At 43.5% G+C, this 144,179-nt stretch overlaps 3 protein-coding genes across 5 annotated transcripts; 2 read left to right on the top strand and 1 right to left on the bottom strand.

Annotated features, from left to right (window-relative positions):
- Window positions 1-33,285: 33,285 nt before the first annotated feature.
- On the top strand, window positions 33,286-34,278 carry LOC308587754 (olfactory receptor class A-like protein 1; the record flags this gene model as incomplete). The annotated part of the gene is made up of 1 exon (XM_081195520.1): window positions 33,286-34,278. The coding sequence occupies one exon, from the start codon at window positions 33,286-33,288 to the stop codon at window positions 34,276-34,278; it is 993 nt and encodes a 330-aa protein (XP_081051646.1).
- A 20,088-nt stretch (window positions 34,279-54,366) lies between these two features.
- On the top strand, window positions 54,367-91,902 carry CAMK1G (calcium/calmodulin dependent protein kinase IG). Of its 3 annotated transcripts, none has more exons than XM_081194583.1 (13): window positions 54,367-54,676; window positions 64,020-64,137; window positions 74,027-74,155; window positions 75,780-75,854; window positions 78,590-78,728; window positions 79,109-79,232; window positions 80,488-80,563; window positions 82,169-82,281; window positions 84,018-84,096; window positions 85,691-85,778; window positions 86,555-86,979; window positions 89,560-89,692; window positions 91,117-91,902. In XM_081194583.1, exons 2-12 carry the CDS (start codon window positions 64,046-64,048, stop codon window positions 89,648-89,650), a joined length of 1,431 nt encoding a protein of 476 aa, XP_081050709.1. In that variant the 5' UTR covers window positions 54,367-54,676; window positions 64,020-64,045; the 3' UTR covers window positions 89,651-89,692; window positions 91,117-91,902. The 3 variants fall into 3 exon arrangements, with proteins under 3 accessions (XP_081050709.1, XP_081050707.1, XP_081050708.1); XM_081194581.1 differs by lacking the exon at window positions 54,367-54,676 and adding an exon at window positions 57,875-58,179; XM_081194582.1 differs by lacking the exon at window positions 54,367-54,676 and adding an exon at window positions 69,392-69,543 and having other exon boundaries at window positions 64,031-64,137.
- A 292-nt stretch (window positions 91,903-92,194) lies between these two features.
- On the bottom strand, window positions 92,195-138,860 carry LAMB3 (laminin subunit beta 3). The gene is made up of 23 exons (XM_081194580.1): window positions 138,721-138,860; window positions 137,198-137,254; window positions 135,638-135,792; window positions 120,153-120,267; window positions 119,825-119,898; window positions 118,177-118,359; window positions 117,065-117,128; window positions 116,194-116,381; window positions 114,487-114,607; window positions 113,289-113,477; window positions 112,545-112,700; window positions 108,993-109,189; window positions 107,940-108,051; window positions 107,298-107,670; window positions 105,663-105,823; window positions 103,822-104,033; window positions 102,232-102,435; window positions 101,287-101,431; window positions 97,669-97,876; window positions 96,025-96,166; window positions 94,971-95,147; window positions 94,166-94,319; window positions 92,195-92,535 (listed from the first exon to the last, which is right to left on the bottom strand). The coding sequence occupies exons 1-23, from the start codon at window positions 138,767-138,769 to the stop codon at window positions 92,396-92,398; spliced, it is 3,576 nt and encodes a 1,191-aa protein (XP_081050706.1). The 5' UTR covers window positions 138,770-138,860; the 3' UTR covers window positions 92,195-92,395.
- Between the last annotated feature and the right edge of the window lie 5,319 nt (window positions 138,861-144,179).

The following is a 144,179-nucleotide window of genomic DNA, read 5'->3' as shown; positions in this document are numbered from 1 at the left end:
TCTTTGGCTTCCAATATATCCTTTGGTGGGATGTGCTATAGAATGCACTGAAACTTAAACTAGACATTTGCTCAGCAAAACGTAGTCTTAACTGCATATTGATTGGGCAAGAGCACTCCTGAGTGGATGGCAGTGACTCAACTCCTCCAGATCTGTCAATTATTTCTTGCAATTATTTTCTCCCCATCTGCTCTCCAATACAATCCCCCCCCAACTGAACTCACTTCTAGTTTCAGAGTCTGACAGAGGGGTAATCAGTGCAAAGAAATTGGGGGTGAGTTTTGCAAGAAAGAATTAGTGGGTTAAGCGCCCCACAGATATCTGCTACAATGACCACTCCCCACATTAAATGGGGGGCGCCCTTTGCGTGGTCACACACAGCCCCCTGGACTCTATGCAGCACCATTAGCACAGGCTTGGCTTCACCTTCCCCAGGTGGGATACCTGGAGGTCTCCACCTACCTCAGCCAGTTGCCCAATCCCGCCTAGGGAGGCGTTGCCAAGGTGATCAGGCCAGGTAGGGGAAAGGACTACCTGCCCACACAATAGGGGGAGGATCTTACCTGGGAATCGTCAGTTGGCTCCAGAGCTTCTCCCACCCTCAGTTAAGACCTCTTTTGCAGGTTAACCTTTCCTTCACAGGTACGTGGGCGCTGCTGAAGGGCCGGAAAGGAATTCTCCTGCATTGGCAGGTTTGCCTTTCCCATGGCAAAATGTCAGAACTTTGGCGGTATCAGGCCTTGGGCAGAATCCTTTAGTCTCTCTTCCCTAAATAGGGGGCATGCAGCAATGACCCACACACCCCTCCTCTTTGCGGCGGCGATTCCAGGGTTCCCTGTTAAAGGGGTTGTTTGAGGGGAGGCTTTGGCTGTACGCCTAGAGGTTGTCATTGCTCTCCCCTGTGACGACGGCATAACGGGGGCGGGCTCTCTCTGCTTGAACATATGTTCTCCAGAGCCAGCCCACCCACCCCCCACTGAATAATCCTGATGTTCCCCAGATCCCCGGCGGGGGACTGGGAGGGATAAACATCCAATGCCTGAGCCAAGATCTAACCATATCTGAAACATAATAAAGTTGTGGCCAATTTTAATCCCATAGCATGTTATCTTGAGTCGTTATTCCACACAGGGACCACCCAGGGTCTGGGGGACTCCACCCGTCCACACAAATGCCTTCCAGGTTTCACCTTCATATTATAAGAGAGAGAAAACAAACTGATTTGGTGACCTGTGTTTCATCATCATCATATTTAGTTGACCTCTGTGTGTAGGAATAATTTGGACTAAAGTCTGTACATTTTGACTCAAGATTCTTGAGGAACCACCAGAGTTCATGGTACTTCACTGTTTGGATATTATATTGCTGCTTCCCAGCATGTGTTAGTGCAGCAAATTCCAGCTCTAAATTAATTAACTCATTAGACTGTACTGTGCTTTATTATGATGTTTGGTGAGTCCTCTTGGCAGCCATTGGGGGAATCTCACAGTCTTGATCCAGAGGTGCTAATTTATAGGACAATATTTCATCTTGGCTCCATTGATCATGAAACAAAAGGGCCACTGTGATCTCATCAGTCTAAGTAAAAGTGGCATAAGAGGATTTTATCAAATGAAAGCAGGGACTGATGGATGGTGATCTTTACTAAGTCAGGAAAAGTATTGATTCTGGCCAATATATTATCTTTCACATTAATATCTCACAAGCAAGAGCAAGTGGAGACACGGCAATACTATTAGTGTTTTCTGTGTGATGAAGAATAGCAAGTGGCAAGATTTCAATGAGGGCTGATGCACAGGGACCCCAACTGCCTTCTCGTGGAAATGCTAGTTTCCCCTTGTCTAGAGCCCAGCAAAATTCCAGCCATATCCCTAATCTTATCAGAAAAGTAGCGATATTACAGCTTCTACAAAAAGAAATGACATGGCACAGGGATAGGTTTGGTATCACAGACATTGAATCCAAACAACAAAGGGGGCAATATCCTTTTAAAGACCTATGGGCCAGATGTCCAACAACTGCAGCACATCCACCCACCTATCTCATCCCCAACCCATAGATAGTAATCCATATATAATTATAAGGACTTAAAGCTAATTTCCATTGCAAGGAAACCCCAGTGTTTGCCAAAAACTATTGGCATTTACTCCAGTGGAACTAGATCACCTTATGTTTAACCAAGTCACTTTATAAGATAACAGGATATCTGTGCTTACTTTCAGCTTTCTTCTGGATAAAATGCTGTATTTCAGGAAAATGCTTTTGAACACTGCATCAAATCTATTTACAAAATGGAATATATAACACACAAAAACATTCCATGCTGCCATCTGCTGGATCTTTGTATGCAGCAGATATAGGACAACAATTGCTGTTGTTTTCATTGTTGCAGTTTGGGGACCTGCCGTCCAATTTTAAGAAACCCTGAACTAAAATAACATGTTGGGCTTAACAGCATGAAAGCACTACAAGCGCTTTATTTTTTTTATTATCTCCTGCAGTGCCTGGAAGGAACAGTCCCTACTATGTAATAAGGAGAGCTCAAGCATGGCTTAGGAATGGGATATTAGGAGAGATTGGGGATATGGACTATTTGTCAGGTGTTCTGATACAATTAAGCAAGAGCAGATGTTATTGATAGCATAGAGAGAGAGAGAGCAGTTGGATGCATTGTAGAGTGATTATGGAATGGTAGGTAGTTTGGGACTTAAGAGAGAGCCAATATAGAATGGAAAAGTGAAAAGCTTTTTACGAAAACTTTCACAAGGTGCCAACAGAAGTGTGGGGAGCATGGAGAAAGGTGAACGTGTTAAACCATCCAGAGCAAGAGTGATGATTCCTGCTCTGTACTCTGCATTGGCTTCATGAGGTATTATCAATAATACAATTCACTGGGGGAGCTGAGGCTAGGACATCAATGCCCATCAACTGCAAAATACTCTGACACAATTGGCAAAAAAAAGGTTCAGTTACCTGGATGGATAGTGGACTGACTTGAATTCTGCTAAGATGTTGAGCATAGATTGGGAGACCCACATGCAACCCCTGTCAAGTTATTAATCGTACTAGGACTTCTTGCTATGCAGCTCTCTATCTCTCAGCTTGTCTATCTCAGGGGGTGCTGTGAAGCTAAAACACCACTCTGAGCTCTATGAAGGAAGCAAAAGATACACATGTAAAAACAACAACTGATTACCTTTTAAAAGAAAACATCATCAGCATGAAAGGCAACTAAACTCCCAGGCTTCATTACAGGTGGCCAATTTAAAAGAAGCAACTTGGCAGGCAGTTGTGATAATACAGGTAGGTGCAATAAGCTTGACAGTTAAAGGAACTTTAAACTGCCTGCAGCTCAGCAGGACTTGCAGAAAGCTCTAGCAAGGAGTCGGTTAATAAAAGCCAATCTTTGAGCATCTCTAATCATGCAAACCTGTGGATGGCTTTTGTGACTCCTCGCTTTTCCATGCTTCATTGATAAGGAGATTGAGCCAAAAGCATTTCTGGTTTCAAGGTGGAGAAGTGAGTCAAGGTGTTTTTTCTGATGTGCATCTTCTATGTGGCAGCTAAGGAGTGCTGGAGCTAAATGGCCACAACTTTGATTCCCTCCTCCCCCCCCCCATTGACTGCTATAATGTCGGTTAAAATGGGAGCAATAACAGGGGAGGAGAGAGTTGTGATTGCTACCTAGCTCCTTGCTCCGCTTGGCGGTTTGTCCTGGCTTTCCATGACACAACTTCCCACCTGGTGCTGTTGCTCCCATTTGAATGCCCTGACTACAGGGGAATCCCAGGTCTCACAAGATTTGAACTGCCAAGATCTCACAAATGCTGCAGAACCTTGAGAGATCTCAGTTGACTAGCTAATCATCATAAGCAATGAGTAGGAAAGGCTCCAAAGCCAGCCACCTCCCATTGCTTTGCAAATATCTCCTCTTGTGCTGCCAATAATACAAATAGGGGAGAGGAGCATTCTTGGGAGGAAGCAGAGCCCTCCAAGAAGGACAAGTTAGCTGCATGGGTATACATGGAAGACATGCAAGCAATCACAAAGAAGACTTTGATGGGGGAGGGAGAACATTCATTCACTGAGAACCTTATCACTCTGCTAAACGTCTTTACTGGATTCCCCCTGATTCTAAGCATTTCCAATAGAACACCAACTTAACCTTTTAAAGGGATTTTTATTGATAGTGTTACACAGCTGTTCCTGGTTCCTGGGGGTTAAGGGAAGAGGGAGGGGGCAAAATTAAATTACTTAACTTTGTAGTCTTACTTATTGGGAGCAATTACTTCCATTCAATTCTCAAACCCGAGCCCTCCAGAGAATCAAGCATTTTAGCTGGGGGAATGACCAAGGGGCCGAGTCCGGAGGAACCAGTTTGCAACTTATTTAGAGGTTTCTAATTAACCCACTAAGTGTATAATGCAATCAAAGCTTCTCAGCTAGACTTAATTATTAAAAGCTATTAAAGAAAAGAAAGTGTGTGTGTGCATGTGTGTGTGTGTGCTGACGGATGTGCCTTGAAAACCTATGTGTGTCCATATCCCCAAAGCACAGTCTGTCACCGAAAGAAATGTGAACAGTGCAGTGCCTTCTAGGTAAAGCTCACATGAAGAATGGGCTGCACAGTGCAAGGTATTTGCGAGGATGCATATGAATCTCTTAATGCCCAGCAACAGAGCCAGGCTTTCCACATCCATTTTTAAAGACTCATGCACTCATAGCTTATAGATGCATCAACCTAGATGACAGCTACCACACTGAGACTGGCTTGAGTGTAAAGAATACTGTTCACTATATTCCGCCCCTGTTGACCTTTTGCCTGTCTGCAACATTTACTTGGGCCCTCTTAAGGGATATGCGCAACGTTATGAGACACTCATGTAAAGATAAGCAGCCACAGGTAGACATTCATCATGGCATTCCTAGATACTGCATAGGGATGAGTACGTTTTAATCCATTTCCCACTTTTGTAGGACTGTCAACTTACTAAAGAATATTAGTTGCATAATAATTTGTCATTTAATTATTTCATAATTGAGGGATACATTGAATATTAGTGCAACATTTGGATGTGACTTTTTGAGCCAGTGCAGGAAATGACCTTATTGATTAAAATGTGTCCTCACTGACTAAAAATGGCTTCCATGGAGTGATCAAGTAAAATTTTAATTGATTAATCTAGCAATGAAACAAAGGAGCAGGCTGGCACACAGAAAGGAAGCACTTACAATGAAACAACATTTGTCCTTGGAAGTAACAGCAGCCTTCCCAGCTTGCTTTTTTCCCTAGCCAGCTGCAAAAACTCAAATTTCTTGCCCCTTGGCTGCCAGACTCAAAATTCACTCCCCGCCCCCCACTCTTATTCCACACATCCACACAGGCAGAATACTTGTCTCAACATCCATCCTAGGACGTAGGTGTAAGCTGCATTTCTACATAACCTTGATTGCTCATCAATGATTAGTCATTGCGAAGAGCCAAGCCACTAAGGAGGAAGAATGAATATGACAAGTGTCTATTCAAATCTGGAAACTGACAAGTAATTACTGGAGCGCAGCGTGGAAAAAGTACTACCAACCAGATCTGTCTCTGTAGCATTTTCAGACTTCCTGGAGTCTTTAGTGGACATCATAATATGGCACTTTATTGGTAGTTTATGAAATATAAGTGGGACCTGCAACAGAGTGCTGCAGTATAGAGTACTCCTGTTCAGGGTTTTGGCCAGCTAGCCACGTGCACTTCCAGGATGTTCCATTATATCCCCCACCTCCTGGTTTCTATTCCCCTTCCAACAGTCAGTCAGCACTCCACGGCTACAGAGCACACTCAGTTTGCATTGGGCTGTTTCGGGCTGCCCACTCCCCACATTATTTTCCCCTAAACATGATATGCGCTTCTACAAATATTGGGGAGTTCTCTATGCCTGATGACACCTCCCTCTTGTATGTGGAAGGGGCCATGCTGCCGCATAAGCATAGGTACTCAGAGAATGTGTTTGCTAGTATTAATCTTAACCAACAGGATAACATATCTTTTTCCATAATCGATTTTCCATAATCTTCCATATCTATTATCATGGCAGGGGGGAAATGAATGTGCTATCCAAGTAAGGTTGAACCCTGGCATTTTTTATTTGACCACAATACAACACAAACCGCTACAGGATCACAGCTCAAGCTCTCATGAGTCAGATCAACTTCAGTGCAGCAGCTCACAGGATCAAGCCACAGGAGACCACAGCAGAGCGCAAAGGGAGAAAGAGATCCAGCTACAAGCATCTGATCTTACTGTGTGAGCCAGAAGCCTTTCAGATCTGAGGTCAGTGCCCTGCATTTTCAAGGGAGGCAAAGTCTGTTTGCATAACCACTTTGGCACTCAGCGAGTCACCATAAATTTATCCGAGAGCCATGTCTGCAATGGCATATCAAAAGCCACATCTTGTAGGCATGTTCTAGCAAATGCACAAGGGGCTGTCACTGACTGATGGGGTTGAAAGCCAAACTAGGCAAAGCTGTTTCTGCCACCACTACATGCCGAAAAACATTTGTGTGGGTTGACTCCTCTCAGCCCAGCTAATGGATTTTTGTTTCTTCTATATTATTCCTGAAGAGCCTCTCCTTGGTTGCACAGTGTCCTTCCCCAGGCCTTCCGCCGAGGCTGCGTGCCAGAAGGAGACATTGTTTGTGCTTCTCGTGTCTGCATATATTTAATGAGAACAAAATGCTGCAAATATTTATTAGTTGATCCGTGCACGGCGGCCAGCAGGGCGTCCTCATTTTCATGCAAATGAAGGTTTCCTATTCAGCATCTCAGAGTTATAGCTGTTCCATCTCACCAAACCTGCATGGGCCATACTAATAAAATGCCAGGGCTGGGGAGAGATTCATAGCTTGGCTCCTACCGGGAGCTAATCATGAGAGCACAAAAATATAATCGGAGAGGGGCAGGCAGAAAACCGAGGCTTGTTAGAAAGGCAGCTCTGTGCCTTTCGACAGCTGAGTTCCTGTTGTACGTCTCATGCTCTCTGGAATGCATTGTTAGCAAAAACCGAGAAAGAATTGTCACAGGCCAAAGGCGGGTCAGGTGGCGGGGGAGAGAGAAAATATTGCATTATAAATTCATCCAGTTTTAAAAAGTTTTATTTCAGCAGTGTTCAGAACTTACAAGGGGGAAATCCTCGAAAGGCCAAGCATCGTAGATCGAACGTTGGCATCTTAGCCTGCAAGCTTCTGTTATGATTCATTCATTGGTTTAATTAATTTGCTAAGCACATATGGAAGGCAAAGCAGCCAGTTTTTGCTTCAGGCAAATTAACCAGACAAGTCGTTTGCCACGAGCAAGGAGCCGCCGCAGTGGGGGGAAAGGGCCACTGTGAATGCCGCAGTTGTGAGTATTGGCCTTGAAATGCCCATATGTCCCAGGATTTGCAGTGCCAATTGTCTCTGGGCACTGCATAGTTCAAAAACATCTATTTCTGCATTTTTGCTTTTGATGTTTTTCACAGTGTGGGGGAGGTTTCAATTGTTTTGCCTAGCAACATTCCAATTAACATTTAAAAAAATTAAAAAATGTACCTGAACATTTCTCACCAGGAATATTAGGAACCTAGGAAGCTGCCTTTTATCAGATCATATTCTTTTAATCCATATCACTGTCTGCTTTTTCTGACAGTGGCGCTCCAGGGTCATAGGCAATGGTACGTTTCCTCATCATCTGCTACTTGAAGCTCCTTGAAGAGGGGGGTGGGGATGAGATGCTACATATTGAACCTGTGACTTTTCTGCCTGCAAACCTCAGCTTTGGCACTGTGGTGTTTTGTTTGTATAAGATCTAAATGTTCAGCCTTGAGCAAATTTCTCCTTAAATATTTTATACCCTTTTGCCACAATGGACAATGAGACAAATCATGTCATTTTTGCTGGAAGAAGAAGTTGTAGGGTAGATTGGATACCTGCCTGTCGCAAGATCAGTCCTCAGGAGAGACACACTGACACTTACAGGACTGAACAAAGAACATTACATTGCAGTTCATCTGGAACAAAAGGCAGCAAATATAACTTTCTGATAAATAAATAAATAAAAACCTAAGTCACTGGTGCTCTCCACTGCATAGAAAGAAATTCAATCTTCATAGCTATAAGAAGCTACCGTGCACCCCTTAAAAGGACCAACTCAGTATGTGTAGTAATAAGGTTTGATTTTCTAGCTTTCACTTCCTTACCATGGTACCCCAAATGAAAAAGGAATGGAGAGTGGAAAGAAAGCAGTTAGGAAATGAACAAATATTGAATCTTGAAAGGTTACATTCACAAATGAACTGCAGCTGATAAACTCTGTTCCATTTTCAGAATGCAAAATGTAGGCAAACATGTGGTGAGAATACAAGGGAAGTCAAGCTAGTAGGCAGCATCTGCGGATGAAATTCATCAAGGGCCGTCACTGGTGACATGTCTAAATCACATTTGTATGACATACCAGGAGCTCCTGCTGCTCCTGCCTTCTATTAGAAGAAGCAGTTAAGAGCCAAACTACTTGCCCAGATAATATGTGAGGACGCAAACCTTCTACTGGTCTCATTTGAGAGCTTGCTTCAGCCAAACATACAGAAACAGCAGATGTTTGAATTATGTATTGATAAATTGCAAGCAGTGGGAAGAATCTGTTCAGACCCCTGTGAGTTTCCTGGAAAATATCATATTTGGAAACATCGAGATACTCACAAGTGTGTCTGTGTAAAATGTCTGTAATCTAGCTGAACAGAAAACACTGAACTGAGCTGAGGTCACAGCATCTGGATTTCAATCTCATGTAGGCTTTTCTTTAAAAATTTTAAAAATCCTATTTTTCATTTTCCCTCTCAAAAATTAGTGTTAATTTACATTACCACTGGCTGATGCAAGGCTCATGGCTCCATCTTCCTGGGCATCCTTGGTCATACAATGGAACCTCTGTTTTCGAGCATCTCAGAAGCCGAACAATTCGGAACCCAAATGCCAAAAACCCGAAAGTTTTCGAATGTGCCTCGGAAGTCCAATGGCTTCTGAGGCGCGTTTCTCCATTTTTTTCAATGGATTTTGCTGACCGCCCATTGATCCTCGGAAGTCAAATGTTTCAGAAGTTGAACGATCTTCTGGAACAGATTACATTCGAAAACCAAAGTTCCACTGTATCCCTTTAGGACTTGCTCAGGGGCTTGTGGTTCCAGTTCTTGACAACAACTTCGGTGAAATGGGCCTGAAAATTTATGTCACCTCTCACTTCCCTTTTGCAGTGGCGTAGCGTGGGGGGTGCAGGGGGGGCTAGCCGCACCGGGCGCAACATCTGGGGGTTAGGGTTAGGGGGCGCAAATCCACGGGTTAGGGGGCACAAATCCACGGGTTAGGGGGCACAAATTACTTGCCTTGCCCCGGGTGCTGACAACCCACGCTACGCCACTGCCCTTTTGCATGAGAAGTGATTTCCTCTCTTCTCTTTTTCTGAGCTTCTCAGAAATTGTGCTTTCTCCATTCCCCTGGAAAGTCTGGAAGTTGAGTTGGTGGGGACATGATTCTGGCTACAAGAACTTCAAACACTTCACAACAATGCACTGCAAGGACAAATACCATCATCTAGGAAAACAAATAGGAATAAATGTATTTGATAAAAGGTCACCTGTCACAGTACTGATCTCACTGGCCCTTCTTGCACAGTCTGGCATAGTGGTCATACAGTTTATTTAAGTCAAATGAGAGCACATCGATATGAAACTCAACAGGAGCTGTCCCATTTGGCAAAGTATTATAATGCTGCAATAAAAACCACAAAGCAAACTGGCACTCCATTTCCTTTAGCTCTCTCTAGAGGACTGGCAGATCAGATTCCGTCCCATTAGAACACTTTGATTAGTGAGATGCCATTTCAGGTGTCATTGCCGCAACAGTAACAAGAGCATATTAAAAGTCATCTTTCATGTCCATAAGATTTTTTTATGGCTTGATATACACTTCTAGTAAAGTCATTTAATCATATATATAGGTAGGAGGTAATATGCTTCTGTATAAGTGATACATCTACTCCACATTTGTAACTTAAGCATGAATAATGCCTTGTCCAATCCTAGCCCTAGGAAGAATAGGAAAGTAATATGTAATTAATAATAGAGGATTTTTATTTAGTACTCCATTGGGAGCTAGAATTTCCAGCACTTACCTGGACAATATGTAGCACAAGTATGTAAACTGAGGGTTCCCAGTCAAAGACGGATCTAGGGGAGATTATGGGGTGCCACAGCAGGTACTATGACATCCATAGAGGCAGGGGGCATCAGATTTTGGTGTTGCACAGGGCACCTCTGAAATTTGAGATGCCAAGGTTCACAACTGCCTAGATTCAACACTGTCACTAGAGGCAGAAGTGGCCTTACCAGTGAGGAGCACCTATTGCCAGCTTTAGTTGGCATGCCAGCTACAGCCATTCCTAGATAGGAATGTCACAGTGATCTAATCTGAGGTGCTGGTAGCTTCAAAATTAGATTGCCTCCTGGCAAATAGAAGGGGAAGAAATGGAGGCAGTGAAAGATTTTACTTCCTTGGGCTCCATGATCACTGCAGATGGTGACAGCAGTCATGAAATTAAAAAACACCTGCTTCTTGGGAGAAAAGCGATGACAAACCTAGACAGCATCTTAAAAAGCAGAGACATCACCTTGCCAACAAAGGTCCGTATAGTTAAAGCTATGGTTTTCCTAGTAGTGATGTATGGAAGTAAGAGCTGGACCATCAAGAAGGCTGATCGCTGAAGAATTGATGCTTTTGAATGATAGTGCTGGGGGAGACTCTTGAGAGTCCCATGGACTGCAATAAGATCAAACCTAGCCATTCTGAAGGGAATTAGCCCTGAGTGCTCACGGGAAGGACAGATCCTGAAGCTGAGGCTCTGATACTTTGGCCACCCCATGAGAAGAGAAGACTCTCTGGAAAAAACCCTGATGTTGGGAAAGATTGGGGGCACAAGGAGAAGAGGACGACAGAGGATGAGATGGTTGGACAGTGTTCTCAAAGCTACTAACATGAGTTTGACCAAACTGCGGGAGGCAGTGGAAGACAGGAGTACCTGGCGTGCTCTGATCCATGGGGTTACGAAGAGTCAGACACAACTAAACAACTAAACAACAACAACAATGTACTTCATAGCACTAGGGGCTGATCAGTTCAAAAGCTTCAGCTAGTGTAGAATGTCACAGCTGGTCTGTTATGTGAGATCATCTACTGCAGTGGTAGCCAATGTGGTGATCTACAGATGTTGTTGAACTCACAATTCCATCAACTGCAACCTGCATGGCCAATGGTCACAAATTCTGGGAGTTGTAGACCAGCACCATCTGGAGAGCATCAGCCAGGCTACTTCTGGTCTACACAAGTCTTGAAAGAGTACCACTGCCAGCCTATATGTTGTAAACCAAGTGCAAGGTGTTTATACTGACCTGTAGTATGCAACTGGGGACCTAGATACCTGATGAAGTTTCTTCTTCCATATAGATCTGCCCAGGCATTAAGATCTATGGTGGAGCCTATTATTATTATTATTATTATTATTATTATTATTATTCATAAATAAATAAAAATAAACATGTGTACCCCACCACCGAGTGCAGTCACTCTTATCTGTATTGCAGTCAATTAAAATTCTGTATGTGGCAACATGACAGACATCGGCACCTAGATGTGGCTGGCAACAAGTCTTAACAATTTTTGATTCCACCTTAAGGCTTACTTAATTGCCCAGACTCGGGCATAGCCAACATGCTGGTGGTGTCTTAGCTTGTATAGTACCCCAGCATGCTTTGAAACATAGTGTATATTTGAATGTAATATACCCTGCTCTGGGGCTGCTTTGGCAATGAAGTGTGATTAAAAATGTTTCAAATGACATGAAAGGCACTGGACAGACTCAATGAGCTGAAAGGGTAGAACCCAAGAATTGCCATGTCAAACCTGACTCACTTGACAGTGGCTAACCATCATGGTACCATTGTAGATATGCTGCATTTGTTTGTTGTAGAGGAAGAAAACACGTTATCAAATGGTACATATGCCCTCTTCACCAGGCATGGGCCATCTGTGCTTTATGGATGCATGCAGCCTTAGGACTATTTAAAAAAAAAAACAACTCTGCAAGTTATCATTTCATGCCCCTGGCTAGAATGAAATAGCTACATGTTGCTGTTTAGTCGTTTAGTCGTGTCCGACTCTTCATGACCCCATGGACCAGAGCACGCCAGGCACTTCTGTCTTCCACTGCCTCCCGCAGTTTGGTCAAACTCATGCTGGTAGCTTCGAAGACACTATCCAGCCATCTCGTCCTCTGTCGTCCCCTTCTCCTTGTGCCCTCCATCTTTCCCAGCATCAGGGTCTTTTCCAGGGAGTCTTCTCTTCTCATGAGGTGGCCAAAGTATTGGAGTCTCAGCTTCACGATTTGTCCTTCCAGTGAGCACGCAGGGCTGATTTCCTTAAGAATGGATGTTTTTGATCTTCTTGCAGTCCATGGGACTCTCAAGAGTCTCCTCCAGCACCATAATTCAAAAGCATCAATTCTTCGGCAATCAGCCTTCTTTATGGCCCAGCTCTCACTTCCATACATCACTACTGGAATAGCTACATAGCAGAGGGAAATTTAGCCAGTACAGTTTTCATGGAATGGGGATGGAGTGCCAAGGAAACTGCCCCTGTTGAAGTTCTTCTCAACAGTCAGATGTTAAAAGCACAGAGTTTTTGTCAGGAAGAATGTGGGCAAATCACATTAAATATTATATCAGTGACTTTCCCATATCCGCCATTGTTTCATTTCTCCACGCATATTAATCAAGAAAGAAAAAAAGATCACAGGAAGATGTGATAATCATTTTTCTTTTCTTTTCTTTTCTTTTCTTTTCTCAGGGGGACCTTGCATCTTGGCAAAAGGCTCAACAGCTTGAAGTCAGGAGGAGGAAGTGTGACGTGTTTGAATTCTAACACCTGAAAGTGAGTTTAGACCTTTAGTGCCTAAATAATGAATGAGTTGTGTTCTGGGTGGAATTTGGTGGCATTAGATGACTTGAATGATAAATCGGGTGGTGAGGAGGCAGGTGGTCTGCTGGCTAGCATCACAAAGCTGATATGCGGCTTTTATGAGAAAAGGGTTGGCTCTCAGAAGGATAAATCAGTATAAATCTTGGCTGCTTAGAAGTTATAGCACTTGGCATTGCCATGTGGAGACCCTGCAATAACTCAGGCCCTCCTAATGAAAAGTCTGGTGCTGGGAGATGGATTTACAGACTGCTGTGAACCGCCCTAACTCTTGTTTTTATTTTCCTAATAGTAAATTAAATTAAAGATGCTATAATTCACCATGGTTGTGGAATATACTGATTGTCAGTCCCAAGGGAAGTGCTAATAAACATAGGAAATTTGAAAATTGGCTCGGAAGGAAACGCAGCACTCCTCTGCCATTTTTGAATCTGAGCTCCCACTAAACTTCTTCAGCTAGGGTAGAATTACACATTATGGGAAACACTGGGTGCTGCCAGTAGTGATCTCTCCCCAGGGAGCATGTAATGCACCTTATCTTGTGTTGTGATATCATTACAGTGAGTGTTTCCCTATCTCTGTCTTGTGTCACTGGCTGCTGCTGGCAGGAGCAAGAAATGTTCAGCATAATGACAAAAGGGTATTGTGAGTTAAGTTGTGCTTGTTGTTGTTTAGTCGTTTAGTCGTGTCCGACTCTTCATGACCCCATGGACCAGAGCACGCCAGGCACTCCTGTCTTCCACTGCCTCCCGCAGTTTGGTCAAACTCATGTTTGTAGCTTCGAGAACACTGTCCAACCATCTCGTCCTCTGTCGTCCACTTATTCGTGTGCCCTCCATCTTTCCCAGCATCAGGGTCTTTTCCAGGGAGTCTTCTCTTCTCATGAGGTGGACAAAGTATTGGAGCCTCAGCTTCATGATCTGTCCTTCCAGTGAGCACTCAGGGCTAATTTCCTTAAGAATGGATAGTTTTGATCTTCTTGCAGTTCATGGGACTCTCAAGAGTCTCCTTCAGCACCATAATTCAAAAGCATCAATAAGTTGTACTACACATGATCAAATGAGACGTACACGACTGCTGTTTTCTGAAGTGGGTTGTTTGTTTGTTTTTAAGCAGGGGTGTTCTTTTTGTTTCATTGTTTTGTTTTTCTCCTGTCATATAACTGCCCTTAGAATAAATGTGAAGGAAAATAAGTATGAATTGTCCTCCTACGTCTGTTAAATCGCTGTTTCCCAGAGCAATAAAAAATGTAAATACCCAAGCAGAATGCATTAAATTAATAGGTGTCGTTGTTAATTGATTGCTTATGTTTATGGATTTGCAATGAACCGGATTTAAATCACAAGGTTGTTTACAAAATACCATCTTAAACAGGGGGGAGCCCCCTGGGCAGTTCTCTTAAGTGTGATAAGGCTTTTAGGTGACTTTTTAACATTAAACAATTTGCACCTCTACAGTTAATCAAGAGATATTTGTGTATATTGATCCTGGAAAAACTGCTCATTATTATTATGGCACATCTGTGGAGGGATAACCCAAAACTGCTCATTATTATTATTATGGCACATCTGTGGAGGGATGATCCCTATACTGCAATTGCAGAAATGTCTGGGATGGTGTACAAGGTTTCTCAACTTCCTGAAGGGGTTATCCTAGTTTATGGGAACCAAACTACCCAGGATCAGGTATAACGTTGGAAAGTCCCCCCTCCCCCACTCTATAGTTGTCTCCAAAGACAATGCTTTATTGTTCCTATAGAAATGAATGGGTAGCAACTCTCTTAGATGTGAGAAGGTTGTGGATTGGATTTAGAGACACCACTTGGCTTAATGCTAAGTCTGTCTCATCTCCTGGTGACCCAAGGGATAAACTGGTTTGGGAACATTATTACAACTTTGTTCCAAACTAGTTTGTCCCATATCATTTGATGGAAGCCAATAAACAACTAATCCAGCTCCTATCTGCATAGTCCTACCCATTCAACTTATTCTCACATTGGGTTGCCAAATGGATGGCAAAACCCAGGGAAGGATTGCCCAGCTGCTGTAAGGCTATGGCCATCCAGTTAACATAACTCCAGAAGAAGACAACATGGTGGGGCTGCACCACTCACCTGAAGGCTGTCACTGAAGCATATCAGAATGGGGAAGAGGCAGGGGTGCAGTGATGGTGAGGTTGGTGAGGTGAAAATGCAGCAGCAGTAGCGTCAGATTGGCTCTGCTGGTTTATTTACACCATGCTGACCTCACAGCCTCTCCATCCCAGGATGCAGAACGGACTCAGCTAGATGGAGGTCAGGTCAATGGCACAGGCCCACAAAACCATCTGCTGCTGTTTGACTCAAGCAGGGTGCACGACTTGTGGCTATGTCTGAGTTTCATGTCAAGTAAAGCACACAAAGGAGAGCTCTGCTGGTGGGAATTATGGAGACTTTGCACAAAACAGGTTGGCTTCACAATACACATGGGGAATTTGTGCAAATTGTTAACATACCTCGGCCTAGAATCCTAACAGGTACCACTGCCTCAAAACTGAAGGCACAGACATCCAGCAAGGAATTTAGCTCTTCTACACTAACTTGGTTTCCAGGACAGAGCATCCCACACAGGCAAGCAAGGGAAGGCAGAAGACACGCTATAATATGTAACTGCTGCATCTGTCTCCCTCTTTGCCATATGTGAATACTATGTCTTGTTGAACTGTGTTGCTCTAACACACATACTCTCACACATAAAGGCACAATAGCAAAGAGTAGCATCCTCCACACAAGGGAAGCCATAAGGAGACATGCTCTCTGTTGCTAAAGGCCAAGCCCCCCACTCTAGCCATTTCCATGCCTGGCCAAACACTCAGAAGCACTTTTGCCTTGCAGGATGGCAGCACAGATGCATGAACAGACAGCCACTGTGTGCGCGCACACACACACACACTCACACAGACACACACAAAGTGTTTTATTAGAGCTGCCAAGGGAGAAGTATACTCACAGTCACAATTGTAGCAGCAATGTCTCTCTAGTCCCACCAAAATGGGAATATAGGATTACTCTGTGAAAATAATTAGCTGGGATTATAGCCAGAAAGCTGCATTAAACTAACCTCTAGTCTCATCCAGAAAGGCACTTTTATGGTCATATGGTTTTTTGAGGTGCAAATGTTAATGTATTATTATATCTAGTGGTTGATTAATGGATTAGTTAAATTGATTGAAGCTCAAAGTATGTCTGGAGATTAAAGCTCCAGAAATACAAGGTACATGATTTAAAGCAGTGGGTTCAAAAATGGTATCCGTGTTCAGTATGACAAAGGTTACAATAATTCTAAACACACTTACTTGGAAGGAAGACTCAATGGCACCAATCTCCTCCTGGTCCTCAGTTGAAGTATGAGCTCCTGTGGAGGCTGCAGAGTGCATATGACAGGTGAGATGATTTGCAGAATGAAAGAAGAGGCAATCAAAACAGCCCCCAGCCACCTCAAAAGTAAGGTAACCCCCCCAAACACTCCACCCATGAGAACTTTCCCAAAATGTTCAGTCTCCTTTTATAATGACCTCAGCTATCTATTATACTAAAGAATAGAATGCTTGCTTAAGAAAGACCATAACATTACAACAGTGCTGGAGGTTTATTTTATCTTATTTTTTAAAGTGTTGAAGTAGAATTTGAGACAAAATTTGGTGGTGCCATTAAAACGAGTGGTGCGCCAAAATCAGCCCTATGGGCAATAACAATAACGAACTTCCGGGTTGGCGCCATCGTCGAATGGCGGACTCCCTCCGAGCTCCGGAGGGAGTCTGCTCGGCAGGGGCTGGGTCCCACCGCGCCGGCGACGCGGGGACCCTTAAAAACCACGGGCACGGAGCCCGTGGACATGGGGACTCGGCTGGCACCGCTAGCGCCCTCCCGACTCGTGAAGGAGCCTTTTTAAAGGCTTCGGATCGGGTGCCGGGGAGTGGCGTGGTGCTTTGAGTCTACCGCTTCCCCTGCCGAGCGCAGCCGCATGCCATTCGACGGAGAGCGCTGGCTTCTTCCATTGGAAATTCGGACTATCAACAACAACCCGTGAGTAATTGGGAAACCAGGTACAAAAGGAGAAAAAAAGAATTTTTTTCGGATTTGGCACGAGCGGGGGTGATCTAAAAAGGAAGTCAGCCCCCCCCCCCTGATTGTAAACATTCTAAAACAAGGACTGGGTAACCAAGATCGAAAGAGAAGTTTATTGCTGATAAAAATCATTAATTCCACGATGGGAAATTACAAGAATTGTGCTGGAGGAGAAGAGTGGAGGGTGAGAGGGAAAATGCAACCCCCCCTGGGAACCGGGGCGATTCGTAGAGCCTGGCGAAGAGAGACGGAGACTTTGACAGCTGTCAAAGTAGCTGTCAAAGCTGGAGAATATAAAGAGGACTTTGTTACAAGGATTTTGCTGGCTAATTCTGTTACAATTTGACATAATATGGATATAAACTGTCGGAAAATAAGGAACAACAATTTGACTTTTGGATTAGAGGATACAAAGTTACTACAATCCCCCTAGAGGGGTTTCGGGACATTACAAGTGGTCGTATGTGGAAAATTACTCTGGGATTCGCACAGGACTTATCTTCTGGGAAAGCTGCAAAACTGAAATACTATTTTGTCTACAGAGGTGTTTACATTAAAAGGAGACAATAGAATTTTCTATTGAAGAAAGGAAGGGACTGGACGTAAGTTTTTGTTCCTGAACAACAAACCTCTGTAGAGATACCAGATCTCGGAATAAGAACGTTTTAGCAGCTGAACAAGACAAGAAACCTGAGAAAGTAAGGAATAAAAAGAACAAAGGACTAACTACGACACGGAAAGAACAATGGGAGGAGCAACAAAGACCAAGGAAATTAAAGACCTCTATTAGACTGGATTTTTGAAGTTAAACATCATTAAAATAAACAAATTAAAAGAAAACCGGCAAGGTGGAATGGGAAAAAATCTGGCCATGGACTTGAGACCTCCAGGCTGACAACATATAGACTGATGGACATGGGGAATTCAAACCGGGGAAGGGAGGGGGGAGTTTTGGAATCCAAAGGCTATGTAACCAACTTTTTGAATCTTCTTATATTTTTTATCTTCTATTTCTTTATATAACTTTTGTATATCATGGTATTTTGATTTGACATGTTTAAAAAAAGGGAATTCGGGGAAGGAAATTGGGGCAGATCTTGGGAAAAATCTTTTTTCTTTTTCTGTTAAAGATGAGGGGCGATGGTAAGATTGTATAATTTAAATTGGTTAATGGGTTAAACATATTAAGTTTAAACTGGGAGTGAGAGCTTGTGGAACCAAATGAAAGGGGAATATAGTCGGGAGGGGGAGGAAGGAGTCCTACAAAGAAGGTAACGAAAGTAAGGTTTTAAATATATTTCTATCTTTTCTATCTTTTCTTTTCTGTTATATTTCTATATTATTGGAAACTCTAATAAATATGATTTTAAAAAAAATATGGGCAATAACAATAACAATAATAAATTTCTTATAACCCGCCCATCTGATGGGGTTACCGCAGTCACTCTGATGGCTTCCAACAAAATACAGAGGGAGGAGAAACACATCAAACACTAAAAGTTGTGTATGTTGTTGTTGTTTTTACCATTCTCAGCAGTTAATGAGAAAAGACGGTGCATTTGAAAATTTCCAGAAACCCTTCCCTGTTACTTCTACTTCTTAAGGTTACGCAAGTAGTGACCGGAGAGAGACAGAGAAATACTTTTTTTTATCATGGTGCCCCACCTTAGGCAATGCTCACTTCATTGAAGCTTGCCTGGTGCCTTCTCAATGTTTTTTCAGACTTTTTCTATTTTTAGAGGCCTTTTAAAATACAGGCTGACAAGATCTTTTTAAAGATAGATAAATATTTATTGAACCCAACCAGACATGCTAACTGCCAGCAAGCAGCCTGAATCAAGCAACATGTAGTAAGAAACCATCCTCTATACAGTATGACCCTCTCTTAGCAATGAGAAATCACTAAAATTAAAACATCATTAACGTAAATGATGAAATGGGGCACCTTTAGGTATTCCTCTATTTTATTACATTTAATATTTAACACATTAAATATTTATATTCTACCGTAATGGAAGAAACCATTTCTAGCTTCTTCTTCTTTTTGGTTTCTACAAAATAAAACCCCTACATCAGTCTGAATTGTGCACTTGGGGTTCAGTTCACATCCTACTCAAGTCAATAGCAAATACCGCAGAATTTGGGGGGGGGGTGCAAGGAGCATTGACAGCTACAATAAGAGTATCTGCAATGCAGCAATGCAGCAATGCTTTAGTTATTAAGAGGAATGATTCTTAAAGGACACGGTGAAAATATGTGGAGAGAAGGAAACAATTCCCCCGAAAATTGGAAACCCCTCCCATGTTTGATTGTGTGCACTGATTGGACAAGAGCCATGAACATCGGATACCCATACTCAGCCAACCTCTGAGTATTGAACTCCATTCAGTTCAGTACAATGCCCCATTGGGTTGATCCACCTCTTTCAATTGCCAATGCTGAAGGTCAGTGGTGCAATCCTCCATTTTTAAAGAGTTGCTGCATGGTTTTGCTACCCAAAAGCTATAACTGTTATTGGCAACCACAGTAATAGCCATAGGACAAGTGGGAGACAAGAGAATATATCCTAATTTCCACTGATTATACCCCAAACACCAGACTGGAGGCAGTAGTGCAGTCAGGTAATTTTAGACTCTGGGCTTAATGGTTTTTTGGGCAGAGGACTCTCTAGATCAGGGATCGTCAACCTGGTCCCTACCGCCCACTAGTGGGCGTTTCAGGATTCTAGGTGGGCGGTAGGGGGTTCTACGGCACAAGCTGAATCTTCCTTCCATCGAGCAATGGTGGGCGGCAAGGAAATTTTACCATAAAGAAAGATGCATTAGTGGGAGGTAAGTACAAAAAGGTTGACCACCACTGCTCTAGATGGTAATGTCTGCTACATACTGTAGCTTACTACAGAATGTGGTACCATATTTTTCACTCTATAACACGCACCCGACCATAACACACACGTAGTTTTTAGAGGAAGAAAATCCGTAGGCATGCCACCGATTAACATTCCCTCCATAACACGCACAGACATTTCCCCTTACTTTTTAGGAGGAAAAAAGTGAGTGTTATGGTGCAAAAAATACGGTAATTGTTATGTACTGAAGTTCTCAGCCTGGGCCAGCAGGGGGATACTGTAGATAGTTTTCACTCAGGTCCACATATGCAAATAAGGAATTGAAAGTGACGTTCAGTGATTGGATAGTTACAGAAAGTTGTTACTGTTGCCTTGTAGTTGAGCTCTATATAAGCAGGTTGGCTGAACCCTTCAGCTCAGTTCTGTTCTGGCCTGTGAATAAACAAGAGCTGTCTGAAGAATCGCTGTGTCGTCTGATATGTTCACCCACAACTTAACAGTAATCCAGCCTTATTGCATTCAGAAAGAGGGGGGCTGCTCATTCTTTAGAGGCTGACCCTTTAACCAGGGTCTTTAGAAGTTAAATCTTCAAGTGGAGCATTGGTTGCATCTTGCCCCTAATGCACCCTAAGGCATTATGCAATGCACAGACTGCCATCTCACAGGTTGGGAAGCCTCATTTTTAACTGATACGATATAGCATATTGCAGTACAATTATGTTTTTCCAAGTATATCCTCTTTAGCCCAAAGAGCACACACTCTCTTGGATCTGAAACCACGGTGGGTCAATTCATTATAGAGTTAAAACAAACAAACACAAAAGAGCAATAGATTAGTGGTACAGCACATGCACCACATGCAAAAGCTTCCATGTTTAATACCCAGCACCCGCAGGGTATTGAGTTGGGAAAAGATTCCTGTCTGAAACCCTGGAGAGTCATCGCCAGTCAATGTCAACCATACTGACCTAGGTGGATCAGTCAAATGACTCAAAACAAGGCCGCTTCCATTTGTAAATGCACCAGTTAAAGCAGAGTCTATAGGAATGGATACTTGAGGAGGATGAGGAAGCTTAGGCCCTGAAGTTGGCACTGGTATTCGAGACTTAACAGTACGGCTTTGTCTTCATATGTGAAATGATAATTTAGTAAAGCAGGCAATTGCAGGAGCAGTGCTATTGTTACTACCTTTAAATCAAAGTTTAGCACCAGTGTCATTGGCTGTAACAGCATTGTTTTAAAACAGTCTTTTAAACAGATTTCCTCTCATTATTATGCATCATTATTGTAGAGGCAGTGTTATTTTTTGGCAGTTGCCCACTGGGGAAAATTGGAGTAAATGCTCTCCACCAGCACCACTCACAAAAATCCAATAGTGAGGTCCCTTTTTTAAAAACCTCCCAACTGTTATACACTGCCCTGAAACTGAATTTTCATTTCTGATGCTGGCAGTCACATGAAATCACAGGCTGTACTTGTGAATCTTTGGCGTGCTGCCAAGCCTACACTATTATCACTATGGCGTCAGTTCTTGCACTCTTTCGTGAACAGTGTAGCTGCACCACATTCTTCTCTGTAAATAACAGCAACATCTCATCTGATGCACCTTCTGGAATTGTGCTGCTTGCAAGTGAGAAACAACTTTAGGTTCCAACGGGGACTGCAATTTCCTTTGAGGCCAAGGGAGGGAGCAACTTACTAAGAAATCTCAGCTGCTCGAAGGTCACTGGAACCTGGTAATGCCAAGAAACTATCACGCCACTGAGTGGATGTGACAGATAAATAGGGCCCGAGATTCGGTTCATGCTTTTGGGACATCTGTTTTAAGGCTTAATTAATTATCTGTCAGGTTGTAAAGGAATTGATTAAATCCTAAATTGCATTTTAAATCCTTCATTAGTATTCTCTGTTGGTGTTTGGTCCTGTAATTATTTTTCTATTCCCTTTTTGTTTTAATAGTGCCTAAAACTTTGTTCAGCTAATAAAATGCCCAATTAATCAAGCACTGATTTGGGAGATATTTTCAAGTGTGTGCCTGACTTATGTTATAGTATTCCCTTCGGAGAGATCCTCATGGTTCACAGGTAATTTTTACATGGGAGCACATTTGCTTTGCTTACACCACTCCGACTTCTGAAGAAGGCTTGACCCTTTCTACTCAGGAATGCAGGGCAATCTATTTTCCAATGATCACCATTACTGCCAGTACCTCCTTTCTGTGAGATGTTCGGGAAAAGACAAAATGAGGATATGCAGGTTGTGTTTACACTATGGGTCAGGAGAAGGGCTGTATTTCATTAGCAGAGCATCGGGGTTCCATACAGAAGGTCCCAGGCTCAATCCTGGGCTTTTCCAGGTAGGACAAAGAAAGACCCCCATCTGAAAATGCTAGGCAGCGTCTGCCAGTCAGTAATACTGAGCTAGATGGACAAATGGGTATAACGCAGTGTAAGCATATTCCTATGTTAAACGTCTTTAAATTGTTTATTTATACATAGAATCATAGAATCATAGAGTTGGAAGAGACCACAAGGGCCATCGAGTCCAACCCCCTGCCAAGCAGGAAACACCATCAGAGCACTCCTGACATATGGTTGTCAAGCCTCTGCTTAAAGACCTCCAAAGTAGGAGACTCCACCACACTCCTTGGCAGCAAATTCCACTGTCGAACAGCTCTTACTGTCAGGAAGTTCTTCCTAATGTTTAGGTGGAATCTTCTTTCTTGTAGTTTAGATCCATTGCTCCGTGTCCGCTTCTCTGGAGCAGCAGAAAACAACCTTTCTCCCTCCTCTATGTGACTGCCCATGGGATCTCACCCAACACTTCCCTAAGTTTTATAAAGTCGGCTTTCTTAAAGTCAAGAAATTGAGTCCTAGTATGCTTGGCTGCTCCTTTCCGCTGTATAGTAAACTTCAGAAGAGCATGATCACTCGCGCCTAATGATCCTTCCACTTCTACCCCACTAACCAGGTCATCAGCATTGGTTAGGACCAGATCTAAAATGGCTGTTGTTGCTTCTCCCACTTTCTGGACAATGAAGTTGTCTGCAAGGCCAGTGAGGAATCTGTTTGACCTTATGCTCTTGGCTGAGTTTGACATCCAACAAATATCCGGGTAATTGAAGTCCCCCATTACTACTATCTCCCTTCCTTTTGCATGCTTGGCCATCTGTTCCAGGAAGGCATCATCTATGTCCTCTGTTTGGCTTGGGGATCTATAGTAAACTCCCACAATGAGCTACTGTTAGGAGCAGCCCTATTCCCAGCACCATCGTTAAGGGGTTTGTACTGGCTGCCAATTAACTACTGGGTTTCACTGTTGATATATGAAGCCCCAAACTGCAGAGGACCTGCTTATCTGAGAGATCATCTTTTCTCATTTTGAATTTTAATGATGTTAATTGATTTTTTTTTATCCGACCTTGGGAGGGTATGCACTTCAAAAAGTGGGTTCCAGTACAACTGTGATTTGCCCTGGTGGTTCACAATCACTAATGCAAAACAAGCGCCCCCACTTTGCCAGTAAGGAGATAATAATAACAACAACAACAACAACGTTTATACCCCGCCCATCTGGCTAGGTTTCCCCAGCCACTCTGGGTGGCTTCCAGAAAAATATGGGGGGGGGCATGTCAGACATTAAAAACTTCTCTGATTAAAAACTTTGCCTTCAGATGTTTTCTAAAAGTGTAATTCTTTATCTTCCTGAGATCTCATGGGAGGGTGTTCCACAGGGAGGGCACCACTGCTGAGAAGGCCCTCTGCCTGCTTAAAAAGAAAAATAGATCTCCAAACTACAACTAGTCTTTGCTCTTCACACATCTTAGATATTTGCCAAGAAAACATCATCATCTGCCCCCAGCTGCTCAGTTCAGAGGCCTCCTCACCCGAGTAAGGAAGGCTCCCTATCCAAAGTCCCGCCCCCACAAGCTAGGATTTAATTTGATAGTTTTATTGATTGTCCATCACTTGTCCATCACCTCAGATGTCTCTGGGCCCAGAGTACTATTTACAACCACTAGAAGCTAACAAACAGATAAATGACTCTCTTCTGTTAGTTGGGTTTTAGGGTTAGGTGACAAAATTCACATCACATTTGCCATTTCAGATCCCATCTTGTTTTTCTACTTTTGTTTCACGTCTAATATCTGTTAAACCTGGCAAAAGTGAAGTCTGCACCAAAGGGTTGTATCTTCTGTGGCTTGTTGAGCCCCTCTCATACCTGCGAGCCTTACATGCTGACAAAAGCCGCTACGGTATGTGTGTTCCGTCCATCATAATGACTTTGTTCAAATTGTTTTGCAAAATATCTTCCCTTGAGCCAATCTGCTGCCAAAGTATATCTGGAACAATTGCACAAGACTGTGCAAGGTCTCCAATGTAATCCTTTGTTCATTTTCTCATCAACCCCAGCAGTGAGTTGTGTGGCAACAGTTCAGCAAAACAACTCCACTGTTTTCCCCTTGAATATCCTGTGATGTGAAAGGCATAAAAAAGAGGTATAGGCTCCAGTAGCTGCAGCAGTTAAGCTCCTCTGCTGTTGCCATATAACGGCAAAAGGATCTTATTGCATTATATGTCACTCTTAGCATGAATTAATGAACTCATATGAATGAGACCAGACTTACGCACACTCATGTTTGCTTTATCATCCTCTGGAGTTGTTGATTCTTAACACGAACACAATGTCTTATGAGCAGGATTATCTATATCCGTTGAAAAACCATGGTGTTTGTTTTTCTTAGGAGCGTGCAGTCCTTCCCCACCCCCACCCCCATCCTTACAGCAACTGTATGAGGTAGGGGCTCAGAGGCTAACTCCTCAACCTGGTCCCCAAATAAAATTGAAAGCATGCCTTTCTTTACCTCAGAATTTATTTCTGCATCATGTGTCTTATCCCTAAAATCATTGCAACAGAAATTGCAAGAATAGGTGCTGGGTCACTGAGAACTAATAGCAATGACAGGCAAAAGGAAAGAATATACATATCATACCATTGCACTTGGTATATAATATTTATACACACACAAAAAATGTTCTGCGTGATTTTCTATAATACTATTATATATAAAATATGGGTGTGTGTTAGGGTACTGTAAGTTGAGTCATTGCTATGTGCTCAACAACTGGCCTTTCACCAGGTTAGTGCACATATTCTGTCAATGAAGAGGGGATTGTGAACATTCTCTGGTCAATATACACAATCTCCAACAGACCTTGGGGAATGTGCATATCTCCAATGCATTTTGCACATGCCATTAATTTCTGTGGAACTTACTTCCGCTCTAGCCATTTTCATACCTTCAGGAAATGTGTGCGTCAACAGTTCTACATATAGAGCCTATAGGCACAGGATTGTATGTACATATGTTGTGTTAAGAGTTAACCCTTCTGATGAATGTGTAGCAGCAGTGGCGTAGAGGCAAATTTTGAAGTGCCGAGACTCTGATCTTGCCTTAAAGCTCCATGGCCTCACTTTTTAAAAATCTAACAAACACAACTGCAGGCCAGATTTCCCATTGTGTGACCCTTTTAACTCCCCAAGCCGGGCAAATCAAATGTTGTTTCTTTACAGGCACATAATTAACCCCTTGAGTATGTAGGCAGCTAAAGCTAAATAATTATGGTATTTAATTTTCCAGTAGCTGATGAAAATCTCTTTTAGGCTCCTAATTGGCTGCCACCTCCTATTAGAGCTTACTTTGAGCATTTGAAATAATTGACTTGGGAAATGCGTGACTTGAGCAAGAGGATAAAGCAACAGCTGATAGAATGGGATGCAATATTGTCTGGGCTTATGAATAAAATGAAGTGCATGGTGGGAAATGTTTGTATTCCATATTTTATCTGAGTGATCCAAGATAAAAACATAAGATGATCTTGCTGGATCAGGCCAAGGGCCCATCAATTTCAGCATCCTGTTCTCACAGTGTTCAACTTGCGGACTTGACTCTGCTACCACTCAGTGGATTTGTAACTGGCTGACTGACCGAACCCAAAGGGTTCCTCTTCATCCTGGAGAAGAGTGACTAGTGGGGTGCCACAGGGTTCTGTCTTGGGCCCGGTCTTATTCAACATCTTTATCAACGACTTGGATGATGGACTCAAGGGCATCCTGATCAAATTTACAGATGACACCAAACTGGGAGGGGTGGCTAACACCCCAGAGGACAGGATCACACTTCGAAACGACCTTGACAGATTAGAGAACTGGGCAAAAACAAACAAGATCAACTTTAACAGGGAGGGATGTAAAGTATTGCACTTGGGCAAAAAAAATGAGAGGCACAAATACAAGATGGGTGACACCTGGCTTGAGAGCAGTACATGTGAAAAGGAGCTAGGAGTCTTGGTTGACCACAAACTTGACATGAGCCAACAGTGCCTTATGAGGAACGGCTAAGGGAGCTGGGCATGTTTAGCCTGGAGAAGAGGAGGTTAAGGGGTGATATGATAGCCATGTTCAAATATATAAAAGGATGTCACATAGAGGAGGGAGAAAGGTTGTTTTCTGCTGCTCCAGAGAAGCGGACACGGAGCAATGGATCCAAACTACAAGAAAGAAGATTCCACCTAAACATTAGGAAGAACTTCCTGACAGGAAGAGCTGTTCGACAGTGGAATTTGCTGCCAAGGAGTGTGGTGGAGTCTCCTTCTTTGGGGGTCTTTAAGCAGAGGCTTGACAACCATATGTCAGGAGTGCTCTGATGGTGTTTCCTGCTTGGCAGGGGGTTGGACTCGATGGCCCTTGTGGTCTATTCCAACTCTATGATTCTATGATTCTATGATTCTAACTAGATGCCAGTAGAAAACCCACAAGGAGGGCCTGAGCACAAGATCACTTTCTCCTCAGGTGGTTTCCAGCACTGGCATTCAGAAGCATTACTGCCTCTGACCGTGGAGGCAGAGCAGAACTATCATACTCATCATGTCTCCAGATATCTCATCAAGCCAGATAAAATCAAATCAGCTTTGAATTTTGACACAGATCATGCTCCGTTTCCAATGCAGGGATTGTGCAAAAAGTAAATCAGTGATTCAGTAGATTTGTAGTGGATTGGCAAGGCTTTCTGACCCCCAGCTGTAGTAATTCTGATGTAATTTGTACTTGTTTATCTAGATCCCTCCACTGTTCTGGTCCCAGGGTGATGGTGATTAATTCATTCCATCAGTATTGTAACTAAGCCTCACAAAAGTTACTAGCTTACATCACCATCACCACTGGACGCAGGGGAGCAGTGGGGGGGGGCAACAGCAAATAATGTTCCTCTAGCAGTTCTCCAATTTCTAGGTTTGGTGCATAGAGGATGGAGCCCTCCATATCTCCTACAACTGCTCGCTCACTCACCTGCATGTCACTTATAGTTACCAGGCTAGTGCTTAAATGCAAGGATGGGTTCCACCTCATCAGACACTATTTAGTACCTGGCTTTGGTTGGTGGCTCTTAGGCACTCTTGTAAACAATAATGTAATCCTGAAAGCCTGACGTTGACCTGAGGATATAAAGAAAGCAGACATAAACTGAGAAGATGAGCGGTTGGTATAACAAGGTCTTGAATTTGATCATTAACATAGTTAAAGCAAGGGGTCCCCGTTTCTTGACAGGTACTTCTTTTCATTATGCCTTCAGTTGCCCTTCTGCGTCTGGTGAGATGCACAGACATTGCTGTATCCCAGATATTATTTTCTCATATGCTCAGGGGTATTTCAGTCTGGTTCTTTCAATGCTGAGATATCGCTAATCATGCTGCGGTCAGTAAGAAACCTACTGTTGTGCAGGGGTGAGCCCAAATCTATGTCCAAAGATAGGAGGGCTAAGGCAAGATTTGGAGAAAGAGGTTGGCTTGTAATGGTAGATACAATAGAGAATGCTCTATTCCAAATGTTTTTAACATGGGGACATTCCCATCAAACATGAATAAAGTTGCAAACTTAGTATGTAAAAGTGGGGGGATTTCTTGTTTAGATTGGAAAAACAAGAAACTGAGAAAACTGGAATTGATAGATTCACCCATTCCTACTTATATTAAAAACCTATACATGCCTGATCAAAAGTAAGTACCTTTGAGGTCAATTGATTTACTTCCATGTAAGGGGACAGAGGATTGGAGACTTTGATACCCAATTAAGCTGTAAATAAATGCATCAAGTAGCTGAATTAGCAGCATGTGTTTATTAGGAGCCAATTACATGATCCCTTGGCAGTTTTTAATTAATGATTGTCAGCCCATGGAAACTAATTGGCTAAGGTTAAAATGAACATGAAAATCTCTTGGTAAAGTTAACTGCCTAAAGTTACTTTTAGTCGTTCATTGTTCTAGCAAAAGAAACCACTGTATAGCGAAATTAGGTAAAGGAGCTGCAGATTTAAAAAAAAAAAAAAAACCAGCAACTCACAAAACCAGCTACTTGCAAATTAAACAGTACTATTTGCTATGTGATCATACAGAGAAGAAGACGAGGACTTTATTACCATGGGGCTTCATGTCAGTAGAACATTCAGCTCAGTTTTTCTGCTTACCAGAACCAAGTAATTAAGGTTCCACGGGCCTCATATCCAGGGGCAGGAGGTTCTGCTGTGCTTTTTCTGCTGTAGAACAAAGAACAAGACAATAACTGGGAAATTGCACCTTGCATATCCGTTTAGAATGAAACCGCTGTAAAAGTCTTCTCTCTACTTGTTTGTTGTTGTTTTTTAAGTTGCATTTCCCCCTCAAATGCTACAGGCAGGTCATTTCAAAGGACACTGGTGTTGGACTGGAAGGTGGGTTGTGGAAAAGTAGGTGACAGTATAGTAACTAGAGTTGGAAGATTGCAACCTTTGTTTCCTGGCAGAAGCTGAACTAAGCTGGCTCCTTTTAATTGTTCATTTCAATCTTATCCCACCTTTATTTCAGGAGCTCAAGGTAGCATACAGGCATCCCCTGCCCTCTACTCACATGAGACCAAGTATACATGTAGCACCAGGAAATAAATAAATAAATAGAATCATGCTAGGAAATGTCAGGATAGAGCTGGAGAGTCCTCGTGGCTAGTGAGGAGACCCTCCCCAGAGCCTGAAGAGGATGTCAGTGAGGGCGAAGGAAGTCTCAAAGAAACCTGAGGTGCAGCAGAGCTTTGTTTAAGCTGCTTTGCCTCCCTGCCTAGCAGCTGACATGTGGGGCAGTGCAGCAGCAGCGGCCGCTTTTCTGCTCATCCGCCAACCTTCTGCCAGCCCCAGAGCTCTAGTTGCAGAGACAGTTGTACAGAAAGAGAGCTGGAGATGGGGCCAGAATGGACATTAAGGAGCTTTTTAGAGGGTGCTCCCCACTTTATGCCATTTCACTTAGGCACGCAGGGGCCTGGAATGTAACCCTCACATAAGTAGGGGGACACCTGTTTTTCTTCCCTGTGGTAAAGTGAAAAGCTCTGTTAGATGCCAAGTGATTGCACTACTGTGCATACGACTACTGCTTAAGTGTCCACCGTATCTTTTCAAGGGGAGCGGACGTGGAAGAAAATGGAGCCAACCAGTGACTTCCTTGCCCTGGACCTATCAGGTCCAGTGGTTAACAGCTGCCCACTTTTTCCGATTCCTTTTAGCTTCTTGCACCCAGAGTTCAGGGGCTGGCCTCTGGTCCTTTTGAACAGCAAACCTGCTTCACATTTCAGCAAGCAGCAGGAAAGGCAATGAAGAACTATGGGGTGGGAGGGATAGATAGGGAGCAGGCAGGACTTGCAGCCTTCAATCTTGCAACCCTGTAAGGAGCCTGGTGAAGTGGCTGTGCACCTGCTGTGCCTGCCCAGCTCCTCATTAATTAGTGTGGGCTGGTATCTGCTGTGCTACTGCTGCGGCTTCTGAGAGGCTGACAACAGTAGCATGGGAAAGTGAGGATTTGCATTGGAAAAACTCAGACTTGGTTTCCTCTCGAGACATCTTGCATAAGAAGCTGAATGTCAAAAGCTTGGCTATTTCTGGTTTATACCATTGTCTTCCATTATTTCAGAGGGGAAGAGGTGTTTGTTGGCTTGTTTTTGCAGATCCCATTGTGGGTTGCTTCTTTCAAGTGTACTTGTGAGACACATGATTTTTCCTTCTGCCCTTCCAAGCAATAGCGTTTTCCCTCCCAGCTGCATCACAATGGCAAATTTACCTACTTCAGTTTCCAGCGTGGGAGCTTAGAAATAACAACAGGAAGACAACTTATCCCCAGCTGTTGCTACAGGTATTGTTTGGTGCTGATCCATTATTGAATTTCATGTTAGAGACTAGCAAATTGGTGGGGATTGATGTAAATGATCTTTGAACTTCAAGGCTGAAAGATGCTTTGTGGCTACAGTCCTATACACGTGCACCTCAGAGTATTAGACACATAAAGGATTGCATTGTAAAAGCAATCCATTTCTGTTAAAACAGTTTTCCAAGCCGGATTTAAGCTATTTTGCTGCTGCTTACTTTAGTGAGCAAAAATGCAAGCAGTTTTCACTTACTGGTTTATGGGTCATACATCTTTCCATTAATTAGCTAGTTCCATAATGAGATTATCTGCAGGCAGCTTCAGTATCTTAAACTCCATAAATACTATTTTAAGTCTTTTCTGGACACTGATGTAGTCAGATATTAGTCTGAGTAATATAGTTTGTCTTTCCATTTAGCAATACCAATTTACATCTTCCAGCTATTGCTATGTTCACTAGTATGTGAGTGGATGTATACACACGCATACACACAATATATTGCACAGGAACAGGACTTTCTTAGTCAACATTTTAGGATTGTGCTGCTAGTCTGGGTCCAGCCCATAGAACTGGCACGGGATTCTCTTCCACTACAAAAATCTTGTTTATTTAAAAAATGTACGCATTCTATGTTTCCTGTTTCTATAGTTCTATAGAAGTTAGAGCATTTTCCCCAAGTGCATAAATAATCAATGTATGACTTAGTATTGCAAGGTGGATCCAACAGAAAGTCCTCAGTAACCTCTCTAGGTTGTTTCCAAAGTAGCACCAAGCAAATCCTTGCATGAGCAGAACAATTTTTACTTGAGCCATGATATTTCCCCCCTCTCATTCCCTTGCATGCCCCTTAAATGTTCTGGGGTTTCCCCTCATCGAAAGCAGATTCAGGGAGGGTGCAGGACATGCACAGGCAAGAGAAGTGGGGGAAAGTCCCATTGCACAAGTTGAAGTTCTTCTGCTTCTGCAACTATTTAGTTGGATACCATCCTAAATTTGGAAATTAACCAATGCATACAATTGCTCCCTTTTAGGTGCCCTGTTGCCTTTCACAATGGATGCTGATAGCCATAGAAGCATAAGCAAACCTGTGACAACAACATTTGTTTTGTGAACACCCTTGATTTAGGGCAGTCTAGGGACTTGTATACAATTTTCGCGTCCCTTTGAAAATATGAAACAAAAGCATGGCTTTGTTTTCCCTGAAGTTATGGCAAGATTCTCCCCCCCCCCCTTTCTATTTGTTCCAGCTCCTTTCCCCGCCACCCCCTTTTCTTTTTTCATTTCTATAGACATCTCCATCCACTTTGATCCAAACTGTATTCCAGACATAATCATTAAAGTTTTCAGTTCTTATAAGATCTAATTACCCACCTACTTTCACACATTTTTAGCATTGGCTGCAACCGTATCACCAAACTGTCTTTGAAAGGCTGCCAAGTAGATGTCAAACAGAAATGGTTATCAGCCAGCATGAAATGAAAGCCGTCTCCTCTGCAGATACCCTTGTCAGAATTTGGCAGTGTAACTGAGAAGAACACATCTAGGGACATGAGTGGAAAGCTTATGTCATTTATGCAAGGAAAAAGACTACAAAGTAATTCCATCACACTGAGTCTATAACATCCTACAGAGGCAGAAACATTTTAATCTAGCATATTAAGGCCATAACAAACTCAAACGGGTGGAAAGGGGGCTGATACAGGCTTGAAAGAAATCACCAGTTTTTAACAGTACAGAAAGGTTGGAACAAATGCCTCCAAAGACATGATTGCGATATATATCACTTGAAATTAAGGCCTGAATGCTTGTTTGTTATTTTATTTATGGCATTGTTAATCACACTCTTACTCTCGGGAGTTTAGGGAGATAGAAATGCTTCTCCTGTTTTATCCTGACAATGATTCAGGAAGTTAGAAAAGTTAATGACTGGCCCAAGCTCACTCAGTGAGCTTCTATTATTATTATTATTATTAAATCATTATTGATAATAAAAATAATAAAAATCATTATTAATAACAATCTGTTTCTTGTATCCCATACATCTGACTGAGTTGCCCCAACCACTCTGGAATGTTTCCAACAAAATACAAAGGAACCCAACAAAACATGAAACATTAAAGCTTCCCAAAACAGGGCTGCCTTCAGATGTCTACGAAAAGTCATATGATTGTTTATCTCTTTGACATCTGACAGGAGGACATTCCATAGGGTGGGCACAGCTTGGATACAGTGGTACCAAGGGTTACAGACGCTTCAAGTTACAGATGCTTCAGGTTACAGACTCCGCTAACCCAGAAATAGTACCTCAGGTTAAGAACTTTGCTTCAGGATGAGAACAGAAATCGTGCGGCGGCAGCGGGAGGCCCCATTAGCTAAAGTGGTGCTTCAGGTTAAGAACAGTTTCAGGTTAAGAACGGACCTCCGTAACGAATTAAGTTCTTAACCCGAGGTACCACTGTACTGCTAAATCAAGTGACAGGGAAGGGAGGAATCTTCTCAGAAAGGTGCACAAGAATTCAACGTAAAATTAAAAAATTAAAATGCAAAGATCAGAAGAAGATAAATCTTGTGTCCAAAATGAAACACATGAGGATGTCTGCCTAATATACAAATCTAGGTGCTAAAGGCCCCATTCATTGTGGTTGCCAAACGGATGTCATAAGGGACACTTAGCAGTGCCTGAGTGGAGGTTCTTGCTGGTTCTAGGCCAGCATTCTGATTACTACACCCTGCTGCCTCTGAAAGGCCTCTCACTTTTTCAAGCAGGAATGTCTGCTTGCAGAATAACTTTTCCCCTATCTTAGAATTCAGCATCTTAAGCAACTTTTCTGTTTTCCAGCATGCAATAATTTTGCATGCAGAAGGGCTTGAATGAATGCACTCCTAAATAAGTACCTGAGTGGTTTGTGTGGGTTTTTTTTCAATCAACAAGAAAGGAACTTAATTCATATAGGGTTTTGTTGACTGGAGGGGGGGCGGAACCAATTCTCTGCTACTTTTCAACACTTTTGTCTTGTGGAATACACAGAGCGAGCAACCTTCCTGCCAGCAGGGTTACGCAGCCGCGATGCAAGTCTGGTTCGTTGTAAACATGCTTGGTTTCATTTCTCTCGACATGATAGGGATTCCAGGAAATCTAGCCATCCTCTATGCCTTCCTCAAAGCCACCTGCCGGCAAAACTTCACACCCAGTGAAATCATCCTGGGCAAACTTGCACTGGCCAACCTCCTGGTGATCCTGACCAGAGGTGTCCCACTCACCTTGCAAGCATTTGGCATCCACACCATGCATGATAATTTGACCTGTGGCATCACCCTCTACATCTATTGTGTGAGCAGAGCCATGAGCATCTTCTTAACTTCCATGCTGGGCTGCTTCCAGTGCCTCTTCATTGCTCCATGTCCTCTCAGATGCTTGCGGCTAAGGCACAGCATCCTTGCAAAACTCCCTTCCACCATGATTTCCCTTTGGTGCTTCAACCTCCTGGTCTGCTGTACCCGTTTGCTTTACTCCCTGCCTCGCACCAGTACCAACTGCACCGAGGAAGAGATCACGGTAGTGTATGACTTCTGCTGTGTGGTGTTCCCTAACCAACTCTTGTACTTTGGAAATGGAGCGGTATTTGTCACTCGAGACATTTTCTTCCTGGGGTTGATGAGCCTCTCGAGTGGATACCTCCTCTTTGTTTTTTGGCAGCATGGGAAACTGATGAGCCGCCTGCCCATGCTACAGTTGAAGCATTCAGAGATCCGAGCAGCAAAATCAGTCATGGGCCTGCTGGCCATGTACCTTCTCAGCTTTGGACTGGACAGTGTCTTCTGGATGGTCAACCTTTGTGTATCCCCAGTCTCACTGAGGTTCGCAGATGCCCGCATGTTTTTTGACTCCTGCTACTCAGCTATAAGTCCCATGTTGATTATCCTAACCAACAGAAAAATTCAGGCAGGCCTGAAGTGTGCTATTGGGAACATTCCTGGAAAGAGAGAGCTACCAAATGCAGACATGTCTAAGAACTGTCGGGGTCAAACAAATGGGCGCATTAAAAAGTCTCGGTCTTAAATGCATATGTGTGGGGAGCTCATAAGATCCTCCCCACACATAGAGGGAGCAGCAGGACCATGAGGGCTAGCCACTGCTATGGTGGCAACCATGCTCCCCCAACACCTGCTTCTGACACATGTTGAAAGGTGTTCTAGGCACATACCAATGTATGTGTCTAGAGTTCTTCCTGAATGGGCCAGAGTCCCGTGGTGCTCTCTGTGTGTGCATCTGATATACATCCAATACACAGCTATTGTGGGAGTCTAGGGGCTAACTAGCCCATTAGGTCTCACAACCCCCTCCAAGCAACTTTTCTAGGATAAGGCCTATGTGACCCTCCTTACAGATATAATCCAGTGTTATCGCCTCCATAAGGATCAAGCAATGGGAGAAAGAAGGAAGGAAGGAATTTTCCTGGGCCTTCCTGCAAAATCAGATCCATGCATCCTCTCAAGTTGCCTTTCTGTTTGGGGCAAGCATTTTGTGTTTGAGATAACATGATACTTCATCCACGCAGTCCTAATTGTAATAATAATATGGAATATGGTTTCCCAAATGTCATGAGCTAATCCATCATGTTATCAGTTGCAAATTATACAACTCCCCATCAACATACACAACTGGCTGCTTGAGAGTGTTTTGCTTGCACAAAACTTAGACTCTGCCTGCCCTTTACTGAGCATTTGTTCTGATTTGTTTATGGGGTGTTGAGAGAAAGTAACAACAATGACAACAACAACAAGTTAGCATTAAATGGTAACAGAATACAAATGAACAGTCTGCAACAATTCAGATAGGCTTTGATGTTATTATTATTTCTACTTTTTAAGCTGAGGACAAGTTACCCAAAAGAAATCAGAATTAATAACAAAATGCACTGTCATTTAAATAATAAAATCACAAACTGGGCAGTTGGAATCACACTGTCTTGCAGGGTAGGGCACTGAAACTAATATTTCCCTGGAAGAGGGTGTGCAAGGGGAGATGATTAACAGAAGTTTGATACCAGTTGTCAGAGAGAGATCTTAGGAGTTTTAGGACTGTTCTGTACTACTGCCTGTTTCTCTACCAAGCCCTCTTCACAGGGAATTCTGGGAACCATATCTCCGTGAGGGGAGTAGGGGTCTCCTAACAACTCTCAGCAGCCATAATAACCTCAAGCTCCCAGAATGCTTCAGAGAAAGCCAAGGTTGTTTAAAGTGAAACCACAGTCCTTTAAATGCATGGTGCCATTGTGGCTGACATTTGACCCTGAAATTCCTACTGTTTAGGGATGAAGCCCCAAACGACAGCATAGGATCATGCCATGTTTGGGGGCAGAAATGGAGCTGGATAGCTCCTGGGTCAGTTCTAGAATTCTATTACACAATAATCATTGTGGGGGGGTTTTTTCTTTTCCCAAAGTTTGTCAACATTATCTAACAAAACCAATCCAGGGGAGTGCTTTATAGCAAAAAAAAGGGGGGGTAAAGATTTTTGTGATGCCTTAAATTTTAATTTTATTTATTGTGTTAACAGCTTTTATCTACTAGAACCTATTTTGCCATGCATCTGATGAAGCACTCTCTAACACACACACACAGCCTTTGTAGAGCCACAGTACTATTTATTGTATATTCCAATAAATTGCATTTTGGTTGAAAATAATATATATATAAATCTCTCTTGTTTTTTGCTTGGGAGGCAGACATAGGAGGCTAAAGTGAAGCCTATCTGATCTGTGGCTGGGATCTAATGAGCTCTGTTGGCATGTCTAGGCCTGCCAGGTGTTGTTGGAGTTCCATTATCCCTAACCAATGACCATCCTGGCCAGCACTGATGGGCCTTGGAATCCAACACCTGGAGGCTCTCATGTTCCCCAATCCTGACCCATGCCTTGTCCATCCTCACCCCCAACACTGAAGTCCATGTAACTGCAATTCTTCACATTCATCTTCTGCTACATTTACAAGCAACTTCCCTTGCCCCTTTCTGTTCAGTACAACAGCTGTGTCTTATTGCTTTATATATATATAACAGCAGCAGAAGGACTTTCACATCAAGCTGCTTTTTTGCCTTCTCTGCCTACTTTAAGCACTTCACAGTAGCTTTGCAGCGCTGTGAGTCAGTAATCTACACATCGCTTCCAGGCAGTTGTTATGATCATCTCAGGTGGTGAACTTGGCCAAGAGATAAGCTAGAATAAGAAGATGAATAGCATCATTCTAAATTTTGCCCTGGATTTCCAATATACTTGGTAGCAGTAAATAGTCTTAGCTAAGCACTGGAGCATCTGAGCTTGTTTGGCCATTCCTACCAGACAATAGTTACCCTTCTATTTCATCTTGTCTGCTGTGAAGGAACGCAGCCTTGCTGTCTATACAAGTATGCACTGAGTGCCTTCGAGTCAATGTTGTCTCTAGGTTGTCTGGGAAAGTATGCAAGACAAAAACCTGGGCATACAAGACAAGAAAGTTGTAATGTGTTCTTAGGTAAAGGTAAAGGGACCCCTGACCATTAGGTCCAGTCGCGAATGACTCTGGGATTGTGGTGCTCATCTCGTTTTACTGGCCGAGGGAGCCAGCGTACAGCTTCCGTGTCATGTGGCCAGCATAACTAAGCCACTTCTGGCGAAACAGAGCAGCGCACGGAAGCACCATTTACCTTCCTGCTGGAAGGTACTTGCACTTCATGCTTTTGAACTGCTAGGTTGGCAGGAGTAGGGACCGAGCAATGGGAGCTCACCCCGTCGAGGTGATTCAAACTGCCAACCTTCTGATCAACAAGCCCTAGGTTCTGTGGTTTAACCCACAGCGCCACCCTCTATTTATCTTAATCAATAGGATTGACTCTCACTAGTTGTGAGAAGTAGTGTGAGACCTCCAGAAATTCCAAATGCCTTCCTCTCTGTGAGGGGTTTAACCTAATCAAGACATCCAAGGCGCATCCTAATCCAATTTATTCAAGAGTCCTGCTGGAAGATGTTCCATACCTGAGGAAAGAGGCCCTGCCAAACACTGGTGGTAATAATAATAATAATAATAATAATAATAATAATAATAATTGTACCCCACCCATCTAACGGTTGCCCCAGTGTCAGGGACTGGACAGAAGATGACGAGGGGAAGGGGGAGGAATGGTGGAGATCAACCCCCCCCTCCCCCTGACGCTGCAGAAGGAGAGGAATGCAGTATTGAATTACAGCAGGGCTTTGAGGAGTGTGAAGGAAGTCATAGCTCAGAGACAGGTGAACAGAAGAGTTGACAAGTGTTAGAAAAAGGGGCGGGGAGGAAAATGTGGAATTGGAACCAGTTGACATGTTGTCACTGGAAAGTATTTCTGATCCCCCTTCCCCCAGAACTCGGTGTTCATTAAGGGTGCAGGAACAATGTAATCAATGGCAACTGATCATGGGTGGCCACCATAAAGGAAAGTGCTGTTGCTAGGAAGGAAGAGGGGGTGGAGCCCCAGTTTGGAGCAACGCCATTGTTAAGGCTTGTTGCGTTCTTTTGTCTCTCGCTGTTAGGATTGAATAAAACTCATTAAAAAGGAATCTACCTTGTTTTCTCTGCTCTTGCTGCAACTGGGGGAGGAATAGCCTTCCTGAAGCCTGGACAGAGCCTTGACACCCAGCCACTCTGGGCGGCTTCCAGCATATACAAAAATATAACAAAACATTAAACATTAAAAACTTCCCTAAACAGGTCTGCTTTCAGATGCCTTCTAAAGGTTGTATAGGTACTTGTCTCCTTGACATCTGATGGGAGTGTGTTAGTAAACACATTATAGGGACTTGAACATCCACTGCTCCCCATCAAGATTAGGACCACACACACCTTTGCACCAATTACCTAAGGTGAGTAAATTTATATCCTACTTGAACTACAGATATGTCTTCCTCTCTGGGAAGTGCCTCCCTCAGGTGATCTAACCTGTGTGGGCAGGCTCACCCAAGGGCAGGATTCCAAGTTCAATCCACAGTTCAGTCCATAGTTTTGCAAAACAGCCAATTGGATGTTGCTCCTTTAAGTCCTAAGAAAACCACTGCTTCCTGTGGGCATTCTGAGGTCCAATGCACTGGCAAATATTAAGATGGCCTCATAAACTTCCTTCCTCTATCAAAAACAAAGCCATGCTTTTCCCCATCCCCTGCTAATATTATTATATGAGTCCCTTCGGCAGTCTTCAGTAAGTGGCTGAAAGTGGGCAAGGATAGAGAAGGTCCTCCTTTCCCTTCCACTCTGTGAACAAACACAAACTCTGGATTACACCCCCACCACGTCCTTAAGATTGCCTAGTGCCACCTTAACTGAAGAAATTCAGACAACAGAGATTGGCAGCTGGGTAGAAGTGAATTGTGTTTGAATTCTGCTCTGCTCTTCAGATTCTCCCAGGGTTGGGGAAATCTGAATTTACAGGGAAAGAGATGGGTTCTGGATGAGGGAAAGGTCATGTGAACAATGCCCAGAAATGCTGGACTCAAGCAGCCTCAAACTCATAGTAAACCCTCACGAGTTATCCACTTCTAAACCTTAGTGTTTGATTCTAGTCTGTTCATTCCTGGTCTGCATCAGCCTGGATTGTTCCACTCCTAGATAGTTTGGTTCCCCTTCCCACCTCCTTCCCAATGTCCCCTAATTCTTCTCCGTCTTTGTTATTCAGTTAGTTATGGCTCCAGGACAGCTGCCAAGCATACTTATCTCCCTTCATTGCAAAAGTCATTTCATACCATATGGGACTCAAGGAAACCTATGAGGACTCAGCCTTCCCTTGGTCTCCCATCATTGCCTTTTATCTGGCTGTTTGTTGAGAAGATATACCTTATCAAAGAGCTGGCATTCCTCCCAGGAATTCTTAAGGAACCACTGCAGGAGGAATCCGATCTTATGCCAGAAATTTAGGTTTGCATTATTAAAGTAGATTAAAAACCCTCTGGTGCAACAAATCCACTTTAACAAAAACACAGACTTTTTTTCTTTTCTTTTTTACAATGAAGAAAGTGATGGTGAGTGAGAAAAGTGTGGGATAATGACTAATTGACAGGAAGACAAATGACCTCCACACAAACAAATGCTCAATGATGAGCAGACATTACCACTATGTAATCTTTGGGAAACGATGAATGACAATAAACAGGTTATCTGGAGAAGCCTAAAGTAACCATTGGTGTCCAAGTGCTAGGGACAACTTCCTGATTTACTGCAGCTCCTCAGATAATATTTTCCCCCTTCGTCCCACCTAGGGAAAGGTAATTTCTGCCATGTGCTGGATTTATACTGGACCATCCACGAATAATTTAGCATTATTCGTTGTTCTGCAATGTTTCCCCAATGTTATCACATCTTTGCTGCCAGGAGGGCCACTTGTGCATTGTAATGCAACAAATGCATGACAACCCACCATCCCTAGAACATTTCTGATATAAAAAGTTGCAGAACTTCTCTGAATTTCAAAATGCAGTTCTCCAGCCAACTAATCTGCACAAAAATGCATATACTAGAGTAAATTGCACATTAAAAAATGGAATAATAGGCAAACTCACATAAGGGGGGAAAATGTGCATATTAGGATCAATTCACAGCAACTCTTCAGGGTTTCAGGAAAGGGTCTCTACCAGTCCTATCTGGAGATACCAAGGACCTTTTACATGTGTTCTGCCATGTACCTATGGTTCTTCCTTTTCCTGTGCTCTTAAATTCACAGAGTATTTTTTGAGCTGGAATCTAACAAACTGTTCCACTATGCCTGTTGAGAATTGCACCTCCAGTGATTGCAAACCAAGTTTAGCATTCTCTTCTAAGTAAATTTTGCCAGTGGGAAAAAGCCTCTAATATCAGAAAACAAATTAAAAATTAAAAAATACACCTGTACAAGATGATTAAATGCAGTTAAAAAATCAAAATCATACTGCCAGCATCCTAAAATTCTTATAAGCACTGCTTCTAAATATCTAGTTTGGTTTTGTAAAATACAGGCTTTTTTTTTTTTGTCCCCATCACTTTATTGCTTATAGTCCACTGCCCTCTGCTGGTAAATTGTGTTATTTTTTAAAGTTAGGCACACACAGGTGTATATCGAAAATCCAAGGGAAGCCAACATAAGCTGATATAATTCATTCTGTTCCTATTTGTGCGCATAAGATGATAACAATGTGATTCACCTGTTTGAAACCTCACCGGGTGAGGGCAAGTCCACAGACTCCCTAGAGAGGCCAAAGCACAAAGCAAACTAATCCTTTGCTGCATGTCCCCCTTTTTCAACCTGAGGGCCACATTATTTCATGGGCAGGACCAGAGGCAAAACTTGGCAGAGTGACATGCCAGGGCAGAGGTTTCTGCGTACATACACACCTCTGACCATTGCCCTTCCAGGCAAGCGAGAAACATTAACACACTTTAAAAAGACACAAGCTCTTGTCAAGAGTGCAAAGCAAACTGGAAGAGGAATGTGGTCCAAGGAGAGTTTTGAGGGCCAGATAAGCTTGGAGTGGCCCATTCAGCAAACCAGGCCTCAGTGTTGCCCACCCATGCTATAGCCTCAAAGAAGTGGCTACATCAACACATCCTGTAGTTCTGTGGTAAGGTGCATGTACTATTGGTGGCCTTCTCTCTCTCTCTCTCTCTCTCTCTCTCTCTCTCTCTGTGTGTGTGTGTGTGTGCTGTGTATTTTGACTATGGCAGACCAACACGGCTACCTATCTGTAACACACAAACTTGTTTTTTTGTGGTTTTGATTTATACAATTTAATGGCTATATATATTTTTTAAATCCAGTAATATTTTATGGCTTGGATCATAAATGTCCCTTCCTTAAATGGAAAAGGCTCATTCCATTCCCAGTTTCTTCCATTTTGATCCAGTCAGTAGAAAACAGGGAAGTGGTTTTTGTTTTTCTTGCTCCTTCTGCAGCTCACCGTGCCAGTTCTCACACTGTTTTGATGGGTCCTCAACCCTTTGAGGCTGTAAAGTGCTGCAGGGGACAATTTCACAGGAACTCCGGACCCAAGCCTTAGGAAAAGGTTTGCAACTGTCTTCACAACATTTTGTGTTTGCTTCTCATATCCAAAATTGTGGTGCCCAGGCTATGCCTTCCTACCTGCAGTTTTAGATGCTGCAGTAAGGTTTATTTTGTAGGCAGGATACAAGTTGCTTTTCAGACAGTAGTGGCACTGGCTTCCCTGTGGTGCTATCATTGGTAAACTAAGTGATACATGTGGCACATGAGTAGGAAAACTAAAGCCCGGGGGGCGGATCCAGCCCAATTGCCTTCTAAATCCAGCCCGTGGACGGCCCGGGAATCAGTGTGAAATATACTTGAAGCTGAGTGTGAATTTCATGCTCTTTATTCAGCTCATAGTAGCGAGGAATGGAAGTTCCCCCAAAACTGTCTGTTTTATATACATTATTTACACAATGGGCCCCACATGATTGGCTAATTCTGGGATTCTCCTGTAGGCCAATCAGGTTGCAGATTCACTTCCACCTGGAGCTGGATTGGGTGGCTCCTGCAGACTAATCAGACTGCTTCATTCAGGATCCTATTCAACTCAGTACATAACACAGTGTGTTTTTACATGAGTAGAATGTGTCCTTTTATTTAAAATGCATCTCTGGGTTATTTGTGGGGCATAGGAATTCATTCGACGGTTTTTTCCAAAATATAGTCCGGCCCCCCCACAAGGTCTGAGGGACAGTGGACCGGCCCCTGCTAAAAAGGTTTGCTGACCCCTGTAGCACCATCAATGGGCATCATTTGCAGGAACTTAAGGTCCCTGCCCAGAGGAGTCTGCAACTGGAAACAACATCACCAGACTACTGGACCCAACATTTCAACTGTAGTGCAACATTTGGCCACATTATATGTTAAGGGTGGGAATTATTGTTGAGGGAGCGTAGTCTTCTTGAGAAAGCACCCTAATCTACCCCCTCAGCTATGATGACAACAATATTATATATTATAATTATATTATATTATAAATGCACGTATCGCAGAACACAAGAATGCCGTCAAAAAAGAAGAAAAAACTTCCTCTCTTTACCAACACATGAAAGAAACAGGACACGAAATTAATTTTGCAGATTCCAAATTGCTCTTTAACATGGAACATCACCACAAGAGAATAATCATGGAAGCCATCGAGATAGAGAAACACCCTCACAACATGAACAAGCATGACGACACGTCCCGCCTGCCAGACATCTGGAAATTAGCCCTCCCCACAAAAACCGACACCAGAACCAGAGGCACACAGAACGCCATCTCCAATCAACCACACCAGACCCAAACCCAGACCCTCTCCACAGATAAATTACAGACACCATCCAGTAGCCAAACCACAGTGGCACCTCCGGATGCTGCACCCCCCTGCAATCCCTACACAGATCTGGCTGGCACAGGGCACAAAACCACAGCTCGCCCCTATACACGAAGCCAAGCCAGAGCACAACTAAGTGCAGTACAGCCATCTTCTCAGAAAAACTCTTCACAAGCTCAAGAGGTCAAGACACGAAAGCTTTAGCAACTAATCCACACCTAATGACCCTCCTAAGTGGTACTCAGAATATCACTCAAGAAATCACTCAAGATATCCCTCAAGTAATTAATGAACAAAAGAAGAAAAGGCACACTAACCTGGGAACTTCCTCTCTGCCCAGAACGTTGGAGGCTATACACCACACCCCCTCAACAGTATTTATAGGAACTCAAACACTGAGATCCTGCTCTGTTCTAGTAACAAGAAGCCGAAAGCACCAGCCTGAAGATGACGAGTGAGACCTCGTCGAAACGTCGCCTAGACACCCCAACTCTTACACGGGAAGACACCCGAAGACACCAAAACCTGCATATATATATATATATATATTAGTTTATAACATATTAATTAACATTCATACAACAAAACTTCACATCTTATACAATGTTTTTTGGACTTCCGTCAACACCTCTGATGATTTTCCATTCTTATCACTTATTATGCATTTCTTAATTTCATATTACCTTTAATTATCCTTAACTAATAATTCTCCTCATTATCTTTTTTCAATATTTCAAATAATTCACCTTACAAAACTTCTTGCAAACCTACTAGCATAATCTGTCCATCACAATTACTTTTCAAATAGTCCGTAAATTTACTCCAGTCTTCTGATGACACCTGAGGCCCTTCTTTGTGTGCCTCGTCCACAAGAGGTGGAGCAACACAAGAACGGGCCTTTCTTTGTGGCTTCCGCTTGTGGAATACTCTCCCCACGGAGGCTCCTCTGACACCAGATGAAAACATTCCTCTTTTTCCATGCATTTGGCTAATTATACAATCTATTACCATTCAAACTGTGCGTGTTTGCAAGAGGTGTAGTTGATTTTGTTTGTTACTATGGTATGTCTTTTTGTGTTTTTATATTGTAAACCCTGTGATCCTTGGAAAAATTAGTGATGATGATGTCATTCTAGTACATGGGGCTGGGGAGTGCATTTCCTTCAAGGCAGAGAGGAGCAATGAAAGTACATGTTTGTCATGTGGGAAAGGATAGACTACTTAAAGTCATCTGTTGTTTTCTTCTGTAAGAACCACTCTGGGCCAGGTTAAGATCAACAAGTGGAACCCCATTACTCTTTCCACAGCCTGGTAGTTATTAGCTTGTGGCAATACATAGATGGATGAGGCTTTTCACTAGTAGTTCTGGTGTGTTACAGCACACTTCCTGCTGAAATGTAAAACTATATTGTCCATGTTGGTATTCTGATGGCTTTTGAAGATGCACCTGGTCACACAAACATTGCCTTGATCTCTCAACCTGAGCCTCCTGTTTTCTTTGATGTTGTTTCAATGGGACCATTTTATTGCATATTTTAATTATGCCTATATCTTAATAGGATTTATCATGTACATTAATTACAGAGGTTTATATTTTAATCTCTGTGTAATGAGTTTTTCATACTATGAAAACTGCTTAGAGGTCTATCTTGGCATTAAGCGGTATATTAATTAATTAACTATAATAAATAACTATAAAAGGCCTGCGTGAGCACAGCTGTGGAACGTGCCCATTCTGCAAGTTATTTTCATGGAAAGTAGCCCCTTCTAAAAGGCTGAAAATAGTGTGGCCATGTCTGGAGGGTGGGAGTTGTGTGTTCGGAATTGGATGTAAATATTGGCCAGGCTGGATGTGTTCAGGACCATTGACATCCTGCTATTGCCTTTGGTGCTACATAATCCATGACCACCACCAGGGACAACCCATCCCATTTCATCACCTAAGATGAAATGGGAGGGTGCCACCCCCAATCAAAGCCTTGCTTACCAGGGTCACGTGTTGGCAGCTTGTGGTGAGATCTCACAAGTTACCCAAGATCTCCTGAGATCTCGCCGGAAGTCACAGTCCCCATAGCTGCAATACCACAGAGGCAGCAGGGGCAGTCAGGATGCTCACGGGAGCACTGCTTCACAAGATGCTGCTGTCTGAGGTGGCTGTTTCAGTCTGCTTCATGGGCAGGTGGGCCCTGACCATAGCAGGAAGAGAGGGTAGCCAGGAGCAAAGATACTGGTGTTAGCATTTCACTCCTCCGTTGCTGGATGTGTGATTGTTACATCACATGTCAGTGTTTACTTTCCAGGCTTGGAAAGTGTGAGAACGGAAGCCAGTCTTATCTCTTTCGCTGTACTGTACTTTTGTACTGTTTTCTTTCTCTCTCTCTCTCAGAGGAGAAGTGAGAGGACATCATGGTTGCTTTGTCCTGTATATATTGCTTAATAAATATTTAGAATGCACACACCAAAGCTCCACTTCATTTCTGCTATACTCTGCTGAGTGAGTGTGCACATAATATTTAGATATGTGTCGCTGGTGTGCACTGGGACTGATTTGTGAAAGTCCTGATGTCCTGGGCTGTGCTTCATCAGGAAGATGCCCGGAGAGGTCTGTCTCATTCTGGGGGCTGCATGTGCCTGCCCCCCCCCCGGCATGTTCCGACAGCTAGCAGATGAGGACAGCCAGGAGAGAAGCCACTATGATCCACAATGCACAGACTCCACAGTGGCATGAGGATCACAACTCCACCAGAGATGAGGAAACAGATCCCTTAGGCTATCTCCAAGTAGCCAGGAGGCAATATTGACTTCACTTAGAGAAGGGGTAGGGAAGCTTATGATAAATGTGACTCTCCAAGACTCTCTTGTCTGGGCTTTGGGGCTCTTCCCACACCACACATTTCCTCCAGAGTCCCCAGATCACACCATAGCTGTCAACTTACAGATTTGAAAATAAGGGACCAGCAGCCTCGAAAATAAGGGATCAGCAGCAAAAATAAGGAATTTTGCGAGCACAGGTATGTTCAACTTCTGAGCCCCTCCAAGCCAAAGGCAGAAAGCCCAGCCAGCAGCCAAACGAAGCCTCAAGCGGTGGCTCCCACAGCGCAGCAACCCGGCAAAGGGGATGCAGCAAGGAAAACCACCATCACCTCTCCGCTGGGAAGTGCTGAGCAAAGGCGAGTCCCCAGGCAATGCGGCCGATTTGATCGGCACAAGGCATGCAAGTTTCACCCTCCAGTTGTTCTTAGACTCCTTATTGGGTGAGCAATGCAGCCAAGCAACACAGTTGGAGCCTCCCTCCTCCCTGGCCAGCAGGGAGGGAGGGAGAGGAGCTGCTTCCTTTGAAACCCAGGAAATTTAAGGGACATCATCAATAAGGAACAGCAGCGGGACACGGCGCTGGGATAAGGGACTTTCCCGCCAAATAAGGGACGGTTGATAGCTATGGATCACACCCCTAACTGACCCTCCATCCTTGAGTGTTTTTGTCAAGAATTTTGATAATGCCTCCCGCTTTTCTGAATGGAGGGTAGAGAGGGGTGCAACTGCACATACCTATGCCACACTTTTGAAGAAGTAGCTCTACCTGTGTGAGGAGCTAATAATCTTAAGATTCTAACCTTTATAAAAGACTGTTTGCGCACACACGCGCACACGCGCACACACACACACTTTCCTAGCTTTCTGAATCTTTACAGCAATGCTTGACTACAGATGGCCAACTCTTTATATGCCTACAGTTGCCACACAGGGAGTTTTCAAGTCATTACCATGCGGTAAGTGGTCATTTGATCCCTCCCAGAGTGAAATCAATGTTCAGCTTCAAAAGAACTCACTTTCTTCTGATGTGATTTATCCATCCTTTGTGTTCCGCCCCCACATCCCCATCCGTGCAGCAACCTCACAGCGCAACCAGAAACTCATGTCTCCCTGGTAGTCCAATCAACAACATCTATCAGAAAACTAATGTTTTCTGCAGGATACCGCCCACCACCCTACATTCAAGTGAGAAAGCAAAGCATAATATATACATTAAGTGTGGGAGAGGTTACAGAGAGGGGGCAGGAGTGAGAGAGATTGGTGGGTTGTCTTCAGAAACCCAGCAAAATGACTAATCAGTATTTGCTCCCCATTTCAGAATGGCAATTGAAAGAAAATTATCAGGCTCTCTTTAGCATCTGAAGCCACCCACCTCCTTTTGTTATTGTTGTGAGGGCAGTCGTTCCTCTTCTTGCTAGCTTCACACAGTAGGGCTGCTTTTCAGATTGCTGCCCAGTTCACCTCTAAATGCTGCATGAGATTGCTTTGTGAGAAAGACAAAGCAGAATCTTGCCATCCAATAACTGGGAAGACAATGTCTCCTGCGATGCTTGGGGTCTTGCCCTCATGTGTGCTTAATGTATGCTTAGGGCTGAAATGGGATCAAGAGAAATAATGTGCAACTGAATATGCTTGACTGGATTTGAAATGCCGCTGTTGTTTTCCACATGCCAAACGCCTACGGAGTCAATAGTGGGAAGTACGTAAAATAGAAAGATGGAGTTTTGATCTGCCATGCACGTGCTTGACTTCTGGAATGCCCGTCCATCAGATGTCAAGGAAATAAGCAACTATCTCACTTTTAGAAGACATCTGAAGTCAACCCTGTTTAGGGAAGTTTTCAATGTTTGATGTTTTAAATATTCTGTTGGGAGCAGCCCAGAGTGGCTGGGGCAACCCAGTCAGATGGGTGGAAGAAGAAGAAGAAGAAGAAGAAGAAGAAGAAGAAGAAGAAGAAGAAGAAGAAGAAGAAGAAGAAGAAGAAGAAGTTGAAGTTCGTTTAAACAACTTTGTTTCCATATTTGCCATGTTACATTGATAGGGGGGGGGGGAACCCTGACAAGGAAAAGCAGATGCAGTTGTCACATTAGCAGGAGGACCAGGAATTTAGGACATAAATTTACTACTTTGGATTTATTGTTCAATATTATTACTGTACTCATACTGCAGATGGGAGGGGGGCGGCAGCTGTAGCTGAAAGAATGGTGACTAGCCTGAGCCTATCTGCAAGTTCTTCCTCACACATACACACATGGCAAGAACTATTTGTTGTTTTTGCACTGTTCATTACACTTGCATTTAGAAGCCCCCTTTTTTTAAAAAAAAAAAATGCATCTACCAACCAGTCCTGTTACTTTATAGCTGTAAGATTTAAGTCTCCAAAAATAGGAGGGCTGCAAAACATGGTCAAAGCAGTTGTTGTTCTTGTTGTTCTTGTTGTTGTGTTGAAGATAGCCTTGCAGATTCCCTTATGTCGGGAGAATGGGTCTTTGTATAACTAAAGAGTTGGCCAAGTACAAGTGAATTGTTGCCATAGAAACCAATGGTCAAAGATGTCATTTGGAAGAAGCGTAACATGCATTATGTTGTTACATTACGAAGAAAATCTCCTATTTTTGTGGAATCGGAATCCACTCATTTTTCAAGCCACAACTCCTTATAGCCAACAGTGCCCTGTAACTGTGGAGTTTTAAGCCACTTGAAACACTGTGATGCTCAAGGCTACAACATTATTGTGTCCATATTAAAGGAGGAAACCAAGGCCTATACCACTGACGTCACAAAACTTTGTCCAAAAGATCTCTGGCACCCCCATACACTACAGCTCTGGCAAAGAGTGGGTAGCCCTGCCCACCTGTCAAAGGGACCCGAAGGTCAGGAGAGATAAAGATCCCCATACCTGGTCTGAGATCATTAAATCCAAAATTATCTAACTAAACAACTGCTCAATGGTGGTGGAGCAGTATTGAGCTATTGCCAACAATACCTCTTTTTGCTAACAGCTCGTGGCCCATTTATATTTTCGTTATAACAAATTCATATTGGTTTTCAGGAAACTTCAAATCCCTGTGAGCTTTCTTTATGAGACAATTATCATAGTCATCATAAATACGAAGTTATGAGGAGGTTTTCAGCTAATTATCAGCCTAATTAAAAACAATTCAGTATTCTCGGGATTGGAAAACTAGTCAACTGTGGGGCTTTTAAAAAATTACACCATCACACTTTGCAAAAGTCTTTTTCAATATGGTTGATGAATGAGAGTAATAAAAAATAAAACCCAGAAAATCACATTTCTAGTGCTCCCTGTGTTGACAGGAAGCCAGTGTTTAAATGTGGGTGTAGTAATTGGATTAATAAACCCTTCAGCTCTATTAGCAATTATTAGCATGTGAAATGGGTACAGTCAGGAGATTTTATTAGGTGGGGGGGGGAGAATAAAGAGACTGCATAGATGTAAGGCAGAAGTAAAGCTGAACCAGAAGTTCGCAAACTCTAAAGATGAGGGTAGCTCGGTGGCAGTGCACAGAATTTGCATGCAGGAAATTCTAGGTTCAACCCCCACCCCACCCCAGTATATCTGGGTTTCTGGGTGTGATCAGACAGCCAGTGATGCAAAGGGTCTTTTGCAGAAAACCAATACTATTCAAAATAGTTGAGGTCACATGATAAAAGTTCATAAAATTATGCATGGCATGAAGAAAGTAGAGAGCAAAAAGTTTGTCTCCCTAAACACTAAAACATCCAGTGAAGCTCAATGTTGGAAGATTCAGGACAGCTAGAAGAAGAGACTTCTTCACTCAGGACATAGTTAAGCTATGGAACTCACTGCCACAGGAAGCAGTGATGGCCACCAACCTTGATTGTTTTTTTTAAAAGGATTGGACAAATTCATGGAGGATAAGGCCAGGGCCTTATTTGGCACCCGGGCAAAACCACAAAATGGCACCCCTGCTAGGGGAGAAAGAGCGAGTGAAGATCTAAATCGGAAACAAGGGGAGACTAAAGACCTGGGATCTATGGCCTCTGTGGATCCTGCCACCCGATGTCACCTCACCTTTCCTCATGGATGGACTGGCCCTGGATAAAGCTATCCACAGCTACTAGCCATGAAGAAGAAGAAGAAGAAGAAGAAGAAGAAGAAGAAGAAGAAGAAGAAGAAGAGGAGGAGGAGGAGGAGGAGGAGGAGGAGGAGGAGGAGGAGGAGGAGGAGTTTGGATTTGATATCCCGCTTTATCACTACCCTAAGGAGTCTCAAAGTGGCTAACATTCTCCTTTCCCTTCCTCCCCCACAACAAACACTCTGTGAGGTGCGTGAGGCTGAGAGACTTCAAAGAAGTGTGACTGGCCCAAGGTCACCCAGCAGCTGCATGTGGAGGAGCGGAGACGCGAACCCGGTTCCCCAGATTGCGAGGCTACCGCTCTTAACCACTACGCCACACTGGCCATGCTCTGTCCTCACAGTTGGAAGCAGTAATGCTTCTGAATAGCAGTTGCTGGAAACCACAAAAGGGGAGCATGCACAAAACTTGGCCCTCCAGCTGTTTTGGGACAACAATTTTGGGACTACAATTCCTATCATCCCTGACCACTGGTCCTGTTAGCTAGAGATGATGGGAGTTGTAGTCCTAAAACAGATGGAGGGCCATCACTGCCTTAGACAATACTGGGCTAGATGGACCACAACAAAATAAATGTTCTGACCTGTTTCCTGTAAGACAGCTTCCAACATTCCTAAGTAACCAGAACTACAAAATTCAACACATTTAGAAGATGAAAATTAAACCCATCCACAGGAGGTTGAGCTCTAGTCTAATTAATCTAGAAACAGGGTTTGGAGGATGAAATATCCTTCACCCAGCTTTGCATCTTGCGTTACGCACATACAAAGCAGTAAATTGTCCATGCCAACAGCAGTGCCAGATTTAGGGGGATTTAGGCCCTCTAGAAAGCTGAGGCAAGCAAGGGCCCACAGCCCAGCCCAGGTGTGACTCACTAGCTCTGGGAGGAGGGGTGTGATTCCTCAGGTGGAGTAGGCTTGGAGCAGGTGAGGGTCACCTGCCTCATCAAGCCCAGATGCTGCAATCAGCATGCAAAGTACACAAAGGAAGCTTGGTCTGCTCAACTACCCATGTTGATGGACCTTAGCTAGGATGCTCCTGGACTTCTGCAGAACTTTGCTTTGGGTTTGACTATGGACTGTATCCTGGCTGCTGGACTTCAGACGTGGCTTACTTGGATTGACCCTGGACTGTGTTTCCTGACCTTTGGACTTGTGTGGATTGACCCCTGGACTTTGAACTTGACCTACTGACTTGCTGCCAGGTAGGCCAGGGGTTTGGGACGCAGCCTTACCACCCCAGATATTCAAATGCCCTATAAAGCCTATGCCAATAAATTGAGAGTTAAGCCTTCCCCTTGTGATATTTCCCTGATTGAGAGCACCCTCCAGAAGCTACAATCAGCAAAACCTGGGAAAGATTAATACATTATTGTTTCCCCCTAATGCTGTATACTTGGGAGGCAACCTAGACTGAAGCAGGAAAAGTTAAATACAAATATAACAGAAATCGGGAGCAACTGGTGGGGTGAAATGGTGGTGCTTAACTGACCTCCTGGCACCAGCTAACAACTTTATTCCAAGAGGCCTTTGTGATCTGACTACTTTTAAGGAATGGGCTTTAAATAGTGCTGTGCTGTGTTTACTGTTTTTGCTATCTGTATTTTAATATGTTTTGAGGGTTTTGCATTATTTTAATTTCATTATAGTTTTGTTATTTAAAAACTATTATCTTTTTTCTTTTTTCTTTTTATTTTTGCTTTCTGAGTTTTACCCATGTTTGCTTTAATTTTTGTAAGGTAACCATTAAGGGCGCGGGGATGGTGAATTATAATTTAGCAATGATGATGAAGATGATAATGATGATGATGATGAAATTGAAACTGGAATCTGACAGTTGCACTCAAAAATGCATGGATGGTGAAGCTGGGTAGACCATTTTGTCAAATACTTTCCAGGTAGAAATTCTCTAACTGTTCAGGATGCGCTTGAAGGAGCAATTATTATTGGTGCAGCAATAAGACTACTAGCTCATTTGCAAAGCTAAGTAGGATCCAGTATAGATTGAAAGTGGATGGGAGACTGTGTGTTGAGATTTCCTGCATTGCTGGGGCTTGGACTAGATGACCTTGGGGGCCCCTTCCAGCTCTTATGATTCTATGATTCTATTGTTCTAACCTTAGGTAGAATCCCTATCAGGGAAGTGGTGTGCAGGCATAGACTCCTTGAAGTCTACTCTGTATCTTCCTCTAGAGGGCAACATTTCTCCATACATTGAGAAAGCTAAGTGGTAGGCGGACACATCATATAATTTAAATTCCAAAAACTATCTATCTTCATTATAGCTCTGAGACATAGGTATAATGTATTAAGCAGCAAAATGAAATTTATGTGGGCAATTCCACTTGTGTTTAAGTGGAATCCAGTCAGCTGTGTCTTTTTTAAAAAGTCACATTTATGGCAAAACCCCATAGGCATCATGAAGATGAAGTGAGATGCACAAGCAAGTTCTTTTCATGAAGCTCTTTAGCATACTGGCTTGTGCCGAGAAAGAAAGAAAACAGATGCTCTCTGTTCGTGTTATCACTGTCTTGCAGTAATGCAGGATTTTAAATACTAGGATATAGGTCTGACACATGTGGAGCAATTACAAAAGGAGGTATCCAACCAAGTTCTGATCAGAGTAAAGGTAAAGGTAAAGGGACCCCTGACCATTAGGTCCAGTCGTGACCGACTCTGGGGTTGCGGCGCTCATCTCGCATTATTGGCCAAGGGAGCTGGCGTACAGCTTCCGGGTCATGTGGCCAGCATGACTGAGCGGCTTCTGGCGAACCAGAGCAGCGCACAGAAATGCAGTTTACCTTCCCGCCGGAGCAGTACCTATTTATCTACTTGCACTTTGACATGCTTTCGAACTGCTAGGTTGGCAGGAGCAGGGACCGAGCAACGGGAGCTCACCCCGTCGCGGGGATTCGAACTGCTGACCTTCGGATCGTCAAGCCCTAGGCTCAGTAGTTTAACCCACAGAATTATGGAAATCTATGGACCTAACTTAAGCCTGTTTATTAATTTTAGTGGGTTGACTCTTGAGTACAATTTAGCTGAAAAATGACCACGTGGTGCCTTTGAGCATGTTCCAAGTGCAATTCCTTCACCACTAGCTAACACCTACTGGCACCCTTTTGCATCTGCAGTTAGCATGCCAGACTTCAAAGGGCTAGAACAGGGGTTGGCAACCTAAGGCCCACGGGACACAAGCGGCCCATGGGGGTTGTTTAACCAGCCGATGGGAAAAAAAACCCCACCCGCTTGGTGACCCGTGCCACAGAAGCTCCTGCAGCTAATGGGAAGCTGCACATGCCTCCTCCGCACCAGAAATAGTGTTTGCACATGTACGCACACACACTCCGGCCCACCATGGCGTCTGCGGGACCGTGAACCCGCCCAAGCCACAAAAACTTTGCCGACCCCTGGGCTAGAAATTCAGTATTGTGCTTGTGCAGTGGTTGTTATTATTTATTCAATTTCTATACCACCCTTCATCTGAGGATCACAGGGCAATTCACAAGGTATATACCGTATTTTTCGTCCTATAGGGCGCACCAGCCCATAGGACGCACCTCGTTTTTTTGGGGGGAAATGAATAAAAAAAAATTATTCCCCCCCCACCCTGGCTGCCGCCCCAAGCCTTGCGCTCACCTGCCCGAAGCACGGGGCACCCTCCGGAGGGCTCCCTGTGCTTCAGGTGACAGGCTGCCGCCCCAAGCCTCGCGCACCCGGTGGTACCTCCTGCCGGGCGCGCAAGGCTTGCGGACACTCGCGGGGGCTGCAGCCTGCTGCCCGCAAGCCTTGTGAGCCCGCGGGAACTCCCACTGGGCTTGCAAGGCTTGCGGATAGCTTCCTGAAGCCTGGAGAGCGAGAGGGGTCGGTGCGCACCGATGCCTCTCGCTCTCCAGGCTTCAGCGAAAGCCTGCATTCGCCCCATAGGACACACACATTTCCCCTTCATTTTTGGAGAGGAAAAAGTGCGTCCTATGGGGCGAAAAATACAGTATGCATAATGTAGTAATGAAAACAATACACCCACCCCTGTTAAAAGGCCATAGATGGTTTGATTAGCCAAAGGCCTGGGGGGGAGAGGAATGTTTTTGCCTGGTGTCTATAAATATATGATGATGGCACCAGGCAAGCTTCCCTAGTGAGAGCATTCCACAAACAGGGAGCCACTGCAGAAATGGCCCATTCTCGTGTTGCTATTCTGCAGAGCTCTCATGGAGGAGGCACGCACTGAAGACCATCATGTCAGTTCATATGGAGAGAGGTGGTCCTTGAGGTGTGGTCCTGAGCCATTGAAGGTTTTATATGTCAAAACCAGAATTTTGAATTGGGCCGGGAAACTAAATGGCAGCTTGTGCAGCCAGGCCAAGATATTTGCTGCTACAGTTATCTGGCCACTGTTTCCAAGCTTATATCTTGCAACTGTTTGTAGCACCTTTTAGTTTGAATTGCATAGATTTGTTGTGTGTGTAAAACTGGGGTGGACTTCACGGAGGTGTCCACATTCCTTTTCTGATATGAAAATCTTTCTTATGGCTCAGCTCTATAATCTTGGTGTCTTTGTGCTGGGACCTGATTTCCCACCTCTTAATCTGATCCATCTGACCTTGGAACACAAACAACCCTTCCACCTTGGCACTTCAAGCAGCCTCTGACCATGTGCAGAGCAGCTCTGCAAAAAGCAGACTCCAGAGGTGCTCTAGCAAATTTAGCAGAGCAGTATTGGCTCTTCCCCACCTGCTAAGCATCTGGTGCTACTTCAGCTGCCTGACAGCAACCAGTTCCTCACAATCAGGTGGTAAAAATAAGAGGACTCTTAAAAGGTAATGAGCTTCTTTTGACAATGTGCCATTCTAGGGACCAGCTAAACCAATTGCTACTGGCATGCAGAAATATAAATTAATGACTGTTGCTATGTAGCTTGGAGTGTGCTGATGACAGGTATTCTGGAAATGTAAAAGACCACTTTCATTGCTGTTTTAGAGGCACTCACAGAGAAAGTGCATTCTGGTGCTCATTCACTCCCCTTTAAGAGCTGCCTAGCTACTATCTCATGAAAGGAGCCTCCTGCATCCCTCCCCTTTAATCTCACTTTATTGTTAGCACAGTGCCTGCCTTTAATCCCTGCAGACCTGTAAGAGCAGAGCAGCCGAGTCAGAGAAGAGAAGTTGCTTCCTTTTTGGTCTTGAGGGGTAAGCTGATTCTATTTACTTGACAACCATTTCTGTCTTGCACCTGTTTTGTCCAAAGTACTGGGGGGGCATTTTGGCCAGGCTATTTCCAAGCTAGATTTGCCTCTGTGTGTCTTCATCCATGAACATACAGCTTTGCAGATTTTGTTGCTTGGTGTCATACTTTACCTGATACTTTTATTCTGGGAGAACTTAAGCATGGGGTGCAGGGGATATACTTTGCAAACATTTGTGTTTATATGAAAATTAATAGTGAGAGAGATTTTGAATGCCATTTCATTACCGTCAGCCTAATGTATTCCTTTGGCATCAGTGGTGTTACTGCATAGCTCGTCGTCGTCTTCTAACATGCAATTAGCAAGGCTATATTAAGTTTCCCCTTCTTGTCCTGTTCTCTTAACAATGATTATGACTGCTAGAAGAGCTTGATTTGAACGACGCAGGAAATGAGCTGAATTATATTGTCAAATAGTTCTGATTACATGCATCATCTCTCTCTCTCTTTGGTTATACGGGCTGAGGTTAAGAGGCATGGTTTTGCCTTCCTTTGAATCTTAACTTTGTCTCTCAAGCAATGTTCCTGCAGTTTTTCTAATATATTATTAGGCAGCAGACCCAAATGGATCTGCCAGTACTGTAATATATAAAAACCAAGCACATTTTTTTCATATGAAGGTCGTAACACTTGTTCTTAGATTGTAATGGATGGCACATCATTCTGTGGATCAAAGAGAAGAAAACAAGTCTAGCTTATATTTATATGGGGGGTTGGGGGGGAGGTAATACTCCCCTTAGACTTAAATAATGCAACTTCTTTCTGTCTGCAAAGCAAATAGATCTATTGGTTAAGCTACAGAAGAGAGCAATTCAGCAACTCTGCATGTTCTTATTGTTGGGTGGCAAAAATATATGAAAATGTGTGTTGCATTTTACCTGCTTAAGGCTCTCCAGGGAGCAGTTGTCTTGTTTTATAGAGCAAACTTTATACATTGTAAATCAAGGGTAGACACTCCTGTGCTTTACAAGCATTTGATTTTACAAGATGTATGACATACATAGTATGTGTCTATTCTTCCTCTGACTTACAGGTCTCATCAGCAATGTATTGAAAGTCATTCTTCTTCCCTTCTCTCGTGTTTTTCTTTCCATTCATCTTTCTTTTTGTGACAGAAGAGGATAATTTATGTTGTGGTTTTGAGCATCTGATTCCCCCTTTCCAGTAGTATATATCAGTAGTCTTTAAGATTTAGGCTGGTTTTAGAGCAATTTAGTGGAAGCATGGAGTAGGTAGAGGGTACTCGTACTTGTAGCTGTGCAAAGTTGCCTTGACATCACAAGTAAACAAAAGCTGTGAGCCCATCATTTACTATTTCCATAATCACAGAAGTTTGAAGAATGGGTTTCAATTTGAACTAGCTTCCAGCCCTTCTCTTTAAAAAAAAGTATGGGACTGCCTGGTGTCTTGTAATAATAATAATAATAATTATTATTATTATTATTATTATCATTATTTATTATGGAGGGAGCTCCACTGAGTGCCATGGGATTTGGCTCCTAGAAGAATTAGTTATATACACTTATACCATACACAAGAGTAAGCCCCAATGAACTCAATGAGGTTTACTTCTAAAAGCAAACATGCATGGCATCTGGTTGCAAAGCAAATCTCAGGAAAGAACTCCTAAATTACCGTAACACAACTAGAAATTCCAAACCTATGTAAATGCTAGAGAAATCTGCAACAGGGTAAGTTGAGAGTTACAGAGATTGCACCACTAGACTTTTAAGACATTGGTAAGCATGTATTTTCTCTTAAATTTCTGCATACTGGAAATGTTTCATTAGGTTATTTGAGAAGCCTACACACACTAACCTCAGGAGGTTGAGCAAAGAGAAATCAACACTTTAAAATCTGGTTCTTCTGTTTTTATGTTACCCAATAGATGGGTAGCCTAAGGAGGGCAAACACCAGGAAAAGAAGGGGAAGTGGTAGAATTTAGGTGCAAAGCGGGCATCTGTTCAGTTAACGACTTTATATTTTAGCTTTGGGATCCCCCCTACAACTGATGAAGATGTTCAAACTGTGTAAAGTGAACACATAAGAGGAATTGTGAGGATGGGCCCCCACTCTACATTTCTTCAGTTGAACGTCTGCATAGAGCATATGTGTGTACAGTTTGTGTGTAGGACATTATCTATTCAATTAGAGAACACCGCTTTACCAGAGTTCCTATTGTGCAGGTGAAGCTCTATGCAGGTTCAACTCTATACATGCAATCTGTAGATTGAATTGAAAGTGTGAAGACTGTTCTCCCACCTCACTGTATGTTCAGTGGACCGTTTGAACATCTGCATGAAGTCCCCATCCCCAGAGTTGAATATAGTGTGACAGAGGTATCATTCCACATCATGTCCTTCAATCTTTGGCTTTGTGCATGGTTTAACTAACCCAGTGTGGAAGCTAAAGCCCGGGCAAAAACTCCTGCTAGTGCAACAGGGCTCCCACATCTTTTCTCTTTATATGCACCCTCCAAATCTGCTCTGGAGGCTCCAAAGAAACCCCAGGACAGCATGCAGAAGGGATATTGTTCCATCTGGCAAGCGGAAATGCTTACACTAACCGAATACTCATAATAGTGCCATGTTGAATTCCACCCAAAGGCTCTATCATACTACCTTAAGCGCCTTTAAAAAAGGGGGATGGCCTCCAACTGCCAGAGAGACTTGATGGTGCCCAAGCACCATTAATGAATGTAGCACATACTTGCAAAATGGTTGACAACAGAAATTGTTGATGGAATGGAAAATGAGATTCTCCCATGTGATCTGCTATCACATTCTAGGGTTGCCCTATTTCAAAAAATAAAATCCGGATACAAAAGTTATTTTTGCCCAAAGTTATTCAGCTTCTTTTGCAAAATCTCAGAGGAGGAAAAACTGTTTCTGAACTATTGGGGGGTGCCAAAATCATACATCCAGATTTCCCCAGACATTTCAATGATTTTTCCACCCGGGTACTGTTTGCAATGGCCGAATACTGGCTATGTCCAGGAAATTCCAGACATATGGCAACCCTATCACATTCCATCACATGTTCATTACGCATTTGTAATATCCATAAGGAGAATGAGGCATCGTGTGGACCTTCCTAACTGTTCAAGGCACCATCAGCTTGGTTCACAGCTTCCCTGTTTGCTTGCTGATGACAGGGGCTTCTTGATTCCTCATGTCACTGCAGTTCATTTCAGTGGCTTATTCAAGCTATCTTTTGGAAGCTTAGCTTTCACATGGTGTCCATGTGAATTCACTGATCACAAGGTGAAGCATGCTGACTGGAACAGCTCAGCTGTATGTTTGATTTATGCTGTCTGCTGAACAGTCAGGCTCCTCAACTGAATGGCCTGAGAGGAGCAAACTTCATGGTTCCCTGTCCCATTTCTGGAGCAAGGACAAAATCATCACATTATCTGGAAAAGGTGTTATATACAAGAATGAAACTTCAGGTGCGGCAGATTCTATTTTCATGCTTCTATTCTTGTGCTTCAGAAGTCTTGTCTAAAGAAGAGAGAGGGGAAATTTAGACTTTGTCATTTTATGACCCATCAGCTGCCCACCTAAAAAAGGTTGGGTACTGATAAGAAATCTAATAGTTCAATCTCTTGAAAGCAACATTCTAATGATTAAAAAACTTGTTGTGACTTTGTTTGTTTTGAATATACTGCTTTGAGCACTGACATGATTGCTGAAAGTTTTCTGCTGTTGTTTTCCACAGAGTTGTTTAAACAATTTTCAGAAAGTCAGTTTTAAAAATTAGTTTCACCCAGTCTTCATTGTGGGTTACATGTCTCCTGATAAATATTAGCCAGTCTTTCCTGATGTTTCATGAGGATAGCAATAATAAAAAGACATGCATATCTGTTTGAGAAGAGTTTGCAGTCTTACATTGCAATTCTATGCACGTTTACTTGGAGGTATAGTTTGAGTTTAATGGGAGTTAAGTGAATATGAGGTGGTTCTGTACCTCAGTAGAAGAACATACACTTTGCTTCAGTAAAGTTATAAGTTCAATACAATTAAGAAACTTGTATGCAAGGAACAGACGGGACTAAAGCTTGTGTGCTAAGGGGGTTTTTTTGTTACTAGCAAGAAGTGTTATTTTTGTGGCTTGGGTTTGATATGAGAGAGGCTTCAGACATGATATTCCCCTCACCTGGAGTCTCAGGTGGTACAACCCAGTTCATCACTTCAGGTGGTTCATTCTGCTATCTTATTCTTATGCACCTGTCAATCAGGTCTATTTTGGCCAGCCCAGAAAGAATTGCCAGAACTTTCTGGAAAATAACACTGTTCATTGTGCAGGCACTGCATTTTAATTTGTTAATGTACAATGTTGACAGTGCCAGATTCAAGTTTTATATTTTTGCATTGAACCAACAAGTTATATTATTCTAAAGAAGTGCTGAACCAATTCAATCTTGCCCAAGAGCCAACAAATAAGAACAAAATACAGTATTGCATTCAGAGTGGCTCTTTGGCTCAGTACTGATTAAACTATTTGAGGAATGAACCATCGGATGACATTTACCCTCCACATTCATTTGATCCTGTCAAAGTTCTTTTGATTAGGTGAACACTAACTTTTGCAATACAGTTCTGTGATGTGGCCCTGTTTTCAGGGTGAGGAGGATTTTCTCTGAGTAGGATTGTGTCTTTAAAATCCAGGTTTCAAATATCTGAACTGCCTCAAATTTCAGTGACGGCAAACTTTCCAGTGACTGTGTGACTCAGCCATGCAGTATTACAATTTGTGGTGTTTCTTGTGCAGATTGTTAGGTAGGTCAAGGACAATGCCAAATAAAACTAGACAGCTGCAAGTATTGACAATAAAGATTTCCCTTTTGAATCTGTCCATCAGCATGCAGATAACAGCCACAGAAAGCCATCTTTTACCGAGACTTGCAAGTTAACAGCTCACAGGGGAACATGCACACTTGCAAGTGGATAAAGGCCAACTCACATTTTGGCCTTTAAGGAGTTTGTAGACTGAAGCTGTCATTCTTTAGCAGCTGAGTCAATTTCTCTTTCAGTACACCTGAATTAACCTTTGAAACCCAATGCTGGGGCACTGGAAAATCATGTCACCCCATTAATTAAAGGTGGCAAATACAGTTTCAGTAGGAATTGAAAATCTTAACTACCTGTCACAAGAAGTGAACTTTTGGCTTCTTTAGCTATAGCTATTTCTCCCTGTTCAGAACGTTCCTTTTAACAAAAGATTCAATTAGGACACCGGCAAATTCAGCCATGGGCTCTCCCTCCTTGATTCTGAAAAGTGAGAAATGGAGTGTGCTTTAGTCCTTGAGGCAATATTGTTCTTAGCATCAATTCCTAGTCTTTGGTTCACGAAAAAGAGAGAAAGAGAATTCTCAAGTGCCTGCGCTTAATAGTGCTCCCAGAAATCTGTTTTGAAGGACTAACTTCTTAAGCAAAGGTATAATATTTTCTTGGTACATTTACATTTTCTGTTCATCATATAAAGTGCTACTGGGTACTTGACTCAATGTGGTGGATAGATTGCTGAGAAGGCCTGGATTCAGTTATCTACTGAGCTTTGAAATTCCATGGATGACCATGGGCTTGTCATTCTCTTGGAGCCTCACAGGGTCGTTGTAAAGATTAAAAGAAAAAAGAATGGGACCACATATGCTGCTCTGAGCTCTTTTTGAGAAAGAGGGGAATTCTAATTAATCAATGCTTTATAGAACTAGGTTGTAAGAAGGAGCATCTGTTTGCATCTCAAAATGTGCAGAATTCACACATAAGTAGGTATATTGTAAACCCAGATGATACAGAAACCCCCCAGTTTTTATTGATCAGCAAACAATTATGTTTTGGGTTTTTTCAGATATTGGTGCAGTGATGTCAGTTTTTAGATATCAGTGCAGGGTACTCTAAAGCAGCCTTGGCCAACGCAGTCACCTCCAGATGTCTTAGACTACAAATCCCATCAGCCCCAGCCAGTATGTTCTGGTTGGGGCTGATGGGGATGGCAGTCCCAAGACATCTGGAGGGCGCACCAGGTTGGCAAAGACCGCCCAAGGACATAGTCCTTAAAATAGGTGCTGTCTAAGGAGGTTTCTAGTGGAGGCACAGCCACCTTCCTTGCTACTCACTCAGGTGGGTAAGGGCAAAAGAAGTCACAACTATTAAATGTGCAGGAGCCCTGCCTTATTTTCACCTGGCTACCCTACTGATCTTTCAAAATATTATTGTTTGCCATAAAAAAAAATATAGATGCACCCGCACTCATTATCCAAGGAATTGGTTAAGGAAAATACTGTTATCCAAATCTTGGCAAGGGTTCTCATGAAGAGTAAATGTCTTTCTAGGGTTTTATGTCCTGCCCCAGCTTCATGCCAAAGTAATATTGTCTTGTGAGTTCTACTTCAGGGATGGGGGAGCCTGTGGCCTTCAAGACGTCATTGGACACCAACTCTCATAGGCCCAGCTGGTGCAGCCAATGTTCAGGGAGTTGATGGGAGTTGATGTCCAACAACATCTAGATATGTGTTTCCCATTCATATTCTAATGATTTGATACATTCTGGACCTTTTTGATCAATTGGGCCATATAGTAATTTTTCGATAACTTAATAAACTAAGCATTTGGGAGCATTCATGGCCAGTATCTTTCTTTAATTCCTGCTTTGAATGGAAAGTGTTAACTCTGTCAAGTTAAGGTTTGTTTCCACTAATTCGTATCTTGGAATAATTGACAGGGGCATTCATTCTGGTGGCTGTAGAACTTGTCTGGTTTTCTGTGTGCTTGCTCTGAATTCCATTGGTAGGCTATTAAACTAAATGAGTGTAGTCAGAATGAGATCCTACATCTCTAAGAGCAACTATAAACTACCATCATTAGCATCTAAACTACTGTGTTAGCATCTAATATCCCAAAGCTTTCCATTTAAAATGAAGATGTGCAGGCAGCCACCCTAATAGAAATAGCAAGCATAATCATTACGGTGCATTGTGATGGGATTGAAAGGGAACAGTTTCCATGTGATTATTTCCAAAATTGATTCAGTATGGTAATTGTAACATGTCCTGCTCTCTGCGTATAAACAATGAACAGGTTTAATATCTTTTGCAATGAGAATCCAACCTTGTCTATCACAGTGAATAATAGGACTCAGCCATTAATAGAAATTATGCTTGTGTTTCACATGTACGTTTTTAGTGGCTCATTTCTTGAAGGATGTGCGTCTTCAGTAAGAATTGTAGGCTCTCAACTCGGCTAAGAATCAGCTCTCTCTTTAAAACTTTAGCTTTCAAAGTTGTGCTGAAACCCCTACTTGGGTTTATTTTAGTCAAAACTTACCAGAGCACAGCCTGAGTGTGTGATGCCTTCTTTCAGTCTGAAGACAACAGCAGAAGAGGGTACCTCAAGAGCAAAACACCATTGTTGAATTCAGTAACGGATGGGCCTACTGCACTACTAAACTTCAGAGACAATCATTTTGTTTATCTTGATTGTGATGGGCACAATGGTAGATTGGCAAGCCTTAACTTTCAAATGTTTTAACAATCAGTAGCAACAGCAAAATGCTTTCTCTAAAAAATAGGCTTTTTTTCTTTTTCTTTTTCCTTTTGCTAATGTAGCTGAGTCCATAGACTTGCAAAACACCCCAGCAAATAATGTATGTGGTAGAGGAAAACTGTCTCTTCCTAAATTTACATTTTGTACTTTGCTGTGGCCGGTGAGTCTTAATGCCACAGCTACCTACCAATTCCTGGTTTAAAATATTGGTGTGTGATAGCTACAAGTAGTTATTCACCATAACCAGGTGTTGCCATGATAATTCACCTCATGCATTAGCAAAATGTATTTTTCTTCCCTTTGTGTCTGGTTAAAATTAACAAAAGCAAGTCCCATCTTGCAGGAATCCTGGGTTGAGAAATGCTGAAGACTGCTGGTTTACAACATTTGTGAAGGTCAATTTTACCATAACCAGTCTAATGTTATAGTGGATATGGGAGACCAGCCATTAAAAAAGTGGAGTCTCCTGCTCAAGAAGAATGACTTAGTATTCCTACACATTAAGTTCAATGGCTGTGAAGCACGATACCTTAAAACAGAGGTGGGCATGCTTGAGGCTTGTGGAATCTACTGGATGTCTTTTGTTTACTAGATCCCCAAGATCCATCAGCTAGGTTTGAGCCATAGTGTTGCAGGTGGGACACAAAGAGGCTATTTAAACAGGCTCTGTGAATTGAAACTCAAGAGAGGTTGTTTCCTGCCCTACCCCATCCCCAATGCATTTCATTACTATTATATGTTGCTGTTTGCACCAGAGAGGAGCCAGAAATGTCTTCATCTGATGTGTATTACCTGTTTTGTTTCTCCATACTAAACTCTAATTCACTGAAGCTATCTGCACATGTGCCTGGCGTGCTCTGGTCCATGGGATCACGAAGAGTCGGACACGACTAAACAATAACATCTGCACATGTACTACAGCTGCCTGAAATGTATACATCTCAGCTTAAGCATGGCTTCCTTTTTTCTTTCTTTTTTATAAATTGGATAGAAGCTGGTTTGAAGGGAAATGAATCAAATAGGAGTTTTTCTCCAGCAGCTATGGGATACTTATGGGTTGTAGCTAATGTCACTTAAATTCAGTTGGCTTCAGACACCAGGGGTAGGATGAGCTAGATCTGGAGTAAGTGGTAATGTGTACACAGCCTAGGTGTTAGGCCCAGGAACTTGTATTCATTACCAGAACTGAACACTCAGCAGTTTCACACAAAGATCCCTCCTATTTGGCTTCCACCCCCACCCACATTTTTTTAATTTCAACAGAGAGAAAGAAAGGGTTATTGCTATTGTTAAACAGAAGTCAGAAACCTTTGCCGATCTGCCCAGACTCGCCAGGGGATCTACCAGTAGATTCGGATCTACTTTTTGCCCATCCCTGCCTTGGAGTACCACTGATGTGAGAAGCAGCCCAATCACCATTGCCCAAATTAGGCTAGACTTCATCACATGATAGCACAGAGTCCTTTGTGGGTTCACATAATTTCTAATAGTTTAGTCTTCCTCAGGCATGTGGTTTGAAGAAAGGCTACAGAGCAGAGAAGGGGACTGAATTACAGAAATGGGCCACAGGCTATACCAGAGCCTATTGGAAAATGAAATAGACCTGCCACACAAAGATGAGAATGTATTGGAGGGTTAGAATTAGTAACTGTGTTCCAGCTGCAAAAGCAGCGACTAGGTTTTGTTTTGTTTTAATCCCTGTAACAGTTTTTACTTCTCTGACACCATTTTGATTTCATGTCAGAACTCTCAGCTTCAACTCTGGAGAAAATGGGCTGCCAACAAGAGGAGGAGGGCAGTTCCTGGAAAAAACAAACCAGCAACATCAGAAAAACATTCATTTTCATGGAAGCACTTGGATCGTAAGTGTTCATTATTCTTTTTATTTATCTTTAAAAGCACTTATGCACAGTCCTCTCAAGGTGCAAGTCAGCACCCAACTAGAGGTAGACCACTGTTAGGTCATGGCCTGATCCAAGATGGGTTGCAACAGGAGCACTACCGCTATGCAAATACAGGGTAAAATATTAAGAAATTGGTCCCTAAATGCATGTTTGGGTTAAAAGTGAGTACTGGGTCGGATAAGGTTTACCTGAGGTAAACAACAACAGTAACAATGAAACCGGTTAAAAACAAATCAGTTGGCACAATATAATTAATAATAATGCTCACCCCACTGTGAAAGAATTTTCAGAAAAGATAACTTCACACAGTACAGCAGGGGTGGGAAATGCTTTTCAGCCCCCATTCTCTTATGGGTAATCTTCTGAGGACCACATCCAGAACCAGAGGCAAAACTTAGTAGAGCAATTATTGTAACTAATAAAATAGTACATTGTGGCGCTGTGGGTTACACCACAGAGCCTAGGACTTGCCGATCAGAAGGTCGGCAGTTCGAATCCCTGCGACGGAATGAGCTCCCGTTGCTCGGTCCCTGCTCCTGCCCACATAGCAGTTCGAAAGCACATCAAAGTGCAAGTAGATAATTAGGTACCGCTCCGGCGGGAAGGTAAACGGCGTTTCCATGCGCTGCTCTGGTTCACCAGAAGCAGCTTAGTCATGCTGGCCATGTGACCCGGAAGCTGTACGCCAGCTCCCTCGGCCAATAAAGCAAGATGAGTGCCGCAACCCCAGAGTCGGCCACGACTGGACCTAATGGTCAGGGGTCCCTTTACCCTTTACCTATAGTAGGCAAGTTTCTGCAAATTAACATGCCCCACTCTAGCCTCATTCCACACAAGCAAGAGTCTTTGTCAGAGCTCATAGACACATTTCAAAGAGGAAAAAACACTCAAGGAGAATGCCAAGCTGTTGGAGACAGAGGGGTTTGGAAGAGATCTTTCTTGTAGCAGAGTTAGTACAATTGCAATTGCTCCAAGCACATTAAAACTTGGTTAGATTTACATCTGCTCTCATCCACCTTCAAGCAAACGTTCCCCACAAATAACTTTAAAAAGGTAAAGAACCCCTAACAGTTAAGTCCAGTTGTGAACAACTCTGGGGTTGCAGTGCTTATCTCACTTTACTGGCCGAGGGAGCCAATGTTTGTCCGCATATAGTTTTTCCGGGTCATATGGCCAGCATGGTTAAGCCACTTCTGGCGAAACCAGAGCAGCACACGGAAACGCCGTTTACCTTCCCGCCGGAGCGGTACCTATTTATCTACTTGCACTTTGACGTGCTTTTGAACTGCTAGGTTGGCAGGAGCTGGGACTGAACAACAGGAGCTCACCACGTCGCGGGGATTCGAACCACCAACCTTCCAATTGGCAAGCCCAAGGCTCAGTGGTTTACAACAGTGTTTCCCAACCGGTGTTCCCCGGCACACGAGTGTGCCGTGAGACATCGGCTGGTGTGCCGCGAGATGCCTGGAGGGAGGCGGGCGAGTCGGGCGGCGAGAGGCGGGGCGGGGGCGGCGAGGAGAGGCCGCGCCTCCTGCTGCTGCCTGGCGCTCCTCCTCGCAGCCGGCAGCGCTGCCTGGGCGCCTCCGCGCGACTCTGTCTCGCTGGGTTTGGTCTCCCAGCAGAGACGGGTCACACGCGCCCCTCCCTCCCTCCCTCAGCCTGCGCGGAGGCGGATTGAGCGCAGCTGAGAGGAGCTGCCGAGGGAAAAAACGTTCACTTTTGTGCGTCCCTCCCGGCGTGACGCTGCGCGCTGACGTCACGGGGCGGGGCTTTAATGGTGGTGTGCCGCGAGATTTTTTTTTAGTACACAGGTGTGCCGTTGCCCAAAAACGTTTGGGAAACACTGGTTTACAGCACAGGGCATCCCACAAAAAACTTAGGCTAGGATAAATCAGACACCGAGCTTTGCAAATAAGTGAATGTTTTGCTCAACGAGTTTCCAGAAGTTGCAGCAAACAAGTCCCCATTGGTCAGCAGTAAAATGAAGGTGAAAAGGGTTCCAAATGACTTAAAAGAAAAGTGCATAGTTTACTTCCAAAAAGCATCATGCAATCTTAGAACACAGGCTGTTAAATCTCCTTTTGGAGAGATCAGTTCACCTGCAGGGAGCCATGGCTGCATGGCTTCTTGCTTGTTCCAGGAACCATGAAAGGGAAAAAGAAAGGGGGGGCAGAGGCTGCTGATAATCTGCTAAGCCACACCCACTCTAATTTAAGATCAGGGTTCAGATTAACCCTTTCATGCACACAAGTGCGAGTCAGTAACTATATTACAAAAGAAGGAAGGCTGGTGTGGGGTGTGACCTGGGAGGAGAGAGTATGGCTGAGGAAAGGGGGTGCCCTAAGGAGAGTTCCATGGAGAAACATAAGAGTGTATAATGGGTGTCATTATAGCCATTGGACTTCCCTCAATTTGAACACAACCCACCATTAGCGTGGAAAGGAAACCCCACTCTCACTCTCTGATAACAACAAACATGACCAAAGAGGCAGACAGTCAGCTACAAATTCCCTCTGAAAACCATGTGGATCAGACAGCAACTATACCAGTATAAATACAGCACAGCCCTAACTCCCAGCAGCCTCAGCCAGCATGGCCAATGGTCACAGATGAGAGGAGGAGGAGTCCGGAGGGCCACAGGTTCCCCCCTCCCCGTGTGATGTCTAGTTAAGTTATAAGATGCAGTAGAAATCTTTTGTACAGCTTGCAGTCATCATTTCTTACTGCCTGCTTCATTCCAGCTGAGTGTTTACGGAGTCATTTTACTTGCTTTCCCCCTTTCTCCCCCCCCCCCTTTTCCATTCTGTTTGACAAACACAATCAGTGAGTTTCATAAGGACCTGTGCCCCAATTGCAGCTGCCACAGCCTCTTGATTATGATTACATGGCTGAGTGGTCAAAAGATTTCTCCTTCACACATTGCATCCTCTTTAATTCTGCCATGGCATTTAAGTGACTCCAATATTGTGCCACAAGTGTCATTTTTCTCCTCCCTCAAGCCCGTGAGGGGTCTGCTTGTCTTCGCAATTATCCCTGCCTACCAAGATTCATTTTGTTCATAATGGATTTTTAAAAACACTTTACTCACTGCCACTGTGTCAATTTGCATTTTCCCAACAGGCTTCCTTTTTTTTTAGGTGTCTCAACAATGTCCCAGATTGCCTTTAGAAAGCCCCAGCCCTTATAAAAACCTTTGTATTTCAACTTTTACTTGCATCTCGACCAGGACAAATTACTGAACTGCTGATTTTCCCCGTGAGCAAAATTTGCATTTGGATGTATCCTAAAATGAACAAGAGGCACTTTAATCTTAAAAGCTATCAACTGCTTGAAAAGTATTTGTTGTTTTGAAATACTTATGTAGAAACAGGGTCTAGGCAGGGTTGGGTACCCTGTACGTAGACTGAGCCCTCTGTGGCACTTACGAAAGAAGATGCAAGTTTGCATAAAAGTTGCATATGCTTTATGTCACATGCGATGTTGTAGCTTCTTTTGCTGGTTGGGGGGGAGCAACCTCAAATATATCAGGGTCACAAGTGAAGTAGTAAGATGTAGGAATAACAGAGATGAAAGGAGGTTGGATGCAGGTGAGCTGTGCAGAAGTACGCTGGCAAGCATGCTTCAAGCAAGCTGCCGGCTAGCTCTGTAGAGGCTCCTTTTATTAGCAGAAGTCAACAATTGGAAACAGTAGTGAAACCACCCTGAACTTAACGTATTTCCATCTAAGCACATTTCCAGCATTAGCAAATACACGTGTCAGCAGGTGTTTCCCTAAAATGTTCCCCGATACTTGATTACGTCTGTGTCCCCAGTCATGCTCCAGCCAAGTGTTATGTCTAGTAAATAAATCTGTGAGAGGACAAACAGGCGAAAAACCCTGTTTTCTATCCAAGAAGGCAAAAGGTCAGGGAAAGCAGGTGCAACGCTCCTTGACATACTGTTGCATGTCAGGTGCGAGGTTTGCCTTCGCAAAGCGGAGCATTACCTCCACATCAAGATGTCCAACAGAGAGAATATGAAGAGCATACCTTCCAACACAATGTGGCCCAAATCTGGGACACCATCTTCCAGGTCCACACTCCTGTGTTAGTCACGTGACCTGTGCAAGATCACAGTCCCCAAAAGGCACTTTTGGGAGCAGCTCCATGCCCCAAAAAAGTTCAGCTAGAAATTGCAAAAGACTGTGGTGGCCACTTTGACCACTGTCCTTTCGCAAGGAAAAAAAAATTGATGTCCCTTTTTTCTGGGGCACTTGATGGGTATGCAACAGGTGAAGCTTGCCCCATATTTGTAGTTCCAAAAGGCTTATTCTGTTTAATATATTTCTGTCCCCTAGCTGTTAAAGGCATAAAAGTCCTGCTCGCTTCTAATACCAACCCGTAACCATGCAAAGAAGTCAAGTTTCATGTGTTGTCAATGAGTTATGTTACTGCAGGTCAGGTATAGGGAACTTGTGGCCCTCCACACGCTGCTGAAACTACAACTCCCATCATCCCAAGCCATTTGCCATGCCTGCTGAGGGCTGTAGTTCAGCAGCATCTGGAGGGCCAAATAGGTTGTTTTATATCTAAAAGCTGATTGTTATTTCTGGCTAATCAGAAATCGGCTTGTAACTCTCCTGTTACGGAAGTCAATTGCGGCTTGTACATTGCTGCAACAGGCAACTGAAGTGCAAGAGGCGAAGGAAATGCCAAAATAAACAGCCCCTGTGCAAAGTACCAAGCCTCCCTTCCACTTTATAACAAAGCTATAAACAGCCAGTGGCAGTGTAGGCCTATAATGGAAAATGATACAAGAATTGTGAGCAAAACTGAAATATAATTGATACGGTTAAATGAAAGCTTCATTTGCTAGAGAGAGAAAAGCAAAACCCTATTTCAAGGATTTGAAACTGATAAATTTACCTGACTTTGAATAGTGATGGAACTGGAGCTTTGGTTTTACAAGAATATACAGAGGTCTGTTCCTTTAAATGCTTTTAAAATATATTGGGTGTATAGCCTGCCTTTTTCACTTATGCTTTCATGAACACATGTTCTAAGCTGGTGATGCATCGATGGTTAGTCACCCCAGGGATGAGATCAGTTATCCAGAGCCAGTACCCTGCAGTGCAATACAGAAGGAAGGCGAGAGAAAGCTTTTGTTTCCTCTGCGCCAGCTTGTTGATTCAAGTAGTCTAAATGTGGGGCTGTAATTATCTTAAACTGTTTAGAAATGAAAGATAGAACAGATGCCGGAGCATCTGAGCTGTGGGCTGCTGATTTCCTACTGTCTTCAGTTACGAGGAAAGATGCTGCTAGAAATTCTGACTCCTTCCCCGATGCAGTGGGCGTTTCGGTGGGGAAGCGTTACTGAAAAGGGCAGGTAAGAGAATAAAATAAAGTGCAAGATGGAGACAAGAGCACCCAGAATCTCATCAAAACGCCACCATTCCGAGCTGTTCACACGCCACATGTGTGTAGGTGCGCTGTGAAACCGTGGAACTTGCTGGTTCTTCATTTGTGATCCTAAGTTAATAGGCTTCTGTTCTCTTTAAAAAAGCAGCACATTAATTTTCCAGACCTCATAAAAAAAGGAAAAGAAACCAGACATGGTGAGCTGAGCGCAGGCCATGCTGAGGATCAGCATGGATTAGACAATGTTCTCAGAATTAGCCATTAAATACATAGCATTAAAAAAAGTTGGTAGTGGGTGTGGTGGATCAGTCATCTGGCCTATGGGGCTGTTAGGGGGCCTTTGCCACAGATGCAGTCCTGATCTAGATCAGAGCCCCCATATCTACTATTTGCATTGGGAGAAAACTTCCCTTGGTGTGACTATGAACTTTCGTTCCAATGCAAATATGAGGCACAAGGTGGCCAATTGGGATCGCAGGGTTGTATCCAACGAAGTTTTACTCAGAGTAAACCCATTATGACCAATGGGTCCCAAGTTCATTGTGTTCTTTAATTTCAATGGTTCTACTTTGAGTATTGGGTGCAACCCCTAGAAGGTGGCAAAAGGTTAAAGGCCTCTACAGTCTTGATTTAGATTGCATGGGGTAGCATGCTTATGACTTGGTGCAATTGCTAATTGCGGGGATATCATATTGTCTGGCCTTGCCTTCAAATACCCAAAGGAAACAGGAATGAATATGGCTTATTCTGCACAATTCTTAACAGTAGTATTGGTAGCAGACATTATGCCACCCCCACCCCCAAAGTACTGTTTACGTTTGAGGAAGGTTCAGCTGTGCTGTGCAAATTATGGGTTGTTGAGGGCAAGTATCATCTAGGAACTGGCATGTGTTCCATCCTGATATCCATGAAGAACAGTTTAGCCAAAGAAGTGAATCAATAATGAGTATACATCCTATCTTCTTTCTCTATACCTTTTGTTGTTGTTGTTGTTGTTGTTGTTGTGATGCACAACATCCATATGCCAGTGCTAGTCACAGTTTCAGCCATCCACTGGTATTTCTGGGACAGCCGAATTGGCAACAGAAATACCTGCAAGGAATACCAAATGCAAGTTGCCCCATGCAGATATTTCCCACATAGACCCTCTGTCTCTATCAGCCCATCTGACTACAACCCACAAGCCCAGCAGATTAAGCACTGCTGAAAGAAACTACAGGGTTTCTCTGAAGATCATATCCATGGAGATGGCTTAAAGAGAGCTCTTGTTGAGGAGCAAAAGAGAGTGGATAAGAATCTGCTGTGCTTTGCGGTGTCCCTGCACACCACCATCACTAACCAGTGTGATCACTAAAAAGGAAGTAAGAATAGGCTGCACATTCTAAGACCTCCCAAGCCATTGGCTGAACTGCTGTGATGTCATGTAAGCCTAGAAAACAAAGAAATTAGCCTCTCTCCACCAGTGGTTGAGTTACTGTTGTGTCATGGGATGCTTACAAGATGAAGAAGACAACAAGGCATATATCATCTTTAACTGCTGCTCCTTCACTGGCTAAGACTCACAGATTCCACTGTTAGTGGAAGAACACTAAGAAGGAGACTGTCCCTATAACTACCTTTTTACATAACCTGGTTAATGATACTATTCTTATTGTTCTTATGTATCTCCTCCAGGGCCCTTTTGGCCAAAGAGCAGAATAAAAAAGTTTAGTACCTGAGGAGTTCAAGATGTCTCAGAAAAGGGCCTATATATAGGATCTGTTTGGTCGAAAAAGCAATGTTAAGTGTGTATGTATGAGAAAGTGTGTGTATTTGCTTGCAGGAAGAGACAGAGGGACTACAAAGAAGGTACTGCAAACATACCAAAAAGTGTTCAGGGTTGTTGTTTTTAAAGTCTCTAGCTTATTTATTTTTTTTAATAATATTTATTGAGATTTTACAAACATTAAAAAGTTTCAAAGTTTAGACTTAACAAATAAGAACAAAGAATAACCTTAAAAAAGGGGGAAAAAACTACAAAAGTACAAAAACAGAACACATGAAAAATACAAAATAGAAAACAGTTAACAAAAAGAAAAAAAGGAAAAAAGATCAATAATTTCATATCTTATACTTTACTAGTTTCCTGACCTCCTCACACCTCCCTTTTTGTATTCCAGTTCAGATATTTAATTCAGCAAATCCTTACCCTCTGTCATTTATCTTTACTCAGTATCTTAACCTATTATAACCATGTGTTTATAACCATTGTCAATCCATATTTACACATTCTTGATAATCTTTTTACCAATACCACTTATTTTCCATCTGACATCATTTTAACATTCCTTAATTTTACAGTACTTCTACAAGTAGTCTTTAAATTTCTTCCAGTCTTAAAGTCTCTAGCTTATTTAAACTTCAGTTTACTTTTGCATCGTTGCAGCATCAAGATGAGGTAAATAGGCAGGTGGGCGTACTGAATGGAAAATGAAGCTGAAGGATAAAGAATATGACATTTTTTATCCAGATGGCTTTGAATTATGTTTCTCTTTGAAAATGACACTAAGGTCTGTGAATGGGGGAAGAGAAACCACAAACATTGCAAAAAGTTAGCCAGCGGTGCAACATTAAAAATGCTTTGGAGAAAACGCTGACTTTGTCTCCCAGAGAACATTAGGGATCCCTTCCCAATAAATGCACCATGTGGATTGTGGAATGCATTTCCTCATGGCTGAAGGACAGCTCTGGGAGAATCTTTGTTCAGAAGTGTGAAGCTCCTGTGGAGATGTCAGTAGAGTAGCCATTACTAGCTGCAAGGGCTGCTCAGGTGGTGATAATTATCACGACTGACCTGTAAAATAGACAGCACTATCTCGGCTGCCCATGTATTTAGCTGCCTGCAAAAAAGCCTTTAATAAGATTGCAAGCTTTAAAAAAGTTAAAAATACACTTCCTGCCATAGACCTGAGAGCTGCAGTGGGTGTTCATTTATCAGGTCTTAATTAAGCCTAGCTAGTAGGCTGATCAAGAACTGGACAACTAAGGTCAGAGGCCAAAAAAGAAAGTTTCTGCTTTGGCTGAAATAACTGGTCATTTCCCACCCATTGTTTGACTGCAGGATTTTGATGAACCTGCTGGTGCATGATCCATATAGGTGAGCAGCCTGGCATACACGATATAAAATAACACAAGCAGAAATGCAAACTGCATCATCCTACAGCTACTCCAGCCATGACAAGGAGTTTTCAACCTGGGCTCTGTCCCGGGGCGCCAACTCTTGCATCTGACATGAGCTGATTTTATGCAAATCTGTGGCCTCTCCTGACATATTTATGATTGTTGATTTTCCTGCGTTTATTCATTAAGTGTAGATGTTGCCCTTCATCCAAAGAGCATAGGGTATTTTATTCTGAGCTTCTTTGCAGAGCTGGCCATGTCAGAAGACGTGGAAGAGAGACTAGATGGGTGTGATGCTTCTAGTGTTGCAGGGGGCAGGAGGCAAGAGAGAGAGGGCATCTCTTGAATTATGCCATCCCAGCCTCTGTGTAGTAAAGCTGCCCTTGAATTTGGGGAACCCTTGAATTTGGGGAACCCTTCTGCCAATGAGCATGCAGATTCTATCATTATTCCCTCAGCACAGCCTGACCACGAATGCAAGGATGTCCAGAGAAAAACAGTTCCTACCATTTCCCAAGCCTTTACCTACAACAATGGATGTGTGCTGTACTGAAATGCCTGACCAAAAGTGTGATGCGCTGGAATCAACCCATCCCATTCTAGTCCTATAGTCACTTTCTGAATCAATGGAGTAGAAAATAGCAAGGGAAATCAAAGGGCCAAGACACCAGCGGTTGGATGTGTATTAGATTTGCCTTGTAGTTCAGTCAGTAGAGCATAAGACTCTTAATCTCAGGGTGGTGGGTTTGAGCCCCACGCTGGGCAAAAGATTCCTTCATTGCAGGGAGTTGGACCAGATGACTCTCACCGCCCCTTCCAATTCTACAATTCTGTGATTCTAGATATGCCTCCAACCCCTCCTTCCCCCTCATTGAAAGCTGCCATGTTGATGCCATCTTCAAACATATCAATCCGAGTCTTCATTCTAGGTTTATACATTGCAATGATACATTATCAAGAAGTTTTTTGTTTAATCTTTGCAGCTGTTGTATTTCAGCCCTCATAAATACCATCACTCTACACTGCTGTTTTCTCTACATTTCCTATGCAATCACTCGATGGAGAACTTCAAATCCCACTGTGTATTTATGCAATTAATATACTTGAGTTTGCAGCCAACCCCCCAGGTCTAATTACTAATGCCATCTGCATATGAAAGGAGTGTTGATTTATTACCATTTTCCTTGCTGGCTATTGATGTGAAAGTGTTTTCTGCATGTGTTCTGTGATAGAAGTTAAACCATGCCTCTGAAATCGATTTGCCTACCTTTCAATCTTTGCTTTCCTCACAGAGGTGCTTTTTCAGAAGTTTTCCTGGTGAAGCACCGAACGACTGGCAAGCTTTATGCCTTGAAATGCATTAAAAAGTCACCTGTTATCCGGGACAGCAGCCTAGATAATGAAATAGCTGTGCTGAAGAAGTAAGTATAGTTGGGACACCAAAACAAAGCCAGGTGCTGTTTCCAGAGCCTCGCAAAAAGGCTACTAGATATGTATATATGAAGCACTAAAGGGCATCAACAAAAAACATGTCCCGTGAGGGACAGAAGAAGTCATAGCTGAAACAGCAAAGTTTCATATTTGATTTAATGCACTAAAGAAAGAAATGCTTTAGATATGTTTTCTGATTTGTTCTTGCCATGTTGCAATCCAGGAACCAACAGAATATAACAGCTAAAATTTAAATCAGCCTTTAGATGGCACATGTTAGCTTAGTGGCATGGCTTTTCAAAGCTTAGAAACACCATAGACTTGCTGTGATTCATAAATGGAATAATTTAACATCTCAGAGTGATTTTGCAATACAATTCAAACCACATACAAAACAATATCATTTATGAAAGCCCAGCCCTACAGGCAGGGTATAAGAAAGTAATTTTGCATGCATGCAGATATCAACTGGGGTAGAGGGTAGGATCCACTTTGAAGGCTTTTTGAAAGAGAAAAATTTACAACATCCAGCTATAAGGCAAGAAAGACAGCACCAGATATGTTCCAAAGAGCATGCGCCACCACACTAAAGACCTGGTTTTAGCATTATGCAGAATAGACTTCCTGATGGTCTTTTGCAAATGAGGGTGATGGACCATGATAGCTAAATAAAAACCTCTATGTTCAGAGGCAGTGTTCCTTGAATTATTATATAGCATAGTCAATCAATGGGAGATAGTTATTTCTTTCATGCCACTCATTCCAATTGTTCATCCAATAATTGCAACAAAAAGGTGGGTTATCTCAACCTTCATTCTGATCCCTCAAATAAATATTTACACTATTAAGAAGGTGTGGTAAAACTTAGAGAGGAAGGGAGGGAAATATAAGAGCTGTTTCTGGGGAATTCAACCTTTAGTTGCATCATTAATGAGATAAGTGCAAGGAGGCTTTTATTTGAATGATTATTTTTATTGGGTGGAATCTAGTGTTTGCAAGTGGAATTTCTCCATCCTCTCCTTCCTCAGCATTCCTCCTTTATTCTGGTGGTTCCTCCAACCTTCCAAAGTCGATTCTGAGGGCATGTGGAAGGGTTATGGGGCACAGGAGAGGGTAGTGAAGGCCAGTTATGCAATCATTTGATGCAACCCATTATTTTTTGTGATGGTGATTATTGTATTGTATACTTGAAAGGGCAATTCTGCCCTAAGAAGCAGTATATAAATTAGGTAATAAATAAGAATGGGGGTATGCTTCCCAAAGACTGAGTGTACATAGCAAAACAGGCTTCAGAAACAGTGTGGTTTCTAAACAGATAAACTCTTCTCCTTACAAACGTACTGCGGGGGGTTTTGGTTATAGCTGGGAAGAAAATTTCTCTTGCTCTTAGAATTTCAAACAATTTTTTTGTTGTTGTTCCTTGAACAGAAGAGACTCACAGTGCTTAGGGAAAAAAGGATGCTTCCCACTTTCCTGTGTAGATCAAAATAAGTACCTCGAAGTAATGGTGCTTCATTCTGAAAGTAATAAATGTTGCACAAGAGAGGAATTGCTTTTAGTTTGACATTTTCTGACACTTGCTATGTTGTGAAACATTTCTATCTTTGGTTGCAGAATAAAGCATGACAACATAGTGACTCTGGAGGACATTTATGAGAGTACGACCCACTATTATCTGGTCATGCAGCTGTAAGTAGAGAAATGTCAGTGAGTTGTTGTGCTGTAAGAGCTGCATCTTACCACATTTTGTTTAAGGCTTTCTCTGAAGTCTGACAGTCAATTTATGGAATATTAGTTGGGCAGCTGTAGAAATGGTTTTACGGTTTTTCTATTTTGAGTCTTGTATTTTCTCTTATTGCACACTGCTTCAGTAGCTTCTGGCTATGAAGTGACAACATGAATGAGGTCTATCATACACATCTTTGCCATGAAATCCATACAATATCTCAGAATTGCAGTACAATTGGTACAATTGTGAGCCTCATTTTCATAAACCCACCCATGAGTCCACTTCTTCCCCCTCCATTAATAACAGCTTGATAAGGAGATATTCAGAGCAGGAAAAGGAAAATTGTAGGTGGGATTGAGGGAGGGATCTGGAACAGAAGGGAGAAGAGCACTTTTTAAAAACTATTCAGCTTTAAAGAGATTGATCCCAGTGACATTAATATCCATGTGCAGGGCACTTTTCACATTTATTCCACTTGAAGTGTTTTGGTCAATGGGCTGTGGGGAGTGTCTTCTTCAATACAAGTGACCCATCCATAGTGGGCAGTTGAATTCTAAAGAAAATCTTCAGAGTCTACCTCACCCCCATTTTTTTAAAAAGGCAACTAAAGATTGTAGCCAACGAAGTCATCCGATTAAGAAAAGTACTTCCATTTGCACAATGGAATTTTTCCCTCCCACTCCTTCCCCTGCAGTTCCCCCAAATTTGTTCTGGAATAGATTTTGTGGGGCAGGGGGAGAGTAGAGGGAGAGGCAACTTTTGTTGTGCAAGCAGAAGTCTTTGTGCGAATGGAGTGATTTGCTTGGATGCAACCCTGAGGGATTAAAAGAGAGATATCTGATTTAATTTCATAATGTGACCATTAAAAAAAGAAAATAGGTTAGTGTGTCAGCAATCAGATTCCGAAAGTCTTGCTGGATTAAAGGTTGATTCTTCTAATGAAGGTACTTTGTGACAATTAAGTACTAGTAAATCAGATTGCTTCACAGAAGACTTGAAAAAGATTTGTGAGCAAAGTTGGTTGTTGTTGTTACTATTTTCTTATAATCTGCCTGTATGACTGGGTTACACCAGCCAGTCTGTGCAGCTTCCAACAAAACTGCAGAGGAAAGGGTTGGGGACGGGGGATTTCAAGCACTGAAAGGATTAAATGAAAACTGATCCTTGTTCTTCAAAGAAAATATGGCAGAAAAATGCATGGTCTAGGTTCAGTATGTTAGTACATCCAGTTTTGATTACTACTGACTGGGGTTTTATTTACAAACCCTATCAAGACCCAGGAAATGGGAGGCAGAACTTCCATTATCTAGCTGCATTTTCAAGTTTCTTCATCATAGGCTGATCAGTGAAAAATGCAACAAAAATGGGAACTCTGAGAAGGAAGCGGAAGCAATTGCATAGTAGAAATAGAATCATAGAATCATAGAATCATAGAATCCTAGAGTTGGAAGAGACCACAAGGGCCATCGAGTCCAACCCCCTGCCAAGCAGGAAACACCATCAGAGCACTCCTGACATATGGTTGTCAAGCCTCTGCTTAAAGACCTCCAAAGTAGGAGACTCCACCACACTCCTTGGCAGCAAATTCCACTGTCGAACAGCTCTTACTGTCAGGAAGTTCTTCCTAATGTTTAGGTGGAATCTTCTTTCTTGTAGTTTGGATCCATTGCTCCGTGTCCGCTTCTCTGGAGCAGCAGAAAACAACCTTTCTCCCTCCTCTATGTGACATCCTTTTATATATTTGAACATGGCTATCATATCACCCCTTAACCTCCTCTTCTCCAGGCTAAACATGCCCAGCTCCCTTAGCCGTTCCTCATAAGGCATCGTTTCCAGGCCTTTGACCATTTTGGTTGCCCTCCTCTGGACACGTTCCAGTTTGTCAGTGTCCTTCTTGAACTGTGGTGCCCAGAACTGGACACAGTACTCCAGGTGAGGTCTGACCAGAGCAGAATACAGTGGCACTATTACTTCCCTTGATCTAGATGCTATACTCCTATTGATGCAGCCCAGAATTGCATTGGCTTTTTTAGCTGCTGCGTCACACTGTTGGCTCATGTCAAGTTTGTGGTCAACCAAGACTCCTAGATCCTTTTCACATGTACTGCTCTCAAGCCAGGTGTCACCCATCTTGTATTTGTGCCTCTCATTTTTTTTGCCCAAGTGCAATACTTTACATTTCTCCCTGTTAAAGTTCATCTTGTTTGTTTTGGCCCAGTTCTCTAATCTGTCAAGGTCATTTTGAAGTGTGATCCTGTCCTCTGGGGTGTTAGCCACCCCTCCCAGTAGATATTTCGTGACTCAAAACATTTTAGGCATGTCCCCCCCCAAAGAATCATGGGAACTGTAGTTTACAATTCCCAGCACCATTACAGTCTGTTCTTTGTGGAGATGTGCTTTAAAAATACAGTGTGGATGTGACCAGATGTTCACCATTTAGATATGTTGCTTCTCCTTTTCTTATGCAGCACATCTAAATGTTGAATCTTGCTTCTCTGAATTTTCCTGAAGAAGTGCCAGTCAGGTCCAAAACTCCTTTGCTACCCCACTGATTTTGCTTCCAAGCTATTCAGTGGCACGGTGTGCTGAACTTGAAAGTAGAATTTGAACGGAACAGCCTGAATATGTGATCAGACATATTCATGCAGTTCAGTAAGAGCAGTTTTATGATTCGTCTAATTATCTTCCTCCACAGTGTGTCTGGAGGAGAATTATTTGACCGTATTTTAGAACGAGGTGTTTACACTGAAAAGGATGCAAGCATTGTAATTCAGCAAGTCCTGGGAGCTGTGCATTATCTTCATGAGAATGGAATAGTCCACCGAGATCTGAAGGTAAATTCCTTGAGATACTTTTTGTCTACATTGACTAGCAGTGTCATTCATATATAATCCTTACTACAGTATTTTTGCTTCATCATCACCAAATGATGCTCAAGGCAGCTAACAAATTAAAACACAAAAGCAGGTAGGGTGGTTTTTTAAAATAAAATAACAGTCCCAAGCCCCAAATTGCATATTTACAGTCATTTGCCATACTGTCATCTAACAAGGCTAAACGTCTTTTTGAATAATAATGTCTTTGCCTGCAGAAGATAAACAGAGACTAGACAGGTTTCCATTAACAGGGAGTTCCAGAACTTGGGAGCAACCACGGAAGAAACCCTTTCTTTAGACATCTTACTTTGCTTTATACTCTCAACCTTTATCCCTAGCCTGAAAATCTGCTCTACCTAACTCCCGAGGAGGACTCCAAAATCATGATCACAGACTTTGGTTTGTCTAAAATGGAGCAGAATGGCATCATGTCGACAGCGTGTGGGACTCCAGGATATGTCGGTAAGCAAGTATGTTTGCTCTCTATCACTGAAGTCATCATGCATGACAATAGTATATTCACTTCCTGCCAGCAGATTTATCTATTTAAGTGTGGTGAACATAAATATGATATTGAATGCCTAACCACTTTTATATTATTTCCTTCTCCTTTGTGTGTGGCAGTTATTTAAAATGAAAATTGCTATCTCAACTTGCAGGTTGGTGACTGGATCTTGAAATTAGAATGTATTGATGCATAGGCAACATCTTAATCTCCAACCCATTGCTCCTGTGTGTATGTTATCTGAATGCATGGAGTGGTCCCATGTGTCTGGCCCCCACAGCCCCATACATATAACAGCATGTCTGAAGCCTTGATGGCATTCTCTGTGTGACTGGGAACCCTTTGGAAGATCAGTCACATTGAGTCTTCTTTTCTACAGTTTTATATACTAGAGTCTCTTCGAAATTGAACGTTCTGTTTATTGAACATTCATCCTGATCTGTTTGTGGGCGGTTCTACAACATCAGCTGCTTATTGGACATTAATTCTGGTTTGCTGGTAGAGAGGTTATTTAATGTTGCATCAATGGAATTTCATTCCATACTTTCCACTACATTATCCTGTTGCTTTTCTTACTGTAAAAAGTCAATTTAAAATAAAAGAAATGAAAAGAGAAAAGAAAGAGGAAAGAAAGAAAGAAAGAAAGAAAGAAAGAAAGAAAGAAAGAAAGAAAGAAAGAAAGAAAGAAAGAAATGGAACTGCACAGGAGCTCCAATTACAGTCTTAAATTTGCCAGTATACCAGTGAATCCCACCCACAAAATAGTAACAGTCTTGAAGACTCTCTTTCAGACATACCCAGTGCCTAGATGCTGAGCATAGGTAACCCAGCTCCACGTGTTTAGTTCATGAATGAAGAGGATTATTGATTTCAGCGGAATTTTGTTTAGACTTAACATGCATAGAACTGCAGCCTTATTCCGTAGGCAGCTTGGAGATACACTGCTTAAAGTTACTGTCTCACTCCTGAGCCAAATGTAATTTCAGGGGATTCAAGGCTGCCCTATATTCTACACATAATTTAAGATGTGTTACAGATGGACTATAATTTCCTCCTCAGACTTTCCAACTTGCATCATCACCTGCTTCAGGTGTTGGATTTTTCCATTCTACTCTGCATCATTGAAAGGGATTTTTGTGCTGATTAGAGGAATGTTTGCTTTCAAATTGCTCATTTTATTGCTAACCCGGCTTTCCTTTTCATTTTCTGCAGCTCCAGAGGTACTAGAACAAAAGCCATATAGCAAAGCTGTGGATTGCTGGTCCATCGGAGTCATTACCTACATCCTGTAAGTGTCATTCCCCAATAGTCTTGACCCCAATAAGTTTGCAAATGTCCACCACAGTTTTTAGCCCACAAGATGTTTTCTTGCCTGCATGCTTGGCTGACAGAGACACAGAAAAAAGCAGAAGCAAGCATCTATTGATGACCTGAATGAAAAGAAGAATCAACCCACTTCCCATTTTAAAATACTCTGTTCAGTAGCCTAGTGTGCTCTAATACTCACCATAAACAGATATACAGCCAACATTACAAACCAACATTATAAACACAGGTTTTCCATCCTTATTATGGGTTTTTAAAAATCTGCTTTCTTTCTTACTGTGTGCATTCAATGCATTCAAGGCAGTTTTATAATTTAAAACAATAAAAAAATAAAATGGCACCATCATCTTTGGATATTGGTCTCTTTAAAAACTGAGGAAATAAATAAAAAAACTTTTTTAAAATTTATACCCCACCCTTCCTGGTTTAAAAACCAGGCTCAGGGCTGCTAACAGCATATATAAAACATTGATTAAAATACGACTTTAAAACAGCATAAAATAGCATAAAAGACTATAAAATGCAGCATCAATATAATAAAATTTAAAAATTCATTGGTCATTTTTTTTTTTGGGGGGGGACCCCAGTCAGTAGACATCAAATGATCATCAGGGCTAACTGGCCAAGTTGGTCCTACTAGGGTAAGCAAGGAGACCAGGGAAGAATTTAAATGTGGGGTCCCAGAAAGGGTTTCTTCATAAAAGAGGAAAGGGAAAAGGGAATAGAGAATCAGACTAATTCAAACTGAAGGCCAGGTGGAATAGCTCTGTCTTACAGGCCCTGCAGAAGGAGATCAAGTCCTGCAGGTCCGAAGTCTCGTGGGACAGAGCATTCCACCAGGTCGGAGCCATCACTGAAAAAGCCCTGGCCTGGAATTCTTCTGTCCTGCCTTTACTTTTCCTCTGCTCTCTTCCATCATGACTGTGCTTGACCTTGGCTGAGAAGCTTACAAGCTAAAATGCTGTAAACCAGGGATCCCCAACCTTTTGGGTCCAGGAGGGCCCAAAGAAATGGTGATGTGCACCACAAAATATACATTTCACAGAAGAAAAATGGGCAATGCTCAGAACTTCCCCAACAACACCTCCCCCCCCCCCCCAAAAAGGCAATATGCTCACACCCTAAATAAATAAAGCACAGACAAAAAAGAGCAGGCAACCGCTTCCATAACCAAAGAAAAAGAAGACTAAACCCCTAGCCATAATTGCTATGCTCTTCCTCCATGGCTGGAGGCATACCTGCCATACATAATGGAAGGAAAGCTCCCAGTGGCACCACATGACAATGTATCTTCCCTTCTAATCTTTTCAATGATTGCTTATATTTTTTCATAAAAATCTGACTGACTCTTCTCTGGAGCCCCCCCCCCTCCAGTGAAAACACACCTGCTATAAAGGGGTAAGGTAAGGGCTCCTGACAATCAGTTCACAAAATGAAGCTTTTGTGTCGCCAGCACAGGCCTCTGTTCTTCTTCATCACCCATCCCTCCTTGAATTAAAGGTCAGCCATGTGTACAGTAGCAGCATCTAATCCAGGTGGCCTTTCTCCTTTCTCCAATCCCCTTTAGCCTGTGTGGATACCCTCCTTTCTATGAAGAGACAGAGTCCAAACTGTTTGAGAAGATCAGAGAAGGATACTATGAATTTGAGTCTCCATTTTGGGATGATATCTCTGAATCAGGTACATTCCACCCTTAGGAATCTGCTTATGATCGATACTCGTATATTTCATAATATCTAATCCTGTAGACCCTGGAGTTCTTATCTCTTAGTAAACTGGGTAAATCTCCATTTCTAAAATCTAACACAGTTTGGAATGCATCAGCTGCTACTAATGTTCTGCTACATTTATTAGGTGAAACTGATCTATTGTCTTAAATTCAGACTGATAATTCCAAATATTATTGGATAAATAAGATGATCCTTTTTCAATTTCTGACCTGTTTACCAATGGGTTTTCAGTGTTACTGTGGCCAGGAAACATAGAGATATTTAATGAAATACTGGGCAATTTTACAGAGACATTTCGGTCTCAAAGCTTCATTGACTTCAGCTGGCCAAGAGTTCAGCCTATGATATTCTGGGATGGACCTGCTGCCCTCCAGATGTTAAATTCCAACTCCTATCAGCCAACATGGCCAATAGTTGGGGTGGGGATGAGAATTGTAGTTCAACATTTTCAGGGCTCTTGTTCTAGATCAGGGATGGGAACATCTAGCTCATGGGCAAATTTAGGCTCTCCAGGCTAGCCAGCTTGGCCTGTGCAGCCATTTTTGGACAGCCCCCTCCACTTGTCACTCACTTGGCATCATGCGACAACAGGTGCAGAACAGATAAAGTCATAGCCGCCAACAAATTATTGGGACAACACCTGTGCAACAGAGCTTGCATTTGATGCCATCTAAATTTGTTGCTGAATGCAAGCCCCACTTGGAGTCAAGAAGCAGGGCTTGGCTTGTAGCCAAACAACGTCAAAAACAAGACCTACTGCTGAGGAACAATTGGGAGCACATGGTTTAGGTTGTGCTTCCAGTTGTTGCTTTGCAATGGGATATGCACTTGATGCTTTTTAAATTCAGTACCAAATGCAAGGCCTGTCGTCTTCTGGCGGGCTCCAATCCACCTGACATTGGTATATGATGCCACATTGGAGAAGTGGCCAGTTTTTGATCTGGCACACCAGATCAAATACACTCCTATGTTAATCAAATTCAAAAATAGTAGGCTAGGAAGAAGACTTTAATAAAAATATTTCGTCAGGATACAGCTGGTCACAATTCCAGGATATGGAGTTCAGCAGTTCCTCAGGAGGCCTGCCTATAGAATAGTTCCCCAAGAATATATGCATTTTGGCTGCTATAACCTGTAATTTAGTGGAAGGACCATAGTTCAGTGTTTCATAAGTCAAATGTCCCACATTCAACCCCTGCCATCTCCAGTTAGAAGGACCTCCGGAAACAGGGCTCAGAAATGGCCTGGAAAGGTTCTGACAAGCATTGTACTGTGGTTTGATCGATATAAGCAGTGCTATTTTTCTGAGAGAACTCAGGGGGATGCATACCCCTAAACATTCTGTGAATCTTTCTACTTTTGTCCATTTACTGTATTTATTTTTCCCGATTTGAACTATAAAATGGTGATTTTCTTGAGTCAAAATGAGAGTACCCCTAAACATTTTTTTAGAAAAAAAGCACTGGGTATAAGGGAGCTTCACAGACATTCACAGAAAATATTTTACACGTGTAAGGAATTTGTCAACTAAATTAGCATTCCATCCAACACAGGCCATATATTTGGTTACAAACCAAATGAACCATGAAACATGTGGTGAACCCTGAAACAATGAGCTCTGTGGTGCATTGTTTTGCTTTCCTGCCTTTGTGCTGAACCCTGCCTCTCCTCATTCCTTCCAAACAGCCAAGGATTTCATCTGTCACTTACTGGAGAAGGATCCGAATGAGAGGTTTACCTGCGAGAAAGCCCTCAGGCACCCCTGGTAAGATCAGTGCTGCTAGTAGAATAAAAGCATGCAACTCCGTATCGTAGAGAAATTGTAGTGGTCATGGCTCATAAGACAAAATTGCCTTCTATGAGATCTCAGTTTGCCAGAACCTGCAGGCAGGAAAATATGAATAGGGAATTGTTTTTCTTTGTTAAGAATGTACATGCTGTACCTTGGGAATTGTAGTACAGTATGTGCTGTAAAGTGAGAACTGGAGAGGATTCTTACCGCCTTACTAAACTTCAGTTCTGAGGATTCTGGCAATTAAAATAGTATAAAACTGGTGTTAGCTTTTAGTGTAGATTGTTGAGGTTGTTATGGTGAGCCTTCTCAAGCAAGGGAGCAATTGAGCTGAGCCTCACAGGGGCAGACAGGCTTGCGATGTGTTCTAAGTTCTCCCCAGGATGACCATTAAAGCAAGTAGACCCTTCAAAAAGCTAAGAATTACTCCATCAGCCCTGTGTACCGAACAATATAAAGAGCAGTTTTGTTTGTTTAAAAACATTTACAAACAGCTTAATATTTCAAAAACCTCTAATCAGTATACAACGTTTAAAGTGGCCAAAATAATTTACACAAGAATGCAACCTAAAACCAATAAAACAGGAATATAAAAGGATGAAAAAACAGATGAAACAATAATTCAAGGGAATATAATGATCATTTGAGTGGCTTCCTGCTCAAACCAAGTCCTTTGAGAGGGGCATGTTCACACAAAATAAGGTATGTTGGTTGCAACTCCCCGAGTAACTGCTTGCAACCTCCAAAAATATTGTTCAATGTTTGTTTGTCAAAAACTGAAAAAGAATTATATGATCTAATGATTCTATAGTTCAGAAGATCCACAGATTCTACAGTTTCATTGAAGCAGCCCCAGTCATTCTCTGCTCTAGTTCCTATAAGTTAGATCAGCGTAGTCCAGTGTGTGACTCAAGGGTCACTTGTGGCCCTCAGGGCATTTCCTCAGCAACATTTGATGCCCCCAGCCCAGCCCTCATGCTGCCTTCCCAAAGCCTGGTAAGGGGGGGTCCTGGGCTTTGGGAAGAAGGTGTGAGGGCTCTGACAGGGTCATGGAGTCCTTCTTCCCAAAGCCTAGTTAGTGGTTTTCCAGCTTTGGGGAAAAGGTAGAAGGGCTCTTGGACCCTGACTGAGCTTCGCGCCTCCTTCCCAAAGCCCAGCATCTCACTTAACCAGCTTCAGGAAGGCAGTTCAAGGGCTGGGGTGAGGGCATGCCAAATTTTGGGCTCGCTTCCCCCCACCCCCCAGTGCAACAAGGGCCGTGGGTTCCATGACAAAGTACTCTTGTGGCCCATTTGGTATGAAAAGGTAGGTCACCTTGAATTAGATCTACCATTTGGCATGGATGTTCACTGTGAGGACAGCCAGGGAGGGGGAGGGGACATCCTCCTCTGACCATGCTCAAACATTGAAGAATTTGTTTATATTGTGCTCTATTGCCTTTTCCCTTTTGGGTTTAATTACCACTGGTTGAACATACAAAGGCATTAGCTAACTGTTGCAAGAATGTAAAATGCCTCACAAACACCATCTGCCTTTCTGCCTGTTATTCCTCTCCCTCTGTCTGCAGGATTAATGGAAACACAGCTCTCCACCGTGACATATATCCATCTGTCAGTGCACAGATCCAGAAAAATTTTGCTAAGAGCAAGTGGAAGGTAAGTTGCTTGATGCTGCTATCCAAGCATATTACGATACCCAAGGACATTCAGTTCGGTGTCTAGCAATGAATAAATAACCCAAAGAAAGATTTCCCAGCTAAGACACTCCTCCTGGAACACCCCTAAGCATTAGTATTGGCATACCAGAAGACTTAATATGGATTTGGCCCTGCCATGTTGTACAATGTCCCTCATTAATGGCAGAATTGTCATACCAGAGAAATAAAGGACTGACATTCATTTTAGGAGTTTAACTTTCCCCTGTGTTAGGCCTTTATGGCAGCTGCTCTATATACCAATTTTAGATTGGTATCCAAAATGCACTTTTCACTTCTGAGCATGTCTGCATAGGATTGCATTGCCCTTGTGCAAAGTGGTTTGTAACCTTTGCCTTTTATTTATTTGTTCTATTTAACACAGTTGATAAAACATTTAGTCATTACAAACCTTTGAGCACTTTTGCGATAAACATGAGCGGCAAACCCCATATCCAGTTTTTGTTAGCTGGTGCTGATGGCAATTACTGTAGCCCAGACATATGGAGGGCACTGGGTTGGCAAAGGTGCCATATTCAAATAAACATGGGATCTCCTGGTTTTCTTGTTACTTCCGCCTTTACTTGAAGGGAATGGAGCGGGGAGAGCAGGAACCTGATGTCTGCTTCCAATGTCACTCCAGAAAGAATTCCAAGAGCAAAGTAGCATCTGAACAGACTTTATGTTCAGTAGTCTGGTAGGCACTCGTACAAAACTTGCTATCTTCTTCTTTGCTAGCAAGCCTTCAATGCTGCAGCTGTCGTACACCACATGAAGAAGCTCCATATGAACTGCCACCACCCAGATACCAAAACCAAAAGCAGTCTCCCGCTCATAGAAGTGCAAAATGCATCAAGACCCAATACTCCATCAGTTGCCAGCCACGAAGAACCAAATCAAGAGGCCAAGATGCTGGTGCCTGTGCTATCATGCCAGAACACTTTGGAGCTTTCTAATCAGCAAAGCAAGATGGCAGACAGCAAGTGTGTGGATCACCCGCCTACCACACCCCTCCCTGTCACTTCCAGCACAGCCACAGAAGACCACCAGAGCTCTCCAAACGGACCTTCATTTAGCTGCAACACAGCATGTGGAACACATGAGAAAGTGAAGACGGCTTTTTGCTCAGAGTCAGTGCTCCTCAAAAGAGGTGCCAAACCCCAGTAAGTGTCCATTCTACCACATGGAATTGTTGAACAGGAGGCCCTAATTGTCAGTGAGGGCGCAATCTTATGGTTCCTGTGAGGGCATGCCAGGGGTCATGGAATAGATCAGGTCTAACTTACTCAGGGGACACGGGTGGCACCGTGGGTTAAACCACAGAGCCTAGGACTTGCCAATCAGAAGGATGCGGTTCGAATCCCCGTGACAGGGTGAGCTCCCATTGCTCGGTTCCTGCTCCTGCCAACCTAGCAGTTCAAAAGCACGTCACACGTCAAAGTGCAAGTAGATAAATAGGTACCACTCCAGCGGGAAGGTAAACAGCGTTTCCATGCACTGCTCTGGTTCATGCTGGCCACGTGACCCGGAAGCTGTACGCTGGCTCCCTCGGCCAATAAAGCGAGATGAGCGCCGCAACCCCAGTCGGCCACGACTGGACCTAATGGTCAGGGGTCCCTTTACCTTTAACTTACTCAGTTTTGGAGACCTCAAACACAGGAGAAGGAGATCTCATGTTAGATCCTCCCTTTTTCACTACTGGCTCCTCCAAACACCAGAGCTCCAATCTCAGCATGGCCACAAAGGACATGCCAGGAAGGGGCTTGGACCCAAAGGCTCCTGAACTGCTTTAGTTCTCTAATGCATCCTCTATCTGGGGAATAATTTAGTTATGCTCCTGAATGTGACTACATCTCTCCCTCCACTTCCTGCCCTCCATTGTTTCCAATGGGAGGGGAAATGTTAAGCCAAAAAAAGGGGGGATATGGGAATGTAGAGCTTTCCTCCACTCTTATGTCTACTGTGGGCAAGCTGTTTGAGAGAGATGCTTCTTTTATTCATTTTCCAAAGGCTTAGCTCTTGCACTACAAGGCCACCCAATGCAACGCACAATGCAATGCAAATATAAAAATGTACAAACTGTACAAAAAGAAGTGTCACAGAAAGACCATTGCAACAGTTTCCCCCCTATTCTTTCTAATGGCCAGCTTTGCTGGTGGCAACATTTGCCTAATCCATGTGAACCTTGGAGAGACTTTTTGAAAACTTTAATAAAGTCCAAAGCCTGCACATTGTGGGTAATTCTGCCCAGGAGGGTTTTAGGGGGGTGGGGTCAGGTTTTGAACATCCAGTGTGCATTCAGTATGCATTATACCTCTGTGCTAAATGTTCTCAACCATTTTGGCCTTCCTTGATACATTGTGTGAACCTTTCCATTATGCTGTAGATGGGTTGTGATTGCCAAACCAGTTCAGGACAGCTGGATACAGTAGGGGAGAGACTTGCTTTGTCCATTTGCATTTTTGCCACCAGGTCCCAATTGAGATGCTGGCATGTGCTCCCACAGAGCAACAATTGTACCTCTAACCATTTTTGCTTTATCTTCTTTGGCTTATCTTGAGATTTATTGAAACTCACGGATTCCTATTCAAAGGAAAATATGAAAAGGCAATTTCCCTTGCCTTGAAAATTTCCTGAGGGTGTAATATCAGGCTTGAAGTAATTTGCTTTCACACACAGAACCCCACAAAAATATTCGCTTTTGTTAGGAAACCATGCTGGAAATGATTCCCTTTGCTATTCGTTGACAAAACCAGAATGCACTGATGGCTTTAAAAAGTAGAGTGCTGCGATTTGGTGTCATCAAATCATGAAAACCCATCAGATTCACAGTAACTCCTAAAAGTATGACAGCTTTAAGAAGCTTAAATTAGTTTGTTCTCAGGTTACTCTATAAGGTGGATATAAAGCCTATAATGACAGGAATGTTCACATTAAATTTATCCATATTTTATCCCAGATTAACAACACTCCCACATAGAACAAGCAGTGCATGAGATGTTCAAATGTACTTTATGGTCTTGCATGCAAACCCAGCCTTATAAGTACTTCATTTTTCAAATTAGACTTTTTTTAATCCACTTACTTTTGAAATGTTAAGGCAAAGGTTTTTATCCAACTAAGTTTTACTTGAAGTAGACCCACTGAAATGAGTTGACCTAAATTAGCCTTGTCTATTAATTTCACTAGGTCTACTCTGAGTATGATTAACATTGGATACAACCCAAAAATATCCAAATCTAGCAAGGGAACTTAATTAGCAGAGGTAGACTTCTTCACCTGTGACTTATGTATATGCAGTGAAGCATATGGGTGTGTGACTTCATCTGAACTGCAGCCCTCATCAAAACTCCCTTGTACAGGCTGGATACATCTGTAATTTGGTTGTCAGTGTGTTATTACACTCTACGGGGCCTCAGTTTTGTATGAAATGTGTCTGATAGGATTCCCAAATTGTTGAAAGTTAAGCAGTAGACTATTTCCCCAACTGGCTGTCAGCTTGATTCTTAACCATTTAATCTGCTGTAAGGATTTTATGCTGATGTGAGTTTCAAAATCATGCAGAGGGAAAGCAGTAGTTTACTTCTTGCACACTTTATTGGTGAATAGATCCTTGAGCCATAAAGCTGCTGACCTATAGATGAGCTGATTCATATGTAAGTATTTTTAAACAATGCTGCCGCTGTTTTCCACATATATAATTCACTCTTGTTTTGTTTTCAATGTTCTCGTCCAAATCTCAGTCATTTCAACTCAGAAGTCCTTGTTCCAGTGAAAGCCAGTAACCACTCCTATTTTGGCACTGGGCAAACTGGAATTTGTTTGGTGATGTGATTGGAAAATCAGGCATTTGAGTCTTTCTCATACATTTACCAGGTAAGTGTGTCTAGATCCAGACGTATTGCAGGGCCGTTTCTAGAGGTGAAACCTTGATGATCCGCTTCCAGTTCCATTCTCTCCTTTCCTTGCTTAAGTGAAAAATGTCTTTGTTTAGCTAGAGAAGTTGGCTTAAATGTGCATGTATACCAAAGCACTGGAGAGGGGAGTGCATGTAGGCTCCCTCCCCCACCCAAATTGTGGCCCACTCTATTTTTCATGCCTAGTTTGATTACATTGGGCAGCCTTTGGAGGGCAGGAGGGTGCAGTGCACTAGAAAATGCACTTATATGAGCAGTAGAAAGTTCTTTGGGCACATACTATAAACTCTTTGGTTTAATTTGCATTATAGTCCACTGGAGACCTAGGGTGCTTGTTGTATTTATTTGGTTTACAAATATACAAGTAGGGAGTAAATGAAAAGAAACAGCAGGCACCTCCTCAGCAAGCCATCAGGTCCACTATCCCACATCAGATCCCCAGAGAAAAGGCTGTGCTCCCTTGCGCTCTACCTGCTCCAAATTGCTGGCATGTGCACACACACCCAGTTGCTTCTCATTCTCCTTAGCTGGAGGGTGTAAACTTCCACTATGCTGATGTGTCTCATAAGAAATTGTCAGGTACCAAGAGACCCTATGGTTAGAGATTTCTAGGATATGAATAGTCAGCCAGTCGCCGTAACACCATATACGTCCCCTGAATGAAAATATCCCCAATCTCACTCTGATAAATAAGTCTTTAAGTCAAGCTCCCCTATGAGAGTCTGTCCAGCTCATAGCTAGGGGTGTGTAAACCCACTAGTGTCAAAAAGCTTAAAGCAGGGAACCTCAGACCTAGGGGCTGAGTATGGCCTTCTAGGCCTTTCTAATTCACTATTGACTCATGGTGGTCAATGCCTCTTGAGTGCTTTTTCCTGACTGGAATGTGTCCTTGAAGTGTGATGATACCTGTGGGTTGCCTGGATGGTGGTTAAAGAGATGGGTGTAGAGAAACTTCTGACTTCTAATGAATGAAGGTGCCTGCCCCATGCACTGCTTGCATGCAGCTCCCAGAAGTTCCCCATGAGGAAATGTGCCCTTTGGGATGAAAAAGTTCCCCACACCTTAAAGCATGCTTAACTCTATATTGGATTATGGCCAGTGTGCCTTCTTCTGAAAGATCCTTAATGTTAAGTATATAATCTCTGCCAAGTGGAAAAGCAGTTTGAGATCCAGCAGCGGTTTTGGTTCTTGGAGGACAAACACTTAGTTTTATCCACTGGTATTACTGTGTAGTTTTTGCTGAACCACTATACTCCATTTCAGCACCCTGTTTCAGTGGGCAGAGCTTTTAAAAACACCAACCACAAGATAAACAACTGTAGCAATTCTGAATTTTGGGGAACTATGTTACAACTATGGGAAACTATGTTTCATCTCTTTCAGAAGGGCTGTTGGATTCATCTCTTCAAAGCCACAAAATCAAACATCAATTGTGCAAGAAGAGAGAAGAGGAGCCTGGTCTGAGCTCTGCCAGGCTGAAGTGAGTTCTCAGTTGCCTGTGGCCGTTCATTTAAGTGCTACACATTCATAGCCCTGAGCAGTGCTTTTTTTCAGGGGGTACTCCAGTACCAGCACCTCTTTTTTGTTGTTAAAAAGTATGGCACTTACTGTAACAACTTCATGGTGAGTACCGGCACCTATTTTTCTAGGGGGGGAAAGCACTGGGCCTTAGGACTTCTGTGATGCAATTGACTTGAAATGTTAGAGGGGTCATTAATACCAACAAGAAAACATTTCTATGAAAGGAAGGCAGGTTTTTGCTAGCCATTTCAGTGTACTTATCTACATCCTTGCAAAAAGCTATCTTTTATGCGGGGGCGGGAAGTAGAGGGCATGTTTGCTTTGTATCTATAGCCTGTAGCTGTCCAGTGGAATAACAGAACACTTGCCAGGAGTTCTTCTTTTGTGCTGAGCCCATGTGGAAAAGGTGATCAAGTCTGAATGCATTCTGTGCTGGCTCGCTTGTGTAGCTTTCATTACAGCTGTGGTAGCCAATGAGATGCCCTCCAGATGTAGGTGGGCAAAAACTTCCATATTCCTTGTACATCTTCCAATGGATGCAGAGGGGACATACATGGCCTCATCAAGAGAATAGGAATGCTAAGTTCTGCTTCCAAGCCAGTGATTCTACAATATGTACCATGCTTAATAAAGCTGATTGGTTTTTAAGTGTTTGCTGGTTATTGATGGCAAAGGAAGTGGTCTGTTAATTCATTCTGGAGGAACTCATTCTGAACTCCAAGGGCAGATTTTCTTCCTGCAGAGTATTATGCTGTCAATAAAGCAGGTGGTGGCTAATAAGACAAGATGTCCTTGTAATATAAAGTCCAAGATACAGCAGGGTCATTATTATTGCTGCTCACAATCACTATTCATGACTGTTTCTTCCCTAATCCAAATCCAGCTTCAGTCCCCCTTGTTTCTGTAGTGCAAAAGTTGCAAATTAAGTACACATTCTACATAAAAAGGAACCATCAGCAAGCTTTAATTCAAAACAGTAATTGTAAAGTATAAAAAAGACCTTGAAAGGCAAATAAATTAACCCATCGACTTCTTTAAAAGCTAGGGCTCTTTTGGTTCACAGCTAGCTTCTCCTCCTGATAAAGTTGTTTTATTTGTAAAGAGGGGGAAAGGCATCTGAAAGGAGACAGGAAGGGCTGTGCTAGTCCGTGCATGTGGCGTAATATTCAACTCGATGACTGATATGATCGCGAATGGCTTCCACCTTTTTTTCCAGGCCTGCCAGCTTGGCTGATTCAAGGAGAAATGCACTGTTGCTATCTTGAAGCTCTGCTTCTATAGCTGTGGGTTGAAAAAGAAATCAGGTACATGCACGGAAAAGAAAGGTTTTTGTTTCATCTCCAGTTCTTTAACATTATATATGTGTGTGTAGGCTGTTGCTCAGCAGCAGCCATGGGTTTCTCATTCATCTGATCAGAGTGAAACTAAGCTGTTATATAATATGCCCCCTGTTGCAGAGTGTGTGTTAATCTCTCAAGGTCACACTTTATCTCTGGAGATCACTGGCTGATTCCTTGCATCCTACCCTCCCCCTTGCTTGCATTACCAAGCATGCACAGCTCTTTGTGCACAAATTCAGCATTACTTTTAAACTTCCTAATGCAAAGAACAAGCTTCAGTCCCAAGAGGAGGAAAGGCATATATATGCATGCAGAAAGCAGAAGACAGGTTCCAAGGATGGAAAAAGGACCTTGAGCACAACAAATCAATTAAGTGCTGCCACAGTTTGATGCAAGCATTCCTGCAAGTTCTGGATAGTAGTACATCTATTTTAGTAGACAAATTCAGCAGCTGACTTTTGCTTGAGTCTACACCCTTGAGCCTTGCAGACCACATTTTCTGCCTATCCTTAACACCCCCCACTGAGCCTGCCTAAAACAGTGGCAGGATCTGAACCACAATTTTTTAAAAAAATTTGCTGCTCTATCACATTGCCCCTAATCGGAAGGAACTGATTCAGGATGCTAACAAGTTTTGGCATTGACGTCAGCAGACACTGGTAAAATATGCTCTTCGTGTTCTGCATAGGAAATTGCCTGCTGCTCTATTTAGTAATATCAACACTCCTTGCTGCATTTAGCAAACTCTGAGCAGGAGTAACTGCCTGGCAGCAGCCAGCTGCCAAGTCTCTGGCACAGAGAGGCACCTTCAATGAAAGCCATTCATTAAAGGCACAGCTTTATCAATGGAAGCAACGCCGACTCCCCTTTCCAGCAACATCCCTGGCTCTGAGCCAGCCAGTTACTCATGCTCCACCTGCTACAGGGGCCAAGGCATTTAGTCTACGCACTGGCTGCTTCCCAAAGCGTGTCGAGCAAAGTCATTAGGTTTGAAAGCTTCAAACTGAAGTGTTCAAATGAAGCATCGAAAAAATCTGGCACTTGGCTTGGCAACCAGTTGTTAAGATGCGAGCCTGTGAGTGGCTCTATAGGACACTGTGTTTACATGACACCCCCACCCTTCAGGGGACATAGCATCAAAAGAAGGAGCAGAGATACACGGGGGTTATTGCAGTCGCCATTCGTTTCACCTTTCCACAAAACCCTGAAACTGGACTGGCAGAGATTTTGCTACTCCAGAAATGCACACAGCCTCCATTTTGGAGAACATGCGCACAAGGCCTTATAGTCTTCAGCAGACTCCCATCACCCCGATTACTAGCCACACCAGCTAGGACTAATGCAAGTTGGATGTCATCAACATCCAAAGGGCCAAAGGTTCCCCATTCCAGATTTGTACCCAAAATGAAACACCTTCAATACTGCTTTTGACTTTAGTAGGATTCTACTTATTCTAGAGATAAAATTAATCCAAAGAGAACCTTTAGTTCTTTACAAATCCGTAATCCTGTGTGGTCAGGCAAGGCAGAGAAAATTACTGTGAGGTCAGCTATAAGTCATGCTCTCCTTACCTCCCATTTTGGCCATCATACTCAAGGCTTCTGTGAACAATGTGCTGGCCTCCTTGTGGGCATTTTGGATCCGAGCCCCTTGCTCTCCCAGGTTTGATCCTTGTCCCATCCTCCTCTTAAGTTCTGCATATTTTTGTCTCACCTGTTCAAATCTCTGTGAAGAAATTGAGGGAACAGGCTAAAGTCACACATCTGACGGCTCCATCATGTGGATGCCATAGAATTTCCAATATCCCAACCTCCTCTACAATATTCCCCAATGTTCTGGAGTGGATCTGTGGAAGGTGCAGAGGGTGCAAAGAGGAGGAAGGGGGAAATTCCATTGCTCAAGCACAAATCCTTGCACTAATAGAACAAGTGCATTGAATATACCCCTGTATAACTAGATCAAAGGATTATGAAAAAAGATGAGCTGAGGCTGACAACAGCATGTGATATGTAAAATGCTCTTTAAACAACCCAGTTCTATGAATTCCATCAGTTCCTCAGTGGTCTGTTGTTTAGGGCTGTAATTGAACCAAGCATGGAAACTGGACAAGCAAAAGAGAGAAGGTATGTATGATAGAGACACTATATTATAGTGAGGCACCATGCCATCGTCATGAATAACCACCAAACTGGGAACAGAATTCAAAGCAGCTCCCAAAAGGTATTGGCCAGGGCTGCTTGACTAATATTGCACCCCAGAGCATGCAAACAACTACAGGAAACACAGTGATATATTTTCCTTGAATCACAATGTGACAGCTTTAAAATGAAGTGGGGAAGAAACATTGTAGTGTCTGGAAGCTCCCATTTCCCATACCTGCTGAGTGCTCCTTGCTTGCTCACTGGCTTCTCCTGCTTTTTGCTGAGCATCAGCAGCCAACAACAGGTTCTGCTTTGCATTAAGCTGTAGCTGGGCAAGTCTCCCAGTGACACCATCCAGCTGACCAGTGATGTCCTGCACACGCTTCTCAGCTGGATTAAGGACAGCCTGGATCTGAGCATCCCAAAAGAGGAAACATTTAGCAATGAAAATTCTTGTCCCTGAAAAAATATGTTCATTGCAAAAACTTTGTTCTACTCAAGAATCTATGGAAATCACCAACTTTTTTTGGACCAGCAGGCACACTTCAAATATTTAGACTGCTATGGGTGCTAGTTCTAAAATGGTGGTTGTTAGGACGTGGCAGAATACAAAATGGCTGGCAGAACACAAAACTGAAGCATGTCCAGTCATTACTGATTTCTGCCTCCTGCTCCCCCAAGAACCTCCTGCTTGCCATAGGAAGTCACCCATGCCCTGCTAATCTCAATGGTGGAAATTGCACAATATTGATTACGTACACACACACACACACACACACACACGATGCTTTTGTTGTCTAATAAAAACAGAGCATTCCCCAGAACCGGGGAAAATATGTGTGTACAAAAATATATTCTCTTGCACGAAAAAATGCAAGACGGCCAACAACTGCCCATGTCCTCCCAGTTGGCAATCCATGTCACAGGAAATAATGAAGACACTTAGCTTATCCAGACTTGAAATGGGACTGAATATTTTTATGTTAACTGTTTAGGGTTAGAATAGTTGACATTACCTGGACTGTGCAAGGGAAGGGAAGTTATGATGCTCTGAGTCTGAAATCAATCTTTATAATGTTATGCCTTTAAATAGGTAATGTGCTTTATTGTTTCTGTCGGGGAGTGTGTAGGTGTTCCACTTTCACAGAACAACTTCTTTTTTTAACATGAGTCATAGACAGAACAATAAAGATGTATTTGCGCCTGGAGGATCACAAGTCCTGCCGGCTTGCTTTAGAGTAAGCCATTCATTTGGGGGCTTCAGAGCCAGACACTCAAGTATCACTCGCCTCATTAAGGCGGTCTTGGATGAGCCGGAGGGAATAGCCAGAGCCACTGATGGTGTCCTCGGCCTCATGAAGTGCTGAGTTTGCTTGCTTCAAATTCTCCACCACATCTTCCACATTGGCCCCAATAGCATTGGCCCGATTCCTAGGAAAACATTAAATATATATTTATTAAAAAGAACCCCTCTGAATTCCCATCACATATTGCTACATGAAAAACAGACAGACTGGGCCAGTAAGAAGTGGGAAGTGACAGAGAGGATGGACTACAACAAGCATCTATAAATAAAGGTTGCATCCACACCATACATCTAAAGCACATTTTACTCTCAAAGGATCCTGGGAACTGTAGTTTGTTTAGAGTGCTGGGAAGTGTGGCTCTGTGAGAGGTAAACTACAGTTCCCATGAGGCTTGGAGGTGCTTTGGACGTAGTGTGTGTGTGTGTGTGTGTGTGTGTGTGTGTGTGTATGCAGCAGGGACAAAACCTTGAGCTGCGTTCAAGCAAGATAAGCCAGCAAACTTTAATTCAGAATCTTAGGTGGTTACTGAAGTGAGTGCTAGTGAAAAATGTTGCCTGCGTAAAAGATCCCATCACTTTATGCTAGCGTGGCGAGAGCTAATAACGTAATGTACAGCAGCTACAATATATGATCTGTCATCCAGGAAATCCTTGGCTCCCATCTCCATTCCAAGGACAAGTTTCTGCAAGATGCTAACCTTCCACACTTGCAGGGATACTCTCAGCATAGCCTCCCTGCTGCCAAGAGACATCAAAAAAGACGAGGAAGTGGGGGACTGACCACCTTTAACTCACTGGATCTGGCTGGGGATAAGTTTCACTGAAGCAAGTCACTGTGCCTCACTCAGCTGCCTCTGACCCCACCCAAGTAATTGAAAAGTTTAGGGGGGGAATCCTATACAAATAATTCAGTGCAAATACAAAAATTGTGCACATAGTAACAACAGCAGCAATTAAGTGAAGAATACGAACTCGGAGCTACCTCGCCATGCTGCTACAGCAAGCACTAAACCCAAGTACACTAGTTGCCAAAATTGTGGAAACCTTTTGGGGAAAGTGTAATTTCGAGGTCTGGTGGCTCATAACACCACCTTTTTTTGGTTATTTGGCTATATAACCTTTGATAGAATACAGAAAATTGAACAAACTTTGTTGCATTACATTCTTCATTAAATTATCTTTCCATCGATATATAATTTTATGATATTACTCTAAAAGAAAGTGGTGTTATGAGAGCCACCAAACCTCGGAAATACACTTTTCCCAACAGGTTTCCACAATTTTGGCCACTAGTGTAGGTGGATTGGATGCAAGGTTAATGTCTGTCCAGAAAGGACAGCAATGTTCCTGTATTCAACCAATAGAGTGGGGTGATGCTTCAATGATGTGGCTGGCATGCTTCTACCAACAGATCTCAGTGGGTGCTAAATGAAACCACATCACATATATAGTGACTTATTTGCATTGGTTTAAAAACTTGAGGTTTTGCACACACGTCCCCGGGAAGCCCCAAGAAGGCAAAGAATCTTGTACTAGCTATAGGGCAGGACCTTTCTTCTGAATAATATCTACAAACAGGTTCCATCACTCTCCTTACATGATCCAGCAGTACTAAAGGCCTCTTTACCTGGCTTCTTCTGCCTGCTGCTGAAGCTGTCTGGCCTTAGCAACATCCCCAGCCGTTTGGGAAATGAATGTCTCAGGGCACTGCAGCTTAGCTGCCAGGCTCTGAATCTCATTCATTTTCCTGAGGACTGTGGCAGTGTCAGCGGGAAGGCGAAGGGAGAGGACGTAATCGCTGACCTGCTGGATGGTAGCAGCATCAGTATCTGGATCTGCAAAGATAAGAGTGGAGAAAAGTCAAGTCGAGGCCAAGTGAGAGTATATATCTTATTCAACAAACCAGAAGCTTCCTTGAAGCAAGTCAAACACTGGGTCGCTAGGGAAAGCCAGATCTGCTGCTCTTCCAAATAAAATTACAGGACAAATATTGGTGCAAAGACACACACATCTCATCTTCACCTATGTTCACTCGAAACTCTTGTCCTTACTGTTATTTTTTCCTTGGAGATGGAAGGAAACACTGTTGTCCAATCATGGCCATGGTAAAATCCAGGATTCGTCCAGGATTTCAGAAAACAATCTGAAGAAACTGACCTCAGGCAGGTGTTGTGCCTCCATCATATGAAGAGGAAGGGGTCTGGAGAAGGGAGCCTCCACAACATGTCGCCTCCACAACATGTGACACAGGCTAAAGCTCTGTGTGATCAGGGTTTGAAATCATACAAGGAGCCCAAAGGCATAAAGCAGACTCTGAGATTCAGACCTTCTAGTTGTGACACCTGGAGAGCAGTGGGGACACAATGCAAGGAGCATGGCTCCATTCTCCTGTGATTATTAGAACCACACAAAGGCTTTTTCTCCTGAACAGGGCTTGTGTGAATCTAGGAATTAAAGGCATAACTGAGGCCAGTTAAGCCATGGGATGTTGATGGGCTGGGAAATGGAGGGAGAGAATGAGAATTGGCCTGTGTGGGTGTGTCAAACTGTTTATAGTATCCTTAAGCTCAGCATTAGGAAATGACCCTCTCCATCCTATTTTATACTCCTCCAAGCTCTTTATCAATCCTGACTCCTTTGCAACTGTATAACACAGTGAGAGAAGGGTGGAAAGAAAAAGTAGGTCCTTTGCCACCTCCAACCAACACTCTAAGGGTTCCTGTTCTAGACTGTACAAAGCACTGACAAGGAGCATTCCTGTTATGATGTGGGTGATACACTAGGGGGGAAATGTGTTGTAGGTTCCCACTGGTTCCTTATATTAGCAAAGCCAGAAATGTTCAAAAAAAAAAAAGCAAGCAGATTGAAGAGAGAACATAAGGGTGCTAAGAAGAAATTCAGGAAGCGTCAGAAGCTAACAGTTAAGGGGGGAAACTAGGCATGGACATCAAACTGTCACCATTTTGCGGGAGGATTTCAAGCGCATACTGTACATTTAAGTTCACACAATCCAATTGGATTAACACACTCTGTCACCCTAGTGCAACAAACCGACTTTATAAAAGAATCAGCCTCTTTGCAGTTTGGAAAGTGAAGGAAATGCAATGAAAAGGGTGGGATGAATGAACGATTAACAGGAGGATATAAAAACACCCCACAAGCAAATCAGGATAAACACAGGACAAATTCTCAGTGTTGTATAACCATCTCACACGCAAATCAGAACAAATGCTCAGTAAAGACTGCATAGAGTCTAACCTCTGCATAAGCTTTGTGCAAGAAAATCCAGGTGAATTCTAAATAAACAGGTTGTCTGGAGGAGCTCTTAGTTAACATTCCAGTTGTGTAGACATTCCCCTTTTGAATCTGGCCACCCTAGCTGTCAGCAGCACTTCTTAGTCTCTCTACATGTAGACATTTTTCAAAGCAGCAGGAGTTAACTGGTCCATCACTCTCTGCATCTGCCACATCTGAGATGTCTCAACATTTCATGATTTATTCTCACAACCAAAGTATCCCACCCTCTCGGTATTCTCCCCTAGATACTTGTCAAATCACAGCCTTCATGCTTGTCAGTATGCACTGCTCAGGGAGAAGTCTCAAGCAAGAGATGGGGATTTAGAGAGAGCGCTATTCAAATAGGCAAGTTGTTATATATAGGCTTCTAACAAAATAATATTAATCAATGATAATGCATGACTTTAAAAAAAAGGATTGAGGAGCACATTTTCACGCTAAATAATGCCTGCAATTTAAAAACAAATGTGTTAAAATGCATAAGGAAGAAATCACCCAAGAAGATGATTGGACGATTAAATACTCAGAAATATAGTCCACTGTATTCAGCAGAGCTTACTCTAAAGTAAGAGTCCCAAGAGCTAAAGCCTAACAGTGAAATCCCACATGTATCCACTCAGGAATAAGTCCTATTGAAGTTAGCTGGCATAGGTTTGTAGCCTGAGGAATTCAACTAAGGCCTAATCAGATTAGACCCAATTAAATTAATGAACTCAAGTTAGTCATGCCTATTAACTTCAGTGAGCCTAGTCTGAGTAGGACTAGTGGTTAATATCTTCTTCTTCTTCTTTACACATTGGTCTCCCCTGAAGAAGATGCTGGGCAGATACCCATGTCTGAATTTATTTTTTTCAGGGGTGGGCAACTGAAGAACCACTAAGTCAATTAGAGATGACAGGAGAGGAACTTCTAGCAAAACAATACAAATTAGCAGGTCACAAATTCCAGATACTCTCATACACCCAGGAGCTCAAATGTGAAAATGTTCACCTCCAAACAAAAAAATAAGCCATGGCACCAAATCAGCTTCCTTATCATGGGATTGGTTAGTAGCACCTATGTGTTGCTGGGGAACAGGGGTGGGTGGGAAGGAAGAGCCAGGGATAGACTCTTCTCTGTGATGGTCCCAGATCCCTGGAACAGCTTCCCTAGGAAAATATGCATGGCTCCCTTCTTTGTCTACAGTTACCTCACTGAATTACTGTCAGCATTTGCATCCTAGAATTGGTAGGAACCTCAAAGCGCATCAAGGCAAACCCTCCTGCTTTGCCCGAAGTTGTGTGAAACTGTAATGTCAGAATGCCACCGATATCTTTGAAGGTAAGGCCCCCATTGACCAAACTTTTGCAACTAGATCCTGGGCTGGCATATCCTTTCTCTTAAATGCACTCCTGCACTGCCAGTACAACTTTTCTACCACATGCCCTTTACTCAAAAGTAAACTCCCACATGTTTTAAGCATAACTTGGGAAGTAGTCCAGCTCATAACCATTTGGATAAAGCTTTTGTGCGTAACCACTATGATGCACAATGGATTCTATTTCCGTACCAGCGGGCAGGAGACACAGACAATCGACAAAAGATATTGAGCAAGGAAAATACAAGCAGGAAGAATGGTTTTGTAACAGCCATCCTCGAATAGCGGCAAATTTGCTGTATGCTTTTCATCTCCTGTATTTGTCTCTGAAGGGCTTGGAGGAAGTCTTGCCTGCTATCTAATGTTTTTTCCTTTCCCCAGCAACAGCTAGCTGCTATCTATCTGGCCTTAGCATACATTTTAGAACTATTCATATTCCTGTAAGCATGAAACTTTTTAATCAATGAATTGGTCCAATGAATAGCACTTGATCATTTGCTTCATGTAGGTGTGTTTTATGAAAAAGCTGACCATTTTAAAGATAATGTAATGGCAAGTAATCAAAGACAGAAGTTTCATGCATAGACTTACCTGACAGGAAGTTGCGAACCTGGTAGATGAACTGCTGGGTGCGATGGATGTCTCCCTCTATCTGGGCCCTAGTTGAAGTCATTTGGTCTCCCAGGCTCTGGGCATTAGTCCGAATTTGGCCAACAGCTATTTCTGCAGCTCTGATCTATGTCAAACAACATGCAAGGCAGAGTCAGTTTCTAAGATCCTAAACTGGTTTCCAGAGTGTCATTCATCCATACTTTCAATCTCCCTGTTTCTTAATTACCCAGTGCTTCCTAGTATTTCAGAAACAAAAAAAATGTGTTTTTATAGTGAAAAATGTAGACATTGAGGAAGAAAATGAATGGTGCCATTGCCTTCTCTGCAACAACCAACAGGCACTCAGAACACAGATATTTGTTTCTGCACAATCCCATTATGGCATCACAACAACATGCATTATGCACATTCACAAGCAGGTTCTCATTTGCTCCACACGCCATATTTTTGTTCAGGAAGAGGACACACCCAAGATGCTTCTTGGATGTTTCACTTTCAGCTGTTGTGCTGGTGCAGAGACAGCCAACCTGGTGACTTCCAGATGCTTCTCAATGACAACTCCAATTATCCCTGAATGTTAACGAGGCTGGCTAGGGCTGATGAAAGCCTGAGTCCAACAACTTCTGGAAGACACCCTGCTCTGTGCAGTGTATGTGTCAGACAGGGCACCCTCACAAAGCAATATTCGCCAGGTGGATCTCCCAAACTGAAAAGTTACCTGGGCAGAGTTTAAAATTGAAGGAATGCTGTTTGATGTTGGGTGTCGTGACAAACATGTTCACATGTTCACAAAAAGCCACACAGCACAAGTCATGCATTTTCCTTGGCAATTGCAAAAGAGCTTTCACTCTTTATCTCCCAAGAAAGTAAAGGTAGGAGCTCTCCTTTTCCTTTCTACACACACAGACAGACAGACACACACACCATCTGTGTAGTCTCCTGAAGTCGGATATTTAAGTTGTGGATATCTTGGGAGGTTTTCGTGGCAGTTTGGATGGAACTTCCAGAAAGTGAGAACACTCCAGTACAGCTCCGACCAGGGCCACATCCAGTTGTGTTTTGCTGTGGACATACTTCTCCAGGACATTCTCCAGGGCTGCAAATCTCTGACCTGATGCCACTGCAAATCTAAACATAGAAGCCACACAATCAGTTAAGTTATGCCTTCAATAATACAAAACCCAAAAATGATTCAGGGAGTTACTATCTTCATGCACTTATGGTACAGCACATCCACTGATGCACAGCACCCAGCTTTAGATGCCCAAATGGAGACAACATAAAAGGCAATCAAAGAAGAAGGTTCTATGGGATGGCCAAGGCCCTTGACATGTAGAAAGCTCACTGCTGGTTGGAGATGACCCAGAAGTCATTTCCCACTGGGAGGGGCACACAGATAGCTCAAAGGACTGCTTGGGAGTCAGTGGGGGTGGGATGGGGAAGGGGAAAAGGAGTCACAATGATACATGAAGGGAGGAGGGCGGGTCACTTTTTTCCAGTCTGTGTCCGTTTTGCACCTGCTCATTCTTAAGTCCATTCCATCCAATTCCCTGCAGCTAATTGACAGCCAGTGCAATTTTTCCAGCAGCGGGGTAACATGATAGCAAAAGGTGACCAGAGCAGCCTCCACATCTTACACTAGCTGCAGTTTCCAGGTCAACCTCAAAGGCAGCCCCAAAGTGAGAACTGAACATTGCTGTTCTGTTTTAATACTTCATACACAAATAATGCTTTGGATTCTCATAAATATTAAGTAAAATTTCCCAGAAAGGGATTAAAAGCACTGCCACAGCAGCAAGCTAAAAGAAACCATTTGCAGCCCCACGGAGCCACAAATGGACAGGGCAACTGTTGTAAGCCCTACCTTTTCTTACTACATTCCAGTCACACAAAATCCAGAGATTTCTACACACACACTATATCTACATATTCCTCCATCCTGGCAAGCAAAAGGCAGGCCAGGCCAAAGCAATCAAGGGGCGCAGTTCTTGGCTGGTGAAGGAACATGGCCTGGAAAGTGTCTCAAGGGACAGAGAGTCAATGGGTGCTGCCTTGGGTATTTGGGTTGGAGGTCCTTCACCCTTACTCCAGGAGGAAAGCAGACATCCTCTCCCCACCCCAACTACGAACAACTGTAGGGTTCACAGGAGAGAAAGAGATCCAGAGGCAGTTGAGATTCCTGATATCCCCAACTCCTCCACACCCATAGATTTCATTTGAGAGCACTTGCGCTGAAATGCAGCAAGATTAGATGGGTGATTTTTCATTTAAACTGGAGATGCTGGCATCAGTCTCCATGGCAATAGTAGAACTGCAGAAAAGAGGAATAAAAAAACCCAATAACAATAACAAACTTTGGCCCCAAACAACCTTCCGCCTCATTAGTCTGCAGCCATTATTGGGCTGCAGTCAGAACAATAGGAAGCAGTGTTCACTGGGTAACAATTTATGAGGCAAATTGAGCAATGATGCTATGCAGTGGCACCTTTGGCAGAGGTTAACTGCTGGCTTCACCTTATTAATGGCAGGAGTCAAGTTTGGAGAGAAGGCCATTTCAGCCTGCAGAGCCTCCAGTCCCGAGGACCCATGGCTTGCAAGATCACTCTCTAGCTCCTCAGCACTCTGCCTGTTTTCCACAGACTGGGCCAGCAGCCTGGAAGAGCCAGCTATGCGCAAGCTGGCATTGGAAGATGTCTGATGCGCAGAGCTGAGTGTCTTGAAAGCTCCTAGGGAAACAAAGGAAAAAATGATGTTTAGATGGCTTAGTGACTCACAATGCAGCTTTCCTTTCCAAGGCCTCCTGGTATGGAGTTCTACCTTGAAAAAAGGAGGAAGGAGGATCTGCCAGAGCAGTGAATCACAAGGACGCCAGCTGAAAAGCACTTGCCAATCGCCATTCACATGAAACTGCTTAATGGCTGTTTTTCTCTTGCATTAGTGTTTTGTTTTGAAAATGTATTATACAAAGCTAAGCTGTACTGTACATGGTATAGTAGAGATGTGCCTCTGCCACCTGCAGCTCCAAGATTCACATCAGAACTCAGCAAGCTGAGGTATGTGGTCCGACACACCTCCTTCCTTCCATCAGGGTTCAGAAAAGGTTCAGAAAAGGAGGCAAAACTGAAGCTACTGCAGTAAGTGAACATGTAGGTTTGAGAAAGTGCTGGAGGATCAGTGCTGCATCCCCCTTAGCCTTCCAGAGTAAATATATTACAGTGGTACCTCGGGTTACATACGCTTCAGGTTACATATGCTTCAGGTTACAGACTCCACTAACCCAGAAATAGTGCTTCAGGTTAAGAACTTTGCTTCAGGATGAGAACAGAAATCAGGCTCCGGCACCACGGCAGCAGCAGGAGGCCCCATTAGCTAAAGTGGTGCTTCAGGTTAAGAACAGTTTCAGATTAAGAACGGACCTCCGGAACGAATTAAGTACTCAACCCGAGGTACCACTGTACATCCAGAGTTGCCATCACACTTCACCTACAGCAAAGTCCGGAAGCTAATTTGGAGCTTCCTAATCAAGGGAAACATCCAGTGATTTTCAAGGGAAGCAAAAAAAAGTTTCAATCAGACTGGTGATAATTCCCTGGAGGGGAGGATGTTCTGCACACTTCTAATTAGATCACCAAGCAGGAACAGAAACAAAACATACATTTCTTGAAATGGCCTACTAATACCACTGGGGTGTGTCTGGAAAGCCTCAGAGCAGCACTTTGCTGGTAAGAACTATAGGCTGTGTGATGTGAGTGAGAAGAATAATTAGAAATGCCTTGCAGGTCTGCCCGAGACAGGAGCCCGGGGTCAATTCACAAACTGAAAGTCATTCTTTTTGATGTAGACTTGTTAAGCTACTTTGAAGCACTGCAAAATCTGTTTACTAGATATGCTAGTGGGATGAGGCTACACATCCTGAGCAGTGGGGCCGGTTTCATAACACCTTTAACACAGGGGGGAAGAAGAAGAAATATATTCCATCCACAGTAGGTTGCCATTTTTAAGCAGCTGAAAACAAAAGTGCTGTGTGCAAATGACCAAAGCTTCCTCTGAGGGTCACTAGGAAATGTGCTTTTGTGAGAGTGCAACGTTGTATCTGATATAAGCTCCTGTGCTTGGATCCACTCTTACATGCAAAGGGGGGAGGGTTGGAAGAGGAAAAATGAGAAGTGGGAAAGATTGCGAAAGTCTGACTTAAGTTGAAGATCTCTCTTCTTCAATTTCTTTTAGGCAGGACATAAAATCCACAATATGGCAAAGCCGCCCATTAATCAGATAATTGTCCGTATTTACAGTAGGAGATACAGCCGCTTATGTATGAACTGATGAATGTAGTGGTTGAAACACAGGTATTATACCTGAGACATCTGTGCTTCGGCTGGCTTCAAACTGAGCCTTCTTGTTTTGGTACTCAGTGATGATCAGAACCAGGCTTCTATCAAGATTATCCATATCTATGGATAAAGAGGATGCTTCATCCCTGAAAGGTATTTCATGTCTTAAACCTTCAATGGTCTGCCTGGAATTAACAAAACAAAACAAAACAGGATAGTTGGTTTTGGTTTCCGCCTACATCTTGTAATTATTCTCTTTCTTTCATCCAGTGATTACTGCCCTTAAAACTTTCATGCCAACATACGCCCATGAAATCAGTGGCACTTCTTTGAAATAAAGCTTGAAGATTCTGACTCATATATCAGCAGCCGAGTACCCACTGCTATCAAATATAGGACAACAAATATAACGGAAGGGACAGAACAGAATTTTAATTTAATACTATTATTTGTTTGCTAATTTTCTATACAACCCTCCATCTGAGGATCACAGGGCAGTTTATAATAATTAACAGACAAGGACTGAAGTGGATGAAGTAATTAAAACAATTGATTCAAACATATAATCACTGAATGGGCAGCTGGATACCACCTTGAATGTGCACAGTGTTTCACAGATTTTATACTGTGAAACAAATGAAAGCATGTCATTAGTATTCTGTGCCCCTATGAGAGACTAAAAGACTGACTTCTTCATAGACTGCCAGTGAATCAAGGGGCTCCTGCAGACGATCTGCTTATTGAACATTCATTCCACTTTGTTTGCACAAAGTTTACACAGAGGTTAGACTATGTGAGGTCTTTCTTGAGTATTCATTCCTATCTTGTTTGCAGGGCAGTAATGTAACAATGCGAGACGCAGGTGGTGCTGTGGGTAAAAGCCTCAGCGCTTAGGGCTTGCCGATCGAAAGGTCGGCGGTTCGAATCCCTGCGACGGGGTGCGCTCCCGTTGCTCGGTCCCAGCGCCTGCCAACCTAGCAGTTCGAAAGCACCCTCGGGTGCAAGTAGATAAATAGGGACCGCTTACTGGCAGGAAGGTAAACAGCGTTTCCATGTGCTGTGCTGGCTTGCCAGATGCAGCTTTGTCATGCTGGCCACGTGACCCGGAAGTGTCTCTGGACAGCGCTGGCCCTTGGCCTCTTAAGTGAGATGGCCGCACAACCCTAGAGTCTGTCAAGACTGGCCCATACGGGCAGGGGTACCTTTACCTTTACCTTTTAATGTAACAATGAGCCTTCATCCTGATTGGTTGCCTGGCATTCATATGTCTTACCCACATTTTTAAGTACATTTCCTTGTCATTTTCCTAGCCACTCTTTTTCGAATTGGATTTGTCTCGCTAGAGCAACAGAGCACTGTAATCCAGCTTCACAAACCTCCATTTACAATATGCACTTGAATCCCTCTCACAAAACAGTGGCAGTCTGGAGGCACCCAAGGAAGGATTGGCAAGGAACTAGGGCCCCTCTCTAGGTCCCCGGCAACGAAATCTTTAGCCCAAGGTGGGGCTTGAAACTGCAACCCTGAGATTAAGCATCTCATGCTCTACCCATTAAGTAGAAGAGAGACTGCTTAAAAGCAAAGCATCAGAGATTGTTATCTGCATGCTTTGGACAATGCTTGCTTGCTGCCAGTAAGTAGAATGCAATTCCTGTTCACCTGATCGTAGCAATGGCGTTGGCGACCTGATCCAGCCCTTGCTCCGTCAAGAGGGGGTTTCCCAGGATCCCTTGGATGAGCTGCGCTTCGCCTTCTGCTTCTAAGAGGCGGGTGCTGAAGCCGGAGCTCATTGTCCCCACCGGAAGCCGCTGGGTAGAATTTTTCAAGGTGGCCTGGCGCAAGCCAAAACTATGGAGCTCATCATCATAGGCCTGGAAGCAAGGGTTGCATGCCTCACAGTGGTCGTAGTTGCCACAGTAGCCCCGCTGGCACTGGTCACAGCGGTCTCCAGTAAAGCCGGGACGGCAAAGACATCTGCCTGTCAGCTTGTCACAGCCCATTTCCTCTGTGCCCTGGAAGTTGCAGTTGCAAGCTGTTGAAAGAGAACAAGAAGGGTCTGGATCCCTCAAAAATAGTCACAGGCTTTACTTGCTGGTTACAGGCTGACATTTCCACAGTGCATCCCTCTGGCTGCTCACTCTTCTCCCCAACAGCCAGCTGTTAGAGAAGGAGGGAGATGAACTACAACCATATCGGGAGGGCCACAGGCTCCTCCAGACCTCAGTTAGATGGAACAGCAAGGTGGCAAGAACCATTTAAATACCCAGTGGTTTACAGGTGAGTGCAACCTGCATTCCTTACCTCTACATCCTGTCCTGACATCTCCATAAGACTGGTCCGGACAAACCCGTACTTCAGGAGCAGAGCATGTCAGGCCCCCATAGCCTTCTCTGCATGGACACTGCCCTGTAAACTGCAAAACAAGAGAGAAAGATGCCAGGGAGGAAATCTCTTTGACGTAGAACTGCAGAGTTAGGCCTGTTGGTCTGGAGAATAATTGAGTTCCAGAAGGGATTTACAAGGAAAAGCTCCAACTTCGGCCTCAGCTGCTTGTTTTTCATGAGAAAGCATTCGTGGTAGGAATGGAAAAATCAGTCTATTTCCATTACAGGTTAGTTTCACATGTATTTGAGCATTATGTTCAGTTTTAGGTCTGTTACATTCTAAGTTTTACAGTGTTGGGGGGGGGTTAATGCAAAAGAAAACTACATTTAAATGGTACACATGTTGTACTCATCCTTCCCCTAAAATACATGGGATTGCAACGAATGCTATTCCTACTCAGAGGAGGCCCATTGAAATTGATGGACATGACCAACTTAGGCTTATTCATCTCAATGGATCTACTCTGAGTAAAAGTCAGTTACCAGCCACAGCCCTGTATGCTTTTTAATGCTCCCCCACAAATATGCATTGTATGCATTTTTCCATAAAACATAAATTTCGTGTGCATTTTTAAAAACTGCCTCGCAAAATCCAGAGAAATGTGTGATCTGATGGACAGCTGCATTTTAATCCACATAGCCATCAGGGACTAGCAAATGAGGCCACTTTGCTTTAAAATGAATTTTTCCTCCATCCCTAATTCAAACTGGCAACAGCAACCCCCATGCCCAGATATACAGCCTCAGTTAGTAAAAGCTGCAGAAAGCATTACCACCCAATACCACCGAATGTACTAAGCACTCTCAACGGTAGCCTAGATACTGAGCAAAACAGCTTCCCCCTCTCTCTGCAGGACTAAGAAGACAATGCCCTGATCGTGGTGCTACAAAGTGCAATGGCCCAGAATTCCCCTCTTCCCGCCCACCTCTAGAGCTGTAAGCTCCTGCACTGCTGCTTTGTGGGCAGTACCTGGTTACACTGAGGGCTGCGTGAATGCTGAGGGTCACAGTTGCAAGCCTGGCAGCCCTGCCCACTTGCAATTTTCCAGTGATTGGCGGCGCATTCATCACACTTGTCTCCCACCACATTGGGGAGGCAAGAACAGCGGCCCGTCTCGTCGTCGCATGGCACGTTGCGGCGGCTGCCTAAAACGCTGCAGGCGCAATCTGGAAAACAAAGGAGCCAGCATTTGTGTCGGAACTCCTGGGGTGTGGGCAGGAGGTATCAGGTCTCCTGTGAAGCTGTGGGTACAGGGTGATATAGAAATAAATAAATAAAATCAAAGCTGATGAAACCCTTCAGTCCACCAGTAGCAAAGTCTTGTTCTAAAATCTACAGTGCTGGCTCCAGGTTTTGAAAGTCATGCCAATGGCAGGTGGAGCCAGGGACAAAAGAAGGTGGGCCAATGAATGTAAATGTGACCTTTCTGCAGTAGGCTATTTTCTATATACCCCTCTCTGTCTTCCATCCAGCCAAGCAAGGGGAACGTCCAGAGGGCCAGATAGGGTGCTGTTGGAGGAAACTGATTTTCTAGACCATTTCAGTCAAGGTTTAGGGCTGGTTTTAGCACAGAAACTGCTTTGGCCACCCTTCGTGACCACCTCTGCTGGGGGAGAGACAGGGGAAATGTATCCTCATGTCCTCAACCTCTCATCAATGTGTCCTTGATGTCTCACGGGCTTTCAATACCATTGGCCACTGTATCTGGGGCAGATGTCTGAGTTGAGGGCAGCACCACTTGCGGTGGTTCCAGTCCTACTTGGATGGACATTTCCAGAGAGTGGTGCTCAGGGAGTGCTCTTCAACACTATGAAGCCTCCAATGTGGGGTTCCTCATGGTTCAATTGTATCCCCCATGCTGTTTAACATCTACATGAACCTGCTGGGTAGGGTCACCCAGAGCTTTGGAGTACATTGTCAGCAATATGCTGTCAACACACAGCTCTACTTCTCCTTTACATCTGCAGATGCGGCAGTGGGCGGGTGCTGGCTCCCCACTTGAGGAATGCTCTCCACAGGGAGGCTCACCTGGTGCCTTCATTACACATCTTTAGTTTACGCATCCTTTAGGCACCAGGGGAAAACATTCCTCTTCTCCCAGGCCTTTGGCTAATTAAACAATCTATGGCTTTTAAAACTGTGTGACGGATGGGGTATTGTTTTCATTTGTTATCCCTTTTTGGGCTATTGTATTGTAAACCCCCCTGTGAGCCTTAGATGAAGGGTGGTATAGAAATTTACTAAATCTATTCAGCATCAAATTAAGAATGAAGGCTGGTTGCTCTTCATGCTTGATGTCACCACAGACATTGCAATTATCAAAGCATGCATCTCAGACTGGAGCTGAGCATCATGAGACACCAAGGTCTGCATTTCAAATTAAGGAGATGCACTCTTTAGCAACATCACTAATCAATTACAGTTTTGAACTGAGGCTATGACAGACAGTGCCCATTACCACTCCAGATACTAGTCATATCCAAGCAGATATTGTTCCATGAATTTAGATTTGTTTCCTCAGCACAGACCCTTCCCCCCCTCAGCTGACCACAGGAGGTCAGGCTTCTAATGAATAATGGCCGGAACGTACAAAACTGCCTTCTATTGAGCCAGCAAACTACTCCACCTCACACACTGACTGGCAGTAGCTCTCCAAGGTTCCATGAAGAGAACATTCCCAGCTGGAGATGCCGGGGACTGAACCTGGAACCTTCTGCATGGAAGCATTTGCTGTGCCACTAGGCTACGGTCCTTCCCCAAGGTGATTCAGTCCAGCTATTGCTGTCATGTTCTGCGGCTGTTCTCCAAGATCAAGCTTAGCAAAGCAGCTACTGCCACCTGCTGGGAGGCAGCTGAAACCCATCAGTATAGCCACTTGCAGAGGCTACATTTCATTTTAATCTAAAGCAAGGCAAGGTCTGCCCAAGAGATTGCGACGGATAAATGAAGGTGGATCTAGAGACGTGAGATTGGTTATGTAAGCCAAGCCTCAGTTGAAACCATATGCCACAAGGGACCTGCCTGGAGGATAAGCGTTAAGATCTTCAGATCTGTGTGAAATTGAAAGAAAAACTCTTTCCCTCTTCTTCTATCTTCCTAGGGCTATGTTTTGAATGTTTCAACCTGCTCTGTTTAATTTTTTTTTTTTAAAGGCTAGATTGCCCTTACATAGTATGCTGTTGTGGACTGGTTGAATGCAGAGAAATGATGGGAGAAATCAGCTGGGGAACCCCCAGGGGAAGGCGGCTTAGAGCCAGGGGACTAGTGGTGGGACAACAATGAGTGGTTAGAGGGAGAAGAGGAAGAAGACTGGGAGGAGGTGTTGGAAGGTGAAGAGGTAACAGGGTTTAGTGAGCAGGAAGAGTCTGTGGCAGAGAGAAGTTCTTTATCAGGGGAAGAGGAGGAGGAGGAGTTTGGATTTGATATCCCGCTTTATCACTACCCTAAGGAGTCTCAAAGCGGCTAACATTCTCCTCTCCCTTCCTCCCCCACAACAAACACTCTGTGAGTTGAGTGGGGCTGAGAGACTTCAAAGAAGTGTGACTCGCCCAAGGTCACCCAGCAGCTGCATGTGAAGGAGCGGGGACGCAAACCCGGTTCACCAGATTACGAGTCCACCGCTCTTAACCACTACACCACACTGGCTCTAAAGCAGGAAAGCAGGGAGGCCAAGAGAGAGAGACAACTCCAGCTGGTGAAGAGGCATGAGTGTCTCCCCCTCCTGCTGCAACAAGCTCCACCCCACCCCCGGTCTCCCAGAACCAGGAGATAGCTTCACACAGGTGCAGTCTCAGATTGCTTAGGGGAAACCCCAGAAAGGAGGGGACTTGGGCAGCAGTTTCAGCAACTGCTTCAAGGTGGCAAGACCTACCAGAGATGAGTTTCTATGCTCATTAGACCTGACAGCCCTGTGCAGATCCTGTTTTTTTTGCTAATAAAGAGTTAACTCAACTTGCCCAGTGTGATTGACTGCTGGCTTGCTGGTGGTGGCTGTGTGAAAATGGTCCAGGTTTTGCTCACATTGAATTGATCTTCTCACAGCTTATGTGCTGCATTAATACTAGTGCAACAGCACAAGCAGAGCTTCACCAATATTATGGTCTCTTGAGTTACAGAGAAAGGATTACCAAAGAAGGTGGATCCCCCATGAAGACACGTGTTTGACTTATTTGGGGCCTTTGAAGTAACTAAATAGGGGTCATGTGAGAGCTTTATAAAATTATGAACAGTGGAGAAAGAAATGCTTGTCTCTCAAAACATGAGAATGGCTATAGGTTCCAAACAAACACAAGGGAAGAATTTCTTCACCCACTGTACAGTTTTCATGTATGGAATGAATTGTAATGGGATGTAGTGATCGCTACTAGTTTAGATAGCTTTAATCTACATATTTATCTATCTCTATCACAGTGTATAAAGGGCCCTCCCAAAGAAATAAACGTTTGATTGTTAATAAACAGCAGGAGGTGGCTATCTCCACCATGCCCACATCTAGCATGGCATGGTTGAAATTTGACTAACCTCTGCAACCTTGGGGGTTAGAGTTGGTTAACTGGGTGAATCCAGGCTTGCACAAATGACAACGGCCTCCTTGCACGTTGTCCTTACAGACACAGCGGCCCGTTTGGGGGTCACAACTGGAGTTAGGAACAGTGCCATCTGGGTCACATTCACAAGCTAAAAAGAGAAGACATGGAATCAACAAATTTTAAAGGTACAGGCCAAAGCAAAAAGGTGTCATCAAAACCTGAGCTTTGTGTAGGGGTTTAGCATTGCCTTGTTCCTCATCATTTCTTTCTCCCACTCTTCATTTGCAGACAGGGTTGCCCATTCAGGATTCCTGTCTCTCACTTGAAATTGGCACAAAAGATTGCGGAAAACAAGCCCGTTCATTTTTCTCTGGTCAGCTTTACTGCTCCTTCCTTTTAAATGCATAGGAAAATGCACTTGGAACTTGGAACTTGAGGATTCTAGTTCAGGGGGGAGCAAGAGAAAAGCCTCATCATCTCCTGCAGTTACCAAAATAGAGACTCAGAAAAAGAATTGTGAGTTCCAAAGATGGGACACAAGGAAGGACCTGAAGAATCTGGAGGCGTATCTACACTTCAGATTCAACTTAAAATACAGAAAATGTTTCTTTTGAGCACCAATCTTACAGGGGAATTCTCTCTACCATTGGAATAAGGCAAACTACATATTCAAATATTATCTTTTAAAAAAGATTATGCAAAAACTCATGAAGAAAATGCTTAAGCACCCACTTACGGAGACAAGCTTCTGGGTGATCAAGTTCAAAACGCTTATTACGGAAAAACTTGGTCTTGCAATGTTCACAGTTTCTCCCTGCCGTATTGTGCTGGCAGTCTTCACAAACGCCCCCACTCACACCCCCACTGGCTTGGTACACGGCTGGGTCAAAATGACATTTGTTAGAATGACCGTTACAGTTGCACCCTAGGAGAAAAGAGACAAAGCCATTTCTGAAACGAAGTTCAAGGAAAACAATAGTGCCTATACTTTTCAACTTCACCACTGGGTGGCGCTTGGGCTCCCTCTTCAGTTAGTTCTACAGCAAGTGTATAAATCCATAAGGTATATCACATTGTGGGTCCACACAGAACATGCAAAACAGCCAGAGTGCAAGGTTTAGGACTTTAGGGAACATCAATTCACCAGCACTGTTCTATACACACACTGCAATTTCCCCAAACTTGCCTGTTTTCTCCAAACTGATGGAGGAAGTTTGACAAGAAACAGTTAGCTTCTTTGCAAATGGAAATCACAGCTCTCCTCTCATCTGCCTCAGCCTTTTTAAAAATGTTTGCTAGTAGATTCTTTTAAACACTCCTTCTTACCTCAGCTTCCCCTTTCCCTGATCACCTCCACCCTTTTAGGAATCTGCAGATCCCATAACTGATGAGAAACCCAGTACTTTTTTTTCTCATTTTGACTCAAGAAAATCACCATTTTACAGTTCAAATCAGGAAAACTAAATACAGTTAATGGACAAAAGTACAAAGATTCACAAAATGTTTAGGGGTATGCGTACCCCTGCATCCCCCCCCCCCGATAAAAAAAAGCATTGGAGAAACCACAATATTTCCAGTGGCTATAATGAACAAAGTAAGTACAGTCAAACCTCAGTTTTCGAACGTCTCAGCTGCCAAACATTTCAGAAGCCGGACATCGAAAACCCGGAAGTGAATGCTTCTGTTTTCAAACGCACCTCGGAAGTTGAACGGCTTCCGAGGAGTGTTTCTCAATTTTCCCCGTTGAACTTGCTGACAGCCCTTTGATCCTCGGTTTTCAGATGTTTCAGAAGTCAAAGGGACTTCTGGAACGGATTACGTTTGAAAACCAAGGTTCCACTGCATTTTATAAACTCCAGTTATCTTTCCAAGACAGCTTTGCTCAGTTAAAGTGTGGCCTGTTTCCCTAGGAAGTTGGATAGAGGCATACGTACTGTGACATTCGTTGGGGTTGCCATCTTCAGCGGCTCTCCATGGATGGTCATTGTAGAAAGCCGCACACTGTTCGCAGTTTGTTCCAGCAGTGTTGTGCTGGCACACACACTGTCCATTCACCTAGAAGATGCAAAGAAAGCTTTGCTTTGCGGGTATCATAGATCAGCCTGCTCTTCTACGGTATGCTATGAATTCTCACATTGTGTCTCTTCTGATTGCGGGGAGGGACATATTCTTCTGCATTCGTGCCAAATCAGAGCACTTTATATCAGAAGCAAAAGAAAAGAAGAGACCATACTGATGATCCCTGCAACTCCCAGGGCTGAAAAGCTTATCAGAGTGAATACGGCTGCCATTTTAAAAAACCATACTGTGCAATCCCTCTTCTTTGTGTGTGCTGCCTCTCACAGTTCAGGCTTAACTCTGAAGTTCCTGTCTGGAAACTCCTGTTCAGTCCAAGCTGCTCCAGGCCAGACAATAAAGGAAGCCATGTTGCTTTTATATCTAGATGCAAACCACCTATAAATCGAGGTGTGGGGGTGTGCTGAGGCACCCTCTCCCCCCTGCAAGAAGCCTGTCACTTTGTTTGGCTAATATTATTTGCACTCTCCTGTGCACAAAAGTAAGAGAAAACTCCCTCTCATCTGCCCTTTGCACACATTCCTCTGTGCCCCAATGGAGCCATATCCCATCTGAAGGGACCACAGAGACAGAGCATTATTTTCTTTCTCAAGTCCTTTTTGCTAGGCAGGGGTGATTCTGTCTCAGTTGCTCTTTCTTTTTCCCAGTCTTAGGTTCAGTTTGCCTCATTTCTGCAACAATGCATGTTCCTTTCAAGTCCACACAAAAATTAAAGCACATATTTGTGTGCATTTCTCCTCATTTTGTCTAATAATGCACATGCTTGCATTTTCTTTAATATAATAATGCACTTTGGTACATTATTTTCACTAATATGTTCAAGTCTGAGGCACACTTTCTGCTCGCATGTGCCTTTTTGCAGGTGGTTTTTGATTGGAAAACAGCTTTGCGACATTCAGAGAAGTGGACGTTTCAAACGGTTGCTGCGTTCTGCTGTGATTTGGTGTGAAGCGTGAAATGGTGGATAGGTTCGCCTCAAGATGTGAACAAAATGGTTTTCTCCACCATCCCCATTCTCTGCTTCTGCCCATTCTCCTCTCCAAGAGCTATGATGAGGAGCTATGATGTCTACAATGAGGAGGGAAAATGAGCTACAGAATGAAGGATGTGCAAAGGAGAACATGTACACCACTCTCTGTTCTGCCCTCCCTTTCAGCCCTCTGGGCAGCCCCAGAAGCCCAGTTAGAAAGAAGCTAGTAGCTGCCTTACTAAGCCCAAGGGCAGCTGGTCATTGACCTTTTAAAGATAGTCAGAAATGCAATTTGAAGCAAGCAGGTTGGCCTTTGTGCTATGCCAAATACCTTCTTTTTGTGGCTAAGGCAGAGAAGATGGCAAGACCTTTATCATCTCGGTCACTTGCACTCTGCATAATACAAGGAAACACTATCTGCTTTCCAAAAGCACAGAGGGTTTCTGGTGTATCGCTACAAACCTGTAAGGACAAATTTAACCGTCGAGAGAGGTCAGGTTGCAGAGCAGGCCTGCGAGAATCTAAGAATAGAACTGGGAAGAATAGGACTGATATACATAGATCTGTAGCAACCTTTCCCCGTCCTCACCCTCACCATAACATTGTGTCCTGCAGAAGCAGCGTCCAGGGCAGCACAGCGGTCTGCATGTCCATGGCAGAAGCAGCTCCCTTTCACTTGCATCTCGTTCAAGGCATAGAAGGCACTGGGTGTGCGGTACCCCTGGTGCACAGGACGCGACAGCTGGGTGAAGTTGATTCTCAAGTTGGTGAACTGGCCCAGATCTTTTGGAGACAAGAGAAAGAGCAATGAAGGGAAACACAGACACAGTGAGATGGGACCTAAAGGCTTTAGCTCCTGGGACAAGGACCCAGTGAGAAAGGGAGATGCGAACTCCGTTGGATGTGGTTTTCCTCTTAATACATGGAAGTCCAAACAACGTAACTGTTAGGTCCCAATAACCACATTTAACAAACTGAGCCCAGCATCAGCAACTGTGATCCTTGGGCAAGTGCCTGGGCCTCCCAGGACCAAACATCACTGGCACCTGCCAGGCCAGGTGGACCTTAAAAAAGCACACACCACTTGCCACCTGGCACTGAGGAGCACACCAAAAGTCTGAGTGAGGCTGTCAGGGCTGGAGTCAGATGAAGGTCAGCACAAAAGACACAGGAACCTTAAATCACTTACCCCATTAGTATATGAAGGAGTCAAATTTATTTAAATATTTTTTACCCTGCTCTTTAGCTTAAAAGGCTCCCAGAGCAGCTTACAAAGCTCATTTCTAAGACCTGCCCTCAGGCTGAAGATCTAAAAAATAGGACAAACAAGGGAAAGGGGATGCGGAAGGAGGAGCAGGAAAGTGAGCTCAGGCATCCACTTGGGTGCCTAAACAAGTTCTGCTCCCTGAAATCCCCCAAAAGCTTCCCCTACCCCATCCCAGCAGACACAAATAATATGTACATACTGTTGATTTTTTGGCTTTGAGGTGTCCTCATCCCAGATGCAAGACCAATGGGGTTGAACTCAACCTTAGAAGAACAGAGGAGGAAGAAAAAGATGGCAGTCAAAGCATGAGATTTTCTATCCTGTCATTCTAAAAACTATCAACGGCACTTCCCAGTTAGGCAAATGCTTATTTACATTAGCACTAAAATGGTGCTTTTGCACTGAATTACTGTACAAGGAAGACTATAGTCTCTTCACCCACCAAAAGAGGGTTGTGTGATACTTTCTCCCTCCCTCCCTCCCTCCCTCCCTCCCTCCCTCCCTCCCTCTCTTTGCCAAAAAGTGGCAGCAACAATTAAAATCCCATGAAACAGATTTAAACCACAATACTTTTTTTCCTTTTAAAGAAAGCCATAACACAAGCTCTCTTCATGCATTACTCACATGGAAAAGCAGCACTGAAACAAAGCACTTGTGGGACTGCACATTAAACAAAGTTGTACAGCTCCTCCAGGCTGAATTATGTGATAACTTCTGGAGTGAGAAGCCTTGTCTCGGTAGATTCCCTGCATGATTTAGAGCAGGGGTGGGGAACCTCCCCCGCCCCCAGGGCAGGTAGATCTGTCCCCTGCCCTACAGGCCAACTTTGATAAGTACGTGGGAAGACCTACCTGACAATCACCTGATGTTGTTATGATGTCAGATGATTGGCAAGTGGGTTGTCACACCCACCCGCCAACGTTTTCATTGAAACCGCTGTTGGAGGGAAAGCATCTCTAACACAGAATATCACCTCATTAATGTTACTCAACAGCTTCCCCACACACACCAGAGGGCAGTTTTTCCAAGTCAGGGGGTGGATTCCTGAGCTCCAGCATGTCTCTTAATAAATTGTCCCCAGAGACCTGAAGCCTTCTGTTCCCTAAAGCAGCTACATTGGAAGGAGCTACCAATTCTCCACAAAAAGGGTTTGCTGGGCCCTCTGACATTGGTTGATCTGCACCTGGAAGAGTAGAAGGCAGGTGCCTTCACAGTGCAGCAAAGTCACTCTGGGGATGGCTGTTGTCAAACTAGTTAGGTCCTAGAAGTCTTAAGTCTGGTGAAATCCATTAAGCATCACATTTGCTATACCTTCCCCCCGTTCTGCGCTTGAGTCTGGATGTCCTGGCAACGCACATCCTTCCAGGTCTGAGGGAGACCTCTAGAGATCCGTGGAAACGAAGTGGCACAATCTGTGGACAAGTACTGATAAATCTTCCAGGATTTGCCAAAGTCTGTAGAGTGCTCAATCACCATGCCAGTGGGCAGAGGACTCTGGAGGGACAGAGGAAAAGAGGTATCAAAGCAGACTGGACTGGACATGCCAAAACAGAGGAAGATATACTTCGAAGGAACAGGCCATTTCTCCAAGGCAGAGCATGCAAACCATCCCAAGTGAAATCCCTAGTTCACATCTCTGGTTAAAAAGGCTCACATAAAAAGACTGGGAAGATCTCTGCCAAAGAAACAGATGACATGGGCTCAATGGACAAATAGTCAGACCTGACATAAGGGTCTTTCCAGTGCCCCTCAGTGTTATTGTGCTTCCTCCCCCATAAAATTAAAATTAACACATCACAATATACTTGGTGCAATTGTACATGGAACAAAAATGCTTAATGTTGTGCTTGATTCTGAACTTAACAATTGATTTTCTTCTTGAAAATCTGCAGTTTCTTTAATGTAGGTTTTTCTTCCTTTCCTTGTATCTTTTTGAAAACGTTAACAAACAATGAGTTGGAATTGGATGCAGCCTAAGCCAACAGATCAATAATAGTGTATGCCAGAGGTTTTCAACCATTTTGAATCCACAGCTCCTTGGTCAACTACATCCTTTCTGTGGCGCCCATATGGGGCTCAGGAACCCAGTTATGTCACCCCTTACCTGCAGAGCTGGCAGCCTCTCACCCTTTTTCGAACACCGTCCCCTTGTGAGGTGTTCCCCCAACCTCTTCTTGGGAGTCCTCTGGGCAGCCGCTGCCGCTGCCCCTGGTCTCTGAGTTGCATCCCTCCCTGCCCGAAAGAGATGTGCCTCCTCACACTGCCCCACAGGGGCATAGGACTTGTCTGTCCATTCCCAAAAGCAAGGGCTGGTGGACTGGCTGGCTGGGCTCCCTTGCCCAACTTGCTTGCTTACTCTGATGCCGCCTCAGCTCCTGGCAACCAGCACCCCCTGACCAGCCCCAGAGGCACCATTCAGCTGCAAAGCTTGTAGCCAGGTCTGCTGCAACAAACAGCTACACAGGCCTTTGGGAGGCAGAGAAGCGAGAGGGCATCAGAAGAGAGAGGGAAGGAAAGAAGGAATGAGGGCAGTGTTGCCCGCGGCACCCCTGACCACCATTCAAGGCACTCCAGAGTGCCATGGCACACTGGTTGAAAACCACTGGTGCATGTAACGTATCTGAAGTCCTGATAATATTCAGCTAAGCTTCCAAAGGCCATCTGAATCCAAGTTTATACCCCCAGTAAATACAGTGGTACCTCTGATTACATACTTAATTCATTCCAGAGGTCCGTTCTTAACCTGAAACTGTTCTTAACCTGAAGCACCACTTTAGCTAATGGGGCCTCCCACTGCTGCTGTGCCGCCGCCACGCGATTTCTGTTCTCCTTCTGAAGCAAAGTTCTTAACCTGAGGCACTATTTCTGGGTTGGCAGAGTCTGTAATCTGAAGCGTATGTAACCTGAAGCGTATGTAACTTGAGGTACCACTGTAGTGTAAGAGTTATTATTCACATACCCTGAAATCCATCAGGATGCTATCAAGTTGGAACTTTTTATCCAAATCTAGTTGAAGAAAGACAGGATTCTCATCTAAAGAGACAGAAAAGAGCAGTTTTTAGAATAGCAGGTTGTGAAAACAAAATTGCAAACGGATTTTCCCATTAGTCAGGTCATCCATTTCCCCTTTGCATTTAATCCACTGAAACCCAAGCCCTGTTTGCTGAATCTACACAACCCTTGCCCCACTCAACTTATCATTACTATTCTGTGCTATCCAACCAAGACATTGTTCAGAGCATGTCCACACTGTTTGTTTGGTTTTCTTGAAGGCCCACTAAGCTTACCATTCTTGGATTGCCACCAGTGCGTATTTCCTGCAGAAGAGAGGACATTTTCTACCCGGTGACTGTTGAATACATGAGGCTTTCTGGAATCACATCGGCAACATTTCATTTGCCACTAAAAAAGAACAAAAGGTGACTATCAGATTAGGGTGCCTAGGAAAAGGGATTTCCATGAGGCCAACACCTTGCTAAAGCTAAGCAGGTCAGTGTCTGGCCAATGCCTGGATAGAAGACATGGGGGGGGGCGAGGTGTGATGGGCTTCTATGAGATATGTGGGATATAAACATAAAAACCTTTATTTCAATTTAAGTAAATTCAGAAGTCAGGTGCACGGCCGTACAGTGCACCTTGGATAATCCAGAAAGGAAGAAACTGTTCACTTTGATTTTTTAAAAAAATTAAATAGAACTTTATTGAACAATCAACATCAACCTACACATCAATACACAATAATATAAAACATACAACCTACATACACATACTTTACAAAAAAAAAAAGAAAAAGGAGAAAACAAGAAGACAAAAGATGGAATAAATAAAATATACTTCAGATTATTCTCATTGTACTGTTTATTATTTTGTTATTTTACCCACAGTGCCTTGTTATTATTTTATTTTTTCAATTCTTTACAAAAAGTTCTATTATTTGTCACCAATATATTACAAGAATCACTCAAGGTCTGCCCGGAGATTTTTGTTATCACTACAATTTTTCAAGTACTCTTTAAATACTATCCATTCTTTATTCAACTTCTGCATCGAATATCCTCTAACTCTCCCTGTCATTTTTGCCAATTGCATGTATTCTATCATTTTTACCTGCCATTTGGTTTTCGTGGGGAATTTGAATTAATAAACTTAGTGATGGTGGTGTCTCCTGTTGCTGCTGAGGACCCTCAAGGGTGCAAAGCAGGAGTGTTTTTTCCTAGCCCTGATACTCCATATTGTTTTGATGTGGGAACGTCAGTCATTGAACCTAGAACTTCATGCAGGCAAAGCGTGGAATCTGCTATTGCACTGTGGAAACTTTTCCTTTTCATGTCCATTATTTTGTTAATGTATTTTTATTAAAGATTTTCTTGATTTACAAAGGTGTCTGCAATGTCTCTCTCTCATTTTTTTTCCATTATAAAAATCAAAATTTCACCAAACTTTGGAGACAGAAGGTTGAGGACCACATACACACAGAGAGAGAAGTGCACACAACCATATAAAAAAGCTTAAAACTGAACATAACAAAGGTGTCCCAAGAGTCCAAGTAAGGATGCCACTCAAACCTCAAGAAAAGCAGAGCGTAGTTTAATAGATCTTAGCACTTGGTGTATTTTTACTGTATTTTAACCAGCCGAGTTTCCTGGAACTGTTTTGCCTTGTTGCGTACCATCCTTGCCTGACTGATAAAGGGCAGTATAGTAATGTTTTAAATAAAATAAAAATCAATACCAACTAGGCACTATGTCCTTCTTCTTGGGTTGTTCAATATCTCTGAGATTACGTTACTGGAACTCTAGATTCAGGAGACCAATGCTAAGTAGATCTAAGAGCTGAAGCTATGCCAGATAGATTTGACATCCTTCTTCATGGGATGCTTTGGGGGTTAAAGTTTGTTACTTATTGGCCAAAAATATACTATAGCCCACTGTACAGTAGAGATAAAGGAAACTGTAGAGCAGTGGTTCTCAATCTGTGGGTCCCCAGATGTTGTTGGACTACAACTCTCATCATCCCTAAGCTCTGGTCTTGCTAGCTAGGGGTGATGGGAGTTGTAGTTCAACATTATCTGGGGACCCACAGGTTGAGAAAGGCTGCTCTAGAGTGTAAAGCTGGAATGGGGAGTCTCTCACGGTGTTGTTAGACTTCAGCTCCCATCAGTCCCAGGTGGCATGGCCAATAGTCAGGGATGTGGGAATTGTAGTCCAGCAACATCAGGGGAGTCACATGCTCCCTATCCCTGATGCGGAGAATGAGGTCCAAGGGCATGAGCAAAAGGGTAGAAAGACATGGGTTGTAACCACTGCTACACTCTGAAATTTGGACAGCTTGTCAAGAAATGTCAAGCTTGTCAAGAAACAGATTTTTTAAAACAAAAAACAGAACATGCCTTGAAGTTATAGAGCCACTTTACTAGTTGCCTAGTTTAAAGGATGACAGAGTAGAAAAAGAATGGGCTTCAGATCAAGGGGTGAACACCCACTGTTCAATTATGGTGAAAATGGACTTCTTTCCCCCAGTTTCACATGTGGCCACTTAGTATTTGCTCAACTTCAGATCCCCCTAAACACAAAGGAGAACAGTACATTCTGGCTCACCAGTTTATATCCTTTGTTTGGTACAAAAGATTAAATTTGCACCTTCAATTTAATCAGAGAAGTCTTCAGACCGCCCAAAATGTCCCTGTGACAATATTTGCCATGCAGCAGAAGGTTAGCCACAAGTACCCAACTTTGCAGCGGTTGGTCAGGCTTTTGTGGTGGGATGTTTCATTTGGGCAAACAAAGGAACCTTTATCTAAATCTCAAGATAGTTTGAACCTAGACCCTTTAACACCCTCTCCCCCAAAAAAGAGTCAAGCAGAGGTTAGGCAGCTTCAGTCGGTGAAAGGTTACTGGGTGGAAAGTCAAGCCGAGCAAATGTCATCCCTCAGCTGGAGTGAGTAATTCAAGAAGCAGGCCAGGCCTGGATATCCCCTAATGGTTTTGTGCACAAATGGCTTAGAGAGACTTCAGTCCCAACTTGGCAAACAAATACTAAAAGATGACAGATCCGGTTAAGTCCTGACTCTTTAAAGAATTTTTTTTAAAAAAACAACACCAACCAGGCTATCTAGTGACTTAGCAGATGCCTATTTATTGATTACATTTTTATATCCTACCTTTCATCCATGGAGCTCAAAGTTCTCCACCCATTTCATCTGCACAACAGCCCTGTGAGGTAGGGACTAAAACTGGCCCAAGGTCACACACATAGAAGTCTATGGCCTTTACACAGGTGCAGAGGTTCAATATAATGGACCCTCAGCTCATTCATCATTGCTCAGCAATACCTGTTACAAGGTTCATATTTAGGACAGGAACCTTTCATCTAGCATACTCTTATCTAACCCAATCCGTTTTAATTTACTATCAAAGCTGCCCCAGTTCCCTCTGAACTCCATACCTATGGCATGTCCCGCAATACTATGGAGTTTCCTGTAAGGAAAGACGGACTTCTGCTATAAACATATTTTTTTGCCACATTCTATGCACTGGAGCAGCTGTTCTCAACCTGTGGGTCCCCAGATGTTGTTGGACTACAACTCCCATCATCCCTGAGCTCTGGCCTTGCTAGCTAGGGGTGATATACCCCAGCATCCCCTACAACAAGGATAGCCAGCATAGTACTGTCCAAATGCTGCCACACTACAAATCCCACCATCCCTGACCATGCTGGCTGGAGCTAATGAGAGTTGGACTCTACAGTGTGTGGAGGGCACCATGTTGTCTACTCTGGTCCTATAATATCACAGAGGATGCTGGGATGCAACTCTTAGCTTGCACGTGGTCTTGATGATCCAGGGTTTTGTATGCTGTTTCCAGCATTCCAGCACGATGTGCAATGAGCTCAGAAATGTGCAGGTACCATCCAGCACAGCCTTCAATGCTTCATCTCTTCCTCTGGTGCCAGCAGCTTTCACCTGGCCACAGGTGAAACACAGACCGGCTGGAGGAAATGGAGCAGGACAATAGCTGAAGATTGCTCCCATCACTGGTTCCTCCTTACAGTTTTAAACCCCTGCTCCTGCCATTGTTGTATGTGTTTCCCTCAAGGAAACGTGAACAAGGTATGTACTGAAACACCAAGGGAGATTGTCCTTCTCCCAGGCTCTCTCAGAAACATGGAACCCTTCAAAATCTTGCCCGTTTTTGCTTAGCACAATATACTGTGCAAAAAGTTTGCTAGAATTCCAGCAGGACCTTGCGTTCCCTCAAATCAAGATCATGCTAATGCCAGATGTGCTGCCTACCAAGTTTGGATGCCTCCATGCCGAGACACTGAAACACTTGGACCCTGAAATAATCATTTCATGTGGCAACCCACCACAGTGTCGAAATTGTGCTCTTTTTCAATATTTGGGGAGGCTAAAATTAACACTGGGGGCAGACGCATGGGACGTTTGCTTTCTTGAGCAAGCTGTGTAACCTTTCCACTGCTTTGGAGGATATTTTCTGTCCATTGTTGAAACTGCAGCTTTCATGAGGAGGTGTGTGTCTCAAAGTTCCTCTGGGAAGATAGGGTCCCTGCCCTGGAAACTAAAACTATGGATTTCATTTTGGCTGAACTGAAGGTCACCCTGCTTTGGAAGATATCTACCAAGTGCTTTGGCTGCCAGATATAATGGACACATCACAATTGGGAAGGCTGACATTTGACAGAAATGCACAAATCCCTTACTCGCCACTTATTCGGGGTCAAGTGTGGTTGTGGCTAAATGAACAGGGCACAATCTCTATGACCATATGAAGGGTAGGCTCAGGAAACAGTATTCCCACTGTACTGAGGCTATGGGACACAGGAATTGAGCCCACATTAGGGCAAGAGGATCAAGGAGGTGAAACAACTCAAACCGTGGAGGGCTCAGCAGCCTAACCACAGAGGCCACAGGAAGTTGTGTTTTTCTTGCAGCTGACCCAGGAAGGAGAGGACATGAAGCTGCTGGCTAGTCCCCTTGCCAGGAACAGAGAAGCAAGGGCCTACTCATGAGAAAAATGGTGGAGATCTCCTGAACCAATGTCCTCTACTCTTCCCTATCACCAGGAGATAAGGAATAGTGGGGAACATTTGTCAACTTCTTTCATTCTGTTGCCTTTGGTAACCAGTTGGAACCAAGAGATCCCATGGGAAGGGTGCAATATAATATATCACTCATTGCCTATTCAGTCCTTTACATTGCCTATTTTCTCTCCAAGTGTTTGCCTAACCCAGAGATGGGGCACCTGGCACTCTCCAGATGTTACTGGGCTCCAACTCCTATCAGCCAGTGGCCATGGATGACAGGAGCTGTGGTCCACAGGTTCTCCATCTCAGATGTAACCTATGATTAGAAGAACTGCACAGTGCACTTGAGCCTCATGCCAGGCTATTTGTTTCTCCTATGCAAATTTATAGACCTAGCAGTAACACTCCTACCAGCCTACTTTTAGGAGTGAGGAACCTTTGGTCCTTCAGATGCTGCTGACCTACAACACCCATCAGCCCTAGCAAACATGGCCAGGGTGAAAACGTATTCATGCTCATGCAGGTACCTTGACCCTAGGTTGTATGTCCAGTTGAGTTGTAGTTCAGCAGCACCCAGAGGGCGAGGTTCCCCACACCCACTCTAGATCCATGTTTTCAGGGCAGGCTTGAGTGTTGAACCTAAATTCAAGGGAAAGCAATCAGGGGAAGGGAGATATGGGAGACGGAAATGGCATGGAGAAGGAGGGCTTCCCCCAGGCCCCAAACCTCCCCAGTTGCAAATCACAGCTCTAATTTGCAGTGCGGGGGGGGGGGGGACAACCAGGCTTTAAAGATCTGAAAGTGATGTAAAAGGCTTGGTTTTCAAAGGTTATAAATTCCACGCATAGAGTCCACTTCTGAATAGGGGGAAAACTGTGAAAAAGTATTCTTGTTCATGCAGGTACCTTAATTCTAGGTTGTATGTCCAGCTGAGCAGATAAATGTCTGTGAGGTGATGAGTCAGAACCATCAAGACAGTTAGATCATCATGCTTGCAGCAAGGAGTGGATTACCATGGACAGATCCATGGAATTCATCCAGCTCCACCCTCATAATTCACTACTTTGTCTTCCAGCTGAATGTTGGGCCCCTAATTTTTTCTTTTGCATTGAGATAACACTGCATCATAAGATACATAGTCTTAGAGCAAGTTCAACACTGAGCAAGTTGCATGGCTGCATATTTTGCCCCATTCACCCCCAGCACTTTGGTCTGACCAGAAATCAGGTTCTTTTTCTATAAAGGTGGACATGGATTGGACAGCCCTTCAAATAGAGGAACTTTCAAAAGGAGGGCTCTGCGGGGCATATAGCCATGCTCCCCAGCATCTGAGATGTAAACAAATTGGGCAGGGGGTGAAAGAGAGCTCTGTGAGGTTTCACCAGTTTTTACACTGTCCCTTTAAGAGCAATTTGAGCTGCAGCAATTTAGCCTGTGATAATATTTAGCTCCATGCTATGAAAAGACTCCAGGGCTGATTTTCTATATATCAGATGCCAGCAAAAAGCCCAGGAGGGACAGACTAGGCCAGGGTTGTTGTTGTTGTTCTTTTCTGGCTAGCTGGCAAATCAATTGCTGTGGTACTGCAAAATAGGCAGCCAAGAGGAAAGCATATTTTAAAGAACAAACAAACGTCCTGTGTAAAAATGTGGCAAAGGAATACCCAGTAAGGTAAGAACATTTCAGGAAAAGCTGAAATTCCTGAAAGCCAGACATGAAGCAGCAGAACTATACTCAGGATAAAACAGCAGGGCTGTACCCCCAATTTGGCTGAATCCCAAACCAAACTGGGGCTCTTCCCAATTAAACCCTAATTAAACATGCAGTCAAGCAGTGAGGAGAGAGGCAGGAGGAGGAATGAATGCAAGCAGCTTTAGTCCAAGTACAAAGTTCATACAAGCTCCTTATAGCAGTTTTATGTGTGACTGTTTGGGTGCTTTTTGCATTATGTGCCTCTCTGTAGCAGATCACTTGCATTATAATGCAAGGCAAATAGCTGAGCTGCTGCAAAAAACACTCACCCCCACCCACATTGTGCACTTCCACAGAGGCCTGTTTCCTCAGATGAACTTGCACATTGTTTATCCCAGTGACCTTGGAACTGAAGGAAGGTCATTTGCCTCAAGGAGAGAATATTAAGTTGACTTAGTGAGTAAATATATGTATAGTCTCTCCAGTTAATGGAACATGTGGGTGCATATTAAACCGAAGGGGGAATTGCAACATCTCAGCAAAGCTACCCTTCCATCCTGCTTCCTCTAGCATGAGAAAGCCCATGTGTAAACCTTTGGTGCTTGGTTGGGGCACTTCATGGTCACGTATTTGGCCTTATCTCTCAATCCCAGCCTGTCAATAACCAGCTTCTCAAATTGAAGATTTCTATGGCCTTACATTTGTGCTATTAATGGAACTGTTTACTGTTGGCTTCAATGTGTCAGGGAGGAGCTGAGATGCTACTTAAGACTTTCGGAAAAAGAGAGAGTGAAAAGATCTATCAAGAATTGGCAGGATCTGGACTGTGAGGAATTATATTTCAGCCAGAGCAAGGTCATCCATTAAAGCTGGGTTACACAATACTCTTTTTATATGCCTAAGTCCAGTTAAAATATAGCATCAAGTCGCATCATACAAGACAGCTCCCAAAATAGAGCTCTCAGATACTTTGCATCTCTGCGAAGAAAGGGGAGTGTTGGCCAAGAATGCCATCCAGGGTGTCAAAGATGATGTTATATTATCCCATTAATTCCCTCCCCATAGCTACCATTGCTTTTTTTTAAAAAAAAAAGTCAAGGTACTAACTAGTTTCCCAGCATGCATGTTTATTATAAAACATGTGTACTGTCATGCACACATACTTTTCGCTGAACAGAAAATTATATCCCTGTAGGAAAAATGTCATGTGACAACAAAAGCAGTTCTCGCTGTATGAAATGGACAGAGGCAAGAGAGAAAATTACACACAAGATTTCCAGGAAATTGATACTAGCCCCAGGAATGTACAATATCTGCTCAACCCTGAATATAGCTGGGTGCTTATAAAGTGATACTGAGTAATTTGAAATATTCTTTCAGTGATAAGCATGCATTCCTAAAAGCTCAACATAACAAATGGCAGAAGTCTCCCCCCCCCCCGCCGCCAAATATATCATGAGGTGCTGGAGTTCTTAGGCTGGAGCATGAGAGAAACAGTTATTGCTGTGCAAAATGTATAGCCATGTTTCTTTGTTCACCTGCTGTCAGACAAAACTGCAAAACCAAGTAGTGAGTGAACAGGAACCATTCTAACAGGAACCTCTTAAACACTCCACCACTGCTGCGTTCTATCAATGACATGTTGCAGACTACTCCTGCAAATAAACAACAGTCCAGAGGGACCCCCTGATCCAACCTTGGGGAACCTATGGCCTTCCAGATGTTGTGGGACTCCAACTCCCCTTAGCCCCAGTGAGCATGGCCAGTGGCCAGGGGTGGTAGGGGTCTACAAATGTAGTCCAGCTACAGCTGGAAGACTACAAGCTCCCTATTGTCCTCTAGTTCTAGATCTAGTTCCATGTTGTCACTGTCAGAGGAGCCATGCCTCTGAATATGAGCAGCTGGGAATCACAGGTGGGCAGGATGCTGTTGCACTCATGTCCTGCTTGCAGGTGCCCCATTGGCAACTGGTTGGCCCCTGTGGGAACAAGATGCTGGACCAGATGGGCCACTGGCCTGATCCGGCAGGCTATTCTTATGTTCACCAACTATACACCATGCATTCTTGGTTATTCCACTACCGTAAAAAAGATTAAACTCCCTGACACATACCTGTAGCCACACAGTCTCGTCTCAGCCCCACCTTGAAACATATCGCTCATGCACAGTGCCTGTGGAAAACTTATTTTGCAGCTTTGGCATGCCCATTTAGAGATACTGCCTCTAACACAGTGATGTTGACAAGGCCTCACTTAAATTAGAAGAATGAGCTTGGCCCGTTCCCAGTATGTTGCACAGAGAATGGGGAAACAGCCTGTAATCTTAACTCAAGTACCTTTAAAAATGCTGGAATTGATCTTAACTCTGCATGCCATAATGATTTCAGCTCCGTCTGGAACCAATCCCATGAGGGCCCTGTTATGCGATTTATAGGCTGACATTTTTAAGAGATGCCGTGCAAGGACACAAGCGCCGTCCTTTCAAGAGCAATGGACTGTATAAATCAAGCTGTTTAAATCAACATTATACCATTTAGTTTGCTGCTTTCCCCTGATTAAAAGTCAGATTTACCAGCTGATCTAATAATCAAGTTAACAGCATATGCCTTAAACAAACATATACGAGGTAGGAGCATTTGAGGGCAGCAGGAAATTAGTAACAGTGCACACTTTGTGTATGTAAACCGCTAATCGATGTGCCAGAGTGGAATGACTCACACAGTACGTACTGTAACAGTGCATGCATATATAGTCACCGTATGAACTTTGAAAGGTAAATTTGCTTGGTATCAGGCTTAAAAACAGCCATATCTTAGCCCAAAGACTTTGCTAGGTGTGTGAGGCACCTCAGAAGGGCTTCGCCCTGAAAGGTAGCATGGCATTATCTGAAGTAAAATAAGTCATACAGCTGCAAAGGATGGGACTTAAATAAGGAGAAAGGTAGCAGTCCTGATTCCCTGCAAAGTATCAACTTAGGTTCAGTCACGCTGCATGAGGTGAGGCATCACCGCTGCCCCATCCTCCAGCTGCAGTGGTGCTGCCACTCTCTGGGACCACTCTCTGGCACACTTGCACCTGCCACTGCTGCCAACTTGGTGCCCCCCCCCCGCAACCTATGTGCTCTGTCACAGTTCTGGTGAACAGCAGTGCCACCACAGCCAGGAGGGGCACCAGGACAGCTTAAGTGCCTGAAGGTCTTTTGAAAAACCAGCCTATCTTATTATTATCATTTACACACATAAGTTGTTACCAGTTTTTCAGTTCCTTCAGACAACTGTTCTGCTCAGGGTGGCCCTGTGTCCTCTGTAAGAGCTGTCCAATCCAAATCCAATTTAATGTATAGATAAAGAACCATAAGAAGTGAGAGCAGGGGCATTGAAATTGACCATCAGCTGAGCTTTCAGTACTGGGCAACTGACTGAACATGCAGAAAAGATCCCCAATCACAATCTCTCCACTATGGTGAGATTCATTCGATTTAAATTATAGTAATATTTCTAAATTTACATCTATACATATCAATTAGCACAGGCAAATTTTATGCAAAACTGTTTTCTCTTTTCTCCTCTTTTATTGGTGATGTTTAAGAGACACACCCACCCACTCACAAATAGTTTCACCTATTTTCATCTCTCTGACTACAACTCAAAAGTCAATCCTGTGCTTATTTATCACGTTCATACCCCATCACCCTTCCAAGAAGCTCAGGGTAGCATAATATTTTCCCCTTACAGAAACAAGTACAACTGAGAACAAACAAACTGAGTTTGTGACTCGCCAAAGGTCTCCCTCTGAGTTTAATGGCTAAGCAGACTTTTGAAGCAGTGCTCAGTTTATATTTCGGTTGCTATTTTTTTATATTGTTTTACAGTTTTTAACTGCTGTATCAATTTGTTAATCGTATAACATGACTTTGGCTTTAATTGTCATATTTAGCTTATTTTTTTAGTTGTTGCTTTATTAACATAGTTTTATAGACTGATTGTTTTACTATGATTTGTTGATTGTTCTATGAGATTTATGCTGTATTTGTGATGTTCTATTATGTTCTGTCATGTTATCGTAAGCTGCTTTGGGATTCATTTGAATGAAAAGTAGCATAGATATATAATCAATCACTCAACAAATCCCTCATCATCCACATCCAACCACAGTAAGTCCAATCAGCAAATTCTACCCAATGCCAAAAGCAGTTTTTGGTGTGTACCCTAGTATTTTCCCTGACTGGACAGAATCTGAAGAATTAGTAGCAAGTTGCAATCAAAATCTAGAGAGTGGTGCTGCTTGAATCTGATGAAGCAATCACCCTAACTCCTATTTCATTTGGCAAACGTGCAAGCGCTCATCTCAGAGACTTGTTCACTCAGCCTTTTCTCCCCCTTCTTCATAAGAAACCTGGGGGGGGGACTGCTCAAGCAACAGATTGGAGAAACCACAACACACCAGCCAGCCATTCTTATGTGAATGCTGGGCTGAACAGTGCTGTCTCCTTACCACTCCAAAGAAACACACATGAAGATTATGGGCTTCTGCAGAAAACCAACAGCCTTAACAGATGACAAATGGAAAGGCCAGGAAATGCCGGCAAGGATTTGAACTGTACAGGTTACAGCACATCCCTGTAAAAAGGTGATGCAAGCAAGGAATGCCCTAGTGGAAAGGTTTGTTGCTGTTACTGGAAGCTCCCAATTCTGTGATCTGGAGTATGCCAGTTGAAGCCATGTTTTTCCACAAAACAAGTGAAACTTGAAAAGGCTTTCAGAATATCCCTATCTGCATGCCTCAGTTCAATATTCATAAAATGGAAATATTAATAACCTATATGAGGTTTCATGAGACACAGGTTTGTTTGTTTGTTTGTTTTTTTATAAAAGTGGGTGTTTAAAATGTTTAAAATGTTTCTTATCTCTGGATAATATCCAGCAAAATTGACACCCACAAATTTGTGGCTTCTGGAGAGGCTGGAGAAATTGAGGTCGCTTTCACCCAGCTCTGACATTACACTTTTTTTAGATTCTGCCCTTACTTCAAGCATCTTAGGGCAGTGCACATGCCCCCCTTCTCGTGTTTTCTTTTCACAATAACCCAGCAAAGAGGGTCAGGCTGAGAAAGAGTGACTGACCTAGGGTCACCCACTGAGCTTCATGGCTGTGTGGGGATCAAAACCCAGCTCTTCCCAGTCTTAGACCAACAATCTAACCACTATACCATTCTGACTTATGATAAAAGCCAAGGAAGAAGAACAAGTATGAATAGTTGCTTAATAGCTACGTATAGTACCACCTCTACCAGTCTTGAAAAGTTGCTGTAACTCTTTTGCCGTAACTCACCTGTTTCTTTTATGATTTATAATCTTGTCCTCAGCCTGTTTACTCAGAAGTAGGTTCCGCTGAGTTCCATAGGACTTGTAAGCAGGCTTAGGGCAGTAACCAGGGGTCAGCAACCTAAGGTCCATGGGCTGAGAGCAGCCCACAGAGGTCGTTTGACCAGCCCACAAGCTGCTCCCAAACCGAGCCACCCGCTCACGTGCTGCGCTAAACCAGCGCAAGGCGGAATGGGGGCTCGCTTCCGCGGCACCAGAAGTCACATCTGTGCAGATGCCAGAAATCGTGGGCACACAGGCACACACACACACTCCAGCCCACAGAGGGATCTCCGCAGGACCGATCCAGCCCAAGCAAGATAAACCTTGCCGATCCCTGGGCAGTAACTGAAGTATGTTAGGCCCCACAGACAGTACCTGACACTTTCCTTGGCTTACCGTGTGTGTGTGTGTGTGTGTGTGTGTGTGTATATATATATATATACACACGGACATAGTTCTCTTATCCTGCCATATCTCAGATGATAAAAGCATCTTCTCACTCTTTGTGATTATCGTGTATTAATAGCCCCCTCACTGCCAGGCAAGATAATGGTGAGAGAGTCTGATGTCCTTGACCTAATGCAAACAGCAGTCTTAATAACCAAGGCCTCTCATATAATAAACGCTGAGGAAAGTTAGACTGGCGAGTTCATGTATAAGCCTCCAAGATTATCTGCCTCACCATAAAAAACTGGAACTGTGGAAGGCACTTCACATAAAGATTGAAAATGGAATATTTCAACCAGCCTCTTAGCTCTTTTCCCTCCCTGCCGCTGAAACTATCCAAAATGCTATCATACTGTAATATTTTAATGCTCCCACCACTATTTGAAAGACAGTCAGAGGCACCATGCCTATTACAGAGGCACCATTACAGCAGGTACCAGAAGGAGGTTAATTATATGATTTCAGTCAGCTCGATAATCTGCCCCCAGAGCTGCCACTTTTTTCTGGGAGGGCTCTCATCCCTTTAACCCTAACCCTAACCCTAAGTAGTTAGAGTGCTGAGTGGAGACTGAGGAGACCTCAGTGGAGACTGAGGAGACCTCAAATCCCTGTTCAGCCACAATCCACACTGAATGCCCCTGTGACAGCCGGTATTTCTCAGCCTAAAATTTACCTCACAGGGTTGTTGTGAAGATAAAATAAGGGAGATTTTTATCCCACTCCTTATTGCATTGGGATGAGTCACAACAATTTAACACATAATACACAATAAAAACAAATTCACTTTAAGTTATAGCCAGCTACCCTTTAAACTGGATGTTTGACTGGTTTTTACTACTCTCTAAGATTAGAAACTGCTTTAAAAACCTTTGTTAAAAAGTGCAGTTAAAAGGGTTTTTTCCTTAATTAAGGAGCAGAACAGACAGAATTTCAACTGAAGAACACCTCCTCATGACTCTGTGTGCTAGAAAAAAACATCACCAGTTAAACCTCTGCCTGTCCCATGGCTGTTAAATGCATAGCAGCCTTGCCAGTGGCAACCTTGGCAACACATTTTTATTGACCCAGAATGAGAAAGAGATGGAAAATAATGTAGGATTCTAATAGGACCCAAGATTTATCTCTTGGCAAGCCAGAGTCTGAGGTCAAGCACCTCCAAATCACTGATCAGGATTAATGCCCCCTTTTGCATAATTTGCAATTGTGGAAGTGGAGGCTGCACTTTGCCTAGTCCTGGGTGAGAGGCTGCCTCTGTGGGGGTACAAAGTATAAAGGTTAGAGGGAATCACAGCCAAAGCAAAGGCAGCAGACGAGAGGCTCGGGATTGGAGTGCTTCCATCAGCACGGAACTTACCAGGATTGCAAAAGACTCTGGGACACAAAACACACACTTTGGGACACTTCTCTGATTGGCACCAGACTCAGACAGTGCACATTGGCCAGCAGGGCAGAGTGTGAGGAAAGCAAGCAAGCTAATGCAGCCCCTCCTCCCATACCCTGTGCAGAGGTTGCAAAAAAAAAAAAAAGGACTTTAAAACTTTTCCACCGTTTGGCACAAAAGTGAGGAACGTGATACACAGCCTCATTAACAGTACACCAGGAAGCTTGGGGCCCAAAACAAGGAGGAAGGGCAGATGGATGATGAAACTGTTGCCACTTTGTCTTCACAGCACTGACCTATTAAACTGCAGAGCTGATACAGAGCAAGTGGCTGGTGCATGCCAAGTCGGAAGATGGTTGCCATGTCCAGGTCCTCTCAAATCCAGGGGGCATCATTTTGCGTGCAAAGTGGAAATGTACCTGGTGGAATTCTTCATTTCATGGAAAAAGTGGCTTCTCTCCTATTGATCTACAGTCGTACCTTGGAGTTAAGTACTTAATTCATTCCAGAGGTCCGTTCTTAACCTGAAACTGTTCTTAACCTCAAGCACCACTTTAGCTAATGATTTCTGTTCCATCACCTGCCATCTGAATTTTTGTTTGTTGTGACCGGAGAGAGTGGTATTATAACGCCCTTTTCAAAGAAGGCCCACCTAAAGACCTCACTGCTATCATTCAAGTGCCATGGGAAAACATTTCTAATTTCCCAGGCTTTCCAGAACTGCTAATGTAAGCATTCTTTAACTCAGACCTGCTTGATACTATCTCATTGAATGAGCCATTTTAGTTTCCATTTGCTAAATCTGTTTGCACACATTATTTATTTATTTTTAAATTACAACTCTGTTGGGTATCCTGAGAACATAAATTTATTTGGAATGTGCAGGATATAAATTACGTAATTATTATTTTTGCGAAAAACCACCTCTGTGCTCATAGGCCCTAAATCAAGAAACTCCTACAGGTAAAAATTGAATGTCTCTGACATTCAATGAGCAAGGGCAAAACACACAAACAAAAAGATATGAATACAGTGGCGTAGCGTGGGGGGTGCCAGGGGTGCCGACCACACCGGGCGCAACATCTGGGGGGGCGCGAGTCCAGAGGGAAGGGACAAGTTCCTTCCTCCGCCGGGCTCCCCGCCACCACCGCCAGCCTTGCGCCCTAGCGCGCGCGCCCCCCGCCGTCGCTGTGGCTGCGCTCCGCTCACTGCTCGCAGGAGGAGCAGCCGCTGCAGCAGCGCCGACGCCGCCACCGACTCCTGGCCGGGCACGGGCAGCCTCTGCACCCTGCCGCCGCCGCCGCCATCCCCTCGGCCCAGCCACAGGCGGCGGCTGCTTCTGCCTCCATCCTCCTCCGGGCAAGCAGCGTTGTTTGCGCGGCAGCGCCTGCGGCAACTCGCAGGTTAGGGGTTGGGGGGGCGCAAATTACTTGCGTTGCCCCGGGTGCTGACAACTCACGCTACGCCGCTGTATGAATACAGTTAACATGAGGAGCCTAAATTTCCCCTGATGCTGAGGCACATAGGGACTGACCAAATAAGGGCACCAATCAAAGCAGAAAAGGCATACAGAACATTGTTGCTTGTTGCAACATGTAACTTGGCCCCTGTCAGATGTGTTATGGAGGAGAACTGAAGCCTATGGGAGATATCTAACGTTTTTACTCCTTGCCTTTAAGCCTGATTAAAATTCTGATACTTCTCTGCAACCAGGCATTGCATATTCTGGGAAGTTGAGGAGGCCCCTTAGTGTTTAAATACTGCAATTTCTGTTCAGTGGCGAACACGAAATGACAGCCAATGTACCTTTCCTGTGCGAATAAAAGCTACTTATGCCATACGTACTTCCCCATATGGAGTGCAGTAAGTTTCCGGTTGGACAAGTCCACAGGTAGAGGAGGCTTTCAAGTGATGGATTCTTCCTACCAGAAGGTCTCGCACAGGTGGGTAACAAGCCCCATGCAAGCAGGTAGACTGGGCAGCCAGGAGGTGTGGTGAAGCTAGAATGAAACAAGAACCAAATTTCAGTTAATAAAGACAAAAGGAGATTAAAAAATCATCATAGCAACATAAAACCTGCTGGTTTCCCAGAAGCCGTCAGAGATAACGTAACAGCTGGTGTAGTATGGTTGTGAATTACCGGTAACTAGAAATTAGAAGCAATTATGTGAAATCTCACTTCCTGCTGTGGACTCAATGGCATCAAGGTGGTCACTCAGACGCCCATCCTGGGAGTAAGCCCCAGTTGACTAAACAGGGCTTACTTCTGATTAGACATGTACAGGACTGGGCACGTTTGCCCCTCATCTGCAATATGTACAGGTCTCTTCAGTACTGACCACCTTAAAGGGTTGTTGTAAGGATTAGTGAGATAATGTATCTACCTTAAATACTCAAAAGCACTATTTATGCTATTATGTCAAACAGCCACCGATCTTTTTAACTGATACGAGTAATATGCTGATCATTCATAGATTCATAGAATTGTAGCATTGGAAGGGACCCTCAGGTTCATCTAGTCCAACTCCTGCAATGCAGGAATATTTCACTTGAATCCATGGCCCTGAGATTAATAGTCTCATGCTCTACCAACTGAGCTATCCCTCCACTAAGACTGCGTGTTCTCTTGTGTGTTTTCACCACAGTAACCTCACAGCCCCTTTCCCCCTCCTGGTAAAAAAAGCTAAAGGGTAAAGGACCCCTGGACAGTTAAGTCCAGTCAAAGGCAACTATGGGGTTGCAGCGCTCATCTAGCTTTCTGGCCGAGGGAGCTGGCGTTTGTCCACAGACAGCTTCCCAGGTCATGTGGCCAGCATGACTAAACTGCTTCTGGCACAACACTGTGGTGGAAACCAGAGCGCACGGAAACACCGTTTACCTTCCCGCCGCAGCAGTACCTATTTATCTACTTGCACTGGCGTGCTTTCAAACTGCTAGGTTGGCAGGAGCTGGGACAGAGCAACAGCTCACCTCGCTGCAGGGAATCGAACCTCTGACCTTCTGATTGGCAAGCCCAAGAGGCTCAGTGGTTTAGACCACAGCACCACCCGCGTCCCCCTCCTGGTAAGCAGCAGCGACTCACCTGCCAGGAGGTCAGGTAAGCGCCTCTGCCCTGCTACACAGTCTGCTACCACAGTACATCTATAATTTCTGCCCCAGCCTACTACTCAGTAGCATATTTTGATTTTGGCAGATACCAAGGTTGGGGTTGTCCCTATCTTAACACCAAGTACTTATTGTGAGTGGTCTTTAGTAGAATGCATACAATTTTTAACCAGTTTCAGTTAGAGATTATATCCAACCATCTTGGACAACTGATTTCACCTCTGTGCTGTTCACGAAAAACAAATCTCAAAGACTTCATTTTCTTTTCGGTAGATGCATGCTTAGAATGCCAACACTTACCCAGGAAAAAAAGAAATATCCACATGATGCTGAGATTTCGGAACGCTAAAAATTCACCTGAAATGAATGTAAAGCATAAATTCAGTGGCACAGATGAAGACACAGAAAAGGACAATCCCTCAACCGATTAATTTATCTCTGATTACCAGCTTTGCACCACTGGTCTGCAATTATGCCATTTCACTGTGGTTGCTTCTGCAATGTAAAGAAGTGCAAACTCAATGCAGAAGGAAGCAGATGGAAGGGATAAAATGCACATTGTCACACAGGCCTCCTCTAGCCAAGACCGCTATCTAGTCCCTTCAGTGGTGGAGACAGCTTTGTGCAAGATAGATAGATAGACAGACAGATAGATACAGTGCTTTGGGGGGGCATATCCCTAAACATCTTGTGGGTTTGGCCTCATTGAGGGGCAGTATTTCAATACGAGTAGGAAAATGAGAGTACCCCTAAACATTTTTTCAGAAAAAAGCACTTGATAGACAGATAGACAGACAAGCACATATATATAACACAAATGCCTTCTTCATGGCAGTGAATGGGGAAATGCAGTCATGGAAAAACTGTCAGCTGCCTGGGAACATATCAGCATTAACCCCCTTTAAATTCAGAAACAATGATTTATGGGACACAGCTCATTCCTAACGCTGAAGATGCAAATGGAACAATAGGATCAGTAATAAAAGTTTTCTGTAGTGCTGACTGTGCATTCAGTTGCACTTTGACATACATCTAATATAAGACTGACAGTGCAATTCATATGGCTCACATCTGCATTTCTGTGCACCCTATGCAAAACTAGGCCAAAGTTATGCATAGCCTAATATTCACTGCCCAGCTTGCTCGCGTGAGAGACTGATTCTAAAATGTGGCTATTTCAAAGATGCCCTCTTTAGCTTAGGGACATAATAGCTTCTTCTCAGTTCACCTTTTGCCTATTTGCATTTGCATAAAGCCTCTTTGAATACATAAAAGATAAGACTCTCTCCGAAGCACTAATCAACTGCAGCTGAGTTCTTTCATTCTATTCTCTCTGGGGAACAAAAAAACCTCCTAAATTTCCACATGGACTTTGGAGAACCTTATTTTTCAGAGACTGACTAATTTGCTGCCTCTGAAGCTCTCTTTTACAAATCAGTCTACAAACACATGGTAAACAGATAACTCTTAAATGTCAATCGACACAGCAAGCAAGCTACTTTCTCAACTTTTACCTGCAGCGTGTGCTATTGTTCCCAGCATTTATCTTTATTTTATTTTATTTTTATTTTTGTCTACTTCATTCTGGATAGCAAAATCCCCCTTAACCTTTCTGGAAATGTTGCAAGCATCCTAGAATAACTGATTCAAAACTTGACTAAACAATGCAAGCTTTGTAACTAAATCCTCACAATCACGAATCGACAGCCTGCTAGAAGCACAATAGCAGTTTCTCAACTAAAATACAGAATTCCGTTGTGCCACAGAAGCTGTGCCAAGTGGGATAATGTACAGCTCCCAATCCCACACTCTGTAGAACATACCTGCTTCTTCTCTGGGATTTTTCCTCCTCTTGCTCGCTGGGGTCAACATGAATCCCACACCTGGCCTCTTGTGCTTTCAATCTCTGATTTTAAACACGCCTCACCTGGGGAAGTAAGCTGTTGTGGGTGTAGTAATAATGATACAAGGAGTGATTCAATGATCTCTTCAGACAGACACACCCATTTACAATATAACTCATTATACCTCCTAGACAATGAGCACATGTTTATTCACCGATGTGAACTATGGATTTTTTCATCCACTAAGAAAAGGACATAAATTCAATAAAATATGTCACAGTAACTTTTAAAACAGCAGGAAGAGAGCAGTTTGGTTTTGCTTTGTTGTACCCATAAGTAAGGGAATCCGTAACTCTAAAGTAAATCTTTTCAAAAGAATATTGGTTTTTTAAAACCACCCAAGAGATGGAGTAATTTGGTGCAGTTAGGATTAATTCACACTTTCCAGAATGCAGAGCTTTCATTCTAAAGTCACACTTCTCAAAATGCAGTTCTGCATTATACAAAAATGTGTCTGTTAGGGGAATATGTACAATAAATTGAACATATTAGTGAAAAACCATATATAACATGCATTATATTAGGGGGAACTGCTTGTATAAACAGGAGAAATTTGAACAAAAAGGCTGGTGAATTTTCAGGATGGGGGAAGTTTTCAATAAAATAAAATAAAATCACAAGCTGAGGCAGAAATGTGGAAAACTGAATCTAAGACTGGAAAGATGAGAAAGTGAAAGAAAAGAAAACTGACAGATTTGTGCATCCCTATCCAAGGCTCTTCCTTTGAGTGAAAGGTCCGAAATGAAATAAATGAAAAGGAATTATGTCCTCAGGAGTTTGGTCTCAACAAGGTTACTCTGAGTCAAGTAACTCTTGATCCAAAATGAGAGATGGGTCACATTTCACTTATTTAGGAGTAATATTTCATGTGAACAGTGCTCATAAAATATGCAGCCACATTTTTTCTGGCAATCTCATTCAAATGTCCAGTTCATTCAAGGAAAAGAGCAATGGCTATGGTGAAAATAAAAAGGTGCATTTCTTTAGGTGACTTACTCAGTATTCATTAGACTGAATTTCATTTCTTATTCATTTGAATTACGCAGCCTAATGGCACACAACTCTTTGAAAAAGAAGCTCTGCCCTTATTGCATATTCAGTTGGTCAGATAGCACTATTGTGTCCAGCGTGCATTTATTTCTCCTATGGAGAAATATGGTGAGTTCTGGCATCTCTTTTTCTAGAAAAATAGCACTGTATAATCCAAAAGCATTTTTGGGTGGATGGAGGGCAGTTGTGCTTTCTAGAGCAAAAAGGGGGTCAGCTGCAGGGGCGGAGGAAGGGGGCGGTGGGGGCAGTCCACCCCGGGTGTCACCACTGTGGGGGATGACAAAATGCTGGGCGGCACTCACCGCGGGTCTGCAGCACGCCCAAGCCAAGTGTCTCTCCTGGGAGTGACACAGTGGCTTGGGTGCCTGCAGGCTCCAAGCTGCCCCAAACGGTCCGCCCGCCACCTCCCCCTCAGCTGTAAGGCTGCTGAGTGGGAGGAGACAGGCGGACTCCTTGAGGGCCCCCTTGGAGCATCCTGCCCCAGCTCACCCCATGGGTGGCTGACCCTGCCCCCATGGACACAGGGCACACGCGCCACCCCAGGTGCCCAATCAGCTTGCTCCGCCACTGGTCAGCTGTTTTGTAACAATTACATTTACATTTTGTGAAACCTAGGAAGGTACCTATACCCAGTCAGAGCATTTGTACATGCAGCGAGGTGTCAGGTATTAAACCAGGGACTTCTCCCTATAAAACATTGCACTCTGCCACCCTGTGGTCCGATTGCTGGGATATTCTGATTTCCTCATAACAGCTGCACCTATTAGGTCATCAGGTAGGATAACTGAGGGATTACTGATGACTGTGTGGCCTTTCCCCACTCCACCCTCTGAAAAGCCAGCGTCTGGAAAAGCCCTGCATTTCAGTTCATTTTTCTGCTTTCAAATAGGGTTGACGACTTCTTACTGCCGCTGCTCCTTTGCCTTTAAGCATCTGCTGGATATGCAAAAACTAAGCATAGGAAGATAACCTTTCCCACTGCTCCATCTTGTGCTGGAAACAGCTGTACTTGCTTAGGTTTCTGGGTGTCACATCAGAACAGAAAAAGGCACAGGAGGAGAACCAGCAAACAACAACAACAACCTCTACTCTAAAAAAATTCAGGGCCTCCCATATATGAGCAGTTGGAATAGAACATGGATAGGAACAGAACTTCAAATAGCTTATCAAACGGCCCTCTAGTTCTCTGGGGATATATAAAGAAGTAGTATGTTCAATTCAGACTGTGAGTTCAATTCAGGTCGGGCACTGAAAACAAATTTCTAGGCTCAGAATGTGCTCAGAGGCACCCTGTTAATTCTGAGTGGATGTCTTTGGCATATAGTTTTAGCTTGTGTATCTTGGTGTTCTAATAAAAGAAATAAATGTTCCCACCTCTGAGGCAGATCGTGTCCTCCCTAAAAGACGGCACGTGTTGTGGTGAGACCTGGAGACGGACCTCCTGTGTTGTGGGTGGGTTGGATGGGTTAGCCACAACACCCGATTGGAAGGTACCTTGATGTTGGGTTCAACCTGGCCAATGGGGCGCAGTCTAAATGGATTGAGGGACCTATATATACCCATGCATGTGACCCAGAGCTTCCTCTTTCAGCTCATGCCTTCAGAACACCCACCTACCTCTCCCTAATTTTAGGGCATTGTGCGACTGACCTTGCTATGCCGTCATGTGTCGTCTGTCGCTGGGACAGGGGCACAGCAGGAATTTCCCCACTTGGCTGATTGGCTGTTGCCATTTAGGTTTTGCCTGCAGTGTAGCAAATCGTCACAACTTGTAAGGTTGTGGATAGGCACTGGTTCTGGTGATAGGGATGGGAGAGCGCTCTTGCCATCCCTATGTGAAGGGTATTCCATTAAAGGAATCCAGGGACTCAACTGGTTTGGTCAACCCTCGAGAGGGGGTTGTGCCCATACCTGAGTCCAGGGGAGCATCTGGGTGGTGAACATAGTCTGTTCCCAGCTTTTCGCCTACACAGGTGTTCACCATTGGCTGACCTATGCTGGTGCCCTGGGTCAGCGCTGCCTGCAAGGGTGCAGGGAGCTAGTCGAACCAGAGCCTGTGCAACCACTCACCTTCTGTAATCAATAAAGTTGTGGCCTAAATTCTGCCAAAAACCCAAACTAAAATTTGTGTGAATTTATTTAGGGGGGAGGTCTCTGGGTCTAAACATGCAAAAGACTCTCAGCCTGGAGAGCTGAGCTGCCTTCCCTCAGAGCTGACAATACTGAGCTAGATGGACAAGGAGCCTGACCTGATATGAGACCATTTCCTAACCCGAGCACTACATTTACAGCAACTAGCAAACACTGGTGCTTTACTCTCAGATGCTGTTGTGTATTATTTTATCTGAGCCACATTTTACAGCACATAAGAACCATTCTCTGTTCTCATTTCCAAAACGTACAGGACCAGAGTGCTTTCTCAAGCATTTATTGATTTGTCACCCTGACCTAACTCCATTTTCAATGAAAATCAAGATCTATAGCTCCAGGGTTTAAAAAAGGGGAAGATGGTGAACTGTCTCCTAAAGCTACAAGATTTGAAGGCTTGGTTGGGAGTTTTCTCCTGCTCTTGGGTGTGGCAAGAATGCTGGTAAGTGGGTAGAGAATCTGGGTGTGCCTGCTTTTGTAGGGCTTGCTCAGACTCCAATTACTAATGCTGCGGCGCCAAATTTTTTAGTGTGGAATCTTGATTCAACAAACCACCTTGCAGTCAACAGCTCTCAACTTGTCAGGAAAGATTAGCAGTTAGAAAATGAGAGAGGGGGGGGAGCTTGTTTTCTTTCAACTTGGTGCATGAATATCAGATGTACATGTGGAAAAGGAATTTTAATAAAGAGATCTAATCTACAAACACCAGTTGCAAAAACTCAGTGCAAAATAAGAAAATGCCTCTCTTCCCTGTAATACCTAGTCATACAGGAAACTGAAGGGCGGAAGCAGCAACTAAACAGCAGACTTGCATATCAACCCATAACACCATCTCATACATATTCACAAAATGGGCTAGAAACTTGGCATGGCTTTGCTGAGCTCCCATAGGCTAAGCTGCTGCAATTTAATAGGATGCTCTAGGGTCTCTCCAGAAGATCTCAGAACCCGGGCAGTATGAGATTGTCATCCATGTGTTTGCAACTGTTTTGCCTTTTTTTTTTTTTAAGGACTCTGTTGGAGGAGCTAAGAAAAACAAATCATACCCATTTATCCCTGCAGCAATCCACTTTTCCAAATATAACCCAATGCATGTGAACAAAGACCTTGAGAGAAATCAAGTTTCTGATCACACTGGGTATGAATCAGTACTTTTAAATTATTGCTTCCTGTTTTGAGAATTAGCCATCAAACACTAAGGAAATTTACAAGATGGTAAGCTGACATGAAAATGCCAACTTGCTATAAATGATCTCCTGTTGCAGTTCAGTGGCACTAAGTAGACACTCACCTGCAGGTCAAAGTTCATTCTCAACTTTGTCTTCCTTCCCTTCTGCCATTTCCCTTCACAAGGAAGGCAGCATGGCCCTGAACCCCCGTTGATGGAAATCCCACGGGGGGAGTGTGCTGTGGCTCTCAAGTCCTGCTTGTGAGCTTCTCACAGGCATCAGGATGGCCACTGTGAGAAAAGGAAGATAGATTAGATGGGTCTTTAGCCTGGTCCAGCAGGGCTTGTCTTTGGTTCCTATTATCACTTAAAGCTCTATGTCAACCAGTCTTGATAGATCCTAGGTTTGTGCTGGAATGTAGCATTATCCTGTACCATCTTGGCTATGGAAGACCTGCTCCCTGCTTTGCAGACTTTTTCCCACGTGGCCTGGGAGGGAAGAGTCGGGACTGACTCCAGCTACAAAAGCTGAGGCTGCTGAAGAGGCCAGAGACCATCTGGGCTGCATCTTAGCACAGATCCAGGTCATCAAGCCTGAGTTTCTACCGCTGCTGCCCACCATGAACCACTCTTGGCAGGATTGGCAGCAACAGCAGCAGATATGCTCTATGCTTCTGCAAAAACCGGTGCCTTCTTCTGCCCCATCTGTGATAAAACATGTCTCTCCCTTATCTGTCTCTCCAGTCACAGCAGGCGTTGTAACTCTCCAATGCTTTGACTTTGCCCCTGAAGGTTCACTCTGTCATTGTCTCCTGAGACATACGGATGCCAACATCATAATTTTCTATTCTCTTGCCAATTATGCTATTTTAAATGTGCATTTTATATTTTACTTCCTTTAATAATGTTTTCTTTTGAAAGGCATAGCTAATTTTCTTTTTGGGTTAACTTTGCTGCATTAAATGTGCATTCTGCACTTCATCTCCTTCACACTGTTTGATTCTGGGTTGTT

The sequence above is a fragment of the Podarcis bocagei genome (genome assembly GCF_964188305.1).
Source record: "Podarcis bocagei genome assembly, chromosome: 5".
NCBI lineage: Eukaryota > Metazoa > Chordata > Lepidosauria > Squamata > Lacertidae > Podarcis > Podarcis bocagei.
Note: the sequence above shows the minus strand (reverse complement) of the source record. Positions and strands in the feature narration are given on the sequence as shown.

What these genes read in the sequence shown, in the direction of transcription:
- CAMK1G (XM_081194581.1), top strand. Translation starts at nt 58,038, where the DNA reads ATGCTGTCTGCTGAACAGTCAGGCTCCTCAACTGAATGGCCTGAGAGG. An exon ending in AAAGCCCTCAGGCACCCCTG is followed by an intron (nt 84,097 to 85,690) that starts GTAAGATCAGTG and finishes CTCTGTCTGCAG; the next exon opens with GATTAATGGAAACACAGCTC. An exon ending in TTGCTAAGAGCAAGTGGAAG is followed by an intron (nt 85,779 to 86,554) that starts GTAAGTTGCTTG and finishes CTTCTTTGCTAG; the next exon opens with CAAGCCTTCAATGCTGCAGC.
- LAMB3 (XM_081194580.1), bottom strand. Translation starts at nt 138,769, where the DNA reads ATGTTGACCCCAGCGAGCAAGAGGAGGAAAAATCCCAGAGAAGAAGCA. An exon ending in GATATTTCTTTTTTTCCTGG is followed by an intron (nt 135,793 to 137,197) that starts GTAAGTGTTGGC and finishes GTTTCATTCTAG; the next exon opens with CTTCACCACACCTCCTGGCT. An exon ending in TCAAAGCCAAAAAATCAACA is followed by an intron (nt 116,382 to 117,064) that starts GTATGTACATAT and finishes TGTCTCCAAAAG; the next exon opens with ATCTGGGCCAGTTCACCAAC.